The 110,436-nt window shown below is 43.3% G+C and overlaps 5 protein-coding genes across 9 annotated transcripts; 2 read left to right on the forward strand and 3 right to left on the reverse strand.

Moving 5' to 3' along the window:
* The first annotated feature begins 612 nt into the window (after positions 1-612).
* On the forward strand, positions 613-7,243 carry LOC134618685 (ER membrane protein complex subunit 3-like). Its single transcript, XM_063464195.1, has 9 exons — positions 613-686; positions 1,428-1,625; positions 2,348-2,405; positions 2,708-2,801; positions 3,927-4,031; positions 4,202-4,283; positions 4,652-4,731; positions 4,803-4,885; positions 6,494-7,243. Exons 2-9 carry the CDS (start codon positions 1,471-1,473, stop codon positions 6,620-6,622), a joined length of 786 nt encoding a protein of 261 aa, XP_063320265.1. The 5' UTR covers positions 613-686; positions 1,428-1,470; the 3' UTR covers positions 6,623-7,243.
* A 701-nt stretch (positions 7,244-7,944) lies between these two features.
* usp11 (ubiquitin specific peptidase 11) lies at positions 7,945-25,754 on the reverse strand. The gene is made up of 21 exons (XM_063464071.1): positions 25,487-25,754; positions 22,288-22,397; positions 22,079-22,209; positions 20,918-21,035; positions 19,749-19,894; positions 19,491-19,552; positions 18,903-19,002; positions 16,223-16,396; positions 15,181-15,339; positions 14,798-15,022; positions 14,558-14,641; positions 14,162-14,256; positions 13,879-14,082; positions 13,696-13,796; positions 12,970-13,464; positions 12,502-12,572; positions 11,945-12,057; positions 10,852-11,001; positions 10,605-10,720; positions 10,436-10,524; positions 7,945-10,263 (listed from the first exon to the last, which is right to left on the reverse strand). The coding sequence occupies exons 1-21, from the start codon at positions 25,594-25,596 to the stop codon at positions 10,069-10,071; spliced, it is 3,048 nt and encodes a 1,015-aa protein (XP_063320141.1). The 5' UTR covers positions 25,597-25,754; the 3' UTR covers positions 7,945-10,068.
* A 1,310-nt stretch (positions 25,755-27,064) lies between these two features.
* On the forward strand, positions 27,065-37,269 carry rfc2 (replication factor C (activator 1) 2). 2 transcript variants are annotated; one of them, XR_010091952.1, is made up of 7 exons: positions 27,065-27,359; positions 29,573-29,678; positions 29,751-29,852; positions 31,427-31,685; positions 31,768-32,028; positions 35,823-36,387; positions 36,833-36,943. XR_010091952.1 is itself a non-coding variant. In XM_063464708.1 (6 exons), exons 1-6 carry the CDS (start codon positions 27,125-27,127, stop codon positions 36,941-36,943), a joined length of 1,074 nt encoding a protein of 357 aa, XP_063320778.1. In that variant the 5' UTR covers positions 27,065-27,124; the 3' UTR covers positions 36,944-37,269. The 2 variants fall into 2 exon arrangements, 1 of the variants encoding a protein (XP_063320778.1); XM_063464708.1 differs by lacking the exon at positions 35,823-36,387 and having other exon boundaries at positions 36,833-37,269.
* A 317-nt stretch (positions 37,270-37,586) lies between these two features.
* LOC134619021 (protein NDRG3-like) lies at positions 37,587-63,116 on the reverse strand. Of its 3 annotated transcripts, XM_063464706.1 has the most exons (17): positions 62,975-63,116; positions 54,790-54,861; positions 54,530-54,562; positions 52,508-52,562; positions 50,295-50,400; positions 50,076-50,196; positions 48,740-48,802; positions 48,587-48,647; positions 48,394-48,480; positions 47,540-47,596; positions 47,329-47,432; positions 46,148-46,213; positions 46,015-46,066; positions 45,883-45,930; positions 43,670-43,705; positions 43,421-43,472; positions 37,587-39,884 (listed from the first exon to the last, which is right to left on the reverse strand). In XM_063464706.1, exons 3-17 carry the CDS (start codon positions 54,559-54,561, stop codon positions 39,724-39,726), a joined length of 1,101 nt encoding a protein of 366 aa, XP_063320776.1. In that variant the 5' UTR covers position 54,562; positions 54,790-54,861; positions 62,975-63,116; the 3' UTR covers positions 37,587-39,723. The 3 variants fall into 3 exon arrangements, with proteins under 3 accessions (XP_063320776.1, XP_063320775.1, XP_063320777.1); XM_063464705.1 differs by lacking the exon at positions 52,508-52,562 and having other exon boundaries at positions 62,975-63,115; XM_063464707.1 differs by lacking the exons at positions 54,530-54,562; positions 54,790-54,861; positions 62,975-63,116 and having other exon boundaries at positions 52,508-53,288.
* Positions 63,117-66,920: 3,804 nt separating this feature from the next.
* On the reverse strand, positions 66,921-84,755 carry LOC134618624 (PHD finger protein 20-like). 2 transcript variants are annotated; one of them, XM_063464101.1, is made up of 18 exons: positions 84,710-84,755; positions 83,454-83,533; positions 82,242-82,413; positions 80,686-80,770; positions 79,561-79,634; positions 79,215-79,458; positions 78,989-79,078; positions 77,945-78,004; positions 76,263-76,449; positions 76,081-76,172; positions 75,864-75,986; positions 74,985-75,071; positions 74,763-74,905; positions 74,382-74,481; positions 73,261-73,456; positions 72,955-73,171; positions 71,027-71,282; positions 66,921-70,520 (listed from the first exon to the last, which is right to left on the reverse strand). In XM_063464101.1, exons 2-18 carry the CDS (start codon positions 83,531-83,533, stop codon positions 70,384-70,386), a joined length of 2,343 nt encoding a protein of 780 aa, XP_063320171.1. In that variant the 5' UTR covers positions 84,710-84,755; the 3' UTR covers positions 66,921-70,383. The 2 variants fall into 2 exon arrangements, with proteins under 2 accessions (XP_063320171.1, XP_063320170.1); XM_063464100.1 differs by having other exon boundaries at positions 75,864-75,989.
* Between the last annotated feature and the right edge of the window lie 25,681 nt (positions 84,756-110,436).

The raw sequence follows: 110,436 nt of genomic DNA on the forward strand, positions 1-110,436 counted from the left end.
ATCTTATACTATTGGAAAAACTCTTTATTTCCCCTTAAATGGTGACACATTTGTGGCAGAGAAGATGTGTTTTTCATGGGTGCAACCCACAGAGTCAACACTGCTGCTCAACCCACACATGCACCTTCCTCACAAATATGGCGCCATTTAAGGGGAAGTAAACAGGTTTTTATATGCGGGAAGCATTGTTACAGCAAAGAAACAGTCGACCGATTACAACTTTGTATTAAGCATTATGTACTGCTCAGAGAATAAAAGGAACACTTAAATCACATATCGGCTCTTGATAAATATTCAATCGTTACAGAAATGCACTGTGTAATTTGTTGAGAACAAAAGGTTTTAACAACGCTTAGTGGAAAACAACATCATAAAACGTTGTGTTCTCTTATTGTATTTCTTTATTTTGAGCAGTTTATATTTTTTATTCTTTCAACAACCTTCAACTTTATCTAAATATCTCAGTCTGGCCCATTTTTCCAGAATGATTCATTTATTTAACATTTTTAATGAAAAATTTAAAAAAATGTTTTAAATTTTATGTCATTTATTGAATTAAAAAATTTTTTTAAATTGATTTCGAAAATATAAAATAATAATCTTCCGTTTCCGGTAAACCGGAAGTTCTTCTTTTAACTCCTGCGCGTGTGCGTTGTGCAGTTTGTTTAACAAAGTTCATAAATGTGGTGAGTTACGGTCATTTCAACAGAAATTACAGATTATTTTCACGCAGTGGTGACCTGGTGGACTTGTTAAAGTCACCTGTGCGGCCGCAGAAGCTGTCACTTTGTACAAACGCTCATTTAAAGCTGAAGATTTAACACGAGTAACCCGCTGAGTTAGCAGGCTAGCACCTTTAGCTGTCTTTGCGTTTAGTTTACACCGGGCTAATGCTAACTGTAGCCGCTGAGCGATGAATGAGCAGAGGTTAGCGGTCAGTAACAGGTTCGTGTAGTTAGCACCTCTTAGCTCCGTTAAAGGAAACAGCAGTTATCGTGACGTTTCAGCTGCCGGTAGGTCAGCGGCGGATTTAATTCACATAATTTAATGTAGGAGTCGGAGCGATTTGTAATCATTGTCCAACAACAAGAAGGATTATTAGTGAAGTGTCGATCACGGAAACGCGGTGATGTGCAGAAGCTTTCAGCCGCTGTATCGTGCTATTGTCAGGGTAAAAATACCCTCTGCTCATTCTCTCCAGGCTCTTATTTTGAAATAAACCAGGAGAGAGCAGCTCAGCATGTGTTCACATGTGTGTCATAGTTCATGCTGATAAAATAAGAACTGTTGAGCCTTCAGATACTATGGAGAGTCTTTATTTCTGCATGCTGAGGTTCAGGCTTTCATAATTTAGTAAAATGATTTAACACTGAGCATCACTTCATGTTGTACTTCCTCCTCCAAACTGTCCGGTACACCTTCCTCAGCGCCTCCCTGTCTGTCCTTGGATCGTGGGTTAAATAGAGAGCGATGGCCGGTCCGGAGCTCCTGCTGGACTCCAGCATTCGGATGTGGGTGGTCCTGCCCATTGTGTTCGTCACCTTCTTTGTTGGGGTCATCCGACACTATGTCACCCAGCTGCTCCACAGCGACAAGAAAGTCAACCTGGAGCAGGTCTCTGACAGGTGAGTCTGAGAGCACACACATTCAGAGGTTTGTTTTTTCTTTTTTCTTTTTTTAGAGAACTGAGTCCAGCAGATTTAGTAATACAATTATATTGCAGTACATCAGTCACATAAGAGTATTATTGCGATTTGCTGAGCATCCTGATCACATATATTGGATATATATTTTCACCTCTTCTTCTTTTTTTTTCACCCCTCGGCAGTAAAAAGTTTTGGGGGTTTTGCTGTGTTGTTTTTCATAGAGGTCATAGTGAACCTGTTTCCCTTTTAGCTGGCAAATATAACCATTACATAAGCTGCAGATCAACAATGTGTCAGGACCGAGACGCAGCTTGACTCGTGCTGCGTTCACTGGTCGAGGGAGTAACAAAGAACAGAGGGAGGGAGGGAGTCCATCGTTACCTTTTACCTCGTTTTTACGCTGTTAAGAAGCTTTGATAGAGCTGCTGAGTTTGGACTCATAAGAAAACTTAAGCCGTGTCTGTTTACAGGATCCTTTATTGTGTATTACTTCCATGTTTACTTATCAGACCGGTAGACAAGAAGAACTTCTAAAAAATGTTTGACGTTAACATTGTTTACCTTCAGGTGCTCAGCTCATATCTGACCTGTTATGATCCCTGATTGAGCTCTCCTCACAGTTATGTTGTGTGCCTGAAGTGAAAGTGGCGCCCCGGGCAGCATTGTACCCTAACCGCTCCCATGTTCATGTTTCTGTTCAGCCAGGTGCTCATGCGCAGCCGCATCCTCAGAGAGAACGGAAAGTACATTCCCCGACAGGTGAGAGCCCCTTCAGTTTAAGGTAGAATTTGACCTTTAACCTAAAATATTTCCCCTCAGTACATCCTCCATATTCTTTATTCTGTGGGTCATTATTCCATGCATCATGTATAAATCTTATTTACTTCTGATTAAGAGCGGTGGATGTTTGGCTGTCTGCAAAGTAACCACAGACTGTTCTGTTAGAAGTTAGACATTAACAAAATCATCCTTTAAATAATCAGCTGTGTTTAAATGTCACAGTCTGACTGTGAGTGCATGAAGTGTAAAACTCGCTGAGTGAAGTGTCTCCGCTGGTTTAGTCCTTCGCCATGAGGAAACATTACTTCAACGACGCCGAGACCGGCTTCTTCAAGAACGTCAAGAGGAAGGTTGTCCCCAAGAACCCAATGACAGGTGTGTGTGTTTGAACACATGATTGTCCCTTCATTATAATCAGGTCTGCCTGTGTGAACTAACTGATGATCTGTTGGATGGTGTAAATGTTTCTCTTTGGTTCTCGTCTTTTTAACGCGCCTCAGTTCTTTGTCTCGTGGTTTCTAAACAGACGCGAGTCCCTCAGAAATGGTTTAGCTGCTCTGTTCATGTTCAGTCTGTAAGCTCAGGTGTTAAATTCTCACTGTGATACTACAGCCTGTGAACTCGCAGTGGACATTAAGCTCAGGATCAGGACGTCTGCATAGTGAGAAGCATTAATGACGAACCTCGTGCTGTGGATGGATCACCTCAGACATCTGTAGTTCGTTTACTTTGCTCTTAATCAGTTGACAAGTTTGTAAACGTGTAGCTTTTTTTCCATGTTTTGTTTTTTCCTTTAACCCAGATAAAAACTCAAACCTGTGAGAGCGTTCACTCTGATTATTGGTCAGCTGTGTCTCAGACGGGAGCAGCAAAAGTAACAAGAAGAAGGTGCTAGTAGGGCAACATGTAGAGGCTAGTTACCTCTACGGACGATTCACACGTCCCAGAATGCAAAGCATACCTGGCTATGAGAAGGTGTTTATTTGACTGAGACCACTTCCTCAGCACAGTTGTTTTGGTTCACACCTGAGTGACATCTCCGGTGAACCACACCGAAGCAAAACAGAGTTTGATTTAAACGGACTGAACCCCGCAGTTATGACATCACCGTCATCTGAAGTTCAGTCCGTCTTCTGCGTCTTCTTCCTGCCTCGTGATGGTAGGAATCATCCTTCATCTTCCCGTGCTGTGTGTTTAGGTCCATCGAACCACTGCAGGTCATTATCTGTTAGCTACCTTTGCTGTCTTTGTTTACGTCCGTTTACAACAGATGTGTATGTTTTTAGGCTTCCTTCAGTCACAGTGTGGTTATAATCTTTGGATGGAAATCAGCCTCATAAGTCTTCTCCTTTACGCACACCTGGACGTTAAACTTTATGGAAACACGTGCTGTGAGATGATGAGGGAACACACTCGTCATTTTACTGCAGCTGAAAGAATCTGGATGTTTTTATCCGTCAGTAGAGCCGTGCTCTAAGCCGAGCCTGTTGTTTGTTGCAGACTCGAGCATGATGGTAGACATGATGAAGGGAAACCTGACCAACGTCCTGCCCATGATTGTGATTGGTGGATGGATCAACTGGGCTTTCTCTGGATTCGTCATTAGTGAGTTTGTCCACATCCTGATGTATGACACACACACACACAGTTTAGGAATGATCTGTGAGCGCTGTTAGATACCTGACACGTATGCGCATCACTACAATCACATCTGTAAACAAAGCGGCGCCCAGCAGGTCCGACTCGTCTCACTGGTTCCCGATGTTTTTTCACAGCTAAGGTGCCGTTCCCGTTAACGCTGAGGTTCAAGCCGATGTTGCAGAGAGGGATCGACCTGCTGTCGCTGGATGCCTCATGGTAAAAACTCAATCTGAACACTGAAACGCACAAGCTGCTCAGCAGACCGAGATCAGAGTGCAAACTTTACCGAGTGGTTATGTCTTTGTTAGTGCCTCGTTTTTCAGGGCTGCTGTAATCCGCAGCGTACGTGTATTAGAAACAGTTCAGTTCATTTTTATTCAGTTTCAAAAGCATCAAACAGGACATACGTCTGTCTTTTATTTACAGTCTGTTGCTTTGGCCCTGATGTGTGAATGAAATGTGATGAAAGTTTATTTGTGAGTTTCATGAAGGAGTATTTTCCTTCCTTCCTGGAGCAGCTGAATCTGAGTCGTCTTACTTCCTGACATGCAGCTTCTTTAAAGTCACGTGATTTGATGTTGCAGGGTGAGCTCGGCGTCCTGGTACTTCCTGAACGTGTTCGGGCTGAGGAGCATGTACAGCCTGATTCTGGGTCAGGATAACGGTGAGGTTTCACTTTCTCGTAAAGCTCAGCTCTGTTTCCTTTCACGGACTAACGCCGGCGTTTCCTCTCAGCTGCTGACCAGTCCCGGATCATGCAGGACCAGATGACAGGCGCTGCCATGGCGATGCCCCCTGACCCCAACAAGGCCTTCAAGGTGACATTTACACACAACTGCACAAAAATGCTGCTTTGATTGTCTGTTTCCTCTCCAAAGTGAAACATGAATTATGAAAGAATAACTTTTCAGCGTTTGTTCGTGACCACGCTAAACTTTGTGTGGGGGCAAAGCCTTCATCCTCTCAGTAACCAGTAACTCCCATTTAAAGTGAAGCCTGAGGATCAGGCCATGTCCACACTAATACGTTTTCGTTTGAAAACGCATCTTTTTCTCTCCGTTTTGGCCTCCCGTCCACACTGAGACGGCGTTTTCGGTCGAGGAAAACGCAGCGTTTTGAAAACGCTCTCCAAAGCGGATACGTTTGAAAATGCCGTTTTCCACGTTGCAGTGTGGACAGCAAAGACGGAGCCTTTTCAAAAACGATGACACATTTTAGTCATGTGATGCAGTCATGTGACCAATTAAAATAAGATAGCGGAGGGCGTTATACAGCAGTTGTTTTGTTTGCTCTCAGTTTTGACAGCCCTATTAAAGATTAATATCAGTCAGCACTAGGGCTGCCACGATTAGTCGACTAGTCACGATTACGTCGACTATCAAAATCGTCGACGACTAATTTAATAGTCGACGCGTCGTTTGAAGCTTTGTAAGATCCCAAAAGACGCAGGAATAAGTAGTAGGATTTAAGACTGTAATAACGGACTGAAACAGAAGATGGCAGCACTGCATGTACAAGGATGCCAGCTGCCGTTAAACCCCGAAGAAGAAGCTGTGTCCCAGAATTCATAGCACGGCCCTGCTCAGTTTCCAACAATGGCGGCAGCTAGTTAGTGTTAATATTACTCTTATTATTCTTTCCGAGTCACAAAATAAACGTTTAACATATTTTCAGGCGAGAATGTAGCTGTGTAAACCTCAAATATCTGCTCAGTTTATCAAGACACCACATATTTTCAAAAGCGCTCCGACGTTTTCGGAGACGTCTGTTACCCACCAGCTCGATAGCCAGCCGGGGTTCAAGGCTCACTAGAGCCGGTGAGAACACCGGACTCCCGGCAAATCGTTTTCAAATCAAATACTGGAGCTTGCTTTGGCCCCTGAGGCATCCGCTGTGGTGTGAGGGCGCATGATTGTTCTCAGTGTTAGCTCACACCTGAAGCTAGCATAGCAGAACTGTAAAGACGTGGATTAGTGCGTCTGCATCCTTCACCTGAACCTGAATCATCAGGGTTACCAGGGAAACGCGTTTAACCCTTTAAAGCCCATCAGAGCGTGCACGCTCTGATTTGCCTAACTGCTTTTAAATCCTGCTACCCCAAAAGTTGATTCTGTTCATCTGGACCTTTTCAGTGGGAGAAATGTTTCGTCACCAAGTGACTTCTTCAGTCTCAGCTGACTGCAGGTTTCCCCAATCTTATAAATAGTACATTTGCACATTAACTGAAACTAGCACCACTGAATGAACAATGGGCTGGGAGGTCAGTGCCTTGATCATTAATATGCAAATTGTCACGACCACTGATCAAAACGTGAAATGCTCCAAAAATGTCAAAATGTAAAAATATAAAGATAAGCTCTGTTGAGACAAAGTGATCGTCACTGTCGAGTTAAATGCTGCGACTCGTGTCCCTGTTGTTGATTCAGAGCGAGTGGGAGGCGCTGGAGATCGTGGAACATAAGTGGGCGCTGGAGAATGTGGAGGAGGAGCTGATGTCCAAAGACCTAAACTTTGGGGGCTTCTTCAGCCAGGACATCAAGTCTGCTGTATTCTAGGACCACGAGGACGCGCTGGAATCCCGGGGGTGTTCCTGAACCGCCCTGCTCTCCCCTGCTCTCCTGAAGGCTCCGGGATAGTTTTCACAGCGCAGGATTTAAACAGAGAATTATTTTTATGGAGCTGCCTCTGAAATCGTCTCTTTGCTGCCTCGGGCACTTCGCTCACTCTCAGCTTTTGTACGTTTCCTGGAGTTCCAGCCAGGCTCCGGATCTTCCCTGGGTTGTTGTTAGTTTATATTTGAGAAAAATCTAAAAGAAAAGATTTTATTTGTACTTGAGATTTTACTTTGAAATGATGTTTGTGTCGTGGGTGTTTAAGTTACACATTTTTACATCTAAATTCAGTGATTCAAGTCCAAATCCATTACACAGGAAGTAGTGACTTCGGACACAGATCGGAGCTTTAAAATCCTCCACACCGGCAGGCTGAGCACCTGCCGAGATCCGAAACGTTTCTCCGGAGCAACGCTGGAAACCGAAGCATCGTTTTAAAAAAACGGCTGGAACGTTTTCAACAGGACGAAGCGGGCGAAGGCTTCATGTCGTCCCGCAGGACGTTTTGGATGTACTCTGTATGCTGTGGTGTGAAGCATGGAGTGAGTGAAATAAAGGTGCCATCACAACTAACCACATTTCTCATCCTTTCATCATTCAGCTCTTCATTCCTGAGTCTGCCGGCCTTTGTTTTTCTGCTTTTACCCGGTAAGCTGAGTCTGTTTCAGTGGTGGTGGGAACACATTCAGTGTGGCTCCACACACGGGTGGTGGAAGGTAAAAAACTGATGTCAGTGAAACAAAGCCTGCAAAAAGAACTGCAATTCCCCAAATGTCCACTAGAGGCTCCAGCAGTGAGTCAGTCCCCGTGTTAAAGGTTCACATGAAACAAACATGTTGACAGTTTTTGGTGTCTGGATGTTTTGAGATCAATTTTAAGTTTTAGTAAAGCTCAAATTTAGGGGCGTGGCCTATTTGAATGACAGGTGGCTGTATCTGAACGTCTGAGTCGTGCATATCTTTGTGTTGTTTTAATAATCTGACCAATCATACGGCTCCAAGAAGTCTGAGCTCCAGATGTGCTGAGTGAACTTTGGGGTTTGATGTGGTTGTTATGGAGCACTGATGAGCAGGTGTCTGTGCGCCTCATGCTCCTGTGCAGTAAGCTCGCCTTAGCTGATAACTTAGTTCTACTTCTCGTTCAGCTGTGGTCATTTTAAAAACGGATGCGTCTCCTGTACGATGTGTGAGCGCGTCCTCCTCGTCACACATGCAATTAAAGCTAAAATAACGAGACAGAAGCCAAGAGTACAAGAAAACTGGATGTCTGGTAATAATCGTGTTTTATTCATATCAAAAGATTGAAGTACAATAAAATATTCTCATCTGATATTTGACAGGAAGACCAAAGAAAGAAATCACCCCAAGCCTCCCTGCTGCTCCACACAGGAATGATCATATTAATCTTACATTACTTACAATACAAAAATACTGTACACAGCGCTGGTTTAAAAATCAGTGAGGAGCTCGCTCTGCGCCCGCCTCTGCACGCGCACACCCGTCCTGTTTTCAGCCTGAATCAAAGGTTTGCGTATAAATACGAAAAATGTCCCACACCACCTGTAGTCATGTGACAGCTGCAATTATTCCATTAAAACAATAAATACCCGAAAGAAAACGACCAAAATATACAGAGAAAAATTCATTTCTCATCCCTGACAGCTTTGTTTGATCCTCTGATTACCCATAATCCCCTTCAGCGAGCGACTGAGGCGTGCCTGTTTAGGAAGAAGAAATAAGGAAGTGAAACTATGCTTTATGGATTAGTACTTAATAGTTTTATCTGTCGTAAGTCGACGTTGAGCTGCAGTTCAGAGCTGGATTTTTAAACGATGTCAGATCAACAAATGTTTGCGCTTCAGAACGAATCGAAACTCTGAGGGGAAAAACAAACTTCAGTCCTTTAGTTCAGAGGATTTTACAGGAGCTTATAATAAAAAAATCACTGCATTAATGTCATAAAGTCTGATCATCGTTACCTCTGTCAAATCAGATTCAGCATGAACTCGCTGTGAAATCAACAACTTAAAAAAAGACTGGCCTGTTTTAGAGACTTGGATCAAAGCTGTCCGCTGTAATCAGTGCATCTCCGAATACTTTACAGCAAATACAAAAGGTCGTCGCAGGTTTGAGCTGCTCGCTAATTAAGGCTTTAACTGAAACCATCTCTGTGCTCTTATTTCCTAAACGTGTCTTAGGAAGATGACTTTAAAAACTTTTATCATTTAATTTCTGCCTCAAACATTTGCTACGAGAAACTGGCTTTTCAAACTCGCTCAGCTTGAATAATTGTAAAAACTTTGAATGTGGAAAATGCAACAATGTGAACGTGAACTCGTCTGCTCTCAGCGCGGCCTCTTCAGTCAGCTGACGCATGAGCGTCTGCGAGGTTTACCCCAGATAAAAAAATGCTGGTGGGCACGTTCGCCGGCGCCCGCCGGCATCGTGTTTGTTGATGTAAAGAGGGAAAAAAAATGAACTGGAATGACCTCAGTGCAGGTGAAAGTGTGCGGTGACCTCTGACCTCTGTTAGTGGTAAATCTCGCAGACGTTCACATGACCGCAGAAATAAAACAGATGTGTGAAAGTGAAGCTTATGCTGGTATTTTAAATCGGCCCTCGCTCTAACGACCACCAGGGGGCGACTTCTGTTCGTATGGAGGTGTGGCGGAACAATGACCCTCGCTCTCTGTGACCTCACTAAACGCTGCTCGATGAGTCGCTGTTTAAGCCTCGCTGAACACAACGTGAAGCCAGTTTTGTGACTTCTGAAACGCTCATCACTCATTATGAGGCTGTCCATCTTTTATATACAGTTTAAGGAAAAGAAAAAGTCAGCTGACTGCAGAACTGCTGCTGATTGGCCAAAGAGTCTTCCGAATGCGCGCTAATCTGGAGTTTGGTCTTCCCAACCTGGACGAGCATCAGACATCCAGAAAAATTCAAATGATTTTAATTAAACAGCTTTTCAAACGTTTGAATGTCAGATTACAAAAACTGAGTCAAGAGGAGATGAACTTATAAATGTGAACAGTCAGAGCTTAAATGCCAGGGTTCAGTTCCTCCCTGAAGCAGGAAGCAGACTGCTTTTCTGTATTCAGGTGTGAGTTTAAGCTCCGCCCTCCAGCAAACGTCACCTTCAGTCTTTGTGCACCAAACTACCTGAGTGTCGAGAGTTCACGGTGAAGGAGGAGGAGGAGAGGAGGAGCTGCGAGCTCCGCCTGCTGATGTGCTTTTTCCTGCTTTTGGTAACTTGGAATGAAGAGACGTCGTTAGAGGAAGTTCAAGTGTCATCACCATAAAATTAAAAAAATAAATAGACTGAGAATTCTAAAAAAATAAAGACAAAAATCAAAGAAAAGGCTGCTCTGATGGAGGAAACCAAATTAATCATTCTGTTTCCATAGTGATGCTGGAGGCGGAGGCGGCAGCGGCACCCAGCCCTGCGTCATCCTCGTCGTCTTTGCAGGAAGCAGTGTCATTGGATGTCTGGCTGGAGGAGGTGGGGCCTGTGTTGGGGGCAGGCAGTGTGGGTTTTCTGAGCTTGTCCTGTCGCTGGTAGAACAAAACGTAGGCAGCGTTGGTCTGTGGGAGGAGAGACGCAGACAAACATTACGTTGGTCTGATTCAAATAAAGACAACGCGCTGCTGCTTCCAATGATCGTTAGTCAGGTGACAAGATCAGAGTGAAATCAGTGCGACTGAACAGGTGTGTGCGAGAATGAATGAAAGCGTGGTGGGGGCGGGGGGTACTGACCACGATCTGGTCCTCTGTGGCGTAGGTCACTTTACTGTCGTCAAAGTAATACCACTGACCGTTGTCCTTGTTCTTCGCATAGGTGGTGTCTGCAGAAACACGTGATGGTTAAAGTCATGTAGTCATGTGACAAACAAATCACTGACCACAACATGAACGACAAACTTACAATGTCCATCTCTGAGTCCTCCGTAGTGATTGGACACGGCGATGAGGTCATAGCGGCTCGGAGGCTCCTCACTGGAGAGCGTCTTCCTCAGGAGGAAGCCGGAAAAGTCGAGGTCTCTGTAACATGAACACATGTCAGCTTTCAGTGTGCGACTCCTCCATCAGAGTGTGTGTGTGTGTGTGTGTGTGTGTGTGTGTGTGTGTGTGTGTGTGTGTGTGTGCGTGCGCGCGCGCGCGCGCGCATGTACCTGAGGGGGAACTCCACAATGCTGTCAAGCTTCTCTCTGGTGAACTTGGTGTAGGAGAACCTCTTGAGGTGGATGATGAGAACCTCTGGCAGAGACCAGAGATCCAGCTTCTTTGTGGCCAGCTGGTGCTTCTTACACACCGGACAGTACCTGAAACACACACACGGAGCAGATGTAAGTATCTGCAATAAAGCTGTGCAGTGGAAAGTTTTTTAACACAATACAAATTGTATTTGTCACATACACAGTACAACATATATTGAACATGTAGTGAAATGCTTGTGTCCCAACTGTGGACAGGCTGCAGACGTAGCCGCGCCATTCCAGGGTTTTGTTTTGTTTTTTAAGCATGGGGCGTATAGCCAGGACCCTTTTTCAATACCGGATGGGAATCAAACTTGCGACTCCAGCTCCGAAGGCGTGTAGTCTTACCACTAAACTATCCAGCTGAGTGTGATTTTGCTGATAGATTTTGCTGCTTTGAATGAGGTTTTCATGATTCAGTCAAAGAAGCAAAACAACAGCAAGCCTATGAAACAAAGAATATCTCATCATGCCGGCGCCCCTCGTGGACGCCGCTTGATGCCGGAGTAAACCCAGACTGGATTCAAGCTCAGGAAGTGCTGTGAGGCAGCCATGCTACCCGCTGCACCACCATGCCGCCCAGCATCTCAGTTCATCAGATTTTACATGTTGATGAATGTAAAACCTTGAAGCATGCATACAGGTTTTGCACAGACTTGCCCAGACTCAGGGCTACCACTAGAGGGCACTGTGAGGTGCCTCATAGGTCACCCAGCACCACAGCAGGTTAAATTACCACCACTGAAATGAAAACGTGGAAGGCATCTGCTTTTCAAACTTGGGGACAGAAGCTCCACTCTGGATCGGGACGTTACAGTAACAGACGTAGAGCCGCAGATGTTTCATGCTGGTCTTTACCTTAAACAGGTGAAACCTTCAGAGTATTTAGTCTTTTAATCGAGCTTGTCCACCAGTTTACTTCTCACTGGTTTCTCACAGTGTGGTCAGCTCTCCTCAGACTCTCACTACTGTGTGTGTGTGTGTGTGTGTGTGTGTGTGTGTGTGTTACCATGGGTTCTCCTCCTCCAGCGTCTCCACAGTGGTGAACAGCTCGATGCACTGCTGCAGCTGAACAGTCATGTGCTGCTGAGGGACCTCCATGCTGGGATGCTTCACGTACTTCTACACAGGAGGAGGAAAGACAGACTTAAATGTCAGAGGTGCAAGAGAACAAATTAGTGTTAAACATCTGTCATCATCTTCTCTGTCATTCAGGTTTCATCACAGTCAGAGTCCTCCTGTTTGCACCTGACAAGTGTTAAATTACGTCCTTCAAACCACTCAGCCTGTTAAGATGTTACAGGAACGCTGTTATTGTACCTTGGATGTTTACAGAGCCTCAGACTTCCCATCTCTCACCTCTGTTTAAACCACTGACCAAACACCAGATAATTCAGATCAGTCTCTATATGAAACCAACATAGAAGGTCATGTTGTTTTTGTGACCCACTCAGTGCCATTTGTATTTAAACATATTAGCCTCAGTTATTCAGAACACGCCCTGTGAATGTGTTACATACAGTCTGTGCTTTATCGAGTGCAGAAGGCTTAAATGTTGGCGCTGACCTCAGCCTCGTTCTCGTTGTAGAATCTCTTCTTCATGTCGGGCTCCCAGTCGATGGCCACGTAGGGCTGAGCTGCAGAGACAAAGGAAGCGTCAGCTACGCTGATACGCTGACGACAGGATGTGACATCGTCTGATAACATGGTTATTCTGCTTCTCCTGCTGCACTGATCCATGTTAAGCATGGTTCAAGTTTCCAGTAAGTACCAATAATCCCCATTAGCCAAAAGCTGTGCTCCGCCCATCTGCTGTTCAAACCTACTGTTTAGCAGAGGCAGCCAATCAGAAGAAAGCTTACTTGAAGGTTGAACTGAGGGGCAGCAAATGGCTCCACTCTGATGTTTTTATTTTATTCTGATTCATTCTCATCTGTCTGTGTCTGAAGCTCTTTCATCATCATCATCATCATCGCACTGATGAGTGACATCAGTGTGATGTCACAGAGGTTGTGTTTGTGCGTTCACACTCACAGCTGAAGGACACGGCGCTTCCTCCCTCTCCCATCCCCCTCTCGGTCGTCCCGTTGGAGTTGACCGCCTGGATGCTGAACAGACGCTTCCTCCTGACGTGACACGCCCTCCTCTTAGCCGGATGCTCATTGGCTGGCGGGCTGGGAGAGCAAGCCTCCTCCTGCTTGTCTTCTTCATTTTCTTCCTCGGTTGGCTCATGATGCTGCTCCGCTGGCGGTTCTGAGTTGCCGTCGGCTTCTGCGGGACCGCTCGACTGCTCGCCGGGGTCCATGTCATCGGCGCTGTTGGCGTCTCCACTGCAGCCAGGCTCCGTCTGGCTCAGGGAGCCGTTACTGTTCTCACCGTGGTCTCCGTGGTCCGGTAAAGGCTGAGTGTGGTTCTCCTCAGCCTGTGGCTCTGTTGTGTTGTCGTCTGATTTCCTGTTGGGGGTCGCGTCACCGCAGGAGTAATCGGTCTGGGACGGGCCAGCAGGCTCCGCTTCCTCCTGCTCGTCATCTGAGAAAACAACACAAAAGCAGCCAGCAGCAGCTGCAGAGCTCACTCAGCACCAGATAACGCAAAAAAATGTGTGAAAGACGCACAACTCAGAGACACATGGTGTCAGCATTTTTTATATTTGCTCGAGGAAAAGTTAAAAAACACTGCAGAAGCCAAACAAATACATTTATGACAACATGAAACGAAAGGCAGCATCAGACCTCAGAACCAGAAAGTGAAAATTTATACCATCACTGATGCCGTTGGTCTGAGTCTTGTACAGCTCCTCTTCATCATCTTCCTCCTCTTCCTCCAACTCCTCAGACGGATCAGGCAGTCGCACGTAGCGCCTGCACACACAGCGACACCGCCCAGCAAAACTCAGTATATTCAAAAACTGTGTGTGTGTGTGTGTGTGTGTGTTCTGCTCACGCCAGTCTCTGCAGGAACAGGTTGTAGAGCGCCTCCTGGCTGCAGCTGCTGCGCGGCACGTTGAGCAGCAGCGGGTGTCCGAACAGCGACGTGCCGTACGAGCCGCCGCCCGAGCCGTAGTCTCTGTAGTGCGAGCGCTCTCTCAGGTAGAGCGCCAGCAGCACCTGCTCCTCAGGCTGCTCCTCCAGCACACTCAGCTCGTACCTGAACACGGGTTCAGCAGGTGAGTCACAGAAAGTCTGGCAGAAAGGTCATTAGAGGACTGATTTTTTTTTTTCCTTACACAAAGATGTCGTCTCGGTCGAGAATGGCGCTCAGACTTTCGCCCATGTTGTAGATCTTATAGAAACGATGATTGAAGACATCAGCGACCACCATCTGGAACACAAAGTCAGGGGGAGGAGCTTTAAGGGACAGTCTGCTTCATACAGGATGAAATGAGGCCCAGTGTAAGACAAAGAAGGATTATTTTGAACTGAGTCATGCAAAGCTGCTCTAACAGAGTTCACACGTTACAAACTGAAGCCAGAAACTTTAAGAGAAGAGCATACAAAGGCTGGATTAATGTGCAGTCAGTGAAACCACTTTTGATTTGCACGTGATCAGAATCTTCAGTTTAGGTTAAAAGTGTGTTTAAGAGTTCATCGCATCAACCGAAACCTCCTGAACACACACTGACCTGAGTGGGCGGCACGCTGGTCATCTCTGACAGAGCTGAGCAGAGGTCGGACACTTTTCCTGCTTTAGGAACCACAACACGATGCTGCAGACACACACGCACACATCACATCACATCACATCACAGAAGTTAGAATTTTCCTGGATAAGAAGAGAACCACAGACCAGAAACACACTTGGATCTCTTTATTCAGTGTAACTGCAGAGAACTACACTACCACGGTCAGTGATGAGCGGTTACCTGGACAGGTTTGGCATACGGGTCCAGGGAGACGAAGAACACCTCCATGACACGCTCCTTGCTGACAGGAAGCGGGACGCTCAGGTAGCAGAATGGGTCAAAGGTTACAGAAACCTTGTGGCACTCGGGACAGACCAGCGTGGACTTGAAGAGGCCGTGAAACGTGTCGACGATCACAGAGTCGTTCCGCCGAAGGTGGTTACGCCACGCCTCCTCCGCCACTTCCTGTCGGATTAAACAGGAGCTGAATTGATCACAGCTAAAACCAACGAAGACGCTTTCAAACATAGAAAATGACTGAAAGGTGAAATTTAAAGACATGAAGTGAAATGAAGCCCATCACACGCCGAGCTGGAGTCGGCCTTTGCTCTTGCACCGCTCACCTGGTCCTGACGCCCGTCGGCGTCCCGCAGCTCGATGTACTCTTTGTTTTTGACTCTGTTCAGGTCTTCGTGCAGCCCGTCCAGCAGGAAGGACAGCAGCTCCTGACTGTCGTGCTGCTGGTAGCCCAGAAACTGTGACGCAAAGTGGCCCACCTTCGTCTGCACACAAACAGGAAGCAGGGAAATGTACCACTTCAATCAGACCGAAGCGTCTGCCACACACATCACAGACTCCGCCCCTTTGTCTTCAAGGGGGCGGAGTCTGAGATTACTCCCTGCCCCCCAGTCTCTCACCTACGCCCAACACCACTGGATGTACATTGTGCACAATGTAAATGTACTTCTATTTACTTAAGTAAATAAGAAGAAGTAAATTCAAGAAGTATTTCTACATTTGTAGCTTTCTGCTCTTCCTTCAGTACATTTGGGATGTTAACGTTTCATTTTTCAAGTTTTAGTTTAGTTGCAGAAACATCAGTCTACTAATATGTACACACACATCCTTTAGTATATAATTAAGATATTTATGTGCTTTGTAAAATACTGTGAGAGTAGTAGAGAAGTTTTGTGACATGAAAATAAAGCATTTGAGTAGCCTGATGCTTTGACTTCACTGAATTTATGCATTTACTTTTTGAGTTTTTATGTTTTGCATTGATACTTTAGTTTATTTGGGATTTCATGACATTTCCTTCAATTGGGAACAAAAAAGAGAGACAAAAGTTTTCTAATAAATCTCTAATTTCACATTTCTTCCTGTTGCTTGTCCTGCTGTAATAGGTGGGTTAATAAAGTCTATGTTTATACCTGTATTAGTTTCCTGTGTAAATGTAATCACACTTAAAAATGTTCATTTAAAATGTTTTCAGGTCAGTTTGTGTCATTTCTGTCGTGCTGAGTCACAAACTCCGGCTCTTCTGGACGACCCGCCACGCGTCGCAGCCTCAGCTTTAGCGTACGTCAGTGTGTTTGTTTGGCTCGACTCTACAAGTGAAACACACCCGAGTGTAACGGGACACCTGTCAGGGTAACGTGCGGCTACCTTGAAGACGCGCGGCACCACAGAGTAATGCCTCCCTGACCACATCTGCTTGATGACGTCGGCGTAGGCCTCGGCGATCTCTCCCTTCATTCCCAGAGGGTTGGTGAAGTTCAGCTCATCCACGTAGGAGTTCTGCAGGAAGTACTCCGTCAGGGGCGGAGTGTTACTCAGACACTGCAGAGAGACGAGGACAGGAGGACACGAGGAGTTACTACACATCTGTTAGAATAGAATAGCTTTTTATTGTCACTGTTACAAGAACAATGAAAGGCAGTTTGGCATCTCTCCATGTGTGTGAAGTACACAATAGCGTAAGTATTTACACAATAACAGACAAATTTACATTTACACAAGAAAGATATGTACAAGTTATACATACACCTGCAAACATACACGCACATACATACATATGTATATATACATATATGCATCCGTACATACACACACATATTTCCACATACACGCTTACATCTATATACATACACATACATGCCATCTAACTAGCAGGTGCATTGAGAGGTGCAGTGTGATCAGTGATATTGCACATTGAGTGGGGGGGGGCTGTTGCAACTATACTAAATAAGGTTATAATAAATACAGTTTAAAGAGGTAGGGGTGTTGGTTGCATTGAAGTATAAATAGAAATACGATTTATAAATAAGGTGTAGTGTCCATGAGTGTTGGCAGCGCAGTTATCCTCCAGTCAGGGTGGAGGTAGGGCATGTTTGACAGCCTGTGGGTAAAAACTTCTATTGAGTCTGTTTGTCTTCGACCTGATGGACCTGTAGCGTTTACCAGAGGGAAGGGGGGGGGGGAAAGTGAGTGTTCAGGGTGCGAGGGGTCTTTGATGATGATGCTGGCTTTCTGCTGAAGTCTGCCAGTATACATGTGCCGATTGCCCGCTCTGCTGCCCTCACCACCCGCTGCAGTTTCCTCTTGTCCTCCGCGGTGCAGCAGTAAGTCAGAAGTGAGGGGCAGCCAATCAGAACAGAGTTAGCTTAAAGGGGGAGGAGCTGAAACAGTTGCTTAAGCCTGAGGATAAACTGAAGAGTTGAACCTCGAGGGCCAGAGGAAAACCACTTGAACTGCGAGTCCTGGAAAGATACTTTAGTCTGGGGAGAAAACTATGCAGAGATGGACAACTGTTTGCTTTTATTATTTTAAACAAGAACTTTGCTGCTGACGGCGCCTGGTCAGAGCACGCTGCAGTGACGTCATCAGATTAAAACGTTAAAAAAGTGTTCTCATGCATGAAGTGATGTTTTCAGTGAATACTAAACTGAAGCTCAGCTCCAAGTGCCTTTGCAGAAATCCAAGGAGCAACACACTGACACCACACAGGTGTTAATTATGCACCGAGCAGGTTTCATGACTCGCTGTAAAACTGAAACTGATAAAATCCAATTAGAGAACTTCAAAGATGCACAAATGTCCTCGAGATCTGATGAACCAGGGATTCCTTTAGATCTACTGATTGCTAAAAAAGTGACATTTGGACGCTGATCTGAGCTCCACAAAGCTCGGCACTGCGTCAGAGCAACATAATTACAGAGCGAGAGGGATCAGATACAGGGAGGAAGACGCTGCAGCATTTCACCTCTGCTCTGCCAGGAAATGAAGAAAACCTTTATGTGACTATTTTACAAAACAACCAAAACATACAGTCTGTTCCATATTTAGACAGTTACACATGCCTGGACTAACCCTCCGCTTTATTCTGAGGTTCGCACCCTGCACATGTTCAACAGTACCTGAACACTCAGCTGCCAAATGCATCATTTCAGTGTCGAGCAGCTCACACGTGTCGGCGTTTGAGCTGCAGTCAGAGTGACGAGTGAAAGAGAAGCAAACATCTCTCACTGCAGGTGCCAAAATGAAAACAAGCTTCAGTCTAACAAAAAACACTAAACATACGTTTATTGTTATTTTCTCATGAGAAAATAACAATGAATGACAATGAAGTCTTCTAATCTAGTTTTCTAGTAGAGCGGGACCGTAGCACGCTTTTAAAGGACAAACCACAAGTTGGAAGAAGAAGAAAAGCGTCTAATGTCCAATTACAAACTAAACTAGTTCAAATCATTCTATTTACACAGCGCCAAATCACAACAACAGTCGCCTCATTGCACTTCATATTGTAAGGTAGAACCTACAATAATACACACAGAGAAAAACCCAACAATCATATGACCCCCTATGAGCAAGCACTTTGGCAACAGTGGCGACTCCCTTTTAACAGGAAGAACCCTGCAGCCTCTGCCACGACCAACTAGTCACTGTATACTTAAAAACAACAACAACAACAACAACAACAAAAAAAACAGAACAAGTCGGGACGCCGTGTAAAATCACAAAAATACATATTTGATTACAGCAGAAGATAAAAACATCTCAAAGGTTTGTAAATCACAGCGTCCTGTTTTCATTCATGTTCGACGCAGCAACACTGTCAGCGCTGGGTTTGCATTTATACAAATGGTGCATGCTAATGGTGTGGACTGCACTTCCTGACTGACACTCGCAACTATCAGGTATTTGTGTCAGTGGTCCCGGCTGGAGTCCAATCCAGGCCCCGCCCTGAGGGATGTCACCTGCTCAACCATGTGGCATCTCTCTCTCTCTAACACATGATCCATGTGTCTGGTGTAGCAATCAAAGTAAAAAAAAAATCAGTTTAAACCTGTAACGCTGAGTTCATGAAGCAGGTGTTGCCCAGGTTGGTGAGGCCGCAGACGCCCGGCTGCCCTCTGTACGAGTCCTGCTCCTCCACAGAGTTCCTCCTGCAATCGAGAACAGAGTCAGCAGCAGACTCGCACACGGGAGCATTTACAACACCTGAGCAGCGTTACAGTGACAGAAACGCCTTTTTGCTCTTGAACAGGAAACAAAAACAAAGGGTCAGCTGACCAAATATGTGGGAAAGTCAGCTGAAACATGCTCGGACCAGCTGAATTCATTAAAGAGCACAGCTGTCCCAACATTTCATCATTTAGATCAACAGTAGAGTCAATGAAGGAAGCATTTTAACAGTTTTTGTGACATCTGGTTTGTGAGAGGGCGACAGACAAACATCACGATGGTGATGATATCACGCAACTTCTCCAAACAGGAAGAGGTGAAATCAAAGATGAGGAAATGACAAATAAAAAAAGGAACAAGAAAAAAATTCCTGCAAAAAAACTAAAACTAAGCAGGTGAAGAAAAGCAGAGACGATGGAACGTGGAGAGAACAATGACAGCGATAAGAGAGAGAGGCGAGTGCTCTTACATGATCTGAGGCCTGGAGCTCGGCCAGGTGCCGTCTGCATTCCTCGTCTCCATGATCACCGTCTGACACACACACACACACACACACACACACACACACACACACACACACACACACACACAGGCATGTTCCAGCTTATCTCTGACGTGGACAGCTTGTTATTTTAGAGTGGTGCTATGAGGAAGTGGGAAACGTCATCCACACATGGAAAATTATTCCACACATGCAGCGACGTTAAGACTGTAGCGTCATGCTCACCATCCCCGAGCTCAAGCAGGCGTCCAGCACGCTCATGTGCACGTTCCTAAGACGCTCGCAGCTGCTGTCCGAACTCTTCATCCACAGGCGGCACTCTGAGCCCGGAGGTACCGAGAAGGCCTGACACATCGCCCTCTGGATCGAATCTACACACACACACACACACACACACACACACACACACACACACACACACACACACACAGGAAGCACCGTGTTTGAAACAGCTGTTAGCGAACCCTCAGGGGAACATATTCTGCCCCTGACATCAGCTTCCTGTTAACATAAAGACTAACACGTGTTCCTTCACAAATCTACACCAAGTAAATACGACGCTCGTGATGTACCGCCGCCTTCCTGCTCGTGCAAACAGAGAGACCACAGCACTGAAACTGATGCAAGAACTCTGTAACGCCGTGGAAGTTAAACTTCCTTTAATTAATGCTTCGACCCAAAAAACTGCAGCGTAGCGTGACTTTGTATGTGGTGACCGAGGAATTTGTCCTCAGGTGAAGTTTCATGAGTGAATGTCATCAGTTTTAGTCTTTAAATCTTTCTGAGTTATTAGTTTGTAGAAAGACGACCTTTCACATGCTTCAGTTTTCCTCAGTAATAAGTAACTGTAAGCAGTGACCTCTTTATTACTGTATATATGTATTTATCACACATCTTCACAGCTGCTGCTGTCAAATGTGCTCTAAAACTGAATCTGATTAATAAAAAAAAAAATGACCTCACATTTAGAGCAGGTCCCGCCCTTCTCCTTACCTAAACAGGTAACCTCTGAATGAACTGACAGCAGTGCTCCCCTTCACAGCTAGTTGGTTGAGAACAGGTTGGGTAGCCTGAGCTTTATCGACTCATTGTTACCAGGCGGTTATTCACTCGTTTCCAAACTGCAGCTCTGTCTGCCGCCATTGTTTGTGTTTCTGTTGCGTCACGCGGTGTGAAGCCGCTCCTGTGCATGTAATCTGCGACATGCAGTCACCTGGATGACATGGATGCACCGGCAGCCGGCAGGTTTGGACGAGCGTGGTTTATAAAGTCTGAGAAAGTAACTAAACTACGAAGCATTTTTGTCTTTAGGGAGAGAAAAGGCCGATTAAACGTGAACGTCTCCGCTCGTTAACATTAACCTCACCGACACACAAACCTACAGACGGACTCACGTATGCTGTCGGTTCGGCTGAACTTTGCGGTGATGGCGTTCTCCATGTTGCTGTGGAGGCAGAGGAAGATCTCGATGGGGTAAACCTCCACCTTCAGAGTGCTGGGCAGGTCCACCACCTGACACACACACACACAGTTGTCACTACACTAACCTGTCTGAGCCATAACCATTACTAATATTGCTTCCTACCCTTTGATCCAACATTAAACCAATGCTTCACACAACAAGTGAATGATTTACTTTGCTGGGACTTTCATCCTGTCACCAGTTGAGGGTCGGCTCACCACAGCGTGGCTGCCAGCAGATTCATTATGGTAAAAGTTCACGGCTTTGCCCATAAAGCCAAACTCTGCTCGCTGCTGTTCCTGGAGCTCGCCTCCTCGTGCAGCTCTGGCTGCTGCTGCTGTTTCGCACCTCGCAGCAGCGGGTCTCATCAGAAACACGAGTCTTCATCGTGAAGTTTTATTTCAGTCAAGGGACAAATTTGCCAAATCTGTCACGTAGCGAACAAAGTAGGTGATGGCGTGCAGACAAATGTTTGCCTAAGGACGGATCGGGACCATCATGATTTAAAATATTTGAATTTACGTGGAAGTTACATGAAAACGATGCGCAAAGTTCACCAGGAAAAGAGAGCATGTCATGAGTCTGTAACAGTTATCTGAGGCTGGTTTGGGCCGCTTAATAAAAAAGTCAAAGTTTTCATTCGCCCTCTTGTTTCTTTATCATTTCATTTTATTCTACCCGTCATATCAGTGACAAGCTAATATTAGTTTTGCTTAAAAGGCTCGTCCTTTCTCGGGAGATTACAGGAAAACTTTGTGTTGACAGTCGGAGGACGAGAAACAGAAAGAGTGACGATCACGGTGACGTTCCTGCCCTGCTGCTCCGCCCTCGGGGGTCAGAGCTGCTCCTCAGTCTGACGGCGGCGCTCAGATGTGAGAAAGAGATGCAAAGCAGGGATTCCAGGAAGTGATGTAAACACAGCAGCCAGACTACAAGCAGCCCAGAGCTGCGCGAGGAGACGCCTTGAAGGCGAGAGCAGCCAAATTTAAATCAGGGGAGGTTTTTCATTTCTATGTGTTTCAAAACCTCACCAACAAAAACTCTCCGCTCTCATTCTGGACTCAGGGTACCGCGCGGCGCGTGGTGACGTTACCTTGCGTTCTAGCGGCGGCTGATTGTCCGCCATGCCATACCAAGACAGCAGCTTGTGCCACGCCTCTGCCGGCACCAGCACAAAGTCCTCGTCCTCCACCAAACGATCCTTCAGGTGGTACGAGTCCAGATCTGAAAGCAGGACACAACACTTCGCTGAAGAAAACAAATCGTTTTGTGTCTCGCTGAAGCAAACGAAGCGTAACTGACCCTCGAACAGCTCCGCGTTGTCGATCTGACCCGGGAAAGACGTCGAGTTCTGATCTCCAGTCTCCACAAACTCCTTCCATTGGTCAAACCAGCGGCGATCTACCACATACCTACAACACACAGACATTATTACACTGCTCTTTGAGGACACACTCATAAAACACTGCTGCCTCCATCATAAACTTTACCGCTAACAAATCAGCCGAACACGAATGAATCGACGTCTCACCTGAGATTACTCCCAGGAATGGGAGTAAGAATTACTTAAATAATCAATTAATACTTGGTAAATAAAACAAAACAAAAAAACAAAGTGACTGGTAATCATTTGTTTTCTTCAACCAAAATGTGGAAACCCCAAAAATATCCTGATGAAAGGCACCAAAACCTTTAAATAAGTCGTTATTTTCATTATTTTTGCCTAAAAATGAACTGACAGGATCATGTGTCAGAAACATTATTTCTCTCTCACGGTTTTATTTTAGTGGATTTTCTTTTTAAAAACAGTCCAAACAAAACCAGCAGGCTGGGAAATCACACTAATGTAAAATCTACAAACAGATTACATAAATTACCGTAAACAGCTCACATTAGTGTGACATCACTGCATCCTGAGACGCCAGAAGCAGCAAAAATCAGATGTTTTGCTAAAATAAATTCATGGTGACCTTAATGTTTGGGATTTCTTCTGCTTTCTTTGTGACCAGAAGCAAAAGCCGGAGCTTAACATAGTCATTACTTCATGATCCCACATTTCTAACCTGTTTTCATCAAACCGGAGACTTTCTGTCATATTTGAAGCTGCAGCAGAGACACTACCTGCTCCAAAATTAGATGTGAAACCAAAGCTGCTAAAACCAAAGCGGCAGAGCAGGAAGCGTCACAGTGACAGGCGTTAATAAATCTGATGGTTTGGATTGGAATGAAAATCCATCGCAGCATCAGTCCTCAGAGGTTAGACTGCAGCGTTCGGTCTCTGTGCTGTTCTGCTTTTAAGGACTCATTATTCTTTTATTCCTGTTTGACAGAGAACCTCTTTGCCTCCCAACACTTTATAAAAAATGTAGCTGGCACTTTCTTGTGTGGATAAATAATTTTCCATCTGTGGCTGATTTCCTGAAGGTGTAAATGTGAGCAAAAGCCCAAAACAGAAGCATCAAACTGTAAACCTGTGAGCAGCCGCTGGCCTGCTTTGTGATTTATTTGAATATTGAACAGAAAGTAAATCCTGGTGACGTCTGACCCTGCAGCGCCACAAACCTGCAGCGTCACGGTGCTTCTGTTTCCTGAGACCCTGAAGACGTTTTTTTAAGTGTGAAGGAATGAGGGGCGTGTTCTAACCAGCGTCTGGATTTTATTGTTTATTTCCCGTCGCGTGTCTGATGCAGCCGTTGTCAATCAGCATCTCAGTTAATCAGCAGCTCGCTGCAGCCGTAAACACACCGAGTTTCCCTTTAAAGGTATTTTCTGTGATCGCAGCAGAATTCTCACTGACCGTCATCGTCTTTTAAATGTTTCAATAAAACAATATTTCACTGAAAGCTTTTACAAATGAAATAACTCGAAATAAAAACGTGTTTTCAAAGATTTGCCTGGTTTAATAAAGGCTGCACTCTCACACAGCGCGGATTCCTTCAGTGTCTGCTGAAGTTTGAAATAACTCTGAAGAGTTATCCATCCATCCAGAAAAGGCCAAAAATAAAAACGCTGCAGTTATAACATTCAGTAATAAGACATTTAATGCTGCTTTTACTCTCTGGTCAGCTAAGTTCACTTGGCTGAAACAAGACGTTTTCATGGTGTGGACTTTGCAGGTTTCTCCTGTTTGTGCAGTCAAATCTAATCTCACCGAGCAAACGAGGAAAAAACAAACTGTTGTGGATGTGTGATGATAGCCTACCCAAGTTCTTTTTAATGCCTAAAACGTAGAAATAAAGCTACTTCCAGCTGCTCCTCATGGGCACCAGAGGGAATTGTGTTTCCTGCTGTGTGCACAAACTGTCTGAATCACTACACTGTGGAGTCGGCCCCTAACAAGGGATCGCCACAGCAGATCATCTGCCTCCTGCCCACCCCATCCCACCTCTGAGCATCCTCCTCTGTCACACCAGCCGTCTGTATGTCCTGCTTCACTACATCTATCAATCTTCTCTGAGGTCTTCCTCTTTTCCTCCTGCCTGGAAGCTCTGTCTTCACCATCCTTTGTCCAGTATATCAACTACCCCTCCTCTGCACGTGTCCAAACCATCTCAACCATGGCTCTCTAACTTTGAGCTTGTGTACTCATTTCCACTCCCACCCATCCTGCTCACTCCTTGTGAAGATCTGAGAACCTTAAGCTCAGCCACCTGTCTTTCAAATCACAATGTCTTCTGTGAACATCACAGTCCATAAAGACTCCTGCCTCGTGTCCTCACCTCACCTGGGTATTAAAGCTAATTCACTGGAACTTTCTTTCCTTTTAAAAGGGCAAAATATTAACTGTGAGTAAGTGGACAGAGATCGGTATATATGAGACCAGACAGATGAAAACTCAGAGTCCACAAACAGGTTAATAAATTATAGATTGTCACTATTTCACGAACTAATTAGACTATTTTGAAAAGCCGGTCTGATGAAGAGCTGACTGATCTGCTGATTTACAAATATCATCCCTGCTGATAATGTTTCAATCATATTTTTCTATTTGACTTTCAGTCGTGACAGAGTGTTTTATAGTTTCACAAAACTGCAAGTTAAATCTTTCCTTCTTCACTGGAAAATGAAACTGAAAATATTTACTGGCGGCCCTGCTCTGCATTCCAACTCCTAAATGAGCAGGAGGTCGCCCAGAGGAGAATAAACTGGGACTGAAACCGGCTCGGCTTCAGTGATAAATAAAAACACGATCCGGGGGATACGAGGCGACCCTGAACGCCTCACCGGAGACAGCTGGTCGACAGGCTAACGTTAACAGCGCATGCTAGGTCAGAGCAACGTCTGCCTGCTTAGCATAAGCTAACACGGCTAACACGTAGCATTGAGCCGTTAAACCGTCCCAGAAAAACTCCAGCAGCCACACCAAAGCTGCTCCACCCCACAGTTAAAGCGGTTAATCACCGTTTAGCAGCGTTACCCTTGTGGAGATAATCGTTAGCCCTGTCACCGTGTTTATCTGTGTGTGTGTATGTGTGGAGCGGAGAGGCGGTCGGACTCTCACCAGCTCTCCCCAGCGCGGAGCTCGCACTCCCGTAGAAGAGACTCGATCTCCCGTCGCTGGGTCTCCAGGCCCGGGGGCTCCGCGGCGGAGCAGCGGCTGTTGGCCGTCATGACGCCGATCAATCACTCATAAATGTCAGAGGTGTCGGAAATGTTAAAGAGAGCCAGGAAATGAGAAGCAGAAGTCCGCCGCCGCATTGATCTGCCGATAAACGGGGAAGCTCGCAGCCCTCTGTTTGCGGAAGTAGGAAACGGCTCAGACCCGGACGATGACGAATTCCGGCAGGAGACGTGCGAACTACCCCGGAGTCACCAGCAGGGGAAGCAAAACACCAAAACTAATATATTAAATTAAAATAAAATATTAAATAAAATAAACAGACTACGTTTAGATAAGTAAGAAAAGATAAAAAAAATATATATATATATATATAATTTTTTATAAAATTTATATGGAAAGAATCATAAACAAATAGCAGCAAACGTAAAGAATTCATTTAAATACATTAATTTTTTTAAGTTAATAAAACGTCACAAAATTGAACATAGCAAAAGATTAAAAAAATTATTTCAATTATAAGATCGATTTAATTTGTCCCGTTCTGTGTTGTATCTTGGCTGTGAGCGGCAGTTCTCTGGGATAAAATGTCTTGTTGAGGCCAGAGGTCAGAGCTGATAGGAAGGCAGCAAGTCATACAATCAGTTACAACCGAGGCATGTAAAAGACAATCTCTGAATACACAACACCTTGAAGCAGATGAGTTACAGCAGCAGAAGACCACTACTGTCAGCTAATAACATGAAACTGAGACTGAAAAGTGCTCTGAGCCTTGATTTATTCTGCATTCTTCAGACGGTTGGCTCAGGATTTGGGATAAACAACATAAAGACATGGATCCATTCTGCCTTGTGTCAACAGTTCAGACTTCTGCTGGTGGTATAATGGTGGTGGTGGTATTGGTGTAATTTTCCTGGAACACGTTTGGCCCATTAGAACCAACTTAAACTCCAGTGTACCTAATAATTGATACTGAGCATGAGTGTGCCTGTGTGTAAGGATATAACCCATTTCAAAACTACGTGCAGCCACTGAAAACAACGTGTAAATAATTTTCATGTAAAATAGCAAGAAAACGGTGGGAAATGTGCATTACTATTGTATTTTTTGTTTAAACAGAAGGAAAAAAACTGTCTTTGTCAAGCATGACAAGAAGGTCCTAAAATGTCAATAACAAAGGAGCAGGAATGAGTAAATGTTTAGTTAAAGCTATTAAAATGATGATTTAAATTGTTAACAATATAGTTCTGTTCTCAAATAATCGACTAATCGTTGCATTTTTAAAGTAAATCATTCATATTGGATTTTGAATAGACCCCCCCCCCCCCCCCCCCAAAAAAAAAATACAATTACATGTGCTTGAAAGAGTAAATAAATTCGTTTTTACGTGAAACGTTTTTTGTTTTTTATTGACATCTCGCGTTTATACTGTTGTGGATGTGAAACATCGCGAGGTTTTCCTTGGCCAATCACGACCTTCGCCCATAAACACTCAGCCAATGAGGAGTTGGTTTGCTGTGGCGCTGTTGTCAGGGAGGGAAACCTCCGTTCGCGGGCTGTCAGGGAGCAGAAACAGACATCATGGATGTGGAGATGGCGGAGACTGAGTGTAAGCAGAAACCCACAGAAACCGGACAGAAGGCGGACACGGAGGCCAGAGAGTCCTCGTCTAAAGGCTCCGGGAGCGCTTACGAGCTACCGTGGGTGGAGAAATACCGGCCGCTGAAGCTGAACGAGATTGTGGGAAACGAGGAGACGGTGAGCAGGCTGGAGGTCTTCGCCAGAGAGGGAAACGTCCCCAACATAATCATCGCAGGTCAGTGAGGACTTTTACACGGTTAGGACTTCTCATGCACAGGGTTGGAACACTTAGAGGGTTACGTGCTCCCCAGGCTGCCGCTTGGCTAGAGATTAATTTACAGGAAGCCTGTATGGAGAAGAACAGTACAGCTACTTCGAGGAAGAACTAAGTTACCAAAAGTTTGATTACCTGCTGAGAAACTCCTAAATGACTTTTGTACCTACAGGAAAAAAAGCACATTTTCAGAGTTGAGAAGCACAACTTTTTTATGATGGAAATTTGACCATCATTTTACCAAAATGTAATGCAACATTACAGATCTCTGACACATGGTGTTATGTTCCTCATCGGTTTACTTTAAAGATCACGTGCCGTTTATCACGCTTTCTTTGACTGAGCTCAGTCACACACAACTTAAAAAACTAGATCCCAAATACAGCTGTGCATCCAATCATCAGAAGTATGACTATCAGGGTCATTTAGGGCTTTTCATTTCTTTGACCTTTTCTTTTTCCAAGATGAAGGGGAGAGCTGTCTTTCAGTAATTTGTAAACAACTGCAGTTTCGAGGTTGTAAGGTTGGACAAATGCGCGTAGGTAAAGTTATTTAGATGTGTCTGGAGGAAAACCTAAACTTTTCCCCTCAGATGCAAGGAAATTCGTTAGGATGTTCTGGAACAACTCAGGACCAGTCGTGGCCCAACACTACCATGAGCTGGAGACTGCTGGACCACCAGTGTCACTGTCCACAGTGAAGCCAGTTTTACATCTCCGTGGACTAAGATGACCAAGGAAGAAGCCCATAATCCAAAATCGACACCTTCAAGCTCACCTGAAATTTGCAGCTGCCCAGATGAACAAGCCAAATGCCTTCTGGAGAAGAGTTTCATGGTCAGAGGAGACAAAGATTGAGCTGTTTGGACTCGATGAAAGGAGGTATATTTGGAGGAGTAAATATGATGCTTGAAAACCCAAGAACACCGCACCAACTGTCAAGCCGTTAGTAATGGCAGCATCATGCTCTGGGACTGTTTTGCTGCCAGTGGTACTGGTACATTCCACAAAGGATGAAGGAGGATGACAATCTCCCAATTAGTCAGCTTGATCTCAAATCAAATCAATTAGATGGTTGAAACTAAGACATAGTTGTGTGTTTCAACAGGACAGTGATCCCAAACACACATCAAAAGTAGTTTTGGATAACATTAAACTTCCGGAATGGCCTTTCCAAAAGTCTGATCTCAACTCTCAGATTTTTGAACTACACGTAAAAGTTGGTTCTGGGGCCGGCAGTGTAGCTCACAGTGATGAGCAGGTGACCATGTGCCATATGGCTGAGGACGGCTGGCCCAGGTTCGAGTTCGAATCCGAACCCTTTGCTGCCTGTCTTCCCATCTCTCTCCTTCTGCTTTCCTGTCACTCTTCTGTGCAACTAGCTAATAAAGTCTGTATCAGGAAACTCACCAATTTACCACAGCGGTCAAATATCCAGTCAGTTATAACAGAAGCTAGTTGATGGCAACTAAAAGGATCAGGTCAAAGTGCAGCTTGCTAAGGAACATTTAACCAAATATTAGTCTGGGAATATTTCTATATATGAACCTGTGTGGATTAGAAAAATCCAAAATCCAATTTAAAAAACAAAAAAACAAGAATCGCGTGCTCACGCTTTAAAGTCATTAAAGATGTATGCTGTATAATCATTCCACTTTCAAAAAATAAATGTTAAAAGAAACGGTTTTAAAAAAAAAAAAAAAAAAAAATTGGTGACATTCATATCCATGAGGAGAGTGTACAGTACATAAGGACATCAGAAGACAGAAGGTAGCCAGTAAACCTGCATCCTTATAAAAACTGAGACCAATGAGACTGCAGCGTCACATCTAAAGACTAATTTTGCATGTAACGGGCATTTCTTAAAGTAACTAAATGAAGGAAAAACTGTTTTCCAAGTAAATGTTATCTTCTATGTGCTTTATTTTTACTTCAATTCATGGACATGTAGACTCACCCGAGGTCTGAAGCAGCTTAAGAGGCTTTGTGAGGTCACTTCAGGTTTAATTCTAGGTTTTATGAATGCGGTTCATCAGCTGGTAACTTTTGGAGCAGAGCTAACCAGCTCTGGACAAGCTTATTACCAAATAAGAGATCAGCAGGTATGACAGTCACCACCTACCACCAGGCAGATAATTAGGAAACCCTGGCTGAGTCATGCATGTTGTTATTCAGGTCCTCCTGGCACTGGAAAGACCACCAGCATCTTGTGTTTGGCCCGCGCTCTGCTGGGAACCTCGATGAAGGACGCTGTGCTGGAGCTGAACGCCTCCAACGACAGGTGAGGCGCCGCTCAGGATGACCTCTGGTTGTTTGGTGGACTGGGAGTTGACTGTAAGCTTTTTATCTGCAGGGGCATCGACGTGGTGAGGAACAAGATCAAGATGTTTGCTCAGCAGAAGGTCACACTGCCGAAAGGACGGCACAAGATCATCATTCTGGACGAAGCCGACAGGTAAGCAAGCCGTGCAGTGACTTTTTTAAATAAGGAAATTCCAATACTTCGGCTAAAACTTCAAGGTAACATGAAGTACGGAATAATGATAACAAGAAAGATCTGCTGGCGGTGCCCTCATCGGTCATGTTCACACTGAAAACCAGTTTTTGTCTTTTGGTCCCCATCTTTGTGAAAGCTCCAGAAAACATGCTTTGCTCCCACGAAAGCCAGTTACACAGAACGAGTCAAGCTTCAGTAGCACTGCATTGCCCAAAATGACGAAAGTCAACTGTTCTCTAAAAAAGCACAAAAAACCAACAAATCTCTAAGCCGAGGTCCTTTGGTTGTAAAGTCCGTTTGTGCAGAGTGCAAAACGACAAGCAAGTAAAACTTTACTGACATCACACACTTCATCAGAGGTGGAAAATCCCACCACTAGATGTCAGTACATTGCAGTCAACTGAGTTATTTTCTCATCCCTCCAAGTCTAGGGTGTGCTCCTGGCTACGGTGGCTGCTGTAGGACAAATCTGTTTTAGTCCGCCAAGAAATCAAAAACATTAAATCGATATCGTCCCATAACGGTGGGGACCGGCTTCTTCTGTTTGTGTCATAATATACATTTTGTACAACAACATATTTGAATAATATCAACACTAATAATTAAATAATAAATAAAAAACCAAAAAAAACATAAATAAATTTAAATATTCTGTAGGCTTTTTTACGTTTTAACCCCACGAGTCACCTGTAGCGAGCGTACTCCTGACAGCAAACTGACTCTGGACCAGGTCATCCCCAGAGGTTTTCCCCACCTGTACAGGCTGTCAGTCCACCGTTTACCTCGGCTGTCGATGCCGGGTCAGAAGTGTTCGTCTCTATTTACTCTAAGAGGCTGTAAATGTTTGTGAAAGGAGTCTGATACGGGTTGATGAGTCGGAGAAGCTCACTTGTGTCCGATGGCAGCGATACTGAGATGCTTCGTTGTGATGAACTTAGCTGCCAGTAACTGTTGCTGTTTTTGTTTCTGTTAACTGGTTTTAGTGAAACTTTCTTTGAAGTGGATCTAACATTGTTAAACTCGGACGCATGGTGAATAAACTTCATGCTATGTGAAAATCTAATCAAGCTGTTCATCAGAGTGAACTTAATATAAGCTGTAAATGAAAATAAAAAGTTTACATCAGTCACGGTGTAACTGATGAGTAGACGCAGCCGGACAACCTGCTCAGTTGTACCTGCCCTCCATCACATGTGACTCGGCAGCAGCTGTTTGACAGTAAAGACTAGAACAGAATAGAATTGAATAGAACAGAATAGAATAGCCCTTTATTGTCATTGTACATCTACAAAGAAATGATGGGTGCTCCACACTGTGCAGGAATAAACAACAAATAGGAGAAAAATATATAAGTAGTGCAAAGGACTTGATGTGAGTATAGAGTCTGTGTGTGAGTGGCCTGAGTGATGTGGGTTACCTCAGGCCGTGGGTGGGCAGGTGGGGGTGTAGGCGAAGCTGTTTGACAGTAAAACAGTCAGTCTTGTGTGAACACTGATTTGAGAGCAGTTTCTGTGGTGTTTCCATCCTCCCAGCATGACAGACGGAGCTCAGCAGGCACTGAGGAGGATCATGGAGATCTACTCGAAGACGACGCGCTTCGCTCTCGCCTGCAACGCCTCCGATAAGATCATCGAGCCGATCCAGTCCCGCTGCGCCGTGCTGCGCTACTCCAAACTGACCGACGGCCAGATCCTCGTCCGGCTGCAGGAAGTGGTGGAGAAAGAGCACCTCTCAGTGTCCGACGATGGACTGGAAGCCATCATCTTCACTGCGCAGGGAGACATGAGACAGGTGAGGGGCGGAGCTTAGTCAAGCGCTCATCCCAGAGGTTGAACATGGATTTTCTGAACCTGTTTTGGCCTTTTCTTTCCAGGCGCTGAACAATCTGCAGTCCACTCACTCCGGCTTTGGCTACATCAACAGCGAGAACGTGTTTAAGGTGTGCGACGAGCCCCACCCCCTGATGGTGAAAAGCATGCTGGGACACTGCGTGGACGGGAACATCGACGAGGCCTACAAAGTCGTGGAGCAGCTGTGGGCGCTGGGCTACTCTCCAGAGGACATCATCGGGAACATCTTCAGGGTCTGTAAGACCTACCAGATGGCCGAGTACCTGAAGCTGGAGTTCATCAAGGTGAGTTCATCAACGGCGCCGATAAAAATCAGCTGATCGTGACAACTTGTAAACCTCTGGTGGTCCCAGCACATGGCAGCTGCTCTGTGAAGGCAGATTATTATATCAGCACCAGCAGTTTATAAAAATAAGTAAAGCCCTTCACTCGTAGGCCGCCATTATTGTTTTCGGAAGTGAGTTCGTAGGCAGGTGTCGTTATCTGGACTCATTTAACCAAACATCGGGGATGAGCAGGTAAGCAGTCATTGTAGAACTACATTTATACATCACCACATTAATACAAGGACATTCCCGTGACAGCATGATGACTTTTGAGATTAAATATATAAACAGAATTTAAATATAGTGTATGTACAAGATATGAGTTGAGAGTGTAGTGCAGGTGTTCTGTTTTAGTATCAGGGGGGTCCAAATTCATGGGCTGCCTCCTCCTGAGGACACATTTGTAGACTGATTACGTCACAGCGACGCGCCGAAGGCTGTCCAAATTCGTAGACTCCTCCGATTGCAGCCGACAAATGCGTCCTCCTTTTCCCCGAATTTGAAGGATGGGTTGGGTGTCTCCTTCGTGGCCCACGATATCCCAGAATTCATAGCGCGGCCCAGCCAATTCCAGTTTTCAACAACGGCGACTGCTACTAAGTTTTAATATTACTCTTATTATTCTTTCTGGGTCACAAAATAAACTTTTAACATATTTTCAGGCGAGAATGTGGCTGTGTAAACTTCAAATATCTGCTCGGTTTATCAAGATATCGCATATTTGCAAAAGTGCTCCGACATTTTCGGAGACGTCTGTTACCCACCAGCTCGATTGCTGATCGGGAGCTCGAGGGTCACTGGAGACGCCGAGAACGGCAAACTCCCAGCATCATTTTCAGATCACCGCGGACTTTCGCTACTCAGGTTAAACGTAATATATAAGTCACTTAGATAACCTACAAATGTTATTGTTTGGCTTTTTCAGTGTTTTATTTGTTTTATTCCTGAGTAAATCGGTTTGGCTGAGATTAAAGTTACAGTTTTCACACAGCTGAATAAACGTCAAACAGAAAACTGATTAAACAGAAGTGTGAGACGGTCAAGAATTTAGACCAGTGTCCTGTTATATTTTAGATAGCAAGGAGCAGACAGCCGAGTTTATTAAACTCCACTGAGTCAGCGGTGACGCTAATCTGAAGGCTAGACCGTCAAATTTCACAGCCGTTTACTTCCGGCCTACCCGACCTTCTGAGGACCCGGCTAGAGCTGGGCGATATATCGAGTTTTTTTTTTTTTTTTTTTTTAAATATCGATATATTTTTATACGAGATATAAGATGTGACAATATCCTTTATATCGATATAGTCTATGTTACGTTATAATTATAGTTGCGGAGCCGCAAGTTTGCCTCTCTTTCGTCCACTTTTGTCTTTACGCAACGTTACTCGACCTCACCTCTCCTTCACTGAACACAACTCCCCCTCCTCCCCCATCGCTTCACCTGCAGGCAGCGAAAGGTGGACACGGCAAATCTCCGTTAACGAGTTACCGCGCATCGCCCCGTGCGTGGGGCTGGACGGCGTCAACGTGTTAACGAGCTAGCCACGCTAACGCCATGCACGGCCTGAAATCCTTTCATTTTCTCAAAAGTTGACAGTGCGCCTTTTGTATGAATTCTGGTTGTGCTTGATGACCGCGAACCGATTTTTATGCGCTACATAGCGCTCAGCAATCTGTCAAAAAAATGTTTTAGTTCGACTTTGGTAAGCTACGGAGCTGCACCGCTTGATGGATTGTCGGAGCATTACGGCTACCGAGGAGTCTCGCGGAGTAATACGTACTGTGCTTCAACGTAATATTACCGTACTGTGTGTGTATAAGGACCATAAATGGCACCTGTTCAGAGACATGGTTACAAAGAGGATTTCAAACTCCAGGCTGTCAGTCACGCAGTAGAAGTTGGGAACAGAGCAGCTGTGAAATCTGTCTGTTATTATGCTCAGCGTCTGTTAGTTTACATTTTGACTGCACAATTGTGAGCTTTTTGTTATGCACAAAACAACATAGTTTTCTTTTATTTATAGAGCATCATTATTTAATAAATGCTCATAATTTATTTTTGAGTAGTTTTTTTCATGTACATCTATGCTGTATGTTAATAAAAGTGCCTGTGTGACACCTGGGACACAGCTTTGACTAAGAACTCTTTTTGTTCTTACCTTATGGCTTTAAAAAAATATCGAGATATATATCTTATATCGCCATCCAGCTAAAAAATACCGAGATATGAATTTTGGGTCATATCGCCCAGCTCTGGACCCGGCCCACGTAGACTGCGAAGGCCGGGTCCTCAGGAGGATGCAGCCCATGAATTTGGACACAACCTCAGATATTAATGCTAACAGAAAAGTGTCTGATTGTGCTGCGAACAGGAAAAAAAGAAGTAAACATTTGTTAGTGATCAGGCAAACACAAACCCCTCAGACGCTCCTGCTCTCCCAGCAGAGAATCGTCCAGGAGTGATGACAGTCTTTTTCTGGAGAATTGATTGGTCAGTAGACGGTGATTTCATACCTGTTGGTCTGCAGTATAAGTTGCCATGGCGATTTACCCCATTAGGAAGTGAACCACCTTCGGAGTACAGAAACCCGAGAGTTAACCCTAATGTTACTTGGATACGGTGAAATCCTGCCGCGTGGAACAGATGCTGCTGACCCGTCACATTTTGTTTGAAAAGCTGACCCTGAGCGGGTCCTTCTGTCTGAACGAGCCTTTCTGTGGCCGCTTCCTCTTTTGGTGTAACTTCTGACTCAGCTTTCACTTAAACGCTCACGTTAAATCACTGAAATCTTTTACAGTTGAGTTCCTTTATTTCATCACGTTCATCGTTTACTCAAAGCATCCTTGGAGCGTCAGCAGGTTGCTCAGGACTCTGCGAGGTACTCGCGTGTCACAGTTACTAATTCACTGCACCAGCTCCTTGTTAACTTCAGAGTGGAACTCCAGATTCTGGAAGGTCCTGCACGGACGAGGACCAGCATACATCTGAGAACTTTTACATGCAAACATGCCCAGCGGGTCTGTGAGATCATGTGATCAGGGTCTGAGACGTTTGCTCAGAATAGTAGCAGAGGTCAGATTTATTAGTGTGATGTGAAGGAAACCACAGTGTGCATCTGACGGCGAGGTCACGTTTTTATGTTTAACCACCCTCACTCAGAGGAAACGCCTCACTCATTGCTTTTTCTTCCTCCTCTGATGTTTGTGTTTCAGGTTCTTGAGGCTTCTGCTTATTTCTTATTTTTAAGCACTGTAGGCAATGAACTGAAACCAACTTTTAACCAAAGGTTTCTTCCGCAACAGAACAGGAAGTAAAGTCTCACGCTGCTATACAAAGATCCCTGTTAGAGCACCAGATGTGACTGAATTTCCCTCCTGAGTCACCTGACGGGGAAATCCCCTGCTGACTGGATGGATGGAGGAGTCACCCGCGGGGGACTGTCAGCGCTGTTCACACACTCTGGAGGTTTTCTGTTAACTAGGAAACGGGGACGGGACTCAGAGCTGCTTCTCTTTGCAAGGCTGACTTTTAATATGCAAATCTTTGTCAGACTGTGACCGTGAGCGGCACCCAGGCATAAGTCAGCGGCTGCTAAGCCACGCCCATGCAGGATGTGATTACTCAGTGCTCCGGTAGAGCAGTTGAATGTCGGTTTACTCTCACTGGGCTCACGTACCGCTGTTTATTTTCTAAATTTAAATTACTGTCAACTGTGCTGGTTCGAGCAGTTGTCATCTGCTTTCCTTTTCAGCTTCCTGTCACGCGGAGAAACAGGAAGGACGATGCTGCTGTCTGCTGGGTTGCTGCCTTGGGCGGACGGTGGCCACTTGCGTACATCTGAGCGCTCAGGAAATATGAATAATAACTGAGGAGCAGTTCTACTGATGGCTACTGATTAAAGGAAAGCTTAAACAAAGTGCTGAACATCATTGGTGGACCGCTGCAGTAGTACCACAGGACAGGCTGACAGAGACGCCCTCCCCGGTGCCGTTACAGATCTGGATGTTTTAGGTTTTCGTAGTGGGGAATTTTCCTGAACTTTCTGAGCTCAGGCACCCAAACATTGATTTTTACCTGGATCCACAGCCACCTCCTTCTCCGGAAACTCATTCCAGCTGCACGCTTCCATGATTTATTTATGTTGTCCTGTTCTGAGGTGAGGACGGGAACAGATCGAGGAGTGAAACAGCTTCACCGTGACCGACCGTCTGCATCCATCAGTCCCACTCATCAGCTCGTGAGCACTTTATGGTGTCGTTTCGGTCTGCCGGAGCATGAAGTCGAGCACTGCAGCAGCTTTAAGCTTCAAGCTACTGGTCAGTCTGAGCTGGAAGAGCTCAAGTGTTGAAATCTGCTTTGTAGAAATCCCTGTGTTTACTTTTTATTCTAAATAATTTCTTGAAGCAAGTCTTGGCTTCAGAGCTCACGGATCCTTGTACATTTTAATTTCACTGGGTGTATTTTCAGGCTACTTTGAGTTGCTTTTATATTTTTTTGTGGGAAACATCTGAAGTTATTAAAATACAAACCAACTTTACCAGGTCAGATGTGTGACTGAAGTAAAAACTGTTGGTAATCTGAGTATTGTGACTGTGTGATTCTTCAGTTACAATACTCAAAGGTAACTTCATTTAAACTCTGTCTCATTTCTGACCGTCTGAGTCGAGCAGGCGTGCAGTTTCGCGCTTCCCAAAAGTTTCAGCTGTTCCTTTAACGACTTTACACGCAGATTCGTCCCATCTCATTGTTTCTCTGTTGCAGGAGATCGGCTACACCCACATGCGGATAGCTGAAGGTGTGAACTCCCTGCTGCAGATGGCTGGTCTGCTCGCACGGCTCTGCAGCAAGACGGCGCCCGCCGCTGCCAGCTAAACCCCAGCGAACCGCCGAGCGCGTCAAAGCTGCCCGCTCAGTATCAGACTTGTTCACTGCTGACAGAGTCAAGACTGTAACAGCACGTCACTCATTCCTGCAAAATAATGTAAAGAAACTTAAAGCTGCATCATTGGATTAAATGTCCATCGGTCAGGGTTTGTCTTCTGCTGCTTTCTGGTTTTTAGCCGTGAAAAAAGTTTTAAATTCAAACCTCAAAAGCTGTTAAAAATATTTGCTGCTGTGTTGTGTTGTTTTGTGTTGCTGACCAACAGAAGTGTTTTGTATGCTTTGAGATCTTTGAGAAAATAAAGGTGGGACTGTTGTGAAGGTAAACATGATATCACTGGTACTTATTTGAACCTGTAGGGTCTACCTTACAATATAAAGCGCCTTGAGGCGACTGTTGTTGTGATTTGGCGCTGTGTAAATAAAATTTAATTGAACCACAGAGGACATGGAAAGCCCACAAAAGACCCCTGCTTGAATCAGAATCTCTCTCGCTGTGGGACTATTCTGGACCACGTCCCACTATGGACGTGCCACTCAGCTTCACCATTGAACAGCTGATTTATTTCCAGTAGAATCTGAATGTGAGTATTTTTACCCACTAAAGAAAAGCTGAGACGCTCGGCCTCGACCGTGTCTCTGGATAACGAGTTTTATTTCATTACAAACCGTGTTTACATCGTGAACATCCAGTGAAACAAACTTCTCTGTAACAGAACCGCTACCAAAGCTTCAGTAGAAATTTCCAAAGTAATAATACACACATAAGTGTAATAAATACAACAACAAGGACAGAACCACAGTCAGAATATAGAGAAGAAAGGAAGTGAACAGTTTATGGGTCGACCCTGCTGTCCCCGCCAAACCTGAATGTTTCATAAGAGTCGACATGAAAAGCTGCTGACAAACACTGGCGTTCGTTTCCTGCTGAATCGTCCAGCAGGGGGCAGCAACACACTACTACCACGACCAAGGTCACCCTTTGGCCTCGGCTGTATTTTCCATCACGTTCCAAGAAAATGTTCCTTGAAAGCTGCAGGACATTTCCAAGAAAGCCAAACATAGCCTGCTGTCAACTGTAGGAGCAAAGCAGCTTCTCAGTGGGTGAAAAAAAAACCCTGGTTCATTCTGTTTCTTTTACACATCAGCTGTTTGTTTCCAGTAGAAACGCCTTCTGCCAAGTGTGACACTTTTATTATGCAGTGAGAAAACTGACAGCAGCTCCCATCTCACGTCTACAACATCTACGTAGTGCAGAGATCTCAGCCAATGCTGAAACAAGGCTGAGCTGTACTCTCATGTAATACCACTTTGATCCACTAGATGGAGCCGTGAATCAGCATTAACATCTGTACAGTAGTGTTTCTTTCACAGTCATCACAGCTTTCTGGTAAAATACTGCCACCTTGTGGTGAAAGTTTTCATTAACATTTTTTTTCCCAAAAAACAATTCCTACAAATAATCAGAATCCAAGAAATGCTCCATTTCCAGAAATACTCCAAGATTTCTGCAGCAACTACGACCACCTCCATTTCCTGGTAACTTGTCCCACATCACGTCGGGCTGTCTTGGAAATGGCAACTTTTTGGTAAATTCTAGGAGAGATTAACTGGAAAATAAAATCAAGTGTTCAGATAGCGTAGTGTGGTCTGGCTGTGGTTTTATCAGGATGGTGTCTCCTGTTTTTCACCCAGTGAAATCATTTCTTTTGAACCTTTTACAATAAACGCAGCAGCGCCCCCTGCTGCCAGCTTCAGCCTAGAGAATCCTCATCTGAGGTTTTGTTCGTTTCAGATGGAGAGCAGCAGGTTTACAGCTGAACAACATCTCATTACTCACTACACTGACACCACGGCACAGTTTGCATGCCAACACTCTACAAGGAGCATGCTGTGGACGGGCCGAATGAACCGAGCTTCAGAGACGGGAAAGAGAGGAGACTGTGGAGGTAACAGGCTGACTTCAGGATGTTTCGCTAAATTATCTGGAAAAAAAAATCTCTTTAAGTTGATTTTACACTTGAAGCTCAGGCAAAAAAAATTGCACGGCCACAGAAAATGAATAAAGAAAATCCCGTTTAAACATCAGCAAAACAGCATCGGACGAAGCCAGCTCAAAGTTCAGTCCCACTGACCTTCATGTTTTAATGTGTTTATTCAATTTTATTGAGCTGTACGAGGACCCGGCTTCATGGTGCACACTCACAAACACCGAGGGAACCATTTAGGGAACCGCAGCTCGCGATGCCGTTTTCTGTCGTTAAACCAGGTCAAACTCGCGTCACAGATCTTCTGTCAGTGCGATTCAAGTAATTACAAAAATACATCTGGGTCGGAAGCACATCCACTTTGTAATGGGCACCAAAGAAGGGTTCATTTAAGAAACGAGCTTCATATCAACCAACACCACCAGCAAAGATAAACAAAGTATTGATTATATAAGAGTAATAACTAAAAGAAGAAATCAGGAGTGAGAAAGGAGCAGTGAAGGAATACAACAGCTGTGTATACATACAAACCGACTGACCTGTGTGCAGTAACGCCTACAGAGCGCAGGAAAAAGGAGCCAACATGGCGGCAGCTAACACCGAAATGTTTATGACATCATTCAACGAACCCTAAACTCACAGGGAACATATTTAGAGAACAGGCAGCTGGAAGTGAAGCTTTTGAGGGCTTTCTATTTTCAGGAAAAACATTTACAACTAAAAGAAAGGAAGGATCTGATTGGACGAGAGAACTGCAGGTACACAGAGGAAACAGGAACAGTCCTATGCAGTCATTTCAATGGTGTGTACTGCAGTGTTGTCAGGCTCGGCGCAGTTGGCGCCCTCGTTGGTGGTGCTGCGGCTCCGGACGCCGTCTGTGGAGCCCACGCTGGAGGCCGAGTGAGTCCTGGAGCGAACCAGCCGGGTCATCCCCGCCGTGGGCACTGAGGGGGCGACACACATGAGAACGCATTAGTGACAGAGTAACAGAGGGCGGAGCCAGCGAATGTATGAGCGGAGGCTGATTTGAATCGTCCGCGGTGAGCCGAGCCGCTGGATTCAAATCTGATGACAGTCTGTTCACACTGAAGCTTTGTCCTTTCATGCGTGACGCTCACTTTACACAGACGAAGAGAAGCCGCTGTGACTTTCAGGCCTTCTGCACAACAGGAAGTCCCCGTGTTCTGCTTTCATCCCACTGCTCTCATTCTCCGGACGGATGACTACTTTTCAGGAGGACACGAATCGAAGGTTGTGGTACTTCGTTGTCAAAATAAAAGCAACAAATCACTGACGATCAAAGAATAATGTTGCTGTGGATCCAGCCTCTGTTTGGGTCCATGTTTATTACTAACTTCAATATACAAGATCAATATTCCAAACATTGGGAAACGCTCACCTTTCAGCACAAAACACAACATGTAACAACCAATAGCTTAAATAAACTAGAATACCTCAAACAGGAAAAGTAAAGATGGAGGAATAAACAGAGTTTTTGAACTGCGAACGTTGTAAAGCTACTTTAACGAGAATAAAATATGGATATTGAAATGAGCAGAATTGATACCCTGTGCTTGTGTAAATGCAAATCCTGGATCTTTAACCTCGCAGGTCCTCAGTACAAACTCAGATGTTCAGCTGTGCTCGTGAATATCGCAGCTAATGGTCCAGTGTGTGGGCTCCCTCATCTAAACACAAGCCCTGTGAATGGTTCAGGGGCAGACTATCACCTGCAACACATCCTGACCAACTCTCTAGCCCTCCGTTCATGTGAGAAAACTCACTTCAACTTAAGCGAACACAGATCCATCTGACTGAGTCATGATTGTCCTGCTCTGTCTCTTCTCTAAGTGTCCCGGTGTTATGATTAAACTGTGTTAAAAGTGACACTTTCAGAGGTACTTCCTTTTGTGTAGCATGTTTCTGAAGTGCTGAGGTTTGTACAGCAGTGGAAACAAAGCAGAAGAGTTCACAGGAAGTGTCGGATTCCTGCGGTGGGACAGGTGTGTTCTCGGCCTCACAGCTTTCTCATGTCTAAGTGTTTTCAGCCTTTCAGACACGAGCAGCAGCTCAGAGTCGAGCCCGAGAGCCGACAGTGTGAACAGAGAGACGTGCTGGCATGCAGCGCACCCTGCTGGTTGCTCACTGCAAAGGAAGAAAAACGTCAGCGTGTTCAGCTGATCGACAGCATGCACACACACACACACACATATGAGGGGGAGGACGATGGAGAGGACGAGAGGGGTTCAGATTCTGGTTGGAATCCTGATACCTGATTGGCTGCTGACGTGGTGTAAAGCAACATGAGGGACTGGAGGAAAAGAACAACAGAGAGAAACGGGAACAGAGAGGAAGGAGGGCAGGGTGAGAAACCAACATGCTGTAGTTTAATATCTCTCTCACACACACACACACACACACACACACACACACACACACACACACACACACAGGTATCAGGTGTGTGCGTTAACAACAAATCCTAAGGCAGGTCATGCTGTGCAAACTGTTACTTACACAGAAAATCTAGTGAAGCTGAGCTACAGACAGACAAACAGACAAAGACACGAGTGTGAGGGCACCACACGCTGCGTTAGTCCTGCAGGAGGAAATGTCTACAAACGTAACGGCACAACCACTGTGGACGTGTGCAGCTAGCCAAGACCTGTAAACGTGCTGCCATCAGACATGCTAGCTGTTTAACATATTTACTCATTCGTACAGGATAGTGATGGGAATTCCGGCTCTTTTTAGAGAACCGGCCCTTTTGGCTCCCAACCGGCTCTTCAGGTTGTTTTGTTGCTTTAATTAATTTATTATTAACAACAATATAAAATTATGTACAAAAGGAATTACTAATGTAAAAAACAAAACAACAAAAAAACAACAAAACAAAACAAACAAACAAAAAAAAAAAACACGTGGTTTTATTTATGTATGTTTATATATAAACAATACTCCAAAACACATTTCTAGCGTTAACTGAACTTCCAAAACAGAGCTACCTAGATCACTTAAAATACACAATTGAAAGCATAAGTGTATTGTTTGTGTATTTATACACAAGCACTCATATATATTCAAATAATTAAAAAAAAAATGTTCATTTACCTGTTACTACCACACACCAAATCTGGTCGTTGGTACTTCCTGGCTTGTGTAGCCACTAGGTAACAAAAGCTCAACACTGCCCCCTAGCATCCTGGAGCACTTCTGTTCTGTTTTGTATGTGTTTTGGAGTTTTTACGTGTTTTGTCTCTAGGGGCCACCGTAAATATAAATATACTTTTATTTATTCACTCCACATAAAATGTAATAAATAAATCACATGATACAAAAACCAACTATTTACATTTTAACTATTTAAATTTTCAGCTTTTTCCTTTTAAACAAATTTAAAGTGAAACAACACAAAACACTGCAAACCACAACACAATTAAATATAAATTAAAATATGAAAACAAAAAGAAGATGCACATTCTCTGTCATATGGGCCTGCATGAATCCTTTATCATCCGCAACTGAAAATAGTTGTGGATGATTACTATACCTTTGTAATGTGACGTTGTTGTCCCTGGCTCTCTTTCTCTCTCTCTCCCTCCCGCTCTGTTCCTGTGCTACTGAGAGTGTAACTACTGCCCCTCCCCCCTCTTCCCAGCGCAAAGCACAAGGCTCGCGTGCGGAGTGAAGCGGAAAAAAGGGCGAGAGAGAGGGTGAGAGAAAGAAAAAAAAACAACAAACCACAGCTCCCAAATAAGGAGCCGGCTCGCGTCGTTCACTTCAAAGAGGCGGCTCTAAGAGCCGTTTCGTTCGCGACCGACAAATCACTATTACAGGACTGGTGAAGTGAGCCAATCTTTTAATGGCCAGCAGGGGGCGACTCCTTTCATTGGAAAAAGACTGATTTTATTTTGCAGTCAAATTGGTGGTGAAGAGGAATGTGGTGCTGCTACGGCTGCCAGCAGACTGCTGAGGTCGCCCGTAGTTTGTCTGCAAACACTCGCTAACTGCTCTCTAAGTAGTAATGAAAGTGAAAAACACAAACTGGAAACGGCTCAGTTTCAAAGTGAAAGTTGTGCCTCAGCAAAACAGCTAATATGTTTCAATGTGTACCTTTATTTTAAAAGCAAGCATTCTGCATTACTGGTGATGTCACACTTTTTCCTGAACTGCGTGTCTGAACTGCTTTACAGACACGTCGGTGTCTTCCATGTAAACTACAGGCGACTGTGGCCATGTGACCAAAGTGATCACAAAGAGATTTTTGGTACAGCACCGTCGTTGTGACCAGTTTCACCCGGTGACAGCCAGCAACTGCAGGAACCACTGGCCAGCTGCGCGTGGAATTCATATGTTTTTACACTGAATACAGTGCACGACTCTCGGGTAATGTGCAAACCATAAACCAAAGCTGAGATCATACTTAAACTGTTAGATGCTTTTCATTTAGTATTAAGGTGAGTCATTAAATGGTACTCACTGTAACCCATCCCCTGCACAAAGTACTTGAAGGCCTCGGCTAGTTTTCCAGGCTGGTGAAAAACAAAACACAAATTTCCTCAATTTGACCCAATTATTAAAAACTACAAACATTAAAGTTTTATTAAGTTTCAAAACTTCAAATATGAAGGACAAATCCTGGTCCTAATCTTTATTACAACAGGATTATTTTCTTATTATTACAACATGGTGGAGGAGAAGGAACAAGCAGGAAGTTACTGAGGCTCACCTGAACCACCTGAGGAAGTCCTCCACAGTCTGCCATCTAGTGGAGACACAAAAAACACATCATGGGGATAAAACAGCGACGATGACGAAAACTAACAAGCACATTAAAGTCTAGGTTTGTAATACATACCAAGACTCTTTTACACAGTCTGAGCAAGTCTGAGAAATATTTATTAAGCAGATTAATTTTTGGATATTCAGATCACATTTCAATAATCACTCAACAGTGGTGGTGGAGCATGATGGGAAGAAAGATTAAATTAACCCCCATGAAAATCCCACTTTTACGATAAATTCATAGAAACAAAAACAAACATTTAAAAGTTAAATTCTAAACTCAGAAAGTCAAACCTTGTCATCCGCCCGCCCAGCGGGGTGACGACTTTACCCCATCAGCCTTTTACAGCTGAAGGACAAAAATTAAAAATCCAGATCTGTGGAGGGTGGGAGTTTTAAAGGGTGCAGGGTATTTATTAGAGATGGCACGATACCACTTTTTTATGTCCGATACCGATACCGATATCATAAATTTGGATATCTGCCGATACCGATATGAATCCGATATTGTGTGTTTTTTAATCAATAAAACTGTTTTTTTAATATATTGCTGCATTTTGTATAAGTTCATACTCAAGTTTAACTAAACAACAACACTAAAGTTATTCTGTTATACCTGTATGTAAAAAATACACTGCACCCAAAATATTTCATAGTTCAGCAACACTGACCAATCTAATAAACCTTACCTAACTTAAAACCTAACTTAAACCTACTCCATCCTCCCTATTCTGGTATTTTAAAGAGCACTTAGCAGAAATATTAAGCAACCTAATTAATAGGGTTGCAAACTCCCAGCAAAAGAAAATAGGGAACCACCCCCCACCCTCCACCTCATGATGCTTAATTGATGTAATCAACTATAATTTGATGCAGTGTGAAACAAAATGCACAGAAATAAATTATTTTTCAAGAATAATTAAATAGATTCAACATCTTTCTTCAGCAGAATTGCAAACTGCACAGATGGTACCTTCCCAAAGGAAAAAGTACTATAGCTTACTAGGGTATATTAGACTTAACAGTTACTATATACAGTAATGGACTTCTATACATTTTACATCAGATTAAAACTTTGGGTGTGAGATTCAGATAATTATTTATTAAAAGCTAGACATTTTAAATGAGAATAAGAAAGAAAAGTATGTCTTTGTGCCCCCCTTTTCCCTGTTCATGCCCTATCGGCCCCCCTGGCTAAACTTTGCTAGATCCGCCCCTGCACAGTTACCAGCCGTCAGCTACGTAGAAAAAGATCCTGGTCTAGAAAGTAATATTAAATACATTCTAACAACAGCTTATCAAGCTTAAACGTGCTGCTGTTGTTCCGCCGCTGGTTTCCTCTTTCCGGTGCAAAGTGGACCAAAAACAAAGAAGAGAGACGGACTCGCGACAGAAAAGCCAAATACACACAGCTGCTCTATCAGGTGACGCATACTGCTGCGACGTGCTACGGTTATGAGCCGAGTTAGGCCATGTCGCAAGTTTTGTGAGGTGCTTTTTTGATATTTAATGGATCGGATTACATTTTTTATTTCTCGCCGATATCCGATCCAGTAATTTAGGTCAGTATTGGACCGATACCGATACGTAATATCGGATCGGTCCATCTCTAGTATTTATTATGATATATGAGACTCTATTAGAAACATAAATACTGTGCAGCCTAACATAACGGTACTGATATGGTTAGCTGTGCAGTTCAGACCATCCAAGATGTTTGTGTTTCAGCTGCAGTGAGTGAAATTCTGGTGTTTTTATGGGTCCCTTACTTGGTATGTGTACGCTGATACATGTGTTGCATCCACATAGTTTACGACTGCAGCTAATCAAACTAACTAGCCCCCCCACCCCAGGTGACATCATCAGGTTTCATAAATAAAGATAAGATAACCTTTATTAGTCCCACACGTGGGAAATTTGTTTTGTCACAGCAGGAAGTGGACAGTGCAAAAGTTATATAGCAAAAATTAGAATATAATAAGGATAAAATACTGTACACAACTGTACAGATAATAAAATAAAATACTATATACAGTAGAATAAATAGAATAAAATATACAATAGGATAAAAATAGAATACAGATGCTTTATACAACTGAGTAAAAATACAACTTTGTCGGAAAAAGAGTATTGAAAAATGATGAGTAGAGACGGTACCTTGAGCAATGTGGTCTTGGTGGGATTCATTCTGGAGTTACACTCCACCTGCAGAGCGCACAGACACACAGTGTTCACTAGAATGTGACATCATTTACTGGCTGTTGTCATGGAAACAGGGCAGCCACTCACCACGACATCAACGGCAGGCGACGAGTCTCCGACGACCAGCAGAGTGGGACACCTGAGAAACGAGCACGCCAAATAATGGAACGAGTCACATGACCGTCAGACATGTTAGAGGTGAAAGAAGACAAAGACATACCTGACAGTGGTGGCTGTGTTCTCATTCAGACCAGAGACAGGACGCTCCATCTGCAGCTCGGTGCGACTAAAACACACACACACACACACACACACACACACACACACACACACACACACACACACACACACACACACACACACACACACACACACACACACACACACTCTGTAAGGCAGTGAAGTGGACACAGTAAGCTGCTGCTGTAAAACACAGCAGCATCTCTGACAGTCTGGGATTTTCTTACTTTGAAAGGAGCTCGGATCAGATGGAAGCAACCATAAAACCAATGAAAATCTGAAGCTTTCTGAAGTGTCCTTCAGCCTGTTAGCACTCTGCACTGAAACTTGATGTGAATAATGATTTGCTCACACCTGTGATGTGAAGATGTCTGTTCTGCCACCTGAGCTGTCAAAACACGTGTCTTCTTTCTAAAGATCAGCACAGCTCTTATTTCCAGCTCCCGTCAGCTGTCACTGATGATGATTACAGGGGCTTGAAAGCAAAGCTGTCAGTGTGCGCTCTGCAGCCTGCTCTCTGTTAAACACTGTTTCTCAGATAATTACGGAGCATTTTGTTGCCCTGAAAGATGCAATTAATCCAAACAACCTCAGTGTTTGGATCAGGGTGCTTCTGAAAAATGAAGCATCACTTTAGCTTCAGATCGAGCTCTGAAGCAGGAAACATCCAGGTTTCCACCACATAAACCGACAGCTGTGGAGGATGATTTGAGGCGATTTAACTGGCAGGATTAATGTGGTAAACAGAGAGTTCATTTCTTCTCCCACTTCCAGCATAAAGACAAAGTAGCGTGTATACAAACACCAGCAGGAGCGCACTAAGCTTGATTAGTGGAAGGAAATCAGCTGAACAGGTAAAATATGATTACATAATGAAGTCTGGTTGTTTGTACTGTTTTTTCAAACGATAATCCAACATGAGCTGTAAGTAACGCACGTAGCTGATGTAGAAGGTTGTCTGATGGTGCTGTATTAGATCTTCTTTAGGCTCCTTAAGTATTAAGCTGTGAAGGAAGACAAAATATTCCTCTCCCACTTCCATCATATCTGTCCATCAACACAGTTCAGTGGCATTCATATCAATTCTGTTTCTACTTCTATTTGCATTTATTCATCACATCCACTTCCTTTTCCCCACAGCCACAGTGTTCAGTGTCCCACCTGCTGTAGCTGTTGTAGAACATGGCCAGGTTGTCCTGCGGTATATCCTGAGAGATGTGGAGTCGATACGTCTGGATTATTTCCTTGTTCTCTGTTAACTCGTCCTAAACACACACACACACACACACACACACACACACACAGGTTTCAGTGGTGGTTAACCACAGCTTAGAGTCATACAGAACGAGCCTGCAGTGCCTGCTGTCCTCACAGTGCTGAAGTGATGCCCCATGATGATGTCCACCAGGTTGCTTGTCCAGCCGCTCAGCTGCAGGAGACAAAAAAAACAGTCTTATGATCCTCAGAACCTGAAGACCAACAGACAAACTGATTCTTGGTGTTCGGCTGACAGTTTAATGGATGCCGTCTCTGTTCACACACAGTGACTAACTGCCATCTGTAAGGACAGTTGAACTCTGGAGCTTGCAGACAGACCTGAGCTCGTTCAGAGCTCGCCTACAGATGTGTCTCTCTGGTCCGTGTATTCTCACTCACTCGACCTGCTCTCTGCGGTTTAGACGAGGATGCTGCCTGAGCACAGCTGAACCTCTCACTGTGCATCCATCAAATAATTACCGCTCGGACATCACACAGACTTTTTGTGGCAAAAAAACACCTTAATAATTTTCTCAAAACTGAGCATGGTGACAGTTTTCTGTGCATCCTATTGGTAAATATTATATGGCACGTGCCACTTTAGCTGCTTCCGCCTGCTTTCAGTTGCTGCTGGCTCTGCAAGCCACTCTGCAAGCCACTTCCACTGCAGCTCCTCAATTTCATGCTTTGCATCCTCTCACTTTTTTCTCAAATGGAAAAGTGGTGGTGAGAACATTTCTTTCAAACCATTAACAATAAGAAAGTATCTGAAGTTGACTTTTAGTTCAATAAAATTAACAAACTTCCTCTTTGTTTACTTTCTTCTTTTTCAAAAGATACAAACTTAAAAAAAAATCATCATACATATTCATCTTATCCTGACTCCAGATTTCTCCTCCAGCAGATGTTTGAGAACAGCTGGAGTCAGTATCCAGAGTTTGTGTGTGTGTGTGTGTGTGTGTGTGTTACCTTGGAGGCAGCCCAGTCGATCCAACCCTTGGCACACGGGTCAACGTTAATCAGAACTAAACCCTCCACCAAACTGGGCTCATTCAGCTGAAACACGACAACAACCGTCATCAGTTACATCATCATCATCATCATCAAGACTGAAAACCAGCGACCCTCCTGTCCCTCCTGCTCAGTCCTGTTTGCTACTTACTGCCAGTTTGGTGAGGACGTATGCTCCGGCTCCAACGCCGATACCAATCACGCTCTTTATGCTGATGATGTCACACAAATACACATTAGGGTATGCTGTCTGTCTGAAAATTACCCATCATGCACTTGACTGAACAGAAGACAGCAGACTTACTGAAGCTGGGTCATCACAGACGGCAGCATCTCAGCCAGCTCATCCATGGTGGGATACTGGTACCTGCACACACAGTCACGTTTACATCACTTCAGAGGACATCACACCGACTCGGGGACGGAGTAACTCACATCTGTGTGTCAACAAATCTTCGTTTGTGTAGAACGGGACTTTTGAGAGACGGGGAACCTCGGGAGAAGCTTGTAAAGAAGACGGCGCTGCCACTGACTTCTATAAATAACTGACGCCTGGAGAATAGTTGAGTGGGTTATTATTTTGTCAAGACAGAGACCATCGTAGGCGGTCTGTGTGTCATTTTACTTCCAGAAGATCAACCAGTGGACAGTTAAAGCAGTGCAGCGATCATAATATCCAGTGCTGTGAAAATCATTCTTATCAGATGTAATCGTATTCATAACAACAAACTGCTTCTGCTGTCACAGTGTACAGCCGCTGTGGGTGGATTGTCCGAGCTGTGTTTCCACACACCAGCAGAAGCTGCTACTCCACAGCTGAAGGTGGGAACAATCACCGTCTGTCTCTCTGCTTTATTATTTACAAATCTGAGTGGAAAATTAGAAGATTGTGAAGAAGCATATTCTACACAATAGCTCTGCATAGATTTAGGGTCCAGTGTTAATGTGACACTTACTAATGTAACCGATCACTGTAACTGTAACTGTGTGTAAAGGAAGAGTGTTCTTCCTAAGCTGGTGCAGGTTTCTCTGAGAGCTCCTGTTTCTGCTAACAAGTCAAAATGTTGTAAATATCCAGGACACTTCAGGTTAAATACGGTTTTTTTAAAAAGCAGCAAGCATTCCTGAAGTATGTTGTTGCAACATTATAACTGTTTTTATTAAATATAGTCATTTTCTTCTGAGTTTGCAGAATCTATTTTTGGATAAAGTCTTTGAGGTTTAGACTAAGATTTGAACTCCAGAAGGTTTTATTGCACAGTAAAGACATAAAACTTCAACTTAAGGAAAGTATCTCTGATATTCTGGATTCAAGCAAATCTGATGCATTTTCTGATTTCAAAATAAAAATCAAGTCAATGACTAACATCAGCTCTGACAATAAACAGAGTCCTCACAATCCTCCGAGGTCGTTTTCTTGATTTAAAAACACAGCCTCACAGAAACACAGCAGCTGTTTAATGGGGACAGTTTTGTGTTAACAACAAATCAGCCACAAGAAAACACTGGTGAGTGTTACACCATGGAGCACGGCACCTGTGTGTGTGTTAATACCCAACAGAGGATGCTGAGTGTGTTTCAGAACGAGTGTGTGTGTGTGTGTGTGTGTGTGTGTGTGTGTGTGTGTGTGTGTGTTTTACCCTGTAGGGAATATGGGAGCGTTCTCCTGCTGTCCCGGAGCATCAACATGCAAAACTGAGAAGTGCTGCGTCACTTCCTGCATGTCTTCATAGTTAAAGAGGCTGTTGAAACATGACTTATCTACACACACACACACACACACACAAAGAAAACAATGTGTTGTGTTTTTGTTGTCACATAATTCGTCGCTTCATTAACCGTGTCCGTGTTTTACTCACGGTTGAGTCCGATGTCGTGGTAGGTGAGGATCGTGGGTCGGTTGCCTTTAGCGGCCCCCCTCATGGTGACGTGCAGCACGCCGTGGGCTGTCTCCACATCGTGCTCCTGAGCAGCATCGCGAACAACACACAAACCCCGCCCTATCAGCACCGACAACAAACATGCACTGCAGCACGGAGGGGGGGGGGGGGAGGGGGGGGGGGGGGCTCTAATATCTGGAGTCATTTTAAAACAGTAAACAAGTGTCAGCAGCTCTGAACAGATCATTCATGTTTATGTGATCAGGAATCAGGCCACATGAACGCGTCGTAGTTTCCTTTAAAAAGCCGAACGACGCCATGCGAAGCTGCAGCGTGGCGACTCTCAGCCTGTCACAGGCTGTGTAGGAAATCATCCACATTCATCTGGTAACAGATGGAAACACAGGCAGGCGCGCAGACCCGTGAATGGATTCATGGGTGCTGTAATCTCATTACTGACTCATGGAAACACCTGACAGATCCCATTAATGGATCTGAAGTTCATACTTACTCACGTGCACACACGGCACACACAGTTTTACATGTTTGGATCTGCGGCACAGTGAGAGCATTCGTATGCTTTTACTCAAAGCACAGAGTCAGCGGACACACAGAAGAGCACATCACTAAATAAATATACTATAAACGTGCTAATAAACAACATCATGTGACACGTGACTACGCCATTTTCACACCTGCACTGCATTAACCTCAGCGGCTCTGTAACACCAGGTCTTCAGTTCCATTTTAAAAAGTCTGCATGAACAAAATGATACATTTTTAATTTCAGTTACAATTTTGGGTTCCAATTAATATTAGAACAAGAACAGAAGTTTGTTTCAACACATTTTTCTTTTACTTTTTCCAGAAAAGTCCAAACTCTCTCCCCTCCAGGCTGTGGAATAACTGCTTCACTACACACAGATTTACTTATTTAGCTTTTCCAGTTGAACTGTAATTAAAGTTCAAGCAAATCCACTTAATTAAAACACAGATTTCTATTTTGATGTACTCTCAATTTTTTCCAGTCTTTGAGTAACCTTGTTAAATAATCGTGATCTCTGGCAAGTCCATAGTACGTGGACTTCCTTCACACTCCATCTGTACAAATTATTTAAGGTACTATCAGTATCAATTCAGAATCGTGTCTGAAGCAGGTCGTTTCCTGCTGCGTGCTTCATGTGAGAGAGGAAAACTGTGGAAAAGATCCCGGGACGACTGTTCTGAAACTTCCTGTGTGAAACCAGGCTGAGTACAAGCCTGTGTGTGAGGTTCAGTGCACGTAAACATGAGGATGCTTGAAAAGTCAGTTTCTTTGATGAGTCTCATTTCTACAAGTGAGCACAGCAACAAGACACGTGCTTCAACGTGAGGACTGGAAATAAATTAGGCTGATGATGTGAATCAGAGGACTCGCTTCATGCAGACCTTTATTCAGGAGTGCAGTCAGACGGGCTCGGGACCTCTGATGTGGAAAACAAGTGGAGGGATTCACCTTTGTATGAAAGTGTGAGAGCTTTTCTCTGGATTGGTGAGTCAAACTGTGATACTTCCTCTAACAGAAGTTTGTAGGATGAAAGTCTGCAGGCAGCAGAGTGAAGCTCCAAGCATGTTTAAAACAGGCGATTTACACCAAAGTGCTTTAGCTAAAGTGTTCTGTTACAGCTGTTCCTGACTTTGGGGAAACAGTATATCTTAAAAGAATAAGAAAACACATTATGAAGCCTCTATACTGAACTGAACTCAAAAATTAGTTTTCAAAGTTTTCCAATGCACGCTTTATTCAAGTGGACCTCACACAGTTCAGAGGTCCACTTCGGCGACCTCTGAACTGTGTGAGGCGGGAAGTGAATTCCCTGCAATCAGAATTAGTGGTCTCAATGCTGTTACTCATGCAGTACCATCAGAGCAGTGACAGTGAGCCCAAACACGCAGCCACAGTCATGAAGAACAGTCCTCAGACACGATAAGCACGTCTGAACTGGCAGAAACAGCGCTGTACATAGACGGACGTGTTATAAGTAACATTTTAAAGGATTAATATCACAGCATGGAAAAGCAGCCGACTCCTCTCCAGCTAACTTGAGGCAGCTAAAAGCAGAGAGCAGGCTACGAAGCAAACTGGCTCAGCAGCTGTAAGGTATCAGCTGGTGAAGCGTGACTCCAGAGGAGCTAATGAGCAGCTGACTCACCACCCCAACTTCTAAAGAACAGAAGATCTGGTGCAGATCCAGAGAGTCAGACATCCTGACAGAGGACAGGAGGAAGAGAAAAGGTTTCAGAAAGATGGAGGTCAGCCGTGCTGACGTCCTTCAGCCTTCTGCTGAGTGAACACAGAGACGGGAAGCGGGGGTGGTATGATTGGATCAAGAGACATAATCCATGTGGTCATTGGCCGAGAAGTGGAAGGTCTTAAAGTCTAAACAGTCGAACCTGCCTTCTCTCTATCTGCAGTCTCCTTCAGCTTCGGGTACTTTATTTCTACCTGCAAGAGGTTTGATGAGAGCTCCCTCCACTCATACAAACCACACAGACGACACAGGCGTACTGCAGGTGCAGCTGTCAGCTCAACAGGTGGATTTAACACCATTACCCAGAAATCAGTGGATTTATCCACCCGGCTGTGTTTTTAAGAAAAGCTCAGATTTTAAGTCTGTATCACTAGAAAAGAAGCAGACTCACAGCTGCACACTCTGAGTGAACCACCTGAGACGTTTGTGGAACTTTTTAATTAAACTTCATCTCCTGCTCTTGAAACTGACTAATTTAAAAGTCTGCTGAGAATTTACTGTCCTGATTAATCTTCAGTCCTCTAATAGAACACGCAGACACCTGAGTCTGGACCCGTGGACCGTGCTGTTGTGCTGATTTGGGAAATTCTAGGATTTTTTTCTCCAGATGTTGTGGAGCACTATCTAGCAGGTATCTGTGTCTGTGTGACGCAGCTGTCCAGTTTATGGGTGCAGGCTGATATCCTAGCTAGCTAGAATTAGCTAATAACTTAGCACTGTGCCCACTTGACTAATTCTGATCTACAGCAAAAATACCCAGTCTGTAACCAGTGGGTGATATGAAATACACTGAATGTCATCTACTGTATTATTGGCGTTTTTATTTTTTGTTTTAAATTGTGAGGAAAATGTCGATTTCCCTGACACGAACACAGCTGGGGAACAAACAGTCCGAGCAGCAGCTCATTGCTCTACATTTACCCCATCGCTGATGCAGACTGACCTGCTGTGACGTTAATATGACGGGTCCAGAGGATCGATCCATGTGCAGTCCTGCTGACTTCAGCCTCATATCTCGGCACAGTTCTCCTCAAACATGACAGACTGGGACACTTTCCATCCATACAGTTAAACTCTGCTGTTTGTCTTTTTTTGGACCAGCCTTTGTTTTTATTACAAGGCAGGAAGAATGCATAGAGTATTATCACATCAGCTGACATCATGCATGTCATCTCAGGATCGGTCCAAGCAGGTTTAGAAGACCCTAAACTCACACTGAGGTTGGACCAGAGGGCCACAGCTAAATCAGCTGAGAACGTCCAAAAACTGAACAGTCCCTTTCACAGTCAAACCTTCAGATTTTAATCTGAAGGTTTGACTGTGAAGGTTTGTGTTTTAACACAAGAACTAGATCAGAGTGAGGGGGAAATAAACACTCCAAAATGAAGAAAACCTCCAGTTCTGGACAGTTAGAGTGCCGAAACAGCCCAAACACATACCACAGCTGGGTGATGATACAAAAACAGGCTGCTCTGTAAATGCTTCCACCCCCTCTGCTTCCACGCATGTAAAGGTGAACAAAAGTTCAATAAAACATGTGCCTTCATCAGCGCCGCTTCTAATAATAGCTAATATTGAACGTGACTGATCAATGTGGACTTGTTTCCTCCTAAATCGATTCTGCTCAACAACACACAGCAGCCTTCAAACAGCAAACACTGTTTGATGGGCCTGTAATTACACAATGATGAAGTATCTCTGAGGTTTTATCCACTTCTCTCACACAGAGTCACTTTCATTCTCAGCTACAGGTTATCAAATAAACTTGTACTGTTCACTCTAAGAATGTAAAAGAACACCCTGCTGGGGTCATTACTAAGAAATCTCATGGATGGTGGCCGTGTTACATCTCAGAAACAGTTAAATGTTGTCCATGAATACAATATGAACAGAATTTCTGCTGATGAAGTGTCAGTCACTTACCTGACAATCAAAATCCTGGAGATTCCTCCCATTCTGAAGAGACAGAGACAAAATTGTCACTTTTTATGTCAATCGCAGTTTCCAGGAACTGAACACAAAGACGACTGTACCTCTGTATTTTATAATTCATTCGGAAATTAGTTGAAAAACAGGAACAGAAAATCATTTTCCTCAGAAGTAGCTTAATAAAAGTTCACAGTTTACTTCATCCAACTCCTGGAATCCAGGTCTGACGGCACCCTGTAAGCCCCGCCCCTCACCTGTCCTGTCAGCAGTGGTTTGATCTCAGTGAGCTGGACATCATGAAGCTCCTCCATCATAGGACAATCCACCTGTTAAAGCACACAAACAGGAAGAGGAACAGTTTGTTTTACTGGCAGTTGTCGAGACTTCTAATGAATACATTAACAAATAAATACATATATAAATAAAAACAACGTTCCTGTTTGTTTTTTGGGGGGGTGGTCAGAAGCATAAGAGGAAGCAAAAGTAAGTAAATAAAAAACAGCTGACACTGTTTCACATCCACAACAATTTAACTTTTAAACAAACAAATATTAAGAACAAACTGTGTAGGAAGTAAAACTTGACTCATTTTACTACAGTTTATTAGCCTTTAAAACAACGAGTTCACTAAAACTAAGCATTCTGATTCCTGTGCTGCAGGAAGGAAACCACACAGCCTCAGACCTGAAGCTGCTGGGCGTACGTGGCACATCAAGATGCTAATGTTTAATCCAATTTTATCCATGCATGTGTCTTAAAGCCCCTCAGGCCTGAACATGGCAGCTCTGTAGTTTACCTGTAACCCTTCAGGCCAACTTTACCAGCACAAAAACATGAAACTTTCATATCCAGCTTTGAAAGTAGACTCAAAGAAACAGCCTGCTGTGCCAAAACTTTGACCCCTTTGTTCTTTGTTGGCAGCTTCCCTTTACACTGACTGGAGAAGTACCCAGTTTCTCAACTAGCTTGGAAATTCTCTTCAGCATCAACTTCCATTTTTGCTGCACTTTCTGTTGGCTGTGCCCGTCTCTTTAGTTTGCCCTGCGTGGACTGCAGCACTACAGCTACAACTCCACTAAGAAACTTCGGACACACATGTTTTTAAGATAAAGATTTGCTAAGAGCTGAATTTGGTTTCAGTTGGTACATGTGAGCTAAATGAGCACACAAAATGTTAGAACAGACTCACAAAGAATTTGAAGAATTCCAAAGTTTTAATTCAATGGATTTTATAAATGAGTGCTGGCATTAAAGTTTATCATCCAGCAGCTGTGAAGATCTCACAGGTGTGACTGTCACAAGTATTTAACGATGACAGTTTTCTTCCTGAAGGTTTCCTTTAATACAGACAATTTCATTTTTGTGAATGTGTTTCCATGACGTGTGTAAGTGTGGAACAGATATGTTTCATCATGTAATAAAACAGTTGTGAGAATATTGTTTTCTTCTTTTTTGATGTCTTATTCATGACACAATTATCTAATTTATTTTCAAATTAACTTGGTTAATTTCAATGGAATTAAAAATACAATTTTCATGACTATTTTAAAAACAATATTTTAAATGAAATACCTAATACCATGATGCATGAGAGTCAAGTTGGAGCTCTATCAGTGGAAGAAACACTTCCTCACCCATCTAAGTGAGCTCCTCAGTCCCAGCCAATAGCAGTACAGTTGTCCACTGACCAACAATGGGCCGTGAGCTCATACAAACTAATATAGCGTACACGGTTATGTGCCAAAATCAACACTGCAAATTAGGGCTTATATTATACCGGTCACGGTAATACCGGTACAATGTTAGGCAACGATAAGAAAATAGAATATCGCGATAGAATATGGGTAAAACGCGCATGTGCAGTGCCTTTGTCTTCATACGCACATGGCCGAAAAGCATGGCGGCGATGGAGAATGAGGGAAAGCGGCTCGTTGAGTGAAACGGATGAACCGGAATTGGTTTGTAAAAATGGTGCAACTTCAGTGATGTGGAACTGGTTTGGTGTTTGTCCGTCAGATACACAACAAAGCACTTTTTTTTTTTTGCAGAACATGCAAGCGGGCCGTTGTTATTGCCGTATTTGTGGGACTAAGGTGCTCGTAAATCTGGGAGTAATCTGGGTCCTAAACTCCGTCCGCTTCAGGTCCCAAAGTCAAATGAACACTGCAGCATCACTGAGAGTTAAAAACTGTCTAAATTCTTTCATCTTTAATAAAACGATCAGCATTGCTGCTTTACCAGGTGTAACAATGATGTTTAACATCCAGGCATACATGAAAACAGAATTTATGAAATTTAACAGAGTTAGAAGTTAGCAGGAAGTTAGCGGAAGGTAGCTCGCTAGTTTCGCTAGTTACCTAAACATGATATAGCATGTTCTGACTGAGAGATTTCTGAAACAAATTAAAACGTACAGCTCTGCTATCACTTCCAACATAAATGAAGACCGAAAACTAAACAGCAGTGACGTTTATAGGGTTACTGAACTTGGACTAGCTGGTATATAATATGCTGTAAACGGACCAAACTTCAGTCAGGAGAACAACTGAGATAATCCATCCGCAATACGAGGTTAGTTATTAATAAACTGCAACAACATGGAAATAGAGCAGCTGTGATAGAATACAGCATTAATGAATCAATGGTACAGAAGTGGAGGAAGCAAGAAGAATGAGTTGAATAAAGTTTGATTTATCTGACTGCTTTGTTTCGCTTAATGTGCCTTATAATCCCGTGCACCTTATGGTCCGAAAAATACATATTTGACTTTTTTATTTGGCACACTGCAGTTTAATGTTGCAAAGCACCTCTTTTTAACTTTAGTGGATACTATACATGGTTATGCTCAGGATATGTCAGCCCATTTCTACTGGAAATGCCTTGCTTTTCAGCAAGGAATTTGCATTTGCACTGTTAAATTTTTATATAGCTTTAATCCACATAAAAAAACAGCTGCTTGTTTAAATGAAAATAAATGGATGGGTTTTTTTGCGCTAGTAAAGTTGTGGAGTTGTATCTTGTCTCGCATAAATTATATCGTCAGTTATATAGTTATCGCAAATTTTCAAATATATATTGTGATAAATATTTTTGGCCATATCGCCCTGCTCTACCGCAAATATTGGGTAAAACAAACAACCAAATTAGAGGAGAGCAGAACACAGAAATCATCAGGCTGGGACTCGGCAGTCAATTTAACACCTGCAAGCCAGTGGGCACTCTTTCAGTGATGAGGATGTGCACGGGAACGTTGGTTTAAACAGAGAATCAAGGATGACGCTTACGTGAAAAGGAAAAAGAAACATCTCTGAAATGAGGAGGAGGCCTTAGAGTACATCTTTCACCATCTTAGCAATGTAGGATTGCATATTAACAATCCTACATTGCTAGTAAATAATGCTAGTTCCAGTAACCACACAACTGCACCGTTTGTTGGGGAAACCTGCAGTCGGCTCAGAGTGCAGAGGTCACCCGGACAAGCGACGAAACACCCCTCCCACCCAAAATCACACATCCAGATGAACGGAATCAACTTTCACTAACACCAGAAAATGTCATGGTGTGAATTAATTTGATTTCCATTGGACCGACATTCTATCCATCCATCCATCCATGGATGGACAGAGTCTCTGTGCCTCTGTCACAGTCTACCTGTGGGGCATTTCCACCTGTGTAATCCAACTGTGTGAATCTAATGGAAACAGTGATCTCTGGCTGGAAGTAAGCCATCCTCCTGTGTGTGTGTGTGTGTGTGTGTGTGTGTGTGTGTGTGTGTGTGTGTGTGTGTGTGTGTGTGTGTGTGTGGGCAGACAGCTTGGGTAACAGTGTTTCAGCAGAGTGGTTTGGATGGATGTTGAGCTTCCTGTGGGCACTTTGGCTCCGACCCAAACACACAATCGGCGCGCGAGTCAGATGGAGCTCAAACTGAAAACAAAACGAGATCAATCCCAAATCCAAACATGAATGGTACAGAAATTAAACTGATCTTTTTTACAATTAAATTTCACTCTTATTATGCGGCACTGAGGTGAAATAAAGAACACACCCTGGGCAGAGTTTGGAAACAGATTTATGCGTCTTCTAAAATAAAATGTCTTCTCAGGGATCAGAGACCAGGGAGGATGACCGTTTCTATGCAGTAGTTGAGGCTCCTTTTGAACATTTGCAGCAACCTGATATGAGACACAGGGGGCGAATCCATGTCCACCTCAACTCAGACATGCTGCAGTTTTTATTTTAACTACCAATCTGAGGAAAAACATAGACATTACCTATTATATCAAAGTTATATCAAAGTCCAACAAGAGCTTGAATTCAGTGCAAAACTAAAATTCAAAATTAGCGTAAAAATCCATCTGATTTCAACATGATTTATTTCAAATGTGGCTCATCACAGCACGCTTTTGGAGCTCATCTGGCTGAGAATGATGGGCCTCGCATATAAAAGCCACTATGTGATGAGCTGGGAGTGAGAATCTGGGTTTGTGTCCACCCCAGGCTCTTTGCTGCATCTACAGTCTGCAACAAAACCGATGACCTGATGGTCCAGGCCCAATAAAGCTGACTGGCCAGCCATTGGTCTGTTCCTGCCACTGATGCTGTTTCCAATCAGCAAACAGACTGTAACAACCCTGACTAACCAACAGTTTTTCTTTCCTGATGGTATCTCAGTGTCGTATTAAGGCAGCGTGTGAGGCGACTGAAACACAGAGGCTGTTATTAGTGGTGTGGTAAACACAAGTGAAGGTGTCTGTGGTGACAGTTTCATTCACGTGTGTCTAAAAATGGAGTGCAGACTTTAAAATGTGTTTCGCAGCACACCTGTGACTAAAACAGCAGCACAGATGGTGCTGTGGTAGTTTATGGTGAGCTGATGCCTCTTCTCTCACAGCAAGTGGCAACGAGGCGGAGCCACGACCGAGACGGCGAGCCCAGGTGGAGTGAAAGAAAAGGACTCAAAGCAACAGCAGCACCACTCATCACTGTGATTAAAAGCTCAGTGGGGAAAAAGCCATTAAGAGTCCTTTAATAAACCGTGTGATCAACTGAAATATGAAGAAGTGACTTTTCGAGCCGCTCCTGTCTACCACAGGTTTGTTTAACACTAGGGCTGCCACAAACGATTATTTTGATAGTCGACTAGTCACCGTTATTTTTGCGATTAGTCGACAAATCAGATCATGCATCCATTGGACGTAAAACGTACAGCTTATTGCACCAGCAGCATCTGCTCTTATATAACTATCATTAGCTTACAGCTTTAAGTGTTTAAGGTATGTGCTAACTAAAAATAAAGACAAGATGATAGTTTATTACATTTTAATGAAATTTGCAGATTGTTTCGGTGGAGTTTAATAAACTCAGCCGTCTGCTCCTTGCTGTCTAAAATATAACAGGACACCGGAGTATATTCTCGAGCATCTCACACTTCTGATAATCAGTTGCCTGCTTGAAGTTTATTCAGCTGTGTAAAAACTATAACTAATCTCAGCCAAACTGATTTACTCAGGAACAAATAAAATACTGAAAAAAGCCAAACAATAACATTTTTAAGTTATCTAAGTGACTTATATATCATGTTTAACCTGAGTAGTGAAAGACGGCGGTGGGTTTGAAAACGATTTGCCGGGAGTCCGGTGTTCTCAGCGGCTCTAGTGAGCCTTGAACCCCGGCTCGCTATCGAGCTGGTGGGTAACAGACGTCTCCGAAAACATCGGAGCGCTTTTGAAAATATGTGGTGTCTTGATAAACTAAGCAGATATTTGAGGTTTACACAGCTACATTCTCGCCTGAAAATATGTTAAACGTTTATTTTGTGACCCAGAAAGAATAATAAGAGTAATATTAAAACTAACTAGCTGCCGCCATTGTTGGAAACTGAGCAGGGCCGCGCTATGAATTCTGGGACACAGCTTCTTCTTCGGGGTTTAACGGCAGCTGGCATCCTTGTACATGCAGTGCTGCCATCTTCTGTTTCAGTCTGTTATTACACTCTTAAATCCTACTACTTATTCCTGCGTCTTTTGGGATCTTACAAAGCTTCAAACAACGCGTCGACTATTAAATTAGTCGTCGATGATTTTGATAGTCGACGTAATCGTGACTAGTCGACTAATCGTGGCAGCCCTATTTAAAACAGAAACAAAGAACAGGTTAAATAAGTTTACGCTAAACTTTGCTATCCTCTCAGTTTCTAGCAGCGATGCCTGCAGCATGAGAGCGAGGCTGAGCATTGCCGCTCCTACATTAAAGCTCAAGGTACCAGCAGTACATCCTGTAATAGAAATGAGCTTTTCGAGCCTCCCAGATTGACCTGTTTCTCATCATGGCCACAAGATGGCGACAACAAAAATGATCGCCGAGGTTTCCTAACCAATGTGTGGCTATTAACCACGTTTGATTTAGTCACTCCACTCTTTGCTTCTTGTGTCTTTTTTCATTAAAGGCTCCCAAGACCCAAACAAACCAGGCAGGTACTGTTTGTGAGTGGATTTCTGTTTGGTGGATTCATGAGTGGATCACTCAGCCTGAGGACACGTCTGCTAACAGAACGACTGTTTACATGACACCATGTCCATGTTTACGTGTGCTCCAGGCAGCAACGAGGGCTGCTCTGTTTATAAAACAGAGATATAGTGACTACATGTGTAAACATACAAGTGGGATACTCCACAAACCTGATCTCACTGACAGAAGAGCACACATACAAACACACCTGCAGGAACACCTGCAATAGGTCGTCACGTACAGATGACAGGCCGACCAAAAGGAACATTTTAAGGACCAAAATGATCAGTTGGCCCTTCTCCTTGTTCTTTTGCTTGTAATCTCACAGAGTCTGAGTGGTCCTGGTGCCTCTGGTCCTGATCCAGCTCTCCTGCTGAGGGCTGTTAACAACCCTCCTCTTCCTCATGTAGTGTTTGCACCGCTGGTTCTTCCTGGTTCGCTCCACACATCAAAAAGCTCAGTTTACCCCCCTCCTGTTATTCAGGACTGCTGATTAGTCACAAGCTCATAATTCCCATCATTCAACAAGTTACTATTATAAATACTGTTATTTCTTTAACATAGACTGTCATATACACTGCAGTTTCTCAACTTCATCTGTTTCTTTTTGGTTCCTGTGAAGCTCCCCCAATCCCTGGAAAAAATACTCCATAAATAAAGAAGATCCCCATTTTTATTTTTATAATACTTCCAGGAGGAACAAATGAACAGCAATGGCCAAAAGTTTTGTGGCACAGGGGCACAAATTCTGTGTTTCATTTATTCACAGCTTCAGTTTTTATTTCTCTTATTATTATTTTTTACATGTTTCTGTGATATAATGACTGTAGATGCTTATATCAGCTTCTGGAGATTCATCCCTGCCTCCCAGTCTGTGGGCTTCTGCTTGTCCACCTGCTTTTTAAGGACTGACCAACTAAATACGTTCTAAAAGACCAATTCCAATTCCCAATGACCCAGGAGATATATGGTGATCTTATTATTATATTATTACTATTATTAGACTGTGAAACTGATAAGAAAGCTGTTCTGTGAGCCTAAAACAGGAGTCCTTAAAGTCATCATGTATTCGCTCTTTTAGTGCCTTTGTGTGCGTTTCTGTAGCTCTTCATCTACAGATTCCTACACAGTCTCATCCTACACATTAATATTTATCGGTGATTCTTGCAGGGTTTATGAAAATGCTGTTGAAACACATTTTTAATGGCCAAAAATCTCAGGAACCCGCACAGACATTTGTTATGTCAGATAACACAGACCCTCTGCCCTAACTGTATATGGAACAGCCCCATTTTAAGCCAGGAACCTCAATAAAGAAATCAATAAAATTGATTGATTATGCCCAGACTATAAACAAATGGAATGAACTGCAGCTTTATATCAGAAGGGGCTGAAAACGAGCTGATAAAATCAAAGGTAAATGATCAGGACGTGCGGCACTAGTAAAAGTGAGGAGACTGACATCATGGGCGGATTTATTTAATCCCAGCTCTATAAACAAGCCTCATCACGACGTTCTCGTAAACGCCTCAAACAGCTACGCACCTGCCGACATCCATCCGACTAATTAACGGGCTGTAACAACAATAGATGCGAGGCTGGGCTGAACGGGATGTACCGAGGCTGTCCGCCCACACACACACACACACACACACACAGTGGCAGGAGTTATACTGTGGAGGATCTTTAACGTTTAACGTTAATGAGCGCGGATGCTAAGCCGCAGACCGACCGTTGCTACGTTACCGACACACACCTGTTACCAAACACACCGCCGCCATGTAAGCTAGTTCTCCGAGCTAATAACCTCCACCACTAACTAGTAACAGTTAACACTGAAACTAACCCGCTCATTTACCCGTTAACTGGTTAATTATCCTGAAGAGCAGTCATTAGTTCGTGCCGAGCCGAGTCGGACCAGACGCTACTCACCGTGTTTTGTTAGCGCCGGAATCTGCTCAGGTTACCGGTTTAATCCAGCCGCCTGTGATCGTTTCAACGTCAAAGACAGCCGTTAAGATCGACGTGGTCGCGAGGATCCTCTCTCACTGACTGAGCTCGCAACCAGCAGCACGCGGACAGTCCGGGGCGGAGCTACGTCAGCGTAAACAACAGGTCACGAGATCAGCCGCCATATTCTCAACAGGTGTCAAAATTTTCCACGAGCACCAGAAGCTTTGTTTCTGATTTATATTTTATTTTATTATTATTTTTTACTGGGAAACTTTATTTGTAGTTTTTAATTTGATTAAATTAGCAAAAAAAAAAGTTAATGATTAAACTTAACTTTTAGCTTTATTTTTCTACTGATAAACTTATGAATTTATTTCCTGAGCGTTAAACTGGTGAGTAAGGATGCTTTCTGTAAGTATAACACAGGGGGTTTACAATATTTACTAGAAATTGGCTTTTATTTGTATTTATGTGGTCTTTTTAGTACACCTGTACACCTGATTCAGTCCCTCGTAGAACCACCTTTAGCAACAGTAATTGTAAGTAATGGTTTTCTGTATGACAGTCTCGCACGTCGTTGTGGGGGAATTGTTGCTTACTTTTCTTTACGGCGTTGTTTCATTGAGACTCTGACTGGACCACTGCAGCACCTAGATTCTTTCCTTTTTCATCTTTCTCATCTGTTTGCTGCTGTGCTTGAGATCATTGTCATGATGCATGATTTAATTTGATCTGAGCTTTAGCTGTGGCCTCACATTTGACTCCAGAGTACTTTGGTATACAAAACAGTTCATGGTCAATAACTGCAAGGTGCCCAAATCACCAACCCTCCTCAGCCTCCGTGCATACAGTTGGTGTGAGGTGTTTGTACTGATGTGTTGTGTTTGGTTTACTCCAAGTGTTGTTCTGTGCATTATATGCAAACATCTGCATTTAGCTCTCATCTGTCTGAAGGACATTGTTCCAGAAGTCTTGTGGTTTGTTAAGATGCAGTAAATCTAAGCTGTGCTGCCATGTTCTTTTTAGAGAGACAAGACTTTCTTCTGCAAATCTGCTAAATAAACTGTACTTGTTTAGTCTTTTAATATTCAGTCTTTCAATGGTCCTGTCCTGATCTTAAACATTTAAATGCGGCCTGGGATCTTTTACATTTCTCTGAGCATTGTATAGTCTGACCTTGAGGGGAATTTGCTGGAACATCGACCACTTTAAAGATTGTGGCACTGTGTTCACACACCTGAATGCTCTTGTACAGCACCCTACCAAAACTTGTTGAATTCACAGAGGTGCTCCCAAATCCTGATAACCGGTTAATCAAACCAACTGACCTGCTTAACTTTTATGGAAGCAGTAAGGGACTACTACATTTTTTACACACCTCTTGAGGAGTAAACAATGACACAGTGTAATTTATCATGTGTTGTTCATTTAAGGTTGGATTTACCTCATTTCAAGTCCTGAAATAGACACAATGCTTTTTATTATGTCCTGATATATTAAATGTTATTACTCAAAGAGTGTATTTTCTGTATCATGACTGTATGTAGAGACATTGGTTTGTTCTTCCTCTTACTGTAAATGTGTTAAAAAAGAATTAAATATTTAATAAACCTTAATAACACACCTGCAATGACTTTATGTTATATTACTATATATTTATGCCACACTATATTAACAAAAGTATTCGCTTGTCTGCCTTCACATATATGTGAACTTGAGTGACATCCCAATTTTAATCCATAGGGTCAAATATAATGTCGGACCACCCTTTGCAGCTATAGCAGCTTCAACTCTTCTAAGAAGGCTTTGTGCAGGTTTATTAGAATTTTTGAACATTCTTCCACAAGCGCAGTTGTGAGGTCAGACATTGATGTTGGACGAGAAGGCCTGCCTCGCAGTCTCCGCTCTAATTCATCCCAAAAGTGTTCTGTCGGCCTGAGTACAGGACTAGGACTCTGTGCAGGCCAGTCAGGTTGTTCCACACCAAACTCGCTCATCCATGCCTTTGTGGACCTTGCTTTGTGCACAGTCGTGTTGGAACAGGAAATAATAATCAGTCTGAGACAAAACACAGATAGGATTACATTTTATCTCTCTACCATCTTTGAGTTGGTTGTTTCTGCATTAATGTAGGAGTAATGGAACGTTAACCAGTGAAGAAGCCAGATGGGATGTTCGGTTTTCTGGCAAGAAGAGAAACAAAATCCTGGCATTTAGTTTCAAACTGAAAAAACAAAAGAATGGTTTCTTTTTGTGCATGTTGTAAAAACAGATGAAATGAAACCAAATTAAAGTCCAAATTATTTCAGCAGCAGCTGAAAATCGTCCAGCACAATGAGATGAAGCTCAAATGTTGGTCACCATGCAGAAACAAATGGATCAAAGACATTAGTTTGTTTGTAGATAAATGCAGTTCCTCTGAGCAGCTTTATCCACCAGGACTGTGTTTTTGCATTTATATTCTGATCAGCTGATCTCTGTCTTACAGTCTGTTGTCCTGGGTTTTTTGGAAATTGTGTGGAGATTACAGGCCTGTTTATCAGACTAATGATGCAGTCCTTACTGTCCCAGCTCGTCTATAAAATCCTGGAAATACCATTTTTATGTTGCTGCTCAGTGGACTGTAGTGTGTAACAGTCTGTGCCAACAGGAAATGTCCCGGTGGTCTGCGGACGCACAGTGAGACCATCTGGCTGACTGGACCTGAACACAACACTTTCTGTGTCACTGCGCACACACTGACACATCTATCAAAGGACAGGTATCTGAAAACTGTTGCTGTCCTGAATATTTTCACCATTTTTTTTTCTCATTGTTAACATGAACACGAGTTACATGAAGATCATGGGATGGAAAGAACCATAAAATTTCATCCCATCCCTTACTGATGAAATCCTGGTCCAATCTAGTAAACTAACTGCTGAAGATGATATAAGAGAAAAATGCTGTTGCAGGCCATTTATATCCCTTCTTCACTCGTATCAATGATGCTGGTTTGCTCTTTAGATCAGAGCATGACGGCACCGCATACTTCAACAGTGAAGAGCAGCAGATGATGGACATCAGAGGTTTAAACATGAGGTTTCACTTCTCTGCTGAGGACTCTAATCTGTGACCTAAAGTCTGAATCACCATAATCTGTAGATGCTGTTTGAGAGACGATCACACATTTAACAGTTTCCATCTTTTCATTTCTGTATGTTAATGGGTTTTTTTTTTCCCATTTACTCAAATTTTTTGTTTGATTTTCCAACCTTTTTATTCTTTATCATTATTACATTTTTTATTTCGCCTGGGAAACCTCTCATTCAGATTAAAGCCTCTGATTTTAGGTTTAAACACAAAGAAAAACCCATCAGTGTCTCAGCGGGACAACAAAAACTGCATGAACCAAACAGGAATATACTTTGGGTTAAGGAGTAACTCATGCTCTGTGTGTTACCTTGTAAACATCTCGGGGTCAGTTATGAATATTAAATTTGAAATGATAAATATTTGCCAGTTTTATGGATAATTTTCATCTTATATTTGAAGACTGGATTCTAGATTATATTTGAAGCATAATCTCAGCTCTTCAATAAGTATCAATCTTTTCTAATCCGTTCAATTCCAGTTAAAATAAAAAAGCTCTCCAAGCTGTTCTGTTTGTGTAATCTGTATAATTCCTTCGCCCAGCATGACTCAATAATGCTGGGATACATGTGGCCTAAAAAGTTGTCTCAGTAATGCAAATTTTATCTTTAAATAGCTGAAAAGCATCCAGATGTGCTCATTTGTTGAACTAAAAAGTTGACTATAGTAAATAAATTTTAAAAAATAACTCAAACCAAAAAAAAGGAGTAATGAACACGTGGGCACGTATTTAATCTGGAAAGCGCTGCGGTCTTTAAATCCAGACACTTGAATGTGATACAACCACACCGACTGGGATTTTATACCTTTATTCAAAGCTACAACTCCTCAGAAAAACACATTTCCTCGTGCTTTAAACAAGAGTATGAATATAAAAATGAAAACTTGGGACTGTATATGAAAGAAAGACGTAAACGCCTTAAACCTGCTTTCTGATGACCAGCAGAGGGCGGCGACTGTGGCTGTGAAAAGCTGTCTGATTGGATGAAATGTCTATGAGACTTCCCGATATTGCCAATCTCAGGAAGCGCTGTTCTGGTGACTTTATGTTATGTGTCCATCTTTTATATACAGTTCATGTGGTCTGTTGAGTCACACGCCCCTGCGGGCTGCAATACGTAACACAGAGCATCTTTAGCCAGCGTGGTAATAAAACTTTAAAAAACTGAAGAGAAGCAACAGGTTGGATTAAAGAGACATCAGCGTTAACCAGGTAAGTGTTTCAGAGTGTAACGAGACGCTGAAGGAAAAACTGAAAATAACATGAACAACTGTTTTCCTGGAAAGTTCCACTTTCAAGCCAGCCATTCTATCAAAATAAAATCTACAGCTATATACAGTTAGCTTCTTGTTCAAGAATATAAAACTTCATTCAGACATATGTACATTTTAAGCTGCTGGGGTTTCTTAATCTAACAGTAGGCTGTTTGCTTTAATGGCAGACTGCACCGACAACGGCAAAAAGCACCAGCAGTTTTCTCCATCTGAATATGATTCTGTGCAGGACAGTCTGGTTCAGAACTCATACATATAAAACTTATTATGAGCCAGCTGTTAAAAAATAAAAAGCCGGGGACATACTCTGCTTTTCCTTATTTCTAGTTCCAGCAGTGGAAGTTCATGTTTAACATGAAGAACAATTCGCTGTGAGCCAAAGCTCACATATCAGGCAGCTTTTTTTCTATCCCTGGATCTGTATGATGTCACAGAAAGAGGATATTACTAATATGGTCATCTCAGGCACATAAGCCCCACCCATCTGCTGTCCAAATCTTCTATTTAAGAGGAGCAACCAATTAGGAAAGAGTAGCCTTAAAAGCAGACGAGCTAAAACAGTTTCAAACAGAGCAGATAAATTATTAACTGTGAATTAAGCAAAGCTACCACTGTAGAGTCCAGAATAAAAAAAAAAAACATATCATGCTGTTCACAACCCAAGATATTGTGTATTTGAACAAACAAACAAATGCAGAAAAGCAGATAGATGAGGACAGGAGGAGGGGAAGAAAACTGTTCCCTCAATGAGGCTTTTAACAGAGAAAGACCAACAGGACGCCAAAGCTGACACTCATAATGACAGTCTGTCACCACAACCTCATCTGGGTGACCTCTCACAGCTCGATCAAGCAGTGAATTATACCATGAATGAATGAATTCCTCCTGCAAAATGATTCCCAGAATTTCCCCAAATAATGGATTTTCTAACAGAACTGAATGTGATCGGCTCTGCAGTTAGCTGTTTACATCCATTTAAACATGCGTGTCTTTAAACCCTGTTTTTCCACTGAAGACACTGAAAATCTGGAAGCATTTAGTTTGTTGGACTCTTGCAGTGCAAACAGCGCGCAGCAGAGATGAACGGAAAGAGGTGAGAAACGACAGATTATTACAAAGAGCTACTGTTTCTGTGGTCTTTATAAGTGGTTCACACCATTTGGTGTCGAGTTTTTGTGCTTTTAAAAGATATATTGTTTGATTCTGAATGAGTCAAACATGCAGGAGCAGAATTTTTAGTTGTCTGAAAGGGTTAAACTGACTGCATCAACTTCAAATTAGCAACTGAAACAGCTCGTGAAAGGAAAACCTCAGTATCTGTTAACCTGCGGCTGATTTTTCCATCTTCCTTCTGCCCGTCTGCTGGTGGCAGTGGGCTAAGTAGGTATTCCAGGCATGGACTGCCTCTGCAACATTTTCATGACCGGGCTCCTTTAGACGTGGAGGTGCAGCGACTACTCTGAGCTCCCTCGGGGACGCCACAGCCCCTCGTCCACTCTACGGCTGAGCCCACACGTTCTTTGAAGGGAAACTTTCAGCTGCATGTATCTGTGACATCATTCCTTCAGTCAAAGACCAGGAACAAACCATGGCCCGTGGGCCAGATCAAGGCCATCGCTCACCACTTTGAGTCCCCAGTAGGTTTTGCCTGGTTGTTGCTGCAGTCTGCACAGTGACGACCTCCTGCATCTTTGTTGACTGGTTCAGAGCTTTACGTACATGAAAACTGAACCATATTCAAGATTTGTATAACACCAGCCTAAACATGCCTCACTGTTCACAGTGTGGCACGTTCACACAATAGTCTGGTACAAAGCCCGCTGCTCCATTCTGGGTTTAAATTATTACAGAAGACAAAAAAGCTTGGAATCAGTCCAATGTTGAGCAAAAACGCTGAAACCTGAAAGTGCTGCACAGTCCCACAGATGCTCACGAGTCGTCATAATCAGTCGTGACTTTACACAAATGTGTAAACGTCTCTTCATGCTGGAAGTGACAAATAAACTAAAGGTGTTTGGCCTCACACTGGGCATAATGATTATTGATCAATGATTAATTAACCTGTGGTGCTGCCCTACCCCAGCGGTGATGACATCAGTCATCAGGAACCACACAGAGGGTGGATACAACAATGAAGCAGTGACTTTCAAAATAAAAGTAAGAGATATGTCCTGCAGTAAATTAGTCAGATTAAATATGTGTGGGTAGGAAAATAAGCTGCTTTTTGAAGGGTATCCTTCCTGAGGAACACTGAAGCTGTTTTGTTGTTGCAGGCGTTGTTGCTCCACATCGCACTGATTCCTAACATTAAAAAAAAAAAGGAACCAATGATTTAAAAATAATACAGCTTGCCTTTAAGTCAGCTTGTAGCATTCTTCCTCTCCTCATTGGTGAATGAAATGATGAAACAAAAAAAAAGAGAGAGAGAGAGGAGCTCTGAGAGCTGCTGCGACTAACTAGCACTAGCTCAACTGGCAGTTAGCGGTCAACCCTTAAGAACCTCCTGGTCTCACCAGACTGTAAAACCCTCCAAGAGTCTTTAAAACAAACAATTATTAGTACTGGCAATATTAGCACAATTAGAAAATATACGATATCCAAATCCTTTGTGTGCGTTGTTACACTTCGATGCTGGCTGACAGAAAAACAACGAGCTGATGGCAGACGACGTGTCCGTTCAGCCTCCAAAGAGACAAACATCATCCCGTCCCAATGACACGGATGACAGCTGATCAATGACCTAACTCGTCCTCGCCTGGTGCTCACACGGACTCTCAAGTCCTGCTGGAGGCGTCTCAGGAACGTAAATCAGCAGTCGCGTTGTATTAAAAAAAACAAAAAAAAAAACCACCATCTCGCCATGTTGCAGAGCACCTTTTCTCCACCACAGGGGGGCGCTGTCCTGTAACTGCAGGGAAACAAACCACAGTCAACTCAGAGTTTCACGCTCTTTGTCTCATCAGAGTTCAGAGGGAGGGCGGTCAGCGGCAGACCGACAGGCGCCTCACGATGCACAGGTCACACAGCAGCCGTTTGATTCGCTGTTTGAGCTGCGGGAGGCGGGACAGAGGGTCAGGAGGCTCGAGCTCGTCGGAGTGGTCCAACCAGGACTCTAGAACTGAAGACAGAGAAGAAGAGTGAGTTTTACCACCAGCAGCGAGCATATGTGGACACAAACTAATGATGTACAACAGTAAAGCGAGACCTCTAATCCCAAGTTAAATTAAAATGAAGGCCAAACATGCAATGAAGACACAAAATAAAGATGGGATATATACTTTTTCACAACAATGTCAGTTCTAAATAATCAATACGGTAAAAGTAGAGCAGCAGGCAGGATCAGGAGGATGTGTGCATGAGCTTCACGACCCCTCCAAGTGAAGCGACGCAAAAAACCCGAACCTTCTCGCCTCTTCCTTCCTCCCACGCCTCAGTAATTATTCTCCTCCAGCTAGAATGGCTCTAACTTGTGGTGGATAATTACTTACTTGCTTCTTTCTCTAATTATTTCTCTCTGCTTTTGTAATCAGACGAAGCCACCGTGACTATTTTAATAACACTAAATGATGATTAATGTGGAGTGTTGTGTGCAACTCTGTATTTTACATTCAAAGTGTGCGTTACCGTCCAGCTCTCTCTCGATCACGTCCATCCTGGCGCTGATCTGCTGGTGCAGGGACTCGATGTGCTCCAGCAGGTTCAGCTGACACTCGGCCACCGACGCCGCGCGAGGCTCCGCTGTGCACGTCCGAGTGTGCGCCTGCTCGCCGCCGCCTGCATGATTCTCTATTTTTATGTTGTGCACATCTGTGAGTGCGGTGGTGTCTCCGTCTGCGGCGATATGAGCTGCGTTCCTGTTGACATCTTCAGGTTTTATTTCCTACACAGAGACAATGACAGATGCTTTTAACAAACAGCAGTCAGAGATACACGAAGACTAATTAGTTTTTCAGTGAATTTGACAAACTTGGAATGTAGTTTGAATAACGACACTACCAAATGCGGTCTCCCCCTCGCCCCCCAAAGAACCCCAGGTCACACATGCAGGGTCCTTGTTTCTGTTACATCACAGTGTTAAACCAGTTTGACTCTTGCAGCTACAATACAAGCCGTGATGCTCAGAGTTGGTTAAATAATGCTGGCTTTGGATTCTGAGTCCTGGAGTTTTCTGCTGTATTTAAAAAGTTCAAAGAGATCAGCTGATTCTGAAGGGTCAGGTGGACATTTTTCAGTTTTTATCGATCTTCATGCAATAGCCGAACTGAAATTAGAATATTATTAGATTACATCTCCAGTTTATATTTCAGTAACTTTACAATTTAATATGAAATTTAGGTTTTACAAGTCATGGCCTACTCAATGTATAACCAAAAACATAATTATTCTGTAATAAATAAATTATTATTTTTCTTTTTTTACAGGTGATCTCCTTAAGATTTAAATAAAAATTCAAAGAAAGTTTACGGCCACAGCCTCTACTGCAGGAAAAAGACACCGGTGGCAACAGACTCATAAGCCAATCACAGGAGGAGCGTACAATCCTTCCACAGGCTCACCTGTCGAAACCTTTTACTTCCGTGACCCTCTCTGGAATGAAAGAATCTCCCTTACATCTCACATCATGTCAACTGGTCCACTTAAATGGATTCACTGTGATCTGCTCGTTTCACTTGTTGATTCTCCATCAATCGTTTATTTTTAGCTCCATTTCGTTGCTACTAATGATGTATTCTTTCTATTCTACAAGAATTCTCCAACAGTTAAGAGAAATAAAACAATTCAGGATCAGAAACTGGTCTGAAAAACGACAAAAAGTCCCTGGCCATGAAATCAAACAGATGACGGGCTTTTCATAATCTACCCGAAGAGCCTTACGTTTTTAAAATCTCTGGCTGTGTGATTGTGCAGAGGAAGCCTGTTACAGCTTTTCTGTTGGTGTATCTTCACAGAGTATCCTCTGCAGCTCTCGCTCCTCTCCCCTCACACTCAGTAAAAGGTAAAAATAGTTCCACATTTACCAGAATGAGCTTCTAACTGGTCTTCACTGGTCTCATAGCAACAGCAGGAGCTTAGCGCTGTGAGCGTGAGGCGCTGTGAGCGTGAGGCGCTGCTTCTGCTAAAGGTCTCTGTGAGCCAGGCTTTGTTGTTTTTTTTACTACACCTAAACCTCCCAACAGCTAAAGATTCACGCGTCTCGTATTCACAGCAGAAAAGAGCTTTCACGTCCAAACGGCAGTTTCATATTTAAGGAGACAGAAAAAGAAATTCATCGTCTTTGCTCAAAATAATCAGCTCTGATTTTATGATGTTCAGCCTTAATGCAGGAGTGAAATCCGAGTTTAGATTTTATTGCTCATGTACGACTCATTCGGTCGTTCGTTTCCCCCCATCAGTGTGAACAGCACAAATAAATGAAAATACAGATGTTTTGTGTCCTGTTACCTCGGGCAGTGGAGAGAGTTGGTGAACACTTGTGAACAAGTGTTTCAGCTTTCTGAGTAGGAAACGTGTGAACAGTTAAAAGGCTGCACGAGTGTCTGCTGAGTCTCTACCTTCTCCTCGCCGCTGTGCTCTTGCTTCACCGTCACTATCGGCCTATCTTTCTCCTGCTCCTCTCCTTTTTCCCATGATGCTCCAGGCTTCTGATAGCAGTGCTCGCTGCTGACGTAGCAGACGGGCGGCTCTCCTCTCGGGCTGGACGTCAGTCTGTGCCTCTCCTCCTGCTTCCACGGTGACCTCCACAGCTGCTGGTCGGGGTGGGACGGCGAGCTGCAGGGAAAGACGGCCACAGTCAGACCGAGCTAACGTCTCTGCGGGCTCGAACAGATGAGCCGAGCCGCCGGAGCGATCGCACTCACCGCAGCAGGCTGATTTTGAGTTGCAGGGCGCTGAGGACCTGGCTGATGCCGTACGTGTGCGCCAGCAGGCGGCTGGTGTGTGAGATCTTGGAGGCGTTGACCTCGGAGTAGTTCTCCTTCACGCACGACAGGCCAAACATGTGACCGGATTTCAACAAGTCGGGCTCAGACCGGAAGCGCTGAGCACACCGCCAACCTGGACCAATGAGGATTACAGATGAAAACAAGGTGAGAGGAGAAGCAGAAGCACCACACAGGAACCGACAGGAGAGCCAGCAGGTTTCTGAAAACGGCTTCAACCTGAGCTGTGGAGCTCGTATCGTCGAAGCCTCACACACTCACTGAGGTACAAAGTCACATAAGTCACGTGGCTCCGTCCTTTTCCAACCAGTTAAAAAAGGTTACAATACAAACACACACTTTGACTTTCAGTGTCACATCTAATCAAAGCCTCCTCATGCTGCTGTTCTTCACCAACCTGACCAAACAATCAGCACAAATGCAGTTTCACTCATTGATTTGTCTCTGATCTAAGACATACAAGTGTGTCCATATACTTCTGGACACTAATGGATTTCCTCTGTTATTTTAGGCTTCGGTCACACAGACCTAGAGACAGGTCAGCGACCCCTGTGGCGTCCTCCAGTCACAGGAGAAATGTGCATTCCCTGACCGCCTGCTGAGTGTTTCCTGCAGGTTCCTCATGATCGCGTCGGTCCCCTCGCAGTTTGAATGGAAGACGCCGACTATGCTGCAACCTCTCTCTATTAACCACTGAGTGGGGGTAAAACTCGACTCAGGGGCCGTTCACCTTTAAATGAAAAAGTGATCACCTCTACAAACTGCAGCAATCTGACAGCAACTAAAGCAGCTGCAAGGTTGTTCTTGGTGCAGCACAGTATAAGTTTGGGACTGATTTCACCTAAACACAGAGAGCTACCTCCTACGACCACTCGACAAAGGGTCGAGGAACTTTTCCACAGCGGCCTTTGCTGTAACATATAAAATGCAAGCTTTGAGTTTTATATTACACCAACTATCAAATAATCCACCTTTACCTGCTTTCTTTCACAGGCTCGGCACAGCAGTAAGTGCTCTCTCTGTCACAGTGTGAATCCTACCTGCGGTCTGTCTGCAGTAGTAGCAGATGTAGTTGTGTGGGACGTTGTCCTCGTATAAACCCATACAGGTCCCGTGCTGCCAGCACAGACACGACTCGCACTACAGACACACACAGAGAAAACACTGGGATCACTTCACAGCAGCATCACGAAACAATTCTGTGTTTCTGAGCATGTTTCCTGACACAAAGGCCTTCAGTGACAAAAGAAGTCCTAATAAAGACAATCTGCAACATTTTCACATCGAACAGAACAACCTGATGGATATGAATGATGTAAAATATTTCCCATGATTCATTTCTCTCCTTTCAGCACTTGTTTGATCTGTGGATTCACTTTAAAAACAGCTACAGACAAATCGTTCCTGTGTGTGTGTCTCACCTGGATCATGAAGTCATTCTCCTCGTCCACCTCGCACACACACCTCACCACCTCACACTCCTCCGTCTCCGTGCCAACAGGCCAGGAGGGCGTGTCCTCTCCGCTCTCTGCTGTCAGCGTTGACCAATCGCTGCCATCGTCGGCTAAAAGTACAGAAACTCAGTTTTTGAATTTTTACATCGTATCAGTGTTTGTGATATTAGTGTGTGTGTGTTTTCCCACCTTGCATGTGTGTGTTGTGATGTTCAGTTGAGAGCTTCAGAGTGATCGGAGGTCTGTCTGAGCTCTCATCGTCGCTGCTGCAGAAACCTGATGAGAAGAAGAGTGAAGCAACAAAATGATTGGACGCTCAGTGCTCGCATGAACGCTGTCACACTTGTTCTGGTGCTCAATAACTCACAGTAATGACAAAAACTAATGAGAAGCAGCTGAAAAAGAGGAGTTTTAAATCACTTTTAGACAAACAGGTCGTGAAGTTGCTTTAGCTTCGTCTGCAGCGTCTCCAACAAAATATAAATAATGTTTTTACTTTCCGGTTACACGCATGTTTGTGAGCAGCCAAAACGCCCTCAACAGCAAATCTGAGCCAAACACGCTGCACAGTTCATTTTCTGCGGTGTTACTAATGCGCAGGTTCACACTTCTGTCAGATGGGACTCTAAATTTGAGGATGCAATAAGTGCAATAACAAATAAAATGTGAGTTGAAGCTGGAGTTTGCATGTTCTCCCCGTGTTTGGGTGGGTCCTGTCTTCCTCACAGTCCAAAGACATGCAGTTAGTGGGGTTAGGTTCATTGGTGATGCTAAACTGGTCATAGGTGTGAATGTGAGTCTGAATAGTTGTTTGTCCCTCTGTTAGCCCTGCGACACACTGGTGACCTGTCCAGGGTGTACCCTGCCTCTCGCCCTGTGGAAGCTGGGACAACCTGACCTCCCCCATAACTCTGACTTAGATAAGTGAAAGAAAGTGGATGGTAAAATCTGACACTTCTACAGCCAATTTCAAACTCGATGAGAACAGACCTCTGATTTTAGGCTCCAAATATCTTACAAACCTGTTAATCTCAGTTTAAGAAGGTCAACAGACACAATGAGTCTCACCCGTCTGACTTTTCTTCTTCTTCTTCTTCTTTTTCTTCTTCTTCAGTTTGATTCGCAGGAAGTTCTTCCTCTCCTTCTTATCCAGTCCTCCCGTTTTCTCCTTCCCCCCGTCCTTCTTGGCTTCTACTAACAGGCACACACGAGAGAAATGACACCAACGCTGCTGGTTGGACTGGTTTTCTGCTCCTATGTCCTGATGTTGTGCTCTGCTCTGTACCTGTTCCCACGATGCTATGCTCTCTGCTGGTCGAGTTCTCACTCCTCCTGTCTGACACCAAGTCGCCGCCCTCTGAAAAAGATCGCTTCCTCCTAAAAAAAAAAAAACCCAAAATAGGTCCAGTCAGTGTTAAACTCACCGCCCTCTGCTCACCGTATCTACTCCGTGGGACACAAACCGACCTCACGGCCTCCTCCGCGCTGCTTTGCTCCTCCAGCTGCTGGTCGGAGTGGTAGTACTTGATGTGGTAATGCAGCAGGCTCGCCTTCCTGAATGACTTAGTGCACCCAGGAGCAGGGCACTTGAAGGGGTTGTGGTCCAGCTCAATGGAGAGGATGGGTGGAGGCTGGTTCTTTATCACCCTGTACACTGAGAGGAGAGGACACGCCGAGTGTTTCTAACTGCTGTGGGACTGGATTAGGAAACCTCAGCACTTTCATGCTTAGAAAGAAGAAGGGAGCAGCTGCACACTGATAATATGCCTTTGCATTGTAACCCCGAGCACGAAGAGTGGACAGGAAGCTACGTTAAATGTCTGCTCAGAAGCACAATTTGTCAATTTAAGACGGCATCTAAAATTCCTCTGGAGCTGAAGAAAACCCCAGTTCCAAAAAAAGTTTGGATGCTGTGCAACGATTTGGAAATCTTATTAATTTTACTCACAATAAAGCAGAAAACAAGTTAAATATTTCAACTGAGACATTTTATCATTTCATTAAATGTTTCAGACAACAAAACGCTGGAGAAGTGAGTGACAGTACGAAAGAACCAGCTGGAGGAACGTGTTGCACCTCATTTGGTTAATTAGCAGCAGGTCGGTATAAAAAGAGAGGCAGACGTTCTCAGAAGTAAAGATGGGCAGAGGTTCCTCGGGCAGCAGGTTAAAGCTCCATCATGCAAACACGTCGCCACATCTAAACACGGTCAGAAACAACGACGTCTTCTCTGAACCAAAACTCACAGAAAACTGTTCCGATGTCAGACAAATGTTTTAATTATTTTTGGAAAACGTTCTTCCGGAATAAAGAGAAGGGAGACCCTGTGGCTCAATATCAGCGCTCAGTTTAAGAGCCTGCATCTCTGACTTCTACATCTTCTTCAAATTTTAGCACAACAATTCAAATCACATAAAGCATCGATTCCAACAGCACAGCTGAAAACATTTGGAGCACCGTGACACCAAAGAAGAGCCAGGACTGCTGAGCAGCTTTAACCCTAAAAATGGGACAAGATTCCTCTTCCAAGAGTCCAGCTGCTGGTCTCCTTGGTTCTCAGATGTTTAAGACACAGAGGAAACATCACCCTGTCCATGTTCTCTTGAGAGGCGTCACTTCCATCAAATTTTCCTCAATTAAAACATCTGATATCCTTTCCACGTTCAATCTGTTCCCGCCCCATTACAAGTGTGGATTGAGCAGCCGACAGTCTTTATCTGTCCTACTTGTTTTCATTAGACAAAAAAAACAAAAACAAAACTCTAAACTTTTGTCCCCAAAGTTCGATTCTGTTCATCTGGTCGTAGCGTTTTCAGAGGGAGAAACGTTTCGTCAACCACTTTTGATCAGTGGTTGTTGATCAATGGTCATGAGAATTTGCATAGTTATGATGAAGGAACTGACCTCCCAGCCCATTGTTCCCTCAGTGGGCTGGTTTCAGTCATTATGCAAATGTACTGTTTATAAGGTTGGGGAAACCTGCAGTCAGCTGAGACTGAAGAAGTCACCTGGATGTGTGACAAAACGTTTCTCTCACTGAAAACGCTGCGTCCAGATGAACAGAATCAAACTTTTAGGGATTTACTTACCTGGATGATTCAGCAAGACCTTCTAAACTAAATGTTTATGTGGAGGACTGAGGGACTTACATGGTTCTCTGCTGAACTTGTGTGTGGTGGGAAGGTGAGCCTGACGCTCCAGCAGGACATCTGAAACAAAAATTAAATAAAACAAACAGGTCAAGTACATTACAGAAGCATAACCACTTACTGATCCAAATAAGAGAAGCACCTGCGGACAAAGTTAAACTGTTTCATCTGTAAAGTATTGAATTTTCTCACATTCACCGTGGTTTTATCCTCGGGCTGACTTCAAGGTTCTTACTGGTCAAAATTAAGATTTTACTTTATTATATGCTCACATACACTAGCAGTATGTATTCAAAGTACACTTGTATAATATTCTACAGTACATTAGTCATGTTCAATGCGTGACACAAAATAATTAATATTTAAATCAAAATTAACATTTTATCTTCACTTTGGAGTAGAGGAGGTCTTTAAGCTGGACAGAAACAGTGATTTGACTGGTATGAAAAACATGTCACAATAAGAGTTTTGTCCATCTCACCCAGGTCTAATAAGAACTACGTCCAGTACAGAGTTTGATCTCCTCTATTAAATATGGAGTTCCTCTGCTGTCCTCCTGAGTGAGCCAGTCCCCACAGACATCGTCTTAAAGCTTTACAGCAGAAATACTTCCAGCTAGGAGAACCGTGTAAAATGTGCATCTGTTCTGTGGAGACGTCACTCTCAGAGTTCTCATGTTTGGACCAATACACGCATGTCTAACGTTCTCCTCTGTCGACTTCAGGCACCATCAGCGAGTCTGCTGCTGTAGGATTTGCTGGTGCAGAGCCTCCGGTGTCGTCTGTTGATATTCTGGATGAGACTTGCAGCCCCCTGCCCCAGTTGTGGTTTTACTAATGGAGACATATTTCGAAAAGCTTATAAAAGCCTAAGTTGTTGTTAGATTGTAGCTGAAGGTTTTCAGGTTTTATTTCGGCAAACCGGACCTCACTTTTTCGTGCATACTCAAACCGGACTGAGACCTGGACTACAAGCGGAAACCAGAAACCCTTTATGTATTCTCCATATTCCTGTGCAGATATCTGTTTACAGAGATAAGTGTACCTCTGTCTATGTGGGCAGGGTTAAGTGCTGCTGCTGCTGGGGGGGTGGAGTCAGCTGTGATTGGCTGATTCTGAGTTCCACTGCTTCTGCCTGGAAGAGAGACAGACCATCGTTAACCATTTTAATTTGCTCCCACCGACGAGCTGCAGAGCCTCCAAACATCTGGACAGATCTACTGTGTGCTAACAATCAGCAGGCGCTTGGGGTCAGAGGTCATCTTACTTACTGTCATCTGTTTTCTTCTTGGCGGGTGGATTTGAGGATGAAGGTTCTGCCTTCCTCTTCCTGTCCTCCTCCCTCTCCTCAGCTGCATCGGTCTCTTCTGTTGTCACCTTCTCATCTGTCTCCTCTTCCTCCTTTTTCTCCTCCTCCTCCTCCTCTTCCTCCTGTCCTTCTCCTCCTTCCTCCTCCTCACTCTCACCCTCCTCCCATCCCTCGCTTCCCACAGCACTTTTCTCAGATCTGGATTTCTAAGAACAACAAACAAACAAAAACAAACACATTTAGGATCAAAGATGTTGTGATTGGGTGAAACAGTGAGTAGACGAGGACCAATTAGAAGCATTTCTTACTTCCTGGAAAGGTTTGACTTTGGTGGGCTTCACAGTCCGAACCACGCCATCATAGAATCGCACTGTGTAGGAGTCTGACACAGGAAAACACAAACACCAGGTTTAGATCAATGATGTTCCAAAAACAGCCGAAACAACCCAAAGACGGACAGCGGGAGTCAAACAGCATGAAGGGAGGACATAAAAGACGCCCATCCATTCACTGAACACTTTTCTGGAGCTTATCTGGGTCACAGAGCCGACCGAACCACTTCAACCGGCACCTTTTGATGCAAAGGAGCACGGCTGTACTCTGAGCTCTGTCTGAACGGAGAGCCCAATTTTTGCCACTTGAATGCACAATCTTATTTTCTGGTAACTACCCACAGCTCGGGGTCACAGATGAGAGAGGGAATGTAGATCAACCAGTAAATTGACAGCTTCGCCTTCAAGCTCAGCTCCCTCTTCACAACAGACCGGTCCAGCTGCACCAGCCCTTCTGTCAATCTCCTGCTTCAATCTCCACCTAAGTACCTCAAACAAAACCCAGAGATACCTCACCTCTCCCACCTGAGGCAGCAACTCGTCTCCAAACCAGAGTTTTTAGTATGAATTAATCGGGATTTATTTGACTTTTCTTTAATGAAACATTTTAACAGTCCAATGTATCAGCTTCAACTGTAAAAATAATGTAAGCAGCATTATATCATTACTATCATTGAATCAGGAAAACCACTCAGGATTAGCTGACTTATATTGTAGAGTAAGTGTAATTAATGAACCCAAGCACAATCCTACCTTCATACTAGTCAAGTTACTGGAACAAGAAGCACAGAGGGGTGGGCTGAAATTTTGGGCCTCTCACCTCATTTTTTCCCAGTATTATTAAGACCTCCTCACTTCTTAAGTGCAGGAGCAAGCTAAATCTGAATACGTTACGATATATACTATGAAAGAGAACATATGCATGGGTCCACTGAATAGCCAAAAGTTAGTGAGGGGTGCAGATGGTAGGTGCTTAGTGATTTATCATAAAACCTTGTGATAAACAGAACACTGAACATTTTTCCCCAAAAATCAATAAATTAACCAGCAGTAGAATACAGCAGAAAAAAGCAGGGGTAAAAGGTCACAGCTGAGCCTCACCGTCCTTGTTGACGCGGAGGATTTTGGCCGGGTAGAAACGACAGTCGGTCCAACAGGCCAGAACCTTTGAGCCTGAAACAAACGTCTGAGACGCAGAGAAAAAGTCTGTTAGCTTACACAGTCAACATTCTCCAAGCTTCAACTTATTATTGTCATAATCTTTCTAGTCTTCTTGACCAACATGATTAAAACACACTAGAGCTGCCACAAACAATTATTCTGATAGTCGACTAGTCACCGATTATTTTTGCGATTAGTCGACCAATCAGATCATGCATCCATTGGACGTAAAACGTACAGCTTGTTGCACCAGCATGCATCTGCTCTTATATAACTATCATTAGCTTACAGCTTTAAGTGTTTAAGGTATGTGTTTAAGGTATGTGCTAACTAAAAATAAAGACAAGATGATAGTTTATTAAAGTTTTAATGAATTTTGCAGATTGTTTCGGTGGAGTTGAATAAACTCATCCGTCTGCTCCTTGCTATCTAAAATATAACAGGTAGTGAAGGGAGTCTGGTGTTTTACGCCGCCTCTAGTGAGCCTTGAATCCCGGCTAGCTATCGAGCTAGTGGGTAACAGACGTCTCCAAAAACGTCGGGGCACTTTTACAAATATGTGATGTCTTGATAAACCGAGCAGACATTTGAAGCTTACACAGCTACATTCTCGCCTGAAAATATGTTAAACGTTTATTTTGTGACCCAGAAAGAGTAATAAGAGTAATATTAAAACTAAGTAGCTGCCGCCATTGTTGGAAACTGGAATAGGCTGAGCCGAGCTATGAATTCTGGGATAGGTTGGGCCACGAAGGATACATCCGACCCATCCTTCGGAGGACGCATTTGGAGGAATCTTCGAATTTGGAAAGCCTTCGTCGCTGTAACGTAATCGGCCTACAAATGCGACCTCCGAAGGATGCAGCCCATAAATTTAGACACAGCTACGATACTGGAGACTGCTTCTTCTTCTTCTTCGGGGTTTAACAGCAGCTGGCATCTTTGTACATGCAGTGCTGCCACCTTCTGTTTCAGTCCGTTATTACACTCTTAAATCCTACTACTTATTCCTGCATCTTTTGGGATCTTACAAAGCTTCAAACGACGCGTCGACTATTAAATTTGTCGTCGACGATTTTGATAGTCGACATAATCGTGACTAGTCGACTAATCGTGGCAGCCCTAAAACACACACTCAGATTCTGCTGCTCTGTCCACAGCAGCTGCTGTATTATGAGCCTAACCTCCTCAAATGTATTTAAAATGATAGCCTCATCGTCTGTCCCCGTCCTGACTGATGGTGGGGTAAATGATAACAGAAATATATCATGGATACGATGAACCAACTTGTAGTACAGCCTCCTGATATTTTCACATTTACTTCAAATGCAGAGTATCTAGGATTTATAAGCAGGAATTAAATACATTTTTTCAGTTCATGCAACTTAGAAAAAAAAAATCTTATTCAGTATCAGCATCCCTGCCATGACACTGATACTGATGTTTTAAAAACTATTTAAAAAGAAACATCTGTGTACGTCTGACGTCTTCTATACCGGTTGTGATCGCGTTGGATTCAGGCCCTGCCTCCTCAGGCTGACCCGCTCCTTCGGCCGCAGGTACGGTGAGTTCCACTGAAACCACTCGTCATGGCGACGGCTCCACTGCAGGTAGTGGATCAGGACCCGCTCTTTGTCATAATCAATCTTCTCAATGGTGGCCGTGTACCTAAAAGAAGGACAAACTTTTAGTACACCATTAAATTTGAAATATGTTCTCCCAAAAATCTTCTTTATAATTTCCACATTCAAAATTAGCTTTTGTTTAGCTACAAATTAGAGGATATTTACACAACACAGGAAAGGTTGGGCCTTTTGAATTCACACATGAGCACAGCTGGCTGCATATCTTTAAGGCAATGAGTCAGTGCTACCTCATTTAATACAAGTCTGTTCCTTTTGCTTTTTTTGGTTGTTATTTGGTGGATTAAAAATCATTAAAAAAAAAAGTTAAATACTTTATTAAAATCCTGGAAAAAAAATCTTCACCAGTATCTGAAAGTTTCCTGTATGTTGGCTGAACTGCTGTGGGAACTTAAATGAATCATCCACTCATCGGATTTCCACAGACCAGACTCGTAACAAAGGGACTATTAAGAAGTCGCTAACCCACACTTTACTTTAAAAGCTTGAATGAGTGGGTAAATCATAACGGCAGAAGCTCAGTAAAACAAACAAATAATTTTTGGTATTTTGAGTGTGTTAGTGCACAGGAGAGGTGAGGAAGAGAGTGCAAGGAGGGTGGACACGAGTGCCGGAGTGATTTGTGACAGAAGGAGAGCAGCAATAGTGAAAGGGAAGGTTTACAAGATCGTAGTGAGGCCCACTGTGATGTTTGGTTGTACAGGAGGCAGAGCTGAAGATGTTCAGATGTTGACTAGGAGTGAGCAGGATGAACAGGATTAGAAATTAGTGCATCAGAGGGAGGGCTCAGAGTCAGAGAGGAAAGGCTGAGGTGGTTATGATGTGTGTAGGAGAGTGAGACTGGATATCTTGGGCAAAGGCTGTTGAATATGGAGCTGGTGGTTGGAGTAACAGAGGAGTATGCAGGGACACAGTGAGATGGAGGCAGATCATCTGCTGTGACGACCCCTAAGGGAAAGAATAATTGTGTGTGTGTGTGTGTGTGTGTGTGTGTGTGTGTGTGTGTGTGTGTGTGTGTGTGTGTGTGTGTGTGTGGAAGGTGGTGGTGGGGAGGCATCTTCTGACCAGTTCTTGTGGCGGTCTCGAGCTTCTAGCTTGGCTCCGACTTCAAATGTGATGCCTGATCGGTCCGGAGGTGTCTTCATCTGGTACAAAAACACAGGAAGTGCTGATGTGAGCATTTTCTGTAATTTTACTGTGGAGAGTTTATTTGACAGTTCAATATTTTTAAGCCATTTTCTTTTGTTTTGATGGAGCACAGCGGTTATCTTCAATGTTGGATATAAATATTCTATTTGCTATGTTTCATTATTTGTGGAACAACAAGTGTAAACGGGCAAGGTGAATAAAAACTGAAAGGCGGTCCATTCTAATAACTTAAAAACAGAGCATAGGTTGAACTAAGCAAATTCATAAATAAACTCAAAATCTAGATATGCCAAAGATTTATATTCTTTACAGTTTTCCCCCATATTGTATTTATTACCTTAACAAATAAATGTTTTGATTTTCTTTTTTCTTCTATTTTTGCAAATTATTCTTGTAAATTTAAAAAAAATAAGCAAGAACCCACAAAGGTCAGAGGTCGCGAACGCTACTGTACGTCACGTTGCGTGATGACGGCATACATATGATGACGTTGCGCCCGTCTCTGATAACGGTTGCAGCCCAACTTTTTTAGTGTAGTTATTATCAGCTTTCCACGGGTGCAGTCTGAATTTCGACTGAACAAATGTGCGAATGTTAAACTCGAACAGTTTGGAATGAATGAAACAGACATTGTTTGACTTTCCGCTTGATATTCCTTAGCTTTCTTAGTAGAAGAAGATAATTGGTCTTGAAGACTCCTAAGGACGCCTACTCTAAATTTTTATTGGCTGTCTCGGTCGTCAGTCGCTCTAAATGTCCCTCCCCTGTCTAGCTTAACAGATATTTGACAGCGGCTAAGATGCTAATGCTATCAATGTTAGCTCTAAATATTAGCACAGAATGACACCGGACGAAGCGGAAAGTACTTTAAAAGAACACTTCAGTAAAAGACACCAGCGTAAGAGAAGATACAGTCGCATGTTTAAAGCTGTCCTCTGAGCTGGTGCAGTTCAGCGGAGTTGGATCGCCTCTCCATTGACTGTGAATACAGAAGCTAACACAGCTAACAGTTCGCTCCTGCTGAAGCAGCTTAGGCTGACAAGTCTCACTGACCGCTGCGAGCAGCCGCGGGCCTCCTGTCGGCCAGCGGAATATTTAATAAAATGTCTCTGCACTTTAATTACAAACATGAGCGTGGAATATGTAAACGAGAAACATAAAAGCTTGTTTACCTCTGACGTTACTTGTTCTCTGCACTCCTCATACTGTGATGACTGTAGAGCGCATGCGCGAAGGGGGCCGAGTTTCTGGCAGGGATGGGACGCTTGAAAAACCTTTCTTCGCTGTGTCGAGCCTCCGACGCGAAGATGTTTCAAAATTCTGCACCGAACACAGAGATCACATGAACACGAATAAACGAGGCTTTGGTGCCCCAGTTCCGACAGGTGGTGTACCTGCTGCTTCCGGGCACCGCGAGGCGTCAGGATTCACATTTTTTAATGAGCCAAAGTCATTTGTAATTACCGAATTAATGTTTTTTGTATGGCACGGTGGTTAGCACTGTTGCCGCACAGCAAGGAGGGCCTGAGTTCGATTCCACCATGAGGCCAGGGCAGGGGCGGATCTAGAGAAATTTTCTTAGGGTGGCAAAGAAATCAAATGGGGTAGCAAAATCAAAGCCTCCCCCCCCAACACATATGCAGGTGGTTATATGGTTAAAATGATTCAAATGCAGTAAGTATACACGTTTTTCATATAAATATAGTCTATAACTTAATTATTGTCTGTAGCCCACATAATTACACACTTTAGGTACATAAAACATGTGAGTTTTGATGTTATGTACTGTATAGCCTGTATAATAAATAAATATGTAGCCCAATAAGTATAAAATCCAGAAAGCTACACAACATGGGGCGGTTCATTTACAAACACAAGTCTAACTTAAGTTTCACACTGTTTTTTGTTAGAAAACAATCACATTGTTACAGCTTAAATTACACAAAATGTCAGAAATCTGCACTGTCATGAACAAAAATTTAAACCTAATTTTTCATGATTTGTTGGATTAACCCACTGAGGTCTGAAATACAACCGGACATTTTTGACTCCTTTTGAGTTTATGCTTGTATTTCACCCTCAAATTGTTTCATTTTATTTTTTCCCCTTGCCTTGTTTGGTATCATTCTTTTCAGCTCAACTGAATTTAGTTGTTTTTTTCACTGACATACTGCATTAGTACTACTATTACTATTAATAGTACTATTACTGATCTGAAATCACACAAAGAACTTATCCTAGTAGTATTTTTTACTGTAAAAAAACCCCACAGACATGTTGAGTAAATATAAATTGTACATTTTGTAAACATATACAACTATTTATCTAAAAATGCAGCCAATATACCTGCCGTTTTTTTTTTTCCATTTTCTACAACCATTTAAAAATATTACTAAAACTAAAATGAGAGAACAATCAGGTTTCGCAATAAGATGCCCCACAAATGATGTGTGCCAGTAAAAAAAATAAGTTTGTCCATCAAAAGAAAGAGGAGAACAGCGCAGGGATAAACCTGCAAGCTTGACAACAGGAGGTGTATCACTCCGCTGGTTTTCTACTTAGTGACAGTGTTTACATTGCAAATGTGCCTCTGTGACATTCATTAGTGCCCTCACTAACACACAAAACAAAACGACTACACAACAGAACAGCTACACAAGACAACACAATACACTAAGTATACACTCCACACTAAACGTCACAAATCTCCCACATCTAAAAACTCTCTCTCTCTCTCACTCGCTCTGTTGCGCTGCCGTTACCGTCACTCCCAAAACTTTTCCCTTTTCCTAAACCAAATCCCACAGGTTGACTTTTTTTTTTTTAATTGGTCGACATGGTGCATTTTTCCACCGATAGGAAAGAGGTGGCTTTTTTTCCCCCTTTCTTTACTGTTTTCGCGCTGTCCTTAGAAAACGCTTAAAACACACACACACACACACACACACACACACACACACACACACACACACACACACACACACACACACAAACGTGACGACAGTATTTAGAAAAAGTGGGGCTTATATATATTATCATAACTCTGGATTTACTGGCCTGTAATTAAAATTTAAAACTTTAAGGTCCGAACTTTCAATGTGGGCTGAAACAGAGACTCAGCGTGGCTGCAGCTTGTTGCTATGTCAGCTTAAATCAGTCATGTGATTTGGAGGTGCAGCGTGTCCGTGGACCACAGAGGGTTAATAACACTCACCTTCCTTCCATTTCCAGAGTGTAACATCCAAACACCTGTGTGAAATCTGAAATTCCCATGGTGTTATTCAAAATGTGCTCTGGCACAATCACAAGCATCGCTTGTTACTGAAAACAAGAAAAAAGCCGGTCCTGCTATGGGCTGAACCATTTGTTAACGGTGGAGGGGGGGAACACTCTGCAATATATTCAGTTTTAGCATTTATATTCACTGCTGACTGTAACTACGCTCAAACTGATAATGCTATCTTATTTTAATAAACAACACTGTCATATGCAAAACTGGGGTGGCAAGGGATCGCTTTAGGGTGACACTTGCCACCCCATGCCACCCTTCTAGATCCGCCCCTGGGCCGGGGTCTTTCTGTGTGGAGTTTGCATGTTCTCCCCGTGTTTGCGTGGGTTCCCTCCGGATACACCGGCTTCCTCCCACCATCCGAAGACATGCACTTTGTGGGGATAGGTTAATTGATTAATCCAAATTGCCCATAGGTGTGAATGTGAGCGCGAATGGTTGTCTGTCTCTGTGTGTTAGCCCTGCGACAGACTGGCGACCTGTCCAGGGTGTACCCCGCCTCTCGCCCTATGACAGCTGGGATAGGCTCCAGCGGTATGGAACGCCAGGACTGCCATAATGAATTAAATAAATATTTTTGACACATTTAATTAATTATTTATTTATTTCACATTTTAATTAATTATTGCCACATTTACTTAATTATTTAATGGTGTATTTAATGAATTCATTATGGCAGTCCTGGCGTTCCATACCAGCGCCCCCCGCGACCCTGAAAAGGATAAGCGGAAGCGAATGGATGGATGTTTTTGTATTTATGACACGCGCATCAGAAAACAAGGCTCTCTCTCTCTTTATTATTTCCGTTGTGGTTAATGGAGACCGATATTATCTAATTACTTAAACACGGGAATCCACAGAGAGAGAGACGTCGGCGCTCTGTAAACTCATTAAAGTATCTCAGTAAAAACCTCCTTCCTGCTTTCAAGGAGAAATAAAACAGACAGAAATGTTCGGCTCTGACTCCGTCTGTGCTCTAATTTTATGTTTTCTTCTTTCAACAGAAAATGTTATTTGCAGGATTGAGTGACGTCATCCTCCCTGTAACTCCCATAAAGAATATATTTATAGAGTAAAAAGAAATGTTAGAAAAACACCTGAATACAGGTGACCTACTTCTTAACGATTTTCACGACACATGCGTTTTTTTCTTTCATCTTTTTAAGTCTCATTGACGCTTTTGCTGCGAGTATCTCATAAACAGCATCTCCAAGATGTGGCGATAGCCAAATTGTCCAGCAGGTGTCACTGTGGAGATGTTTTCAGATCGTCTGGAAGCCTCGATATAATTCCAACACACATGCGTGGCGTCTTTCAGTGTTTCACGAAGCCTCGCTTTGCACATCACTGCCATTAACCCGTCCGGCACACAGTGAGGTTTGGAGAAGAAGAGATGTGGCTTCAGTTACAAGTTCTGCCTGTTTATTAAAAGAAATCAATTAATTACAAAAGAAAATAAAATATGTTCAATAACAATTAATGGCATTAATAAAGAAAACCGAGCTAAGCCTGAAGTTGTTTAATTGCATATCATAAGTATTACTGTGTCAACGACAGGGCAAAGCAAACAGCAGCAAAAATCTTATTGAAAATCATATCAGGCTATGGCCTTCTGGGACTAAATGCACTTCTCATACACAGAAACATGCACTAACAATGAACCTGAGTTAAAACCTGTAAGTTAGGTCAATAACTTGGACATAACCTGCAGAGTAGATCAAAACCACAGCTCAGCAGAGCATAAGAGACAGCTGATGAATGCATGGGAGCACAGTGGAGTGAGCACTGAAGTAAATGGAAGTGACAAGCATGCAAAAATGAGCTGACCTGGCATGTTTTCAATAGTCTTGTTGCGCTTTAAATTAAAATGATAAAAAAAAATGCAGTTCACTAATGTTCACTTGAGGCTCCAGTGAGTCAACCATAGACTTGATGTCCAACTTTACACCGGAAGTAAACACGTTTTACAAGGGTGACAGACAGAGACCGATACGTTTTTGTCTTTCTATCTGCAATTTCCTCCTTTATAAAAACATTCAGGGAGTTGTTTATTTTTTAAACTTAACCTATTAAGTTGTATTAAGGCTTAAAATGTGCACATTTATGAGTGTAGTTGCTGTGAATTTCCAGGGTCTGTAAAAAGACTGAAGTCTTCAAGTACAAAAACAAACCCAGGCGTGAATCCAGAGAGTCTCATGTGTGGTCTGTGAGTGTAGAGTAGGTCTGGTCCTGGTCTCTGCCGGCTGGATCGAGGCTCTGGTAGGTCGAGTCTTCACGTGTAGAACCTGGAGTACAGTTCTCATAGTGGACGTCCTAAAACAGAGACAAACTGTCTTCTTCACATAACAAGAACAGACTCTGACTTGGTTAAATCATTTGTGCTGGTAAATATTTCCATGTTGCCTCGTTGAACCTCTCAGACAACAGTGTCTCTGTTTGTTGGTGGAGTCTCCGTCTGGGCGGCCATTTTTGTCACCTACCTGTTTGAATTCACCTTCTTGGATTGTAATTTCTGGAACAGTCTACAAACTGAACCATCACACTGTGACTGCTTTATTTCTTTGTTACAGTAGCAGTCTGTCAACAGTGAGAGGAAACAAAGAGAAAGAAAGTCACCTCCATGTTTGTGCCCTCTGAGTTTCCTCTGGTCCTCAAACCTGTGGAACAAACAAAGGATGTTCCTCTGTTAGAGGGAACAATCATTCAAAGTGCACATGAGGCTGGAGGACAACAGTAAAGCAGGGGTAACAGTTATGCTGTGAAACCTTTCAATGTCATCCAGTTGAATAAATAGTGAGTGTTGACTCTTTGTGTAAAAAGCATTGAAAACTGTTCCAGTGTTTCTTTTTTGTATACTGTGGGATGTGGATGCTGCCTCCTGCTGAAATCTGCTGAATGAATAAACTGGATTTCATTGCAGCTCTTTTTAAAATTGAACATATGTAACTAATGTGAACATTTGAAAATAATTTTTGTGTCTGTGACACATTGTGAATATGTAGGTAACATAACCTCTGTATTTGCTGTCCTTGCACCATGTGAGGATGAAGACTATCAGAACCAACAGCCCGATGGTGCAGGTGGTTATCAGCCAGTTTTTTGTGGAGAATCTGTCAGGGTCTAAAGTGAGACAATAGAAGGTGAGTCATTAAAAACAATATTAGACTCTGGCTGGGTCCAGAGGTGCTGAGGGTCCACCCCTATACAAAATATGCAGAAACACACACACACCGATGACGGTGATGGAGGCCTGGGCGGTAACCTTGTCCACATCAGTGATGACCTCACAGGAATATTCAGCGGTGTCGTTTAATTGGACGTCCATTACTCTGAGCGTACCGTTGTCAAAGATCATGTACCTACACACAGACAGAGAAGCACACGTGTACAACCCAAATCCAGAAATATTGATTTTGACTTTGATGGCAACAACACAGAAATGTTAGAACAGACGGAGTGAAAGGGCGAAAGTGGGAGGAACATGTTGCATCTCATTGGGTTAATTGCCAGCAGGTCGGTAACATGGCTTGGTACAAATAAGAGCTTCTTTGAGAGGCAGAGTTTCTCAGTGATTGTGATTATAAAAACGAAGCATCAGCAGAGCTGTGCCGTTTCACAACAGTGACTGTTGGTGACACCTGAAAGTTCCTGGAAACAAAAAGCAATTTCTCTAATAAGAGTGACTATTGAGGCTAAAAGTAATTGCACAAACTAACAGATTTTGAAGGATTTAGCTGAATACTTGGATGAAAATAATCTGACGTTTGAACCACACTAAAAACTGCTTCCTCTCTGGAGATGCTTCACTTTCCTGCAGCTGCCTTCAGTTGCTGCTTGTTTGTGGCTCGCTCTGTCTTCAGTTTTTTTCCCTCCAGCCACTGAAAAGCTGCTCTGTTGAACAGAGATCAGGTAACTGGCTCAGTCACTTGAGACTTTGTCTTACTTTTGGATGTGAAGCTCTGTCCAGTCAGTTTTGTAGCATTTGACAGAATCTAAGCCGAGTATTTACACAGCAATGAGTTCAGAATGTTCTGAGAATGGACAGAAACATAGCGAGTGTGTCCTTTTGTTTACTTTTGATCGACACTAGACTCTGATAGTTTCCGGTCGCCTTGCCTCCAGACCACCTGGTAACTGCTCAGCCGAGGATCTACAACGAAACAACAGTCCAGGAGGACGCTGGTACCTCGGAGGGTGTGAACGTCCTGGGGACCCGTCAGGATCACCGTTCGATCTGAAAGTAACAGAGAAGTTACGACAGAGTGTTTTTAGCATCTGCTAACTAAGTTTTTCTGTAAAGGCTGCAGTGCTGAGTTGTAATTCAAACTGAAGGTTTATTTTTTGTGGCCAACATAAAAAACAAAAAATGCAAGCACAGATTTTTAAAATTTTTAATCCGGAAGACGTTCGAGGCCAAACAAGTCAGCGCTTGATAAGAATATTTATGGGTGCCAGTTTAGCTCACTGGTTGAGCAGGTGTCCATATGCCTTATTTCTGAAGGCTGTGAGTCTGATGTGTGGTGCTTTGGTGGGTGTCTTCCCTGCTCTTTACTGCTCAACTGTTAAATAAAGGCAAATGTAGAAAGCCCAAATATAAATCTTTAAAAAATAATAACAAAAGCATAATTCCATCTTTTCATCGTGACCACAGTCAGTGGTCGGGGGAATGGACATGTTTATTTAAGCTAACGCTATAAACCCACACCATCTTCAGCTGTCACAGGTGTGTCACACACACACACACACACACACACACACACACACACACACACACACACACACACACACACACACACACACACACACACACACACACACACTTTCTTTTTTTTTTTTTTTCCTTTAAAGTCTATTTTATTTCACTTTTAGAAACACACACACTTTCTGTTTTTTAATGTTCCAGCCAGAAACAAACTGGTGTTTGCTTCTGTGTTTCTGGACATAAAATATAAAACACTCAGGCTGTTCAGCAGCAAAACATTACAATCTGGCACAGACAACATGTATGTGACTCACTGAAGACTTGCAGCTCAGCAGTGATGGAGATGTTAACGTTTTCTATAGAGCAGGTGTACAGTCCGCTGTCAGTGTGGCTGACACTGGACAGTTTGATTGTCCCGCTGGGCTCCAAAGACACACGAGGGTCTGACAGCAGAGGAACCGTGTCCTGACGCTTCCTGGAGGCAGCACAGTGGGTTATTCCACCATCAAACACTGACAGCAGAACACAGACTCAGTTCATAATAGAATAATAGAGACATTGTTGCACCACATGAGGGCACCGCTGCATCTATAAAACTGTCTGTGAAGGTTCTCAGCCATCCAGCTCATCGGAAGAACTCGGAAAGAAAAGCGTCTGGACTTTAAGTTTCTTAAAGACGTTTCATCTGAGAACTTTCAGCTCTAAGAGCAACTGGTGGACAGTCCCAGATTTAAAGCCCTATGAGAGTGTCCCTAAGAGGGTCTTTGACGTCATATTGATCCTCTACCTAATCACACGAGCCAAGGAGTGAAAATGCGTGTAGGTCACAATCAGCCAATGTTTCAGGTTAACCCACTGTGAGACCTAGCTCCACCCTATCATGTGACTCCCTGAGGTCAAATGGCTCAGGATGTGAGTGGATGTTAAGGTCTGTCTCAAAACTAGATTTTAGATGACAGACTGCTGGTGTCTGTTCAAAGATCTATAAAGCTGATGATTTGAAACTCTGAAGTTTCCCAAACGAACAGAGAGATGATCCTGCTAACATCTGTTTTGTTAGTATTTAAAGCCTCACTCTGTCACAGAAAGTCCACGTATCACTAAGTATAAAGTCTAAAAATAATGAAAATGGACGAATGAATCGAACTGCTCCTTTCCTATATTATAAATTGTATTAGAATCATAACTGTAGTGTTGCTGCTTGCTGATTTGAACATACTTTATCATTAACAATTTGTAACAGTAAAGTGGTTTCAAGCATATACCAGTATTACCATATGATGTGAAGTGGCGGGAAGCCAGAACATTCACAGGGAAGCGTGATGTCATCGCCATCAACAGCCTTATAGACGACCCCGTCAGGGAAACAAGTGAGGTCTGAGAGAGGGAGACCATCATTACTAATCACAGATTAGACAGAATAAAGAGCTTGAAGATGAAATGAGTCGACATGAAACACACCAATGACATAAAGGAAGGCATTGATGACGATGGAGCCGTGCACATTAGTGGCTTCACATTGATACACGGCTGTGTCTCCGATATTAACGTCTCTCAGTATCATCAACCCGCCTGTTACACTGCGCCGAGGCTCTTCATCCACTTCTACGGGGAGGGAGGGGGAGAAAGTGAAGGTCAATAATGTGAGTTTCTCACACAAAAATATTTCACAGATAAACTGTGGTCTAGTTAGATAAGCAGCAGCTGGTCTGGGGTCCTCCCTCATTTCCTCCACTGAGATCTTATGAATTATTATCTTAGGACCTAAAACCTAGCAACACAGCCACCAGGTCGAAAGAGGACAGACATGTATTTTGGCAACTCTAAGTTTTTTCTTTATAAGACAATACAATCATACTCAAAGTGCAGCGAGAGGAGGTTTCACTGATCTGGGGATCTGTAGTAACTGAAACAGAGTAGTTTGGTCACATGTTTGGACCCAGGTCATAAACTGCAAACATTAAATAAGGATTGACACCAAAATGTTTATAAATGTTTGTTTTATTTATATAATATTGAACCTAAATCACAATTCATTTAGAGAAATGAAGCCCCACATTTCTCTCACACAAACTTTTTAAACAATCCGTTTGCTGATCAAGGACTTTGGCAACACTTCAAAATACCAAAAAATACCAAAAAACTTGCTGTACCTGTGAACAGCTGACTGTTGATTCTCCAGGTGATGCTGGGCCTCGGGATGCCGTCAGCCTGACAGTCCAGTCTCACAGTTTTACCTGGAGTGTACATCCCGTTCTGGGGCTCCTTCACCCAGTAAGGAGCCTCTGGAAAAAGAAGCAAACATTTAGTTTGATTACTTTAGGAAAGTAATACAATAGAAGAAACACATAGAAAATAAACTAGTCAGTGACAAATAGCACATTGTTGAATAAGCAGCAGCACAAAGGCTGTGTTGGGTTTAATCTGAGCAATGAATCCCACATTTTCCTGCCATGTCAGGAAATGCATCCTACAATTCTCAAAGTGCATTTTGAGAATTGTAGATCCATTGTTATGGATTATTGTTACGTAAATGACAATATCTCGGCCTCTTCCCAGTTTTGAAAGTGTTTTGTTAAAACCTGCACCCCTTAACATGGAAATCACTTCTTCACGTTCAGCAGAGCATCATAACCAGACTTGTTTGTTCCTGTGCGCTCAGGTCAGCGGCCTACCTTCCACAGTGACTGTGAAAAAGTGTGTGGTGGAGCCGTGGGTGTTGGAGGCTTTGCATTCGTACTCGCCAACATCATCCAGGGTGATGCTGTCGAAGTGAAGCCAGCGGTCAAAGTTAATAACATGAGCAGCTGTGTTTGCCAGGACACCATCCTTCTTCTTCCATTCCACCTTAGGAGTTGGCCTGTAGAGACAGAAAAATATAAGAACAGAGAAAGAAAAGTGTGACTGAGACAGAAGTGAACACGGAGGTAAAGATTTAGATGAACAGAAAGACAAACACAAGAGGAAATTAGAGCTGAATGAACAGAGACTGCCCTAAGATTGATGTAATACACTTGGCTCGTTGTTGTAGTGGTTAACACAAATGCCCAGCAGGTTTGCATCACCCATTCACACATATGTGGTGACCACGTGTGAATATGGGAGCAGCAACGAAACAGGACAGATTAACAAGGATTAGCAGTAAGTTTGTCTGTGTGTGGGCATAAAGTCTAAAGATAACGGAGAATCTTTTTATTTTTATTAATTTTTTAAATTATTTTTGAATAAAACCACAAATCAGATATTAAAGAAACCACAAAATCAAAAACCAAGACCGTTCACCCAGTTAAAGACATGGTTATCGGGGTTCCTACGAGGGCTGGGTATTGTCACTGATTTCTGGAATCGATTCGATCCACGATTCGATTCGGGGAAATTTTGCCTCAGACAGTCAGAAATATTATAATTCTGATCACTTATCAGTACATATCTATATTTTTATATCTATAAAAAGAAACCTGACACTTGCCAGGCTTTATCAAAGGTGTGAGCATCACAGCAGACGCCTTTGTGTCAAAGTAACTGAGGATAAAACACAGAAAAACATGAAGGAGATTTTCCTGGTCTGGGTTTTTATAGCAGATGACCTTAAAAATATTGTGGAGTCAAAAATGAAGTGGAGCAGAGCAAAGTTACAGAGGTTTGATTAGAGACACAGCTCAGCGTTTTGCAATTTTGCATAATTTTTAAAAGTTTAAATTTGTTCAGTATTGAACAGCAGAAATGAGGCTTTCTTTTCGGACGTAAGTAAAAAACAAAACAAAACAAAAAACACAGCGGCCGACACCGTAGACTGCTGGGTAATAAGTAGGGGTGGGTTCTGATTATCGATTTAGTGAGAGAGAGATAGAGAGAGAGAGAGAGATCTACATGAAGTGTGATTTTATTCGTGGTGGAAGCAAAAGAGCAAAAGTCAGAGGAAATTCATGACGATGTTTATGTGAAGCGTAGTTTGGCTCTTCTTTAGCTGCTGGTTCAGTCAATATTGTTTGCAGAGAGATAAAACCTGCAGCTTCAGAATCAGCGCAAAAAGGACGTAAACACAAAGCGCCCGCCGACGCTTCAAAATCAGTGAGCTGTCGGCTTTCAGCCCCGACCGTGTCCGCGTACGTGCTGTCGGGTGAGAAAGGCAACAGCTCACTGATTTTGAAGCGTCGGGTCCGCGCTTTGTGTTTACATCTTTGTGCAGAATCCGTGTTCCTGCTCTCATTTACTGCTTTAGCTGTTGGTGGTTGTTGAAATTTTGTGAAGTTTAACCTGAGATTCTGGCATTTCAGGCAAAATAAATTTATATTTAAAAATCGATTCAGGATTTTAATGAATCGATATCACGTTATCCAAGCCAGAATCGATTTTAATCGATAAATCGATAATCAAAACCCACCCCTAGTTCCTACCCTGGAGCCAGGCCCAGGATGAGGGCTCCAGTCATTAGCTCATGGGGCCTTGGTTGGCCTAGACTGAAAGAGCCACGTGAGTCTGCCCTCCTGTGGGTTAGCGGCTGCAGGAGGAGCTGCAGAAGTTTGATGCATCATAGATCGGGTGGTATGGGCGAGACTCAGGCAGCCTTATACTCTGCAGATAGAACTGGCTATAATGGCGTAGCTCATCATCATCACCTGAGCTAGTGGGTGAGGTTGGGAGATATTAACTAAATATTGTTGGCTCAACTCAACTTACAGCTTAGATTCAACAACCAGCCTCCTGGAAAAGTGGAAAAGGGCTGGACTCCACCTGGTGACCACCTGTGGTCCCATTTACATCACCACAGATTAGTGACTGCATGTTGGCTGTTTAAATATTGATTTTTTCCACCTAGCAGGTTGATTTCCTGGGCTTTTGACACAGGTTACAGGTCCTGACTCTCATTCACGGCTGCGTGTCAATGATAATTCAGGGTGCTCAGCAGAGGTGGGTGCCTGTCCTTCCCAGGGACCTCAGTGCTGATGAAGTCACCTGGTGTGACCTGGAGGAGTGTAGCTGAAGGTCTATTCACCTGAGGTGAAAACAGCAGACTGCTGACAGGTGCGAGCAGGCCAAACAAAATACAAAAACTGGGGTCTGGAGGAAGTGGCTAAAATATCACAGTCAAAACATGGGAGAAAAAGCCCCACGTAAGTAAACTGTGTCAGGCTGACATGGATGACACATGTGCTGCATGTACACAAGCACACAAACACAGATACTTACAAGCCACTGGGCAAACATTCAAGTGTGACACTGTGACCCCTCAGGGCCATAACTCTGGAGAGATTGCCAGCAGGATGGAAAAGTTCGGGTTTTCTGCCAGGAAGAACATCTCCTAGGCAAAGTGAAATGAAAATGAGGTCAGTGTACATGATCTTGTAAAGTTTGCACACACAACATTTTGTAAACAACCTCATTGTATCTGGTAGGTTACTAAGTTATTAAATAAAACTTTGTGTTTCTATTGACAGTGTGTTCCTGGATATATGGCAGGCACACACATCACCAGAGTGTAACTGAAGGTGTTTCAATCATTGATTGAAGAAATACAATCAAATGGCACTTTGTGAAATTTACCAGTTCAACTGATCATTACAGCAAATATCTAAATAGCCATTTAATGCATTTACAACCTTCTGAAGTTCTGTGAAGAATTGGGGAGAAATGTGATTTAAGTAACTTTAACCGGGCAGCTCTGAGTATTTTAGAAACAGCTGATCTTTAGGGTTTACTAAGAATGGAAGAAAAAGAGAAGTGAGCAGTTCTCTGGGTCAAAGTTCATTCTCTTCATCTGGATGCAGCATTTTCAGTGGGACAGTCATTTCATGCTTCATCCTCGTGACCTCTTCATCTGACTGGCCTCCTCAGCTTTATAAACAAGTTCAGTTTCATGATTGTTCATGGGAAAACTGCCATGATAATCAGGCAGTTGTGTAGAGTTTGGCTGTGAAGTGTTTTACATGTGCGCTCACTCGGCTTGACAGAGAGGGAGACAGCAGCGGCAGGTAGGATAGTCCTGAACTCTGTGTACTGGGCGTAGCAGATGTAGTCCTCTTTGCTGTCACTCCCAATGAGGTTCGTGAAGTACAGCTTCCCATCCAGGCCGATCGTCACTCTCTCACTCTGAGTAATGTGCATCAAATCTGAGCCAGGACGGGGACAGTTTAATGTAGGTGGGAAGTAATGTTCAAAGCATGGAAACTGCAGTGGAAAAATGTTTTTCATGTTAGTGTAAAATTAAATTGGTTAGTTTGCTCTTAAAATGCACAATAAGCAGCTCGCTTTATTGCACCGCAGCCTCAATAAGCTGATAACTTAAAGGCAGAGAAGGCCAGTCATAGAAAAATGGAGGCAGAGTGGACATAAACAAAGAGTCTGTGTGCCACAGAGGCTGGCAGCTGATGAATGGGACAGAAAACAGATGGGCACACTCACACATGTTCATCCAGTGGATGCTGGGAGGAGGCGAGCTTTTTGGAGGGTTGCAGGACAGGACCATACTCTCTCCCTCGAGTCCTTGCACACGCACGGCTTTCTGTTTTATGAGAACTGGCTGAGCTGAAACACAAAGCAGCAGAATACAAGTTAATGGGGTTTGGGGGAAGGCTGCTAGTGAGTCATGAGCGGGTGAAGCTGTTATGTGCTGGACTGTCTCAGGGGCATGCATCCAGATCAGACTGGATTTATACCCCAGAGAAGTTCATTTTTAAATCTCAGGTGACTATTCAATAATATTTACTCCACTGCCAGACCTAAAGAGGGGTTAGCAGATTTGGCACTTGACACCGAGAAGGCAGATTGAATGGCCCTGTTTGTTCGAAATATTGGAAAGATTTAAATACGTAAAGATCCAACTATTGTTGGTTATAATACTGATGCAACTACTAATAAAAATTACACTGTACGCGGATGATGTGCTATTATATATCACCCAGCCATGAAAGGCTATTCCTGCCATATTAGACAAAATTAAGTTATTTGGGTCTTTCTCTGGATAAATCTGAATCAAAGTGAACTAATGCTTCTACATGTGAGTAACTCATCTTGGCTACAAAACCTCCCATTCAGCATAGCTTATGAGAAGCTCACTTATCTGGGTATTCAGGTTACACAATGCTATTCCTCTTTATGAAAATCTAACTTCTCTCTTATTATCTGAGCTTCAGTGAAGTATCTGTGAGAAATGCTCCGTAGCTGAAGATACGTTAAGCCACAGTTTTGTTTTTTGGCCCAAAGTTAAAAATTTTTGTGCCAACATCTTTGATTCAGTGTCTTTCTTCGTGTGCAGTTGAATCCTGATCCATTAACAATTATTCTGGGCATCTTTGATGATACTGTGGGAACAGACAGTGCAAAGCGATGTTTTATATCCTATTGTATAATTATTGCAAAGAAACTTATTCTCACTCACTGGAAGAAGAGAGATGCACCCCGTTAAAGTCAGAGCTTTAAGAGGGGTGAGATTTTAGCAAGTCAGTCAAACCGTGTGCACACTGACCGCAGCCATGGGAAACAAAGAGTACGCAGCCATCGGCTTCATCCTCCACACCCACCGTACATCCTCCCTACTGAGTGACGTCACGGCGCTATCACCGGGAAATGGTTGCGGTGGCATCTTGAGATGAGCGAGCAGAACAGGTGACCCCGATCATCCTCACTGACTCACTGAAGTGTACTCACGCTCTACGTTGACTTTGACGGTTTGTGTCATGGCGGTCCCCAGACTGTTGGAGGCGTAGCAGCGGTATTCACCCTCTAACATATCCAGGGAATAATTGTCGCCTCTCAGCGTTCCGGATCCTTCAGTCTCTGATCCGAACAACTCGCCATCTTTCAGCCAACGGAATCTATGAACACAGAGGGGAGAACGGCTGTCAGCACATCAGCAGTTTACAGACAAAGTCACAGAAACAAACCTTAAATTACACAATAAAGAAAACAGGCAGTTGCTTCTATTTATTTGGGAGCTATTTTTAAGGATCTACAGTTTCATTATAAACCAGCGAGTCTTTATCTTTGGATCAAAGCCTGAAACAGGTTCATGTAAAATTTTGATCCTTTTGATCGACGGCCTGAAATACATAAATGCAAAAATATGAGGAAGTGTAACATTTACAGCTGTTATTATTACTTTTAACAGTCGGTCTCCCCGAGAGAAGCAGGGAGTGGAGAGAGGGATGAGCTCGGGGAGGGGAACAGCTGAGAGATCATTTTGTTTTTGTTTTATTGTGAGGACATTTATTGCCATGTTAACACACACAGGTGTACGTACGTGGGTGTCGGGTTCCCGGTGGCCTCACAGGCCAGATTGAAGTCTTCTAGAGAAAACACTGTGTGTGATTTTGGCATCTCTGTCAGCACCGGAGGCTGAAATACTGAAGACACACACACACACACACACACACACACACACACACACACACACACACACACACACACACACACACACACACACACACACACACACACACACACACACACAAGGCTGACATTTCCAGTAGAAGTTGAATATTAAATGTCACATTTTATACTTTAAATCCATCAAAATATTTCTAGGATATTATTTAATATGTCATTAATAAGTCTTTTATTTTTAATTTAACCAGTTTTGGTCGTCCATAAATCTCATCTTATCATCTGTTTAGCTTGAAGGAAAGAGTCACTGCCATTTTTAACTTTTCAGAGCATCATGAGGTGAGACGAGTGGGAACATTTCCAGAAATGTAACTGAAGTCATTTATGAATGTTTGCTCTTCTGCACAGCCCCAGAGGTTTATGGGTATTGCAGTATTTTAGAGCCACCACTCTGTGCCATGAATTATTACTGTACATTGACTACATAGAGTTGCTGCTTAGGCAAAATAAGTAAGAAATTAAATGGAAATACAGAATGTGGAAGAACAGAACCAGCCCTCCCTTACTGCTACTTTAAGTAATATATAATTTATAAATATATTATTACATTTTATTATTCTATTTCACACATACGTGCATTTATCCAGTGTGAGACATTTGCTGTGAAAGAGTGAGGACTCACAGTTTTCGGGGATGTGCAGTTCTCCCTGAGTGAATGGAAACGTGAGGGAGAGGAAGGACAGAGGGAGGAGGATCAGAGGGAGGGCAGGGGTGCACTGCCCCCTACAGTCCATTAACTGATACTGTGACACACACATGTCTCAATGCCCCATCAAAAACAAAGCGTGTAACGAGACGCACACACACACACAAAAGGAGACACTCCAAGGACCTCCACGAGGAGCAAACAGCAGTAAGCTGATGGTGCCTTCACGCTGCAGTTCTGAGTGACACTTTCTTGTTTGCTCTGTAAAGGTGGGGGTGGACAAAGGATGGATAAGGGGGCAGTAGGGGAGGGATGAAAGAAAACATAAATAAAAAGAGCAAAGCAATACATGAATTTATTAATGTGGAGGTGTTTGAGTCAGTGAGGGTCAATGGTCACTGAACAAACCGCTCTCCATCATGGACAACCCATCACGCCGCTCCACTCCACAGCTGTGAGGCAGCAGAGCTCGTTCTCCCTCAGACTGGTTTAATTGGTGCCGTTCTCTATAAAGCTCTATAATAACTCTTCATTCTGACACAGGTGGACACACCTGTCAGGCATCAGACCCCAGTCACATTTCTGTATTATACCTTCATGCAGCTGTTTTTCTTAGATTTATAGTGTACATATTATTTATTAATGCAAGTTTCTTTATATTGCTGCTCTTTCTCACCTGTGACACTTTTATTTGACTTGTTGTTTATTTGTTGTGTATTGTAGATTTTTACTCTTTATAATGTGGCCGTAACACAAACATCTGTCGATTTCAGGCGACCTTCGTGGCTTTTGTGCTCCTATTTAAATTATTCCTAATTCTACTTTCTTAATTATTCATGAAAAATGTTTCAGTGAAAGTGCCTCAGTGATTACTATCTGACAAAACTTGCTTCAGTGACCGCACTCATGAGGTTTCAGTTCCTGAGCTGTCTACATCTGATTATGTGTTTTTCCATGAAACTGACATTAATCAGCAGAGCTGATAGCTTATCTATACAGCTTATTATCTTATATACTATCTGCTCAGTGTTGGTGCTGAGCAGATAGTATATAAGAAGTTTATTTAAGCTTTTTTGTTGCAATAGCTCCAAAACAGTGACATGATGTGTCATAAAAGAAATTCAGTAACTTTGTTTGTATGTAAAAATTAATTCTATCGACTTAAAAAATGTTTCAGTTTATTTATGTAGCACAGCTGGAAGTTTAAAACTTTAAAACTTTGTGAGGCTTGAAACAAAAACCATCTGACACACACATGCACACACACACACACACGCACCCACACCCACACCCACACACACACTCACGCACACACACACTCACGCACCCACACACTCACGCACCCACACCCACACCCCCCCCCCCCCCCCCCCCCCCCACACACACACACAACTTACAACTTCATTACTCAACAACATAGATTCTGATGCTACTCATTGCCTACTGGTAATATAATTATATATAACTCCAGTTTAGTGATACACCAAACGCTGACTCTGAAAGTTCGGCAGCATCATTCATGTCTGACTTTAATAAAATCCACCATGTAGCTGAACGTTTGTGCCCATTTTCAGTGCTGCAGTTTTTACATTCATGACAGAACAAAGAAGTGAATGTACTCACAGGTCAGAGAGGAGTGACGCACTTTCGTGATGAGGCTCTGATGGTTTACTGCTGCCTCTCTTCTTCTTCACTGGAAAGCAGGAATTCACGTCTCTAACTGAAGGAGTCCCTCCTCCAAACACCACAGCACACACCTCTACATCCGTCTGTGAGCTATGTGTGCATTTTAAGCTGCTGCTGAAGTTAACTGCTCTGTTGTCTGTAGCTCAGGTGGTAGAGCAGGTCACCTACTAACCAGAGGGTTGGTGGTTCGATCTGAGTCTGTTCCAGTCTGCAAGCCAAATATCCCAGTGCAAGATGCTAACCCCATGTTGCTCTCCGATGCATCCATTGGAGTGTGATGTTAGATAGGAAGTTAGAAACTTAGACTTAGAAACAGTGCAGAAAAAAAGTGTTGGTGTGAATGGGTGAATGTACAAGTGGTCTAAAGCACTGGGACTGAAACGCAGGACTCCGATTCATGGAATGAACACAGTAGAATTTATTAGAAACATCAACAGGTGTATGTACAATAGTGCAGGGAATGGTGTCAGGAGTAAGGGCTCCAGGAAATCCAAGGTGGGGAAGACAAAGGACTGGAGAGACAGGATTTGACTTATAAATGGTAAATGGTCTGTATATGTATAGTGCTTTACTAGTCCCTAAGGACCCCAAAGCGCTTTACACATCCAGTCATTCACCCATTCACACACACATTCACACACTGGTGATGGCAAGCTACATTGTAGCCACAGCTGCCCTGGGGTGGCTGAGGCGAGGCTGCCGGACACTGGCGCCACCGGGCTCTCTGACCACCACCAGTAGGCAACGGGTGAAGTGTCTTGCCCAAGGACACAATGACCGAGACTGTCCAAGCTGGGGCTCGAACCGGCAACCTTCCGATTACAAGGCGAACTCCCAACTCTTGAGCTACGATCACCTTATGACACATGAAACATGTTGTGAATGCGCATGTTATGTGGCAGCTTAAGGCTAACTGACACTGGATTCCACAACAAACGGGCCAATGAAGTTAGGAGTGAGTTTCTTTGATTCAGCTCTGAGTGGTGCTGTCATGGTCTGGGTGAGTCATGGTATTTTTCCACAGCAGTAGCTCTCCTCCTCTGGGTGGAGCCTCGTGCTACTCCCTGGAATCCCACCTGATGGCAATTACACCGGCAGTATATATGACCGACGCTCACGACTAGTCTTCGCCACATTATCTGCTAACCAATGTTAGTCCGTGGCCTCACATATCTCCTGTTGAATCATAGTGTGTGTACTTACCTTATTCTCCTGTTTCTTAGTCGGTTCCCGGAGCTCATCTCTCAAACATTGCCATGCTCACTCTCCTGGATTCTGGTTTACTGCTGCCAGTAAAACCTGTGATTCATTTTGCCTCTCATCTGCCTGCCACCCAAATTTGTCATGATTACATCCCCAGGTAGTGGCTTTTGATGTGCATTTGTATGACTCAGGCTAGCACACACTTTTGATGAAGCTCTGAGCCGGTTGATTTGGATCAGTGCAACATGCAGTTTTCATTTTAGATGCTGTAATTCGACCAGCGCGAAATCGAAACCACAGTTTAGATGAAGCTTGATCCCTTTTTGCAGCTTCGACTGCCTTTGCTTGCTCTTCTGATACTGAAATTTCAACATTTTTGCACATGGACAATATATCACTATAGTCCATGTGAACTGCTCCATCGTTTCGCAGTTCAGTCGACACAGGAGGAACATTTTCTCCAATCACTTTGGGGACAAAACTGTCAGAGTAAGGCTCAATGGGGACAAAATAGCAGACTTTGATCCAGGTGCATTAAGAGCACTGAAGAATGATGACAGGTTATCACTGGTTGGCTGCTGTGTTTTTTAACTACTGTAACAGTACAACATTCACTAGCGCTTTGTTCCTCAAATGACTGTCCATGAGCAGCACATTTCATCTTGCTGACTCTTTTACTTGAGATCTCTTTGCTACAGTGAAGTCAATCTTCCGGCATTCCCGGAATTCCATCTTTGACGATGCAGTAGGTAACAGCCAATATGCCTTTTCTTGAGTCACTGTCTTTGAGTCTCTCAACTTCAATGTTTCTTCAATGAGAAACAACAATGCAGCAACATGTGTGCACGTCTCTCCGAGGCCCGCCATACATGTAAGATTACCCAGGGTTCCAGGGGTGTTGCTCGGATTGATTGAGAACGGAGTACCTGAATAAAAGACAAAGCAACAAAATAATACTGTAAGAATAGAATAGTTTCTCACCATTTCATTTTAAAAAAATAACAGGTAGCCTTATATATTATTACACACTCATACACTGCATTTCTGCACTGTTTTGCTTACATATCTATTTCTATTTCTGTATTGCTACTGAATACTTGTACTACTGCAACAATTGAATTTCCTCTCTGGGGAATAATAAAGATTTATCTTATCTGCATTACTTGTTCACAATGTAAGGTCCAGGCCCCCCAGGGGTTTTAAACTCTGATAGTGATAAGTGCTCTGTAGTTTTTAGTGTGCAGTGTATATAGAAATGTAGACTGTGCATATCATATACTAACACATATCAAACTGGAGGTCCTTGAAATGAAAAACTCGTGGCTAACATTACACCCAGGGTATTCATTCCTTACCAAGAAGTAGATATGCACGTGTGCTTCAAGTATACTTATTTTAAACCAAAAATAAGAGTATACTTCAGTTTACTCTTAATGTGCTTATTTGGAGATATAATTTGCAAAGTTAATATTAGTTATACTTTGCTTTTGCTAAAAAAAATATACTAAAAGTCTAAGTATACTTAGCTCATACTTATATTTCAACTTTTGACTGATACACTTAAGTGGTAGTGTAGTAATAGTACCTTTTACTTCAGTTTTACACTCAGTGGACTGTTCTTTACACAAGGTTAGAGACTGAGGTTACATTTTACTGGAAATACTTTGGAGCCAAATAAAATACCTGAATCTATGTTTGTCACATTTTTTACTTAGTATTAAACATAGAGAAGAAGTATAACTAGAAGTTTATTTGTAGTAGTAATAGCAAACCTAAAAAGTTATATTCAGTATACTTCACAGTGTACTTTTTGTAAACTAAAATGGGAACTTGAAGTTTACTGGTAGTAAACTAATAGATTACTTTCAGTACACAGCAAAGTGTACTTTCATGAACTAAAAGTAGACTTAAAGTTATTACAAGTAAACTAAAAGAATACCTGAAAGATGACTTTAAGTGTACTTCAAAGTGTGCTTTTATAAACTTAAAGGGGACCAATTTAGTACAAAGAAGTATACTAGGAAACTGCCAGTATATTTCTATCAGTGTACTTGGAGAATAGAAGTATACTTGGGGAAATGTACTTTTCTATAGTTAAGCATACTTAATAAAATATACTCAAAGTATGCTACTCTTTGGTAAGGGATGATATCATACAGTTAAGGTTTGGTTGACTAAAGATGTTATTGCATTACTTACTTTGGCATTCACAACACATCTGTCGCTGATGACTTGATACTGCATCTTCTTCACCCATCCACACACCATCTGGTTATAGACCTCCAAACTTTTAAAAGATTTAAGGTCTTCCGCTGTGTATGGGCTCGGCAAGAAAACCAGGTAGTTGACGATATCAGGATACGCAATAGACGGAAGACTCTCCGGGCTGTCATTGATCCAAGACGAAGGAGCCAACTCGTATGGATCTGCACCACCAATAAACCTTAACTTTTCCAAATATTGTGTCCTTTCCTGCGGACCAAGTCCTTCCCTGCATGCCTTTGCATCTATAACGCATTATGAGAAGCTTTTCTGTGGTTTCGGACATTAATCCATTGCAGTGTTTACACGCCCAGAGCGTGACGTAGGTGAAGACCCTCACACAGAATCAACAAGAGCTATGAACTGATCTTTTAAGCCGGGGCTACACTGACGCGAGTCATACAACGATCCAGTTATGAGTAACTTCCTTTCCTCGGCTTGAATAATGGCAGGGATAATGAGGTGCAGGTGCGTGGGCCGAGGGCAGGAACCCACAATGAGTTCTACCCCACCGAGAGAAAGAGAGAACGAGAGAGGAAAAGAGAGAGTGAGTGTCAGAAAGTGAGGTGGACCCAGGAGCAGACACAGGTCAGGAGGCAGAACTGAACTTTAAACAAAAGGCGAGCCTTTATTGTGGCTGATACAAAGGCATGACAAAGCAGCAGGGACAGTGGCTACCTAAACTAAAACCTAAACCAGAGAAACTAAGTACAGCGAAAACTACGACAATGACGACTGACACGACTATAAACAAGACTTAGTGCTGGGACATGAAAGAACTATGAAACATATACTAGAACAAGGACCATGACCTGCACAGAGTCTTGAAACCTGACATGACCTGAGGGAAGAAACACAGACGACGCCACAAAGAGAAACATGACATGACAAGACCAGGGGGAAGCAAAAAATACACTGACATAGGACACAGACTTTCAAAGTAAAACAGGAAACATAACAGACGCGGACTTGTCCAGGGGACACAGCAACCATGGAACACAGAAACAGAAACCAAAAGACTAGAAAAGATAAACAATGACAAAAATCAAAGTTCAACAATGATACAAAAACTAAAAACACAAGGTCACCCACTCAGGACCATGACAGTGAGAGAGAAAAACAATGATACTGCTGATCAGCTTCCTGCTGATCCACCGGGCCGTGACAAAAACTGGCCAACTGCGTATTACAAAAAATAAGACTCAAAAAATACCTGAATAATATTGGAAGCATGAACCAAAACACTCGAAACAGCAACTATGAAAGCCATGGAGCGAAAAGAGAGACGACACTCGCTGTTAAAATAATAAAGAAATGAAATTATGGCCCATCAGGACGCTGAGTTGGATTTTCTTAGGATCTCCGCTCCGCCTTTTGTGGATGACCTGGTTTTTCTCTTGGCTTCATCAAATGATGACCTTCAGCTTACAGTGGGACAGATTGGAGCTCAGAGGGCATTAGCATCTCCAAGCCTGACACCATGGTTCTCAGCCAGAAAAGGGCAGAGTGCTAGCATGAAGTCAGCCTAAACTGTGGCCGTGAGCTCAGGGTTGTGACCAAAGGAGCTCTGGATACAAGGTACCAAAATAAGCTGCCTTCCTTGGCGTCTGGTCTCTGCCTTACCAATAGATGAGGGGCTCGGTCATTCAGGAGGGATTCAGAGTAGACTCGACTCTTTCACAAAGGAGCTGATTGAGGTTGTTTGCCTTTGGGCATGTTCAACTGGGAGGAGGCCAAAAAACCAGAATGGACAGGCTGGAGAGATGATGTCTCTCAGCTGGCTTGGGAGTGCCTCAGTGTCCCCCCGGAGGAGTTGTGTCCCTGCTTAGAATCCTGACCCTGCAGGACCTGCTGGATAAGCAACAGAAGATGGATGGATGAAAACCAGACTCAAATATGTTTCCTAAGATTTGTGCATTCAAATACACAAACACCCCGGGACAGTCAGGAATGTTAAGAGGTTAATAACTTTGGTCAGACCTGAACTCTCTCTCTCTCTCTCTCTCTCACACACACACACACACACACACACACACAAATGAGGCACTAGTTAAGGATATGCATAGTCCATGTTTATTAGTTGACAGTTGGGTTAGGCAGGTACAACATCAGCACACCTCAATATTGCAGTAACCTCCTCCCATCCCACGCACCCCCTCTTCTGTATACATATGTATGTTTTTTTTTCCATGTACGTATAAAAAAACTGCGACAAAAACAAACAGACAGACAGGGCTGTACAGCAGAGTCAGAGCAGAGAGACAGATGGATGGTAATGGGGGGTGTAGTTTTTCTTTTACAGGAAAATCCACTGAAAAGACCAAAACCAGTGCTGGATGTGGGCTCACTTTTTGTCTGAAAACTTTGAAAAATCAAGTTTTCTCTAACAGGATTTGTTTTTTGCTCGTTTTTTCTTTTGACCCCTGAAGTGAGCATTGAGGGGACAAGACGCCCTGTCCTAAAATGTAGGACAGGCCTGTCACTGAGTCACAGACTTCTGTACAGCCAGAGGAGTCGCCCCCTGCTGGGCTTTGGAAAGAATGCAGGTTTGAGGCACTTCTAGGTTGACTTCACCTTTTTGAGGCCCAAAAGCTACATCCATCCTTTAGATCAGTGGTTCTCAAACTTTTTACATCATTCCCCACATGGGACGAAGAAATATTTTCATGCCCCATCTAAACAAAACAATGACAGAAAAGCGTAGCTGCAACTTCATTTAAATAATAAACTCATTCACAATGTAATTGTGAATGAGTTTATTATTCAATAATTTTTTTGTTTTAAACAAACAACTTTCATTTCAAACAACTATTTGTAACTTTTGTCACTAGACTGCTTCATTAGTCTGCACCACTTCTGCAAAAACGGAACAAGTTTAAAAGAATGTGAACATTGTCAGACATGGAAAAATAAAGTTCCGTTTTAGTCTTATAAAAAAAAAAGAAATCCAGAAAGCTGTGAACAGAAATGAAAAACATATAATTTAGTGAGAGTTTAATACTATTCACTCTAAGTGGCTGCAGTGAGCCTTTTTTTTACTGCAGAGCTGTGGCAGGGTGCGGTCTGTGGCGCGGCTGCGGGGGACACTGAACAAGGGTGCATCTGCGGGACAGACGCACCTGAGCGGCATCCCCAATCACACCTCGCCGGCTTAAAACAGAATGAATTAGATCCTGTTGTTGCTGATGTGTGTAGGCTGTAATCGAAAAGCTGCAGCTGTGTGTGTAAGTCGACAGCCGTGATAAAGAAGTGCACTGAAAAGTGCGAACATGTTGCCGGGTCTCTAGTGCCCCAATCCTGGGTTTCGGCACCACTGTAAACGATGCATGACAGACCTGAGCTGCAGCTTTTCAGCGGATCTGCATATTATTAACGTAACTGCCACTAATTTCTTTTCGCCATAAAAGTGATTCCGATGTTAAACATTAGTTCCGCATGACCTTTCTGCCAGGCAACTTGAGCCCCACCTGTCAGACCTCACCAGTGGGGTGCGCCACACACTTTGAGAACCACTGCTTTAGATGTAGCTTATGGTCACACAGACACACAGTAGAGAACCACAGTGGTGTAATTCCCTGCTTCCCAACAAATGCACTGCTTCTGCCTGTTTGAATTCATTTGTGGCCTAATGAGCAAGTGAAAATAAAAGTAGGAATAATATCGTGTTTGATGGTGTGGGATGAGCGCACCAGTTTATACCTCAGAGCCACAGATGGAGGGAAATCCCATTCACCCTCCTGCAGTCACAAACACTCACTACAGCGCAAAATACGAATTCAACTATAATGAGAATTTATTTGCTGGATAGTAATGAACTTTGTTTTTATGGGAAACTATCATTTTGGAAGGTTGTTTAAAGTTTTATATCTACAGTAAGTGGTTATTGTTCTGGATGTGAGGAAGTCACAAACGCTGTCCTGCTGTGACAAATACTCATTAACAAATCAAACATGTATTAATCCGCCTCTGAAAATAGGACTCAAGAACTCCATGTGAAACCCACGGCTGGTAGGATGGGCTGCGCGCGGTGTTGTTGGTTTTGGTCTTTTCTGCTCGGTTTGCGTGAATCGCTTCTTCGGGTTTGTCTCTCTGCTCGACAAACTTTAAGAATAAGCGTCAGCTCTGGGTCCGAACACGGGGGTCCCCGTGTGTAATCCTGCGTCACATATTTTCATCAGATTGATTTTTTATTGATCCGCATCGGCATCAGTGCAGCGTGTCCAAGGCAACGAAATAAACCCTCTGAGCTATAAGACTGTTTCCAGTGCGGGTCCCTCCAGAGAACATCATCTCACCCGCTGCCATTAAACAGCTCAGCGAGCTGTAGAAACATTTATGCTTTTTAATAATCAGTATTATTTGCTGCAAAGAAACTGAATGTGGGCTGGGGTGGGGATACAAACTACAAGTATAAAATCAAACAGAGCAAAAGATAAAAAGACAAACTGCAATTCAATGATTTTAGAAAACAAGCAATGGAAATATAAAAAAAACCTGACAATCTCAAGGTTCTATTTACATTCAGAGAGCGATTACATCTGATCCTCTTTCTCCTCCGCCTCCTCCCTCGCTCCGTCAGAGGGTCCGTTCTGCTACAGAGGACCCGCCATGTGGGCCTCCACTTCATGTGTTCGTCAATATGTGTGTGTGTGTGTGTGTGTGTGTGTGTGTGTGTGTTTTGCAGTGGCCATGTGTGTCTCTAGCTGGGCCGGTTTAGGATGCTAGACAT

This window comes from Pelmatolapia mariae, linkage group LG20 (assembly GCF_036321145.2).
Source record: "Pelmatolapia mariae isolate MD_Pm_ZW linkage group LG20, Pm_UMD_F_2, whole genome shotgun sequence".
Lineage (NCBI taxonomy): Eukaryota > Metazoa > Chordata > Actinopteri > Cichliformes > Cichlidae > Pelmatolapia > Pelmatolapia mariae.

Excerpts from the sequence above, each read along its gene's own strand:
- LOC134618685 (XM_063464195.1), top strand. The coding sequence starts at position 1,471 with ATGGCCGGTCCGGAGCTCCTGCTGGACTCCAGCATTCGGATGTGGGTG. Across the intron at positions 2,802-3,926 it reads CCCCAAGAACCCAATGACAG|ACTCGAGCATGATGGTAGAC; the intron begins GTGTGTGTGTTT and ends TGTTTGTTGCAG. Across the intron at positions 4,284-4,651 it reads CTGTCGCTGGATGCCTCATG|GGTGAGCTCGGCGTCCTGGT; the intron begins GTAAAAACTCAA and ends TTGATGTTGCAG.
- usp11 (XM_063464071.1), bottom strand. The coding sequence starts at position 25,596 with ATGACGGCCAACAGCCGCTGCTCCGCCGCGGAGCCCCCGGGCCTGGAG. Across the intron at positions 22,398-25,486 it reads CTCCGCGCTGGGGAGAGCTG|GTATGTGGTAGATCGCCGCT; the intron begins GTGAGAGTCCGA and ends TGTGTGTTGTAG. Across the intron at positions 19,895-20,917 it reads CAGCCGAACCGACAGCATAC|ATTCGATCCAGAGGGCGATG; the intron begins GTGAGTCCGTCT and ends GTGTGTGTGTAG.
- rfc2 (XM_063464708.1), top strand. The coding sequence starts at position 27,125 with ATGGATGTGGAGATGGCGGAGACTGAGTGTAAGCAGAAACCCACAGAA. Across the intron at positions 29,679-29,750 it reads CTGAACGCCTCCAACGACAG|GGGCATCGACGTGGTGAGGA; the intron begins GTGAGGCGCCGC and ends TTTTATCTGCAG. Across the intron at positions 31,686-31,767 it reads CGCAGGGAGACATGAGACAG|GCGCTGAACAATCTGCAGTC; the intron begins GTGAGGGGCGGA and ends TTTTCTTTCCAG.
- LOC134619021 (XM_063464705.1), bottom strand. The coding sequence starts at position 54,849 with ATGATGGAGGAGCTTCATGATGTCCAGCTCACTGAGATCAAACCACTG. Across the intron at positions 50,401-54,529 it reads TCCAGGATTTTGATTGTCAG|GAGCACGATGTGGAGACAGC; the intron begins GTAAGTGACTGA and ends GATGCTGCTCAG. Across the intron at positions 39,885-43,420 it reads TGTGCAGGGGATGGGTTACA|TGCCCACGGCGGGGATGACC; the intron begins GTGAGTACCATT and ends TCGCCCCCTCAG.
- LOC134618624 (XM_063464100.1), bottom strand. The coding sequence starts at position 83,533 with ATGAAGACACCTCCGGACCGATCAGGCATCACATTTGAAGTCGGAGCC. Across the intron at positions 74,906-74,984 it reads TCACAACACACACATGCAAG|CCGACGATGGCAGCGATTGG; the intron begins GTGGGAAAACAC and ends CTGTACTTTTAG. Across the intron at positions 73,172-73,260 it reads CTCAAAATCAGCCTGCTGCG|CTCGCCGTCCCACCCCGACC; the intron begins GTGAGTGCGATC and ends CTTTCCCTGCAG.